This window comes from Thunnus thynnus, chromosome 3 (assembly GCF_963924715.1).
Source record: "Thunnus thynnus chromosome 3, fThuThy2.1, whole genome shotgun sequence".
NCBI lineage: Eukaryota > Metazoa > Chordata > Actinopteri > Scombriformes > Scombridae > Thunnus > Thunnus thynnus.
In genome coordinates, this window is record NC_089519.1 from 22,978,962 (window position 1) to 23,123,140 (window position 144,179).

The 144,179-nt window shown below is 38.9% G+C and overlaps 4 protein-coding genes across 7 annotated transcripts; 1 reads left to right on the forward strand and 3 right to left on the reverse strand.

Moving 5' to 3' along the window:
• Positions 1 to 432: 432 nt before the first annotated feature.
• On the reverse strand, positions 433 to 8,304 carry LOC137179837 (polyunsaturated fatty acid lipoxygenase ALOX15B-like). Its single transcript, XM_067584826.1, has 15 exons — positions 8,152 to 8,304; positions 7,890 to 8,067; positions 6,863 to 7,067; positions 6,604 to 6,685; positions 6,248 to 6,370; positions 5,911 to 6,014; positions 5,482 to 5,654; positions 5,095 to 5,238; positions 4,382 to 4,585; positions 4,124 to 4,210; positions 3,842 to 4,011; positions 1,907 to 2,028; positions 1,665 to 1,765; positions 1,218 to 1,388; positions 433 to 1,073 (listed from the first exon to the last, which is right to left on the reverse strand). The coding sequence occupies exons 2-15, from the start codon at positions 8,040 to 8,042 to the stop codon at positions 894 to 896; spliced, it is 2,019 nt and encodes a 672-aa protein (XP_067440927.1). The 5' UTR covers positions 8,043 to 8,067; positions 8,152 to 8,304; the 3' UTR covers positions 433 to 893.
• Positions 8,305 to 8,655: 351 nt separating this feature from the next.
• tbck (TBC1 domain containing kinase) lies at positions 8,656 to 58,088 on the reverse strand. 3 transcript variants are annotated; one of them, XM_067584823.1, is made up of 26 exons: positions 57,803 to 58,088; positions 57,165 to 57,377; positions 56,825 to 56,897; positions 56,338 to 56,452; positions 56,150 to 56,223; positions 55,282 to 55,423; positions 55,119 to 55,179; positions 54,972 to 55,033; positions 54,418 to 54,479; positions 53,823 to 53,971; positions 53,510 to 53,648; positions 53,320 to 53,419; positions 52,637 to 52,686; positions 52,381 to 52,510; positions 52,069 to 52,167; positions 51,900 to 51,962; positions 51,668 to 51,794; positions 51,399 to 51,449; positions 51,213 to 51,296; positions 50,135 to 50,220; positions 48,067 to 48,103; positions 44,379 to 44,540; positions 34,917 to 35,089; positions 20,784 to 20,947; positions 16,393 to 16,552; positions 8,656 to 9,189 (listed from the first exon to the last, which is right to left on the reverse strand). In XM_067584823.1, the coding sequence occupies exons 2-26, from the start codon at positions 57,355 to 57,357 to the stop codon at positions 9,079 to 9,081; spliced, it is 2,667 nt and encodes an 888-aa protein (XP_067440924.1). In that variant the 5' UTR covers positions 57,358 to 57,377; positions 57,803 to 58,088; the 3' UTR covers positions 8,656 to 9,078. The 3 variants fall into 3 exon arrangements, with proteins under 3 accessions (XP_067440924.1, XP_067440925.1, XP_067440926.1); XM_067584824.1 differs by lacking the exons at positions 8,656 to 9,189; positions 16,393 to 16,552 and adding an exon at positions 20,501 to 20,676 and having other exon boundaries at positions 20,762 to 20,947; XM_067584825.1 differs by lacking the exons at positions 8,656 to 9,189; positions 16,393 to 16,552 and adding an exon at positions 20,516 to 20,676.
• A 97-nt stretch (positions 58,089 to 58,185) lies between these two features.
• On the forward strand, positions 58,186 to 71,187 carry aimp1a (aminoacyl tRNA synthetase complex interacting multifunctional protein 1a). The gene is made up of 7 exons (XM_067584829.1): positions 58,186 to 58,322; positions 61,709 to 61,839; positions 62,463 to 62,576; positions 64,307 to 64,468; positions 66,325 to 66,533; positions 68,757 to 68,925; positions 70,878 to 71,187. Coding segments are annotated over exons 1-7 (954 nt in total). The 5' UTR covers positions 58,186 to 58,320; the 3' UTR covers positions 71,045 to 71,187.
• Positions 71,188 to 105,764: 34,577 nt separating this feature from the next.
• dkk2 (dickkopf WNT signaling pathway inhibitor 2) lies at positions 105,765 to 122,133 on the reverse strand. 2 transcript variants are annotated; one of them, XM_067584830.1, is made up of 4 exons: positions 121,489 to 122,133; positions 111,807 to 111,960; positions 110,993 to 111,124; positions 105,765 to 107,823 (listed from the first exon to the last, which is right to left on the reverse strand). In XM_067584830.1, exons 1-4 carry the CDS (start codon positions 121,690 to 121,692, stop codon positions 107,573 to 107,575), a joined length of 741 nt encoding a protein of 246 aa, XP_067440931.1. In that variant the 5' UTR covers positions 121,693 to 122,133; the 3' UTR covers positions 105,765 to 107,572. The 2 variants fall into 2 exon arrangements, with proteins under 2 accessions (XP_067440931.1, XP_067440932.1); XM_067584831.1 differs by having other exon boundaries at positions 111,807 to 111,957; positions 121,489 to 122,127.
• Between the last annotated feature and the right edge of the window lie 22,046 nt (positions 122,134 to 144,179).

Consider the following 144,179-nt stretch of genomic DNA (forward strand, 5'->3'; position numbering starts at 1 on the left):
TACATGCGCCAGCTGTTGCAGGCTGTAGCCAGCAACTTAACTTTTGACTAATGTTATGATAATGGACATGCTGATTATTGAATCCATTTTAGCATACAGTACAGTAGTTAGATTTATTACTGACTAGAGCTGCAACTTTCAGTCTCTCTGCTCTGCTCTGCATGCCGTCAGTGGAAGGCCAAAGAGGCCAAAAACAGAAAAAGAAACTTACACTGAATATGTATTTTTCTTACAGATCAACAGCTAAAACAATACCTACAATTGGTATCCAGTAAAAGAGAAGGCTTCCCTGACAATCATCATTCTTTTCGTTCATTTTTTGTTCCTATACTACATAAAGTTCATTGTAAAGGCTTAACTGAAAGTGTCTTCATCAGTGACGTGTAAACAAGGTACTGAAAACAATAAATGAAAACTGTAAAACAATGTAAATATTGGTTGTGAAATCATTTTTATTGATAAACACACAAATGTTCAGGTTTAAAACAGTTCTCTACAACAGCAGGCGCAGAACAGACAGGCTCACGTACAGATCAAGCTGTATTGGTCACAGCAGTGCAAAACTACAACTACACATACTCAGAGAAGAAGAACTGATTCATTCATTCTTGTGTTGATACGAGAAAGAATAAAATCAACTTTTTTCACACTTTGCATAAGATCCATGTCTTTGTAAGAAACGCATCAATCTGGCAGCTTTACATCTTGTCTTCTTGTCACTTAAATCATTTAGGCTGTAAAAAATCACAAATCTGCATATGATTATCACATAGAGTAGTTTCTTCCCATTTTAACACCAGCACAAAACAGAGCATGATGTTCTTCCCTCCCTCACCATTTGTTAATGTGAAACTGAATTTCATCAACAGCTGAGGAGGTCAAACTGCCTGATATTAAATGGCCACACTATTCTCTACCTCCTTTGGATCCATGTATGTGTATGGGACTACAAGATTTTCGTTTCTGGTTTTGATGTCTGTACTTAGAAATCCAAGCTCTTTTTGAAAATCCTTTATCAGCCTGCGGGGAATCTCCTCTCTGAAATGTTCCTCTGGGAAGTGACCAAGATGGACCTGATGAGATCAATGATATGTTAAAAACATATTTTTCAGGAATATTTTAATGTTAATAAAACATACACTATTGGCTCAATGACATATTAACCTATTTTACTCAAGTTGAACATAAAATGTGATTTATGTAATTTGGGCACTTACAAAGTCAGAGGACCGCTTGCTGAGCAGCCACATTATTGCCATTCCCTGAACTGTTGCATCGACGTTGGGTAATGTCTGCAGCATCGTGGCCTCACTTGTTGTCCCTTTTGTGGTTGGTGGAGGACATTGCATGGTGGTGGGAGCGTTGGGCATCCAGCCACCGTAGTCAAACTGCAATGAATAAATTATGGATATGGATCATTTACAGTGTAGCATTACAATTTTTAGTAATATTGAAGCTCTTGACAGTTTAAAGCTAGAGGGCAAAATGTACATTTAAAAACAGCATGTTTTTTATGTTTAAGGCTCAAAGTCCAATGTCATGTTTCTTTGGCCAGAATTCATCCATCTCTCTCCAGTTCAGAGAAAACTACAAAACCTGACCAACACATTGCACTATAATCTAAATTTTGTAATTGATCATGCCAGTGAATTACAATGATTCACCTGTCCACAGTTGACAGCTGAGTGCTGGCCTGAGCAGGTGAAAATCACCATGGTGACAAACCTGACCAACTCATCCACAGTGGAGAAACGTTGAGGGATTCCTGAGAATTAGAAAGAAAAAACTGTGTTAGATGATTCAAGTAAAGTTTGATTTATGTGTGCATTATGATAATATAATGGTATATACATGTGAATATGAAGCAACATATATCATGAAGATGAAGCTTTTCTTTAAAGCCTACCTGTGCCTGCTTGGGAAAGGAATCCATGTTCAAAAATGTCCCGAATCCACGTCTGCAGTTCAGAGTCTTGCTGGACCTCACAATCTTTCTTGTAGTAGTAGCTGAGAATTCCCTGCACAAACCTATGAGAAATGTGTTTTGTATTATATATTCTAGATTATAGATGTTTCATACACACTGTAGTAGAAAAACAGTCTTTTTTGTAGGATCATTTAATGGCCATCCCTTTTGCAGCAGATATCAGAGAATTCTTCATAGGACCTCAGTGCAATATTTGATGCAATGGACCATACAACTTTAACTGAAGCTCTAAAATAATGGAGGGATATCCCAAACCCTCTCTACCTAATACAGTCCCGTACAGATTATAATGCAAATTTATGATCTTCAACAGATACCATCTATCAGGGCTACAGTGCTACTGTACTGTCATCTCTCTCTCTTAACACTTTGTTAATCTAACACCAAAGCCACTTGTAATTTCAAGGGAAAATCAATAGTAAATCAAATACAGAAAAAACACTACAGCACTTCTTTTAATGGGTCGAGAAATGTTAAAACTAAGGCAACACATGATCAGTTTTTGATTTGTTTTGTTATACTGAAAAGCATTTCCTATTTACATCAGTCAGGGCAGACTACTGTAAATTTTAGAAACACCTATCAGTTCAATACAATACAATTCAACTGCACCACAACTCCAAAATTATTATAAAGTTGAATCAACACATCTTTACAACAAGAACTGATGACAAACATTTTACATTTTACACATTTCAACACACACAGAGGATACTGCATTAAGCTGGACTAACCAAAAGAATTGCTGCAAAGAAGCCATTGATAAAGAGCAGAGAAAGGAGTAGAGACATTCCAAGAGCTAAAAGAAGAAGAAGAGGAAATAAACCCACAGAAACTGAGACATTCTAGGAGATGAGAATGAGGTACTTCAATATGACTAATAAATTATGGCCAAAAAATCTGCACACGTCTCAGCTTTTCAGGAAGATTGATGATAAAAATCCTTTACAAGAAAACTGAGTTACATAAAAGAACCAAAATAAACTCTCTTATTTTCCTTTATTAGGACAACTTGTTATACATGTTTACTCATCTAAACATCAAAATATCTTTGCATAGACAACATGTATTGTATCCTCCGTGTTGACTGCCATTCTCTGTAAATTTCTCAACCTAAGGTTACCATATATTGGCTAATACAGCCTCAATGTAAAACAGAAATAATGTCAGAGCAGTTAGATACAGCCACTAGTGTTTAATAGTGGCAAAACAAAGCTTAGCTCCACAGAGTGGATATAAATAAAAGACTGGTAACAAAACAGCTATTCAGTCTGAATATCAGGCTAGGATGGCCCATCCAATGGGATGAACTCAGTGGAACAAAATTTCCCTCTAATCCTACATTTGTATTTTCTGGTTACTTTCCTGCGAGGATTGGTGTTCCCTGCTGGAGCAATCTCATTAACTCAGATGTGTAGCCTTTGTGCTGGCCAGCTGATCTGATCCTGTCCTCATCACCATTGCTCCAGTCAAAGAAAGCATGTGATCCATTTGTTTGCTTAGTTTCTGTATGACATTGCTGTAGTAACAGTACTAGTCGAAAGTTTGGGCACACCTTCCCATTCCCTTGAATGAGAAAGTGTGTTCAAACTTTTGACTGGTACTGTATGGTTAAGTGGAAGTGGAAAAGGAAAGCAAATCCTGAACTGAAATCTCTCATGTCATCCCTAATCCTAACCCTCATCTCTGACACACTGTGCAAAACATGTTTTTTTTCTTCACTTTAGAGTACTTCATGGTCTCTAAATGCAGTCTCACAAGGTGTAAGTATTTATATAGCATGATAACTACACGCCACTAAATCAACAATTATTTTATACCTGTATCATATAAATAATAAACACAATGCTCTACCTGTGGATGATATCCCACAGCTTGAGTCCATCATCCCTGTAGTAGAAGTTGGGCACAGCCTCCATCCCACGCTCAGCAATGTCGTCTGGTATACAGAGGGAGCTGTAGGTCATTGAGGACAGTGACCTCTTCAGGATTGTGATCACTCCCTCTCCACCAGAAGATGTAAACTAAGGAACCGTTTAGAATATAGGGAACATAGTTAGAGACAAATATTGTACATGATATTGAATAAAACATTGTTTAGGTAATGGTTTACTTTGCATGTTGGTCTTCGCTTACGTTTGTGAAAAATCCGTTCTCAGATATAAGGAGAAGTCGAGCCAAGAGGTTGATCTGCAGAGTGTAACGAGTGTGAGGGATGAGGAGCTGAGGGAAAGATGGAACTATGTTAGCAACAGTATTGCCTTACAACAAAGTCAGAAATCTTGCAATGCCAATATACACTAAAATATTATGGTTCATACAGGATACCAAAATCAGCAAGTTGGAAAAATATAAAAGAAATACAGTGAGTTCAGTATTCTCCCATTCTGTTACCTTGTACAGAGGATGCACCATGGGCACGTTGCGCAGCAGTGACACTGCAAAAACTTCAGCCAGCAGGTGAGTGCGCAGCAGGTGAGTGTTGAGTTGATGATAATTGAAATCTGCGCTTCTCACAAAAATCTTTGCCGTCAACCAGTCATACTCAGAGTCAGAAGGATAAAAGATAGGATTGTCATCTGCTGGAGTCTGTTTCAGCTACAGAAGAAGAAAGGTGATTCATTCAATGAATAAAGTCATTATGCAATCCACAACCAGTACAGTAGTATTTTTTTAGGAATTGTCTTTCTAAGATTTCTTTCTGTTTTCCTTAATCCAAATTGAAGGTCAAAGGATGTTGAGGATGTTGTACAGATTGTAAAGGCTTTTGAGGCAAATCTGTGATTTGTGTCTATGTAAAGAAAACAGAATACACTTGTGTGTTTGGGTCAGACACAACTGCTAGTCTGTCAGCCTTTCCCATCAGAAGGAATTCCTTGAGTTTAGAGAAAATGACCAACTCATGTCATAGCTGCCATCTACTTCATTCAGCCATGTCAGCTTCTACTTGCGAAGGACCCAATATCAGTCTCAAAGACACTTTTTCCAAGGTGGATGTTTCTTGTCGCAGCAGATGGAACCTACACCTTACATTTGAATGAGGGCCACCTTAATCAATATTCTTATTTACAGCTAAAAGATTAGCTATATTTTTGTGCTAATCTTACCTGAATAGCTATCGGCACCAGACTATCTTCAGGTGTACTGTAGAGCAGGACGAGGGGAGCCATCAAGTACTGCTTCTTGCCATTGATGGTGTTTGGTTTCACTCCGTCCAAACGCTTGTAGTCACACAGGAATATGTTGCCTTTCTGTTTTAAATTTTAGTGAGGATGACAAATTACTCAAATGTGGATATTACATACAAAGTGAATATGTTTGTGTCCAAAGTTTAGACACACCTTCCCATTCACTTGACTGGTACTGTCAATCAGATGAGATATTCTATATTCTGGTAATCAAGTCAAAGTTCCAAGTTTAACATATCATGTTTCTGATATTAAGATCAAGTAGAGACAGTTTACTTATTCCAGGAGAATGAGAAAAAAAATCACCTTCATTTCATCTTGCAAGGCATGTGGACCACGGAGGTGATTATTGATGCGGATATGATCGACAGGGAAGTTGTTAGGCAGAGCTGTACAACGTTGGATCAAGATGGGGTTGACGCCATTTAGAAACTGGTAGCCAAAAAAAGCATCATCCTTCCAATGTTGCTGGACATACTCTGGAAAGAGAGCAGAGATTAACTTCATATTGGTTACTGGATGCTGTTTCTAGTTTGTTGTTCATAGTTTAAATTGCAAAATCCAAAAATTAGAAGGAAACATGTTTTGATACATACATACTTCCTTCTTTGTCACATTTTATAAAAAAAATTAACACCTGGCACAACATAAATGGACTCCAGAATAGAAACAATCATAATATTTAATGTAGCACAATATATTTAAGTGTTCTGTTATACCATGATAGTGCAGTACCTGATAAGTCAGTCTTTCTGCAGCAGAACACTCGGTTAATAGCATAAATGTCAGTCCAGTTCTCCTTGCAATCATCCAGTCCCTTCAGTTTCAGCTCACGCATCCTAGAAAATAAAAACAAACGCTGTCTGTCACAAGAAAAATGGCTTTAGCTTCCTATTTAACAGACAGATACGAGAATGGCATCTACTGAATGTTTTAATTTTCTGCAATTCAGCACATAAGCATATTTCTTAAAATGCCAAATTATTTCTTTAAATCACTTTGAATGGTAGGCAGGTAGGTTAAACAAAAATATATATATATATATGTATCTTTCACAATTTGTGGACCTCACCCTTCGGATGCAGTGTAAGAAAACTCTGCTTTCTTGGTGAAGGAGAAGCGGACCTCATCAGGCAGAGAATGAGGGTGTGGTGCCTTCATTGTGTGGGGTACTCCCCCTACATATGCATCCCAGCTGGGGAAAAACAGAGAAGAGCAGAGTGTTGAAGAGATTTGGACAGTCTAGGATCCAGTGCATCTAGAGTTTAAATTTTGAGAATGCAAGCATAATAAAACTCAAGTATTTGTATGATGGTTAATTTGTCATTATATGTCATGAATATACCAAAACCAAAGGTGTATGAGGTTCGGATGCATTTTAGTTTGGGGCTTGCATTATGCTACAATACATGCATATTGAGCTCTCACCGATAGTCTTCCTCTCGCTGCTTCAGCTCCTGCTGCCGACTGTTCCTGCCAAGATGATGGTTTTCTTCAAAGACTCTCAGAGCTTTAAATTAAAAAAAAAAAAGTACAAGGTTTAAAACTGTTTACATATACAGTATATTGGCATGAATTTGCTCCAGCCTTCTTATAGTCTAGCTTGCAGAGCCTGTCTTCCTTTCTTTCATCTCTTCTGTGGTCAGTGAAGGTGTACAGTATGTCAGACAAGCAAGTTTCCACAAACCTGTTGCCTCTCTGAACCGGTGAACCTTGCTGTCAATGATCCAGCGGTAGATGGGAAACTTGTAGTTGTCTCCCTCCGGGGATTTCACCTCCACCTTGGAGGCGAACCAACTATCTTCTAGGAATGGTGGGAGATGCTGCTTGTCTACTTCTATCAGCACTAGCTTTCCAATGGAGTTAGGGCAGCACACAGAAAAAGAAGATACCTGGAGTAATAACAGAAATGGTTTGAAAAGAAAAAAAATACAACAGATGAAGCATATTTAATAACACATAATTGAACTGTAACATCTCAATAATTAGCATACAATTACTCCATGTATAATGACAGACAAACAGCCCAGTCGCCAGAAGTAAATGTTGGCATCGTACGTTTCTGCAAACCACGGATATGTTAAATCTATACGTTTCAATACGTTTAATACGTGGCACCGGGAAAGTGACGTATTTCAGATGGCATCTGTATGAGCTGACTTTCTTACTAGGAGAGGGAGGGGTTTAGTGGACTAGAAACTTGAGAAATTTGGAAAGCATCAAACAGCAGAGGCGACGGTTCGAGACCACCTCGGAACCACCGGTCGCTTCCCGTTTCAACCGATAAAGCCGGGTGCTTTTATAGCGAGACGTCGGGACATTTGCAGTCGTTTTTCTGGCGACAAAATCGTTTGTTTTAACCCAAACCATGATCTGTGCCTAAACCTAACCAGACATTAACCACAGCGTTGTTACACCATAAAACATACTTATTCAACTGATAATGGCCATTTAATGCGGTGTTAAATGACAAAAAAGCTTAAAATGTTATCAACATTCAAACGTATGGGAAAAATCAAAACTCCCTGCAGAAAACAGGTTGTAGAGTTGTAGCTGAGTTGATTTATATCAGCTTCTCTAAACCGGCATTTAATGCAGGACTACTTTAACACTACACTTCTCAAATAGGCTATATCTATAATCTCATATAGGCAAAGTTAAGGCCGCGTGCTATAGCCCACATGTTAACATAGAAGGAGACAGTCCAGACTTACTGCTCCTTTGAAGAAGGATGCACAACCTTTATCGTCCACCAGCAATGTGCGCTCGCTCTCCCCACCTGTGCCCACCAGCTTCAGAAAGACGTTGTTAAAAGTGGTGGCAGTGGCCATGTCGGCAGTGAAGACGGTCACTTCATATCGCACCATTTTCACTCTGGAAAGCAGAAGAATCCTGGTGGGGAGGAGAAATGTGTCTATGACATATTATAGTCCAGTCGTTTCTAATCGAAATCACTCCAAAAAGCATCTCTCTTACCTCAGTTAATGAGATCAAGATGTTCCTTTGCTGAGCTAAGCTCTTTTGAACCTATCACTAATGATTTCTCTTTTTATACTCTTTTTATACATGACATTGTGGGAGTGTTCAGTCAGTAAAAACAGTCAGTTTTGATGATGAAATATTGCATGTATGAACAAATACTGCACCCGTAAAAAAAAAAAAACCCACACAAAAAAAACCTAAAAAAAACAAAAACGACAAAAAAAAACAGAGATGATGCAAACCCTGGCATCAGAAAGGCAGCAGAAGTCTATTTGAGCAAGATAAACCAGTTACTGTTGCAGGTGGGTCCATTTAAAAATATTAGTTTTGATTAAATGCCAAAACAAACACTTTCAACTAGAAATTAATCCAGATTTTTTTTTTAATAGAAACAACATGATAGAATTTCTAACATGACAAGTATGTAGAATATAGAGACAATTCAGTGGCATGTAAAAAGGATAAATGCAAATACTAGTAATTAAATCATCAAATGCATAAACCACTTTGTCATTTTTATTCTTTCTCACAAAAACATACAGTACAGTTCCCTAGATCAATGGGCTCAGAACAGACAGGCTGACATACATACATCAAGCTATTTGTATTGGTCAAAGGCAGCTCAGTTTATCAGTACAAGGCTACTATAGCACATAGCAGTTTAAAAAAAAAAAAAAAAATCAGTTATTCTTGTTGTGAGACATAAAATGCATTAAGAATTGCTCTATATTTGAGCAAAAAACTGGGTTAAGAAGAGTATTATTTCAAAGCAGTTTTTTTCACCACAGTTTAATTAAGATTTGTGAAAAAAATAAATAAAAACAATAAAATGTTGGCAATTTTTCCACTCAAAAAAAAAAAAAAATCTTTTCCACTCCTCTTAATGTGAAGCTGAATTTGACCAACATCTGCGGTACGAGGTCAGATCTGAGGGGAAGGGACCGTCAGGAGTCCAGTGGGTTTCAGCTTGTTGATCCCTCCATCCAGGATGCAAACCCGTGGGAAGTTCACCTTGACCAGGTGTGCTGCAAACTGGGAATAAATGGGGAAAAAAGACAGAGAGTGATTTTCCTGGTTTCACAGTCACAAAGAAGTGCTGGTTTCACATAACTTCAACCTTGTTATCATTTGTTTCCTTTGGGAAGACACTCCTGCAGTTGCTAGAAAGGGGAAATCACATTTTTACAACAGACCTTCCACAATTGTGAAACACGTTGAAGTAATATGTGCAATGCATTGCCTGATGTTTAAAGTATGTCCGTTTCAGAATAAACACAAAATAAAAACTGATTGTGACTGAGGCAGTGAAGTGAAAATTAAATATTATTTTGTATAACAGACTAATAATTTGTCAGGACTGAACCTGCCTCCAGCTAATGCAGAGACTGGCTTTCTCACATGTCATACTGTAAACTAGGACATGTGCACTCACTAATAAAAAAATATAATTAATAAAAAAAAGTTAGTTAGTGCTACCTAATAATTATGTGAACATGCTTTTTTTTGAATATTTTGTCCTTAGATAATTAGATTCACCTTCCAATTCAATGCACTGAATCCAATAACACCACTAACTACAGATTTAAAAGTTACCATAAAGTTACTTGAACACCTTTCTGACACAGTCTTAAAACAAATTAGAACATAAGACGGAGACATTATAAAATAAGAAGGTACCAAAAAGGTGTTCTTCCTGAGTTTTATTCCTTTTTTCCTGTTAAAGGTATTTTGATATACATAAAGTAAGTATAAATTATTATATTTATATAGCACTTTTTTTAACGCAGGTTACAAAGTGCTTTACATTGACATTGGCACACAAAGAAAAGAGGACACTAAAACCATAAAAGACACATTCAAGAACACATACAGACATCACACACATACGATCACAGCAAGCATACAGTCATAACCCAGAGCACCCACTTGAATTTATTGAATGTTATGGGAAAGCCATTCTAAAAAAGTAGGTTTTCAAGTGTTTTTTTAAATATTCAACAGACTCAGCTGATCTGATGGAAGTGGGAAGATTGTTCCAAAGTCTGGGAGCCAGGGCAGCAAAAGCACAGTCACCTTTGGTTTTTAGTTTGGCACGTGGTATGGCCAACAGGTTTTGGTTGGAAAACCTAAGTGACTAAATGTAGGCAGGAGCTAAACCGTGTAAGGCTTTATAAGTGATTAAAGAATCTTGAATTCAATCCTGAGCTTCACTGGCAGCCAATGCAGTGAGACTAAAACAGGAGTGATGTGAGATCTACGGCCAGTCCTTGTTAATAGCCTAGCTGCTGCATTTTGTACAAGCTGAAGAAGTGACCGGGCAGCTTGGCTAAGGCAAGTGAAAAGGGAATTGCAGTAATCAAGGCGGAAAAAATGAAGGCATGGATGATATGTTGTAAGTCAGAGGCTGACAATAATGGTCTGATTTTTGCAATGTTCCTGAGTTGAAAAAAGCAGGATTGAACCAATTTATTGACATGGAATTCAAATTTCAATTTGGGGTCAAACATAACGCCAAGATTCCTGGCGTTCGTTTTGGCATACAGGGCAAGTGGGCCAATATGCTGAATAATACCTTAAGCAATATTTTTAGGGCCAAAAATGAGAAGCTCAGTTTTGTAAGAATTTAGTTGAAGAAAGTTGACAGACATCCAGTCCTTTATCACAGCTAAACAGCTGTGGAGAGTGTTTAGGTTGCTAAAATCATCTGGTTTTACTGAAAAATATAGCTGAGTGTTGTCCGCATAGCAATGATAGGATATACAATCAAAGCGACTGATTATCTGGCCCAAGGGAAGCATATACAAAGAGAAAAGAACAGAGCCAAGGATTGACCCCTGGGGCACCCCATATAGCAGCGGAGTGGATGAGGACACATAGTTACCCATGGAGACAGAGAAACTTCTATTTGACAAATATGACATAAACCATTCAAGGGCTTTCCCAGAGATACCAACACATGTATTTAGTTGATTAATGAGGATGGAGTGATCAATGGTGTCAAAGGCAGCGCTCAAGTCAAGTAAGACCAAGATGGAGAGTTCCCCCTTATCAGCCTGCACAAGGATGTCATTCATGACTCATAACAGAGCAGTTTCAGTACTGTGGTTTTGACGAAAACCAGATTGAAATTTATTGAAGATATTATTCTCTTCAACAACTTGAAGAAGCTGCTCAACAAGTTTTTCCAGTATTTTGGAAATGAAAGGTAATTTTGAGATGGGTCTGAAATTGTTCAAAATGGCTGGATCAAGGCCAGGTTTTTTTAGAGAGGCTGGACATTGGCTGTCTTAAACTGATCAGGGACATAACCAGAGGTGAGGTACATGTTTATAATAGTGAGCACAGCAGGGCCAATGACAGGAAGGACCTCTGAAACAAATTTGGGGGGTATGAGAAATTGTCCCTATAAGGTTTTGCATGATAATGGGGGCAAAATGGGTTAGTAAATTTGAAACACTACTAGGTGGATCAAAAACGGTGAATGGGAGCACAATGTTGGATCTAATTCTATTGATCTTGTTGTCAAAAATGATAAATGCAATTCACAGTCTTCAGTTGAGGTGGCAGAGATAGCAGGGGCAGGTTGTACAAGCTGATTGATTGTGCTAAACAGAGCTCGGGGATTGTGTTTATTAGCAGTAATTAAGTCTGAGAAATAAACTGTTCTTGCATCCTTGATTTTTTGATTGAGTTAAGTTCAAAGTTCTTTCATGTATTGAAAGTGAACACTGAGTTTTGTCTTTTTCCATCTGCGCTCAGCCCTCCTGCATTCCTGCTTACAGCTAGGGATAGCATCATTTGTCCATGGTGATGATTTAGTAGCTGCTACTGACCTGGTTGTAATAGTGCAATGGCATCTAACGCGAAGGAACACAGATTATTGAAATTATTGACCAAATCATTAATGTTAGAGGGTGTAATGTATGTGACAAACTGGCTCCATGGCGCCCCCTACGAAATTTCAATGCATCAGCCCCAGCAGCAGGTAGAATAGTGGACTGAGGAAGTGACGTTAATCTCCTCTTACACTGTCTGAAAATAGCCCGGGTCTGGACACATCTACATGCCTGTGACAGAATCCTTTCGACTGCGCCCGACTCAACGTACGCAAGGGTGTGAGGGCCCAATCATTGCTGCTTGCAGCTTTAATTGATATTGTTTTTGCTATGTTTAGCACCAATTTGTTTTCTTTTACCCATTTGCAAACCTTTTCCAAATCTCCATTAATCAAATTGGACAAACAGTCGGTTGTTTTTGCTGCACAGTACAAAGTAGAGTCATCAGCATACATAACAACAGTTGTGTTTTCCAGTGTACAAGGTAAATCATTGTGAGTGCACCTTTTTCTTGTCAGGAAGTCCTCCACTTTCACTTTTCTGGATGCTTCATCAGCTCTCTCTGTAGCATCCTATCAACTTGCACAGCAAGGACAGTGGCTGTGAGTTCTATCCAATAGTGGTTTGTTTTAGTGGTGGAACTCTGGCTTATCTGAACAGGAATGCAATATGAAGCCTTTTGTCACTGTTCTTCTCCAGCCTCAGAAAAGACACAGTACCATATCCCTCCTGACTGGCATCTGACTGGCATCAGAAAAGTGGCGCAACTGTGCACTGATGGGTTTTCCAAAATCTTTGAGTTTGAAGCAACAATCCACTTTAAACTCTGCTATCTTTTCAAGATCCTATAGCCATTTGAACCACTGTTGAGAGAAGGGCTGTGGAATTTTTTCATCCCATCCACAACTCCTCTTGCACAACTCCTGTAATAACAGACTAATAATTATACAATAATCATATATAATAATTAACTTGGCTGGTAGAGTAAAAGGGACAAGAAATCCCAGAGGATCATACAGGGAACTGACCATTGACAGGATTCCCCTTCTTGTCTGTGGTCATTCCTGCGCTTTAGTTCTGAACTTGAACTTTATATCCATATACCACTGGAGTCCAAGTGTTCTCTCTAGTGGAAGGCTGCCTTTATCCAAATCAAGCTCCTTCATTTCTTCTGCTCTGCTTTCCTATGGAATTGATGTCAAAACTGTGTCTGCAGTCTTTTTGAGACTTGTGACTGAAAATATTAATTGATATAAAAAAAACATCCATGAGAAATGAATTTTAATAAAAATATCACTGCATAATTTGGTGAAAACTGTGTTCTGCTTTCTGTATTGTAAAACACTCAATGAGTTGTGAGAATGGTATGATGTTTGAGTAATTTCACATGGACAACCCCATCCCCACCCAAATTCGAAATTTCACATGTCTAATTTGGGTGGGGATCAGGATAATTCAAAACAATCACTGCTTCAGATATTTAAGCAACAGCATGATCTCATTAAACACCAGTGTCAGTGAGATCTAGTGGATGATCAAAGGCGTTTTAGAGGAGACAATCTGACCCTGAGATCTGACCCAGATGTCACATTCCATGAAAAAACTCTGAAAAGAGGAATAAAGAGCCAACTTCCTTTGATTTTAAATGGTTTGAAACAGAATACTTGTGTTGTTATCTGTTAAGATTCTTGATGTGTTGCACAGCAGCAAAATTAGTGCACACATTAGTGCTCATATAGTACATTTCATAAATGTTAGAACATTCTTGGTACAGCAGCCAGCATCCAATGTGTACCAAACCATTTGTTGTTCATGTTCATTCTAATAAGTCTTCCTTCAGCAAATTTGGAAGAAAATCTTAAATGGATCAATGGTCTCATAAGACTGTCCTGATTGTGGCGTCAGGGAATCACCAAAGTCATTAGGATTTATCCTCTGAGGACCATGAGTGTATGTACACTGTTTCATTTTAATCCATATAATGGTTGTTGAGATATTTTAGTTTAGATTGCCATCCCTAATAGCAACAGCTCAGAAATTGCTTCACTTTTTGATTCTAATGACAAATAAGTTGCTAATCAAATTCTGCTAATCTTTGCAGTTTCCTTGGAAATAAAGACTAGGAATCTGATATATTTCAATTTCATACAATTTAAGGCTAAACAAAACACTAAGGACTAATTCACATCATGCAATAATCAAAAATCTTTGACTGTGTATAAATAGAAACACCTGTCTCGTACACTGGCGCTTGAAAGTTTGGAAACCATTTAGAATTTTCTCTATTCCTGCATAAATATGACCTTAAACATGATCAGATTTGCATGCGAGTCCTAAAACTAGATAAAGAGACATCAATTAAACAAATGAGACAAAAACCTTACACTTGTTTATTTATTGAGGAAAATGATCCAATGTTACATATTTGTGCGTGGCAAAAGTATGTGAACCTCTAGGATTATCAATTCATTTGAAGGGGAAATTAGAGTTGGATGTTTCAATCAATGGGATGACAATCAAGTGTGAGTCTGGGAGGCCCTGCCTTATTTAAAGAAGAGAAATCTGCGTCTTCACTATCAAAGTCTGAGCTTCATAACACAGGTTTGTGGAGGCGTGTCATGATTCGAACAAAGGAGATTTCTGAGGACTTAAAAGAAGAGTTGTTGATGCTCAGCAGGCTGGAAAGGGTTACAAAACCATTTCTAAAGAGTTTGGACTCCACCAGTCAACTGTCAGGCAGATCATGTACAAATGGAAGACATCCAACACCATTGTTATCCTCACCAGGAGTGGTTTTACACAAGTCCTAAAACTTGATAAAGGGATCCCAAATAAACAAATGAGACAAAAACATTAAAGTTATTCATTTATTCATTGAGGAAATTTATCCAATCTTACATATTTGTGTGAGGCAAAAGTATGTGAACCAATGCTTTCAGTAGCTGGTGTGACATTGCAGAAATTACTTCAACAAAACATTTCCAGTAACTGTTTATCAGCTCTGCACATTGGCCTGGAGGAATTTTAGCTCATTCCTCCTTACAGAACAGTCTCAACTCGGGGATGATGGTGGGCTTCTTTGCATGAACTGCCCACTTCAGGTCCTTCCACAGCATTTCTACAAGATCACGATTAATTTTTACAAGATTAAGATTTTGACTCCATTCCAAGCCATTCCAAATCATTACATTTCTTTTGCTTTAACCATTCTTTGGTAGAATGACATGTGTTTAGTGTCACTGTCTTACTGCATGACCCACTTTCTGTTGAACTTCAGTTCACAGATGGATACCTTGACATTTTCCTATAGAATCTGCTGCTACAACTCAGAACTCATAGTTCTATCAATGATTGCAAGCTGTCCTGGTCCAGAGGCAGCAAAACAGGCCCAAACTATGATACTGCCAGCACTATGTTTCACAGATTGGATAAGGTTCTTATGTTGGAATGCAGCGTTAACTCATCATCAAACATAATGCTTCTCATTCAAGCTGAAAAGTTCAATTTTGGTCTCATCCATCCACAGAACATTGTTCCAGTCGCCTTCTGGCTTATCCACGTGGTCTTGAGCAAACCATAGACAGCAGAAGTGTTCTTTTTGGAGAGTAGTGGCTTTCTCCTTGCAACTCTGCCATGCACACCATTGATGTTCAATGTACTCCTGATGGTGAACTTAATAACATTGACTGTAGCCACTGCAAGAGAGGCTGTTTTCTAGACATTACTCTGGGGTCCCTTGTGGCCTCCCGGACTATTACATGCCTGCTCTTGGTGTGATCTTTGTTGTTCAACCACTCCTGGTGAGGATAACAATGGTGTTGGATGTCTTCCATTTGTACATGATCTGCCTGACAGTTGACTGGTGGAGTCCAAACTCTTTAGAAATGGTTTTGTAACCCTTTCCAGCCTGCTGAGCATCAACAACTCTTCTTTTAAGTCCTCAGAAATCTCCTTTGTTCGAATCATGACACGCCTCCACAAACCTGTGTTATGAAGCTCAGACTTTGATAGTGAAGACGCAGATTTCTCTTCTTTAAATAAGGCAGGGCCTCCCAGACACTTGATTGTCATCCCAGTGATTGAAACATCCAACTCTAATTTCCCCTTCAAATGAATTGATAATCCTAGAGGTTCACATACTTTTGCCACGTGCAAATATGTAACATTAGATCATTTTCCTCAATAAATAAACAAGTGTAAGGTTTTTGTCTCATTTGTTTAATTGATGTCTCTTTATCTAGTTTTAGGACTCGCATGCAAATCTGATCATGTTTTAGGTCATATATATGCAGAAATAGAGCAAATTCTAAAGGGTTCACAAACTTTCAAGTAGCACTGTATATCTTCCTGACATATTGTTCACAGGTGTGTGTGTGTGTGTGTGTGACTGCTTTCTCACCATAGCAGCACTCTTCATGGCATGGCTGATGACAACAATGACACGTCCTCTGAAGTTCTGGAGGATTCCTGTTGCAGGACACTGCACCAGATCCCCGTCAGAGCTGAACGCTGTACTGAAGGGAATGTTGATGCTGCCAGAAATATGGCCTCTGCCGAAGCTGAAGGCAGCGGGGTTAAGGAGCACAGCTTTGAACAGGTATGGTGCCTGCCTGAAACCAAAGCCAAAGAATGAGGCGATCTTTGTTTTTTTCATACAGTTAAGCATTAAATTTAATAGGAGCTATAATATCCACAGAAGACCTGGATATACAGTAACAGGCAGTAGGAGACAATATCAAGTCATTGATATCAAATCATTAGATCTAAGCGAGGGATTTGCTGGAGAAACAGTGAGTAAATATCAACACAGGGACAGTGAACAACCCCCAAGTGGTAAATAAGTGAATAATAACTCTTGAGAAAAGGAGATTGTCCTATTTCTGAAAGTGTAGCTATTTACATTATTGCTACATATTTTAAGCTAAGTGGTGCTCAACTTCTTTCTTGGTCAAATAACTATGTTCACTGAATCATACCTGCTGCCACAAGGACATTTAGAGGTGTTAAATAATAATCCCAATGTGGTACAGTTACACTTGGAATTACAAGAGGCACATGCCAGTTGTTTTACTGCAGAGGATATCAACACAGTAACTAAACAGCAAAATCTAGATTGTCCTGATTTACCCTACAGAGGTCTTAATTTAATCCACTTTTTGTGACCACGGACACCCACAACAGAGCTTTGCCTAAGATCCCAATAAAGGTGAACAAGGGTTGCCAAATCCTGTGAAAGTGGACAAATCCTCTTTGTCCATGTACGTTAGCCTGGGGAGCCTGTCTATCAGGAGGCTCTAGTATAGGAATTTGGCTAGAGGAACTGCCATTTCAAAATCCTTACTATCCACTAATCCTTATGGATTAATGGCTCTTTAACCTCCTCAGACAATTACCATTCCACTGATGAGCTGAAGGGTGAGGCTCACTTCTTCTGGTGCTTTCAAATTCTTATAGGCACGACTTTTTGGGCCGCTATACTCCTTCTAATAAATAAAAACTGCCCATCTGCACAAGAAAATTAATTTCTTGTATTTTATTTTAATTTTATGTAGACCTTCAGAAAAGATGGATAAAGAGGCTATTGAATGTGACAAGCAATAGACATTTTCATATTAATCTAAGGGACTCACAAGGAAATTGTTTGTACTGGAGACCTACATGACATATTGTCGCTGTCATGTGATGAATCTCCAAAATTTCAGCTTTTCATGAGCTAGGAAAAACAGCCTTGCTTTCAGATTTGTGACAATGTTTTTTCAACTACCTCAACAGGCTTTTTAAGTGTTTATTTGGCTTAAAAATCTGGAGAATTCTCTCAAACCATGAAGGAACACCTTCAGAGTTAATCCTTCAGTTTGTCTGAAAAAACTTCATTTTCGGCACTTTTGGAGATACATGGTTTTCTTTGGACAGGAAATACACACACATACGGAACACCCAGTGATAGTCAGCTATTGTAAAGAGCTTTACAATACACAGCTGTTTATCCAAAAGAATGTCAGCTATATTCTTCATTAAAATGTACTGGTCATGATTATCAGCTGACAGGTACACAAATGACCAGACTAATGAAGAAAAAGTCAAGTATATCACAAAAGAAATAAAACTGTGATGCAGCAAAAAGGCCAGAAGAATGCATTTTGCTCAGGTTCACAGGCTAATCCCCACTGCTTTATGTCCCCTTCTCTGAGACTGCGGGATGTGGTGGAGCAGCCTGGGTGGATATGAAGGGCTCACTGAATGTTGTAGAATCTGGCAGCACATAACTGCAGCAGATCATCCCTCCTCAATCTTTCCCTACTTGCCTTTGATGGGAACCAAGCTGTTTTACGCTCCGTGCCTGTGGTTCAATTTCAAAACTCCGTAAAGCACTGGCATCAGGTCAAGAGGTAAGCAAGAGATCAGAGGTACTGTGGGATAAAGAGAGTGGTTTCCAAATGCATGTATGCAGCTGTGTGAAAATTGTGTGTTTGTGTCATGAACTTTGTAACTTTGTACAAATCATTAATGAGTAAATTAAAACATAAATATTTGTCAGCAACTAAAAGAGAACAAAGTTTCACACATCAGACCTGCATAGACATGGCACAGGCATGATATATTTATGCCAAGCAGGTACAGACACCATATAAAAACAACCTATATAAATTCAGAGATGCATAAATCACAACTTTTACAGAAACCTGGCATATGCTCAATGACTTGGACTCTTAACATTACAAGAACCAGTTTTGCTACACCTGTGTGACTAAACATGGACACACTTATTAGAGGGGAAATTTATCTGTATGTCAGCGAGGTTTGTCAAAGAGGTTGTATGCACAGTGGACACTGAGTTACTATTGGTGTCTAGGCACCTAGATTTGTAGATTTGTTATTCTTCCTTACCTTCACCCCAAGGCCGCCCTAATCCACTGACTTTGTTTCATATTTAGTGACATCAATAATTAAAATAAAAAATATCTGTTTTATCTTCTGACCTACTACAGTACAAGTCAAAAGTTTGGACAAACCTTTGCATTCTCTTGAATGAGTAAGTGTGTCCTAAATTTTTGAATGGTACTGTAGGTCTACGTATCAACTCTATAAAACTCTGGGGGGTGTGTTGCACCCGAAACACATAGACCGCATTAATGGTTTGAACAAGGACAAGGCAATGGCTAAAAAAGAGGGTGAGGTGTAAAATTAATAAGTACAAAGTGACAACATTTTGTGAGGAGCCTATTTATTATTCCTATGACGCAGGGCAAATTATTTGACGAGCTAAAAGACCTTAGGTCAGGGACATTAACTTCCCTGGTGATGAGATAATTTGAGCGAGTGGTTAAAGAACACTAAGCATGGGTTAGGGTTTCCTTGACCCACTTCAGTTACTTTATGAGGTAAATGAGGGGGTTGAAGATGGTATTGTAACTTGATTTATTTCTATAAGAATCCTAAAGGCATAAAAACTGATGTAGGTCTGTTATTTGAGAGTTTTTTCCATCCCAACCAAACATGCTAGCCAGTAAATTCCCAGTAACCTTTTTTAAAGTTGATAGGATTAGTTAACATTTCTTTTAAAAAATCAGTCTTTACTTTCCACACTTGTTAGTATTAGAATAAGAGTGTGCTTTAAAACATCTATTGTTCTTGAAAACCTTAATTCACATTAATGCTAACATGGCCAGACTAAATACTGATGGGCAGCAGATTTGCACAAAAACACTTACTGTTGCACCAAACACCTTGTACACTGTAATACTCGTATTACCTGTCATATTTTGTATATACAGATGGGTGACAAATTAAAGGAAAAACCGGTACAGGTCTGAATGCTTGACCCCTACAGTGAGGGGATCTGGTGGCTCTGTTATTCTTTGGGGGGCATTTTGCTGGCATGGTTTGGATCCACTTGTCCACTTAGAGGGAAGGGTCACTGCAAATCAATACAAAGTTGTTATAAGTCATCACTTTTATCCTATGATGAAACATTTCTATCCTGATGGGAGTGGTCTCTTCCAGGATGACAATGCCCCAATTCATAGGGCACAAGGGGTCACTGAATGGTTTGATGAGTATGAAAATGATGTGAATCATATGCTATGGCCTTCGCAGTAACTAGATCTCAACTCAATTGAACACCTATGGGAGATTTTAGACTGACTGTGTTAGACAGTGCTCTCCACCACCATCATCACAACACCAAATGAGGGAATATCTTTTTGAAGAATGGTGTTCCTCAGCCTTGGCATTGATTCTACAAGTCTCTTGAACTCTATTGGAGGGATGAACACCATTCCTCTAAAAGATATTCCCTCTTTTGGTGTTTTGATGATGGTGGTGGAGAGCACTGTCTAACATGTCAGTCCAAAAAAATGACCCCCACAGCATAACAGAGCCACCGGATCCCCTCACTGGGGGGCTCTCCTTTATGGGAGACTATTAGAAAAGAAGTTGTTGATTTTTTCATTCATCTACTACTTGTTTGGTGGTAGCATTATATTTATTAAGCTTAAGCAACAGAAAGTTTCCAGTTGGGGCAGGTTTGTTTATTCAAATTCTGCTGAAATCAACCAATCTGTTTCTGGAAATACTTTGTATTTTAGTTACATGTCATGAGAACATTTGTTGTTTTTGCTTGACACAATCCAAGCTTGTTCAAACAACCTCTGGTTTGTGTACAATATTTCCTGATGTGCCCCTGCAAGAAAAATTGAGGAAATATATATAAATGTTAAAACACCATGAGAAAGGAGAGGAGAGAGACTGGCAGTTGAATTTCATACAGTAACTACATGGTAAGGATACTCCTCAACACTGCGGATGTCGACAGCAACGATTTTGGGCTTGCCAGCTTTGGTCCTTTTGGTGGGTCCGGCCAATGACAGCTCACAGAGGTCAATTAAGTCCTCGGCTGAGATCCTAGGTGATATTTCTGCTTTCAGGTCACATAGTGCTAGAGGCTCCCGAGACTACAAGAGAAGAAATCACAGGGGATCAGATGAAGAGGGAGCAAATTGTAGTGCAGGCTTCCAGAGAATTTCTGAATGACGAATTTGGATGAGTAGTCATTGTAAAATAACACAAGAAGCACATAAAGAATACCCTCTGTATTTTCCTATGTAGCGTCAGGTTGGATATTGATGTCACTTGAAAATTAGGGAACCAGTAATAATAGATATTTCACACCATCCTTTTCAAATAGTTCATCCTGACCTGTGAATACAATTATATAATGTATTACCACAAAAAACAGTATTACCGCTCTGAGAGCACCACAGGTAACAAGCAGCAGTGACCAAAACATCATTTGCCAGCTTCTACCTGCACTGTCAAATGGGTTCATTAAAGCATAAAGCTGGAGGCATGACTGCAGGGGACTGAACCCTGGTCCCTGCAATGGTGAGCAATTGATGCCCCAAAATCATTTGAAGCATAAAATGTGAAAAAATTGTAGATGCCCACAGTTCTTTCTGAGCTCTATTAAAGAACAAACAAATGTATTGTGATAATGAGTGGTCAAACAGCAGTCTGGTACTTCTATTAATTGATATGCAAATTAAATAGTAAAGAAATACTAACAGCATTATCTGTCAATTTCAGCACAGTGTAAAAGCCATTTACAGAACAGAGAAGGGCCAACTGCACATCAAATAGGTTAAGTGCCAAAGCGCCGCCATCCATGAAATAAATTGTTTGAAAGCTGCTAACTCCATTGGTTAGCTGAACAATCTTCTACTCAACAAAAAGTGTAGAAGTCAGCGCTGCAGAGCAGAGACATCTGTGAGTCCAGCAAGGATTTTAAAGATTTTTCTCTGGACAAGGATTTACTTGAAGGATTCAGTGCACTGTCCAGCTGAGCTAGTACCCTGACTGCCAGGTATTAGTACAGTTTTTAAAATGAGCCTACAGTTCACTGTTGCTATTTTATACATTTCAATCCTATATAATTATTAGAGTATTTGGCTTTTCAAGTAAAGCTCTATAGAAGTTACAATAGATGGATGCAGATTTCAGGAATAAATGAAACTAAGACTGGTCTTTACTCTGTCATTCTTACTATATATATAATATTACTTGAGCATAAAGTTGACTAATATGGACTGAAAGTTGCCTAGTCTAGGTCTTCATATCAACTAAATTAGTATATCATCTGTGAAATACAAGTATTAGAAAAGAAAGTTTTCTGCATAAAGAAAATGACAAAATATGTCTCTATAGCCAAAATCATATACACTGTTTGTTATTTGACTCACATTGTCAGTCTTGCATACTCTCACTGCAGGGTTTTACTGAGGCCTCATTCTAAGAATGTCTCAAACCCTTCTTTTCAGGTAAAACCTGACCATGGACTGTGACGAGAGACAAGTATGCTGTTACATTTCCTTTTTCAAATTTTCTCAAACAATTGGGTTTTTGTTTTTACCTCTGATAAATATTCACACTGTGATTATTTCAATAGGTATTTGATTTCAATTGTGATAATAGCTGAATCTCTGTCTCAATTCTCTGTAGTATACATTTGTATGGACATGTCTACACGGCGCAGCTCACACTGCTGCATCAATAAAGAGTCAGAACAGGAGAAGTGAAGGGATATGAGGAGTGGTGCATTGTTTTCAACAAACAACTTTACTCTGCACTCTTGAATTATCTACGGAGAGCTTGACAATAGCTATTCTAGGCAACATAAAAGAGCACAAGCAGAGCTAGGATATACATATTCATGATGTCTGCTGCCATGACCAGCAATTTGGATAGTTGCTAAGAAAAAGTCACTCACCTCTTGGACTTTTTGTTCCTAAATTTAACTTCCAATCTGATGTCTAACAACCACAGACAAGTAAATATATATTTAGTGGGCTGATGAATAGGAAACCCCCTCTATCTACTGTATGTAATTCAATACTATATCATACATCAGCTTATTCTGTCCCTAATGCGCGTTCCATCTATGCACAAACTGACAGAGAGCTAACAAACAGAATTCTGAGAAAGTCAAACATGGGAGTAAAGTTAAGGTGTTTTACTGAGTCCTCTTTTCTCTTCTTTTCTTTGTGAAAAAGCAAAGGCTCTCCAAGGCACAAATGCAAAGGAAAAAAGGAGAGGAGCTGTCTGTCTGACCGCATAGAAAAATTCTTGCACACTACAGTATTTTCCTGGTTGACTTATAACTTATAGCTGTGTCCCAATTCGCAGGGGCCACATCCTTCGAAGGACGCAATCTACAAAGGTGTGTCCTTCGTAGACCACAAAGGCCAGAACCAAGCATTGTTAAATGAGACGGTCTGGTCTACGGAGGATTTCCAGCTGCGTCACTAGCTGTTTCCGCCCTTACCCTTGTGACACGAAGCAGTGCTCTTGTCGTCTAGCAACCTTGACAGCTACAGTTGACAATCGGGACACAGCTAGTGGAAATGAAGCCAGAACTTCTAATTTTATTGTTGTGGCAGCCCATCCAGGTCCTGCAGCACCACCAGGTGAACCAAAATATACATAAACACATTTTCTAAGGCCTAATATTTATAAAGTTGAATTTAAAACTTTTAAGAACCTGCAGACACCCTGTTATTGCACTTCTTATGTACTTCATTTATGTTATAAATAGTTGTAAAGACCACTGTAAATGAAATAAACAATGTATTACTAAATAATTACTTTATTTTAATTCATTCAATATTTTTTATTTTTCAACTAATCTCTTGAGTAGAGAGAAAAGCCCATCCATTCTCTCTCTGCTCTCCTCTGCCTCCCTGCAGCAGCGTACTTACCTCATTGACAGAGAGATGCAGTAAATTGTTCTTCAGTCTTTAATGTAGCTATAATAAAAATCCAAACTGTTATGTGGTGTAAGAAAATAAAAGTTAATATAGACTGATCTGTTCATTTTAATACATTTATATTTATTGAAATGTGGTGATATCTTTACATATAGAGCCCCAGAGGCAGCACTGTTGTTCTGTCCAGTAAAAACATGAAGCTTCACTTTACATTCACACAAACTAATGTGGCAGCTGCAATTGTTAGATTTTAGCTGTGAGACCAACATATATCCTCCAAAACGAATTATATGTACAGAGACATGAAATTACCAAAGAGCTGCACAGATCAGTTCATCAGTTCATGATCTCCCCAAGATGACAACGGACGTTGACCGGCTGATCATCTCAGACTTGAACTGCTAGCAGCTGAAATGACTGGCTGGTCTCATATGGTCAGCGGCAAAAAAATTGAACTGTTTTGCCACAATGACCATCGTTATGTTTGGAGGAAAAAGAGGGAGGCTTGAAAGCCGAAGAACACCATCCCAACCGTGAAACACAGGGGTGGCAGCATCATGTTGTGGCAGTGCTTTGCTACAAGGACTAGTGCACTTCTCAAAATAGATGGCATCACGAGGAAGGACAATTATGTGAATATATTGAAGCAACATCTCAAGACATCAGCCAGGAAGTTAAAGCTTGGTCCCAAATGGGTCTTCCAAATGAACAATGCATGCTTCCAAAGTTGTGGCGAACGGCTTAGGGACAACAAAGTCAAGCTATTGGAGTGGCCATCACAAAACCCTGACCTCAATCCAACAGAAAATTTGTGGGCAGAACTGAAAAAGCATGTGCGAGCAAGGAGACCTAAAAACCTGACTCAGTTACACCAGATCTGTCAGGAGGAATGGGCCAAAATTCCAGGAACTTATTGTGAGAAGCTTGTGGAAGGCTACCCAAAATGTTTGACCCAAGTTAAACAATTTAAAGGCAATGCTACCAAATACTAAGTGTATGTATACTTCTGATCCACTGGGAATGTGATGAAAGAAATACAAACTGAAATAAATCATTCTCTCTACTATTATTCATACATTTCACATTCTTAAAATAAATTAGTGATCCTAACTGACCTAAGACAGGGAATGTTTACTAAGATTAAATGTCAGGAATTGTGAAAAACTGAGTTTCAATGTATTTAGCTAAAGTGTATGTGAATTACTGACTTCAACTGTACCTTGTCCCTGAAGGTTAATGTTTTAGTCAATTAAATGTATACATTTTCTGTATGTATGTAGATGTGACCTGAGGTGGTCCTTATTTCAGGCACCATGGCCCACCTCCATTACAAAAACCAACACTACTGAGTGTGGCCACAAAATGACCATGGAGTTGAATCAAGACCTCACCGTCACAGTGACACCTTATCAAATAGGTAGCATTTATTACAGGACTCACTCATGACAGTGTACTTTCAATCTAAGATTAACTGCAAAGATTAATACAACTAGACATGCTGAGACACTGACTGGCCGAGGGCAGGGAATTCATGGAACAGCCTTTTAAAAAACTGGAATCATAATAAGACATGGTGATAGTGTCACAATCAGGGAAGTATGACTAAAGGGGGGAGGCCTGTGAAAGCCTCAACTTGAGAGTAAACCAGGGTGTGACTTTCAAAGAACACACCTGCCTGTGTTGACTAAGCTTACAAATGAAAAAAACAACTGTAAAGTAATAAATCAATTCATTTACACAGCAATCAGTCTTGACCTTTAATGCATGTTTGACTTCAATGCAAGAGACACAGACTCTGTTTTGTTGTAAAAAAACAGAATGCTTGACTTAACATGTCATTGGACAGTGACATTGTTAGAATCCTGGACTTAACTGCTCTGACCACACATAAAACCAGGAGGAAGACATTTTTAAGGTAGGAATGGACTTCAGTACCTGCAGTTATTGGTTCTTTCGTGCAATATTATGCACAAATGAATTCTTATGCTTGCACCACTTGTGAGTGGACAGAAGGATGCAGGCTTCACTTGCCAGTGTTGTTTTGGGACATGGTTGGTGGATAGTGTTTATGCGGACCCACTCACAAAAACCAAGTGCCCAGCCAGTTACTTTCCTCTGGCGCCGGGATTGCTCAACTAGTCCACCAGATGCCCTCAGACTTTTCCTGCCTGCTTCCCAGCCAGCTAACCTGCAGCATGCTAGCCACCAGCATGCTAACCACCAGAATGATAGCCTTCAGCTTGCATCTTGGCCCGCACTCCAGCCTGCATCTTAGCCAGCACCCCAGCCTGCTAGCCTTCAGCCTGCACCCCGGACTACTCGCAACCAGCCTGCACCCCAGACTGCTCACAGCCTGCCTGTCCTGAGCCCACATCAAGCCTGTTCCTCAACTGTCGGCCGTCCCTGCCAATGACCTGCCAGACCTCCAGCCGTCAGCCGCACCTGCTAATGCCCTCCCTGAACCCCCGCTAGCCATCCTTGCCAACACTCTGCCTGAGTCCCAGTTGGCCACCCCTGCCGAAGCACAGCCAGACCTCCAGTCAGCAGCCCCTGCGGACGCCCAGCCAGACTTCACAGATAATCAGTCGGCCATCCTCGCTGACGCCCAAATAGACCTCCAGCTGCCTGCCTCCTGCTCTGCACTCCAGTGGTCTGCGTGCCCCAATCGTCAGCCATCGATTACCACTAATTACGGTCCTATTGTGTCTTCTCTTTGGACAATAAACTCACTGAACTTCTCCTGCCTGCCTCTATAGTCTGCATTTGGGTCCTTCCCCTGCTGCCTGATACACACCACCCGTGACAGATTGCACTGCATTTTAGAGCAAGCCCTATTTGCAGAACAGGCTGAAACATGTTGGTTTTAATAACACTTTTTAGTCTTTAATCTCTGTAAAGCCACAGAGATCAGTTACACGTGGTACATGGTAAGTAATTTGAAGTTTTATTTTGTCAATGTTTTATTGTCATCAGGGACAGGTGTAATCTGACAAACTGATCAAAAATTCTAAATAGCAAAACATGAAGAGCATCTGCAGTATAAATGTGCCTGTTTTTGTGTTTTATTATATTTCTTCATTGAATTACACATACATATTAAACATACAGTCTATGAAGTAAAAACATTAAGGATACCAGCTTTTACTTGTATAGTACAACATTATTTGAATAATTTCTCATCTTGGCCTTGCTGCTTTTCTGTGCAGTTTTGCATTTTTACTGAACAAACCCAGAGATGAGAAGATCAGTTTGAATTACGTGGGAACGAGGGACAACTGAGCTCCCTTAACTACCTAAGCTTTCCCTTATGACTGGGAAGTTTGTTATTTATTTCGAATGTAACTTGTACTCAGTGATTAATACTGCAGGAAGACAAAATAAAATCCAATTCCAAAGAGAACACAGTTGCACCAATCTCTTCAAATCTGAAATCATCATCAAATCTGAAATGATATTTTGTTTTGGGACCAGATATGTGTGTGTTCAGCTAGTTCTTACCCTCCCGAGCTGACGGGGCTTTTCATTGTGATGAGCAACAATTACAGCGGGTCATGTTGACTATCACATACCAGTTTATCACTGAAGCAGTGGTGCATGTGGCTGTTTGCATGTGTGCAATCATAAATCAGTTGAGTCACATACATTATTATGTACTAGATGTAAAGATACAGGTCAGTATTTAAATTATGATTTGCTTCATGTCTCATGCAGTTACTAAAGCTACTGGGTAAACTGTAATTAAAAACAAGACGGTAATTACTGAAATAAATGCTTACTCCACTGGTTGAGTTTGTAGGTAGAGCTGTATGCTTGGATCATTTCCATTCAAGCATATAGTCAACTGATTGTTAAGAGTCCTGGGGACCTTTATAAACTTTTCAACTGTCTAAAAAATATGAAACATACAAACACTGGCGAAAGAGTGAGTTAATTTGTCTGCCTTTAAGGAGTGCTTTTAAAAGATCACTTACTAGTTAAAAATGCCTTTTAAGCACAGGGTATACATCTAACAGAAGATCACAGGTGAGCGGTTGCTATAACAACCCACCAGTCTAATCTTTTCTGTACACATTGTGTAACAACAACCAACTGATGGAAGGGTGTTCAGCCAACATGTTGTTGTTGATAATCAGGAATTTTTAACAATTCCATTGAATGTCATCAACTACATTAAGATCCTTCATCACAAAATGTTGACATTGATTAATCATTGTAAAACAACAAAAGTTCATTTGCTTGCAGTGGATTGCTGTAATCAGTTGATTAATTACATAGGAGCAGCTTCACCCTGTGAAGGTGCAAATTACCTACTGACAAGACGATCTTGCCTGTTGTCGGGTTAAGGACACAACAAATAATGCTAACCACTGTGCCCAACTGGGCTTTGTGGTTTGTGACCATCACTGTATAAAAGTGGGACAGCTCCATAGAGTTGAACAGGCTCATCTGCATGAGTGTGACTTGAGCTCATAGAAAAGCAGCAAAGATGAGTGGCAACACCTATAGATCTACTTCAGTAAAACGAAATAATGTCTCTACACATACTGTATATATACTAAATACATCCATACAAACATAATATACTGATAGAAATAGGCAAACTATGCAGCCTGCCATTGCCCGCAGCTGATGAAGCACTGTGTGGTGACTTAAATGTCATGATGAGCAGTGTGTGCCAGCCGAGAATGGCTTAATGACACAGTGTGTAGTGTTTGAGCATAATTCCAAAAAAACATATTTGATCTGCCAAGTCTGCAGTCAGACAATGAGAAGAAGAGCATAACTGAGGCCATGATCTGAGAAAAATGTTAACAACAAATAGCTACCCCTCACAGTGATCCCACACACACATAAACACACACATAAGGGAGAATTTTAAAGTGAAGATTTTCATATACTTCCTGATTTAATTCTGGCCACATAGAAGTTACCAATATTGCTCTAAAATGAGTGGTTTTTCCGGAGAAGGGCAGAAATGGTAACTTCCTCAAATGAAAACTCATCTCCTCCTCAAATGAAGACTCAAAAACAGAATTTGAGTCTAGACATGCTGAAATATAATGTGGCTTTAGTGGTGCATAAGCAACTTGTTTTGCACTTAAATCTGGTGACTGAAACACTCATAAACAAAATTACATAATCATGTTTTTTCATATTTTGTCCAAGTATTCATCAAACATTGTATTGAAAACAAAAAGATTAATAAAGATCTAGACGTAGATTTTATGAATAATATTAAAAGTTACAGTGAGTGAACACACTAACATGAACAACTATACAAGTTACAATATTATTAGATACAACTGTACATTATAATGTAATCCATTACAACAGCCCTGCAATAAATCTTACTTTAGTGAAGCTTATAATGTTCAGTTCAGTTCATAGAGGTACTGATTCAACTCTATAGTCAATTTTGAGGCCGAAGTTAGTAATGGAGTTGTTTCAGATTATATTTTTTTTTAGAGGTGCTTCTGCTATCACCTCAAAAATTATCATAGAATTAAAACAACACATCACACTGTCAACAAAAAACTGCACATCAGAAGCTTCAAAATAGAAATTATTGGACTACATATATTATACAGGAGAGAATTTGATTGTGTCAAAGCCTTGTACAGGATAAGTCTTATAAAGTAAAGACCTAACAGATCTGTTTTGCCCATCACCTACAAATCTTATTACCTCATCTAATTCAAAATGCTCCATTTGCTCACAGTTTTACATGTTCATGGGAACACGTAGCACACAAGAACAGAAAAATAGTGACCAGGGAACATACCCGTTTACTCATGGACATCCATTTGCCCAATCATTGAAACACGAGCTCTGCCAGCTGTTAGATGACAGTGAGCAAAACATCTGCTCATCCACAGGGAATGGCATTAGTCTTCCATACACTGTACTGTATTTTGATTTATTTTAAACTAAAAGCAGCCAATGTCAATAATAACTTCATGGCCAATACCATCAGCAGCCTCTATGTATATTCCGGAGGCGAGCAAATACAAATTTATCATGTGTTACCAAGTAGGTTGACATTTTAGCTTGACATTAGGTTGACAGGTTGAAAACACATTTTCTGTTGCTCATAAGTTGCTCTATTATGGCTGCAACAGATGTGTCACTCACTTTCTAGCAGTCATGCACAAATTTGCATGTGAACGCCATGATCAAGAAAAAAATTAAAAATAAGAAAGACAATCTAATGTCTACCTGGAGATTAACAAATAATGCCAGAGGTTGGTGAATTAGAGGCAATTTAATCAATGGTACAATTGTGGAACATTTTTGCATTTGTTCTGCGATGTTTAGATTCTCTCATTAGTGACTGAGAGAAAGGAGACGGAGAGCTTCTTTTCTCGTATTCACTCACTCAGACCAAGCTGACTGGACAGCAGCTGTCCAGTGAGATAGATGTCTGTTCACTACGAGGCCTGAGAATCTGCTGACAGGGCATCCAGCATGTAACACAAATATACAGTATCAGCCGTACCACTCTTTTACTGCATTTTTTGGGACAATTACTTGGGTCAATACAAAACGGACTTCCATAATATGAAAAACTGTAACTCAACATGTCGATAGTACCAGTGAGTTTTGTTTCACTTGAACTGAACCTGAAGCTACAGCTCAGAGAGCTGATAAGAACAACACTGGCTCTGGTTATTTTTCTTCAGAATGTAATCAATCCGATCTTCAACTCCATTTCAGTCATATTTTAATGAATGCTACAGTGCAGTAAATAAAATTCTTAGATAAGGTGTCGTGTTGACATTGTACAGAAGAGGATTAGGGCCACATGTGAAAAATTTATTTGAGTTCTAACTTTATTCTCAGAATTAAAAAAAAAACCCAACTAAGCTATTATACATGTGTCTTTTATTCATCATATAACTGTGTATTTATCAAAATGACTGAAATGTCAAACATTTGGAAATTAGAAGCCTTAGCTGAGCACAGATGCTTTTTTTATGTTTGACCTCTTTATTGTCATCAAAATGCATAAACTGAAAAGACAATATTTGTGACAAACAACACAAGCATGCTCAAAGACGATTCTGCCTCCACTTTGACACAAATGAGATGAATGGAATTCAATCTGTGGTATTCACAGCATTAGAATTGAATTAAAAGCATGTATCTTTGCATGTATGGCAAGATCTCTTTCACAAATAAGTGCCTAATACAGAGGAAGTAAAGGTATTCTACAGAATGAACTGTGTGCACTTTCCATGGAAAAATAAAGAAATAGCCCACATGAAAACTCTTCAGAGTGAGGCCTGATGAAATGACATTTAACTCACTATTATATTAGGTGGAGACCGATATCTCAAAACCTGGACAAATAAAACCAAAACTGCATTAAAGCTGCAGTATTTTATTGTGGAGATGCCTGTCTCACCTGACATAGGTTTACCTCCACCTGAAATATTGTACCTCCCAAGTCAGAATTCTGACTTTAAACTCAGAACTCAAATACATTTTTCACGTGGCCCTAATCCTCTTCTGTAACATTGGCACTCGACCGTGAGCAAACTTCAGAAAAAGATTGAACTGCATGAAAATACTTTGCACTATAATTTGGTTTACTGCCATTTTGGATTGAAGCAAAAGTTATATCAGAAGATATTTACTGGAGTTACTGAACTGTGTCACCAAAACTGATAACATCACATGTTTAAACAGCTGCCCTGAGAAAGACGTTGGTGAGCACACATACAGTAAATGACAAAGGATGTGTCTTGTGGGCAAATATGTGTAGGAAGATGATAGATATATAAATAAAAGTAAATATAAAGTAATGAATGATAATGTGTGTTTAAGTTTAAAATGGAGAAGAGACTGTAAAATGATTTAAACCATCCCTTTCAAAATAGAATGAAATGTATTTTGTAGTGAGTCCAATTATTTTGATCGAGGTGTTCAAATGAAGCATTATTTCATGATTGAGTTCAACTGGTAGGGTATTCAATTTTGCTCTTGTAAAAACACAAAGGAGAGTCTGTGCCGACCCCTGTAATCATCCTTACAACAATGCCATCATGCCTCCTACGAAAAGCAAAATCTAGAAAAACACTTCAACTTCAACCTATTTTCTGCATTCCCTTTCTGCGGTCATACTGTACACATGGCTTTGTGTGTTTTGTATGTGTGAGTCTGTGGTCACTAAAGTCACAAGAGTGACATTTGGCTGTGCACTCCTGCCTGAATGTTTTCTGAGGAAGAGGTGGGGTGCAGATAGATGCGGCCATGGATCAATGCCACCACCCATACAAATGAGCCTCGGCTGAATGAGAAAGATTACAGCAATCACTTGGGCACACAGCAGATAGGGCTGACAAGAGTGTTTGTGAGCTTTCTGGACACGATGCATTCAGGTGTGAAAGGCAAAAAGGGCTGCACCTTAAAACTAAACACAGAATAGATGGCATCACATCAATAAACACCTCTCAAAAGTATTAACACTTTCTTTAGATACACATTTGTGTTTAATTTTAATTGTAAGTACATCTGCATCTCTGTATCTTGGGAGGAATGGACCTAAAGCTTTTCATGATATCTAGCACTTGATCCCAAGAAAATTGAATGCATTTATTGAACTTATTGTAAGGTGTTTTGTACAAAAGCGTGTGCTAAATGAATCTAATATAATGTAATGTAATATGTTTGCTGCAAAGCATTTTGTAATAATGCATTCAAAAGTGTGCTTTATAAATAAAGTGTTACAAATTTTATGTGAAGATATGTGTGGATTAAATGACTTGAATATTTATAAAGAGGATGCATTTTAATACAAATCAATATTTGGCCACTTTGGGATTTTAAGATTGAGGTTTCCATGTTCTGTATTAAGTATTATGACTATGATGTGATATGACGATTGGGCCTCATTCACCAACTGTTCGTATGAAGAAAATTCTTCTTAAAACACATTTGCGCAGTTTTCATGAAGATTCTGACATTCACCAATGTTTTCTTATTCAGGATTTGTTCCTACGTAAGAACAGAATCTATGCACAGTCAAAATCACACTCACGCATTTTTGAGTGCTGACATGTTTGTGCAAAATAATTGGCTACTGCATTTTTGTCGATTCTCCAGTTTTATAATATTATGGGATTTAAATTACAATAATATTTGTATCATTTATAATATTTGTAATAATTATCTTCATTATTTTACAAAGCATTATGGTCTTTTAAAACAAATAAACAATAACAACAAGAGGATATGTGTCCTCACCCACTCCTCGGACAATAGATTTGCTGTCCATGTTTGACAGCAATTCATTGCTTGTTTGTAAAAAAAAAAAAAAAAGCTTTTAATTTGACTTTTAGACTGTTATTATTTATAGTTTACACTTAATCTCAAGAAAGAAACACATCACTTAAAAAATCAATTAGGTTTCAGGGCATATCTTTATTTGTATTATTATATTATATTTGTATACATTTCTTCAAGTGTCTCCGACATTGTGGCCAGTGTTGAGGCTATGTGTGAAAGTGTTTGGGCCATTCTCCCTTGAATGTCCAGGATCGCATCTGTGATCAGACATGGGGCAGTTGAATAGGACCTGAGTGCATGCATGGAGGTACTGGCTGTGAGGTGCCAGGTTCTGCCTCAGAGGGTGGTTGCCTCAGCGGGAGATAATCCGTAAATAAATGATAAAAATCAAACCACTTTAGTGATCTTTTATTTTGGTCTATATTGCAGAAAGCAAAAGTTTGAATTTTGAATACAAACTAAGCAATTAGGTAACACTTTTTAAACACATGTTGAAGAAGAGAACACATATTCACAAAAATAATCACCTGCCTTTAGGTTTTACACACTGTTGTTCACATGTTATATGTGTCACATGTTCCTTGGTTTTACAGCTACTAGGTCTGTGTCCAAGTGCTTAGCTGACGGCACACCAGAGAGTTCTGTCTCTCCAATAATGGCCCCTATGTGCTGGTACAGCTCAGATAACTCTCCAGTGGTCAGCATCTCTCTTCTGTGTTTGGCAATATTTTTTGGGCCTCAGATTTGAGATCAAACCTTTTTTTTTTTTTTACTTCATCAGTTGTGTGCCCTTCTCTGGATACAGCATTCACTGAATGAGTAATAGCATCTCATGCATATTTTTGATCTGTTATTTTATTTCCACTACTGACGCTACTACATATGACGGCTCATTTGATGTTTATTTCCTGCAGCAGTACCTCCACTTCAGAACTCTCGGGGTTTTTTTATGTTTGGAGTCCAGTGCTGCACCCTCTTTAGACTTCCATGTGAGCGTTTTTGACTTCTCTCTCTTCTCTTCTTCATTTTTTCAATATCTGTGTATGGTTCCTGTGTGTGCACACGGCCCTGCAGTCTCATGCCCTTTTATGAGGATTGGTGGGGTGTTCACCTGTGCTAATCTGGATCACCTGGTACGCGCTTTCAAGTTACAAGGACAATGGGATTCATCATTATAGGAACACATGAGCGAACAATTCTGCAGTTTAAGAACACATCATGAATCTGACATAGACTTTTCTTAGTACCTTTCTTAAGAAGAAATTCAAGAAAAAATGAAGATATTGATGAATGAGGCCCATCGTCATTTGAGAGATCATTATCTTATAAAACCGTATTTTGAGCTGAATAGCCCATAATTCCATTTATGTTCAGCTCATTATTGCCTTGAGATGTTTCTTTTTCCATTATTATAAATCAATTAGGAAAAAATAATGATACTCTCATTGTTATTACTAATATATTATTTAATTACCACATCATTATCCAAATATAACTATGTTATTACCAAGCTGTATTTTTAAGTGCTACTGTACCAATATTTTTCACTTGCTTTTAAAGATACAGATTTTCCTGCAGCATATCAGCAGACATAATGTATAGGTTAAATACTTATAAAAAGTCCTGTATTATTCTGATGCAAACGTATATTTTAACTGAAACATCTTTTGTGTCATGTTGAGGCCTTGAACAGTCTGAGCATGTTGAGGGCAAGGCAGTTCATGACATCAGACTTATTGGAAGTCCTAGCTATTTTAATCTTAGACTAAAAGCAGAATTAGACAGTACTGCACAGATAATAATAACAAAGTTGGCCAACTTAAAATTGATGGTACTTTCAAATATGTCTGCGGGTGTTATGAGTAATACTCACAAGGTCTGTCTTGGGCAAGTCCTGGTAGTCTGATGAGTAACATGTTGCTGTTTTCCCAAAGCCATTGTCACCAGTGGCCTTTGGTGGCTGAGCGTGTTGTCTGTATGTAGCACTCTTTGGAGTCCAGCAGAAGAGGTTGATGGATTCTCGGACACAGCGCTCAATGTCAATTTCTGCTCAACAAAGGAGAGAGAAGAATATAAGAAAATGTTACTTTCCAGTGTTGCAGTTGCTCCTAACCTTGTCATGAACAAAAGCTTTTTTTTCAGGGACTGTTTTTTAAAAACCTACATCCAATTAATATTATTAATTGGATGTAGGTTAATGTTTGATAGATTAATGATCTCCACTAAAAAAAAACAACTAAGCTATTACATGGGTCTTTTATTGATCATATAGCCCTGTATTTATCAAAATGACTGAAATGTCAAAAATGTGGAAATTAGAAGCCTTAGCTTAACACAGCTGCTTATTTTATACTTGACCTTTTTATTGTCATCAAAATGTATAAACTGAAAAGACAATATTTGTGACAACACAAGCATGCTCAAAGATGATTCTGCCTCCACTTTAACACAAATGAGGTGAATGTAATTCAATTTGCGTTATTCACAGCATTAGAACTGAATTAAAAGCATGTGCCTAATACGGAGGAAGTGAACTACAGAATTAACTGTGTACACTTTTCATGGAAATATTGAGAAATCTGTTCACAGCAAAGTCTGATGAAATGACATTTACTTCACTTCACCCCACTGCCACATTTAGGTGGAAACCAACATCTCGAAACTCGGACAAATAAAACCAAAACTGCATTAAAGCTGCAGTATTTTATTGTGGAGCTGCCCGTCTTACCTGACATAGGTTTACCTCCACCTGAAATATAGTACCTCTATTAGGATGATACATCAGAGGGTATTCTGTTCATCTCTGGACTTTTCAATTACCACTTAAAGCCTTTTACTTTGACAAATTATTTCAAAAACTGTGTGAGAATATGTATGAATGAAAAAAGAATGGATAAACAGAGTGAAAAGCATGGAGATAAAGAAAAGAAAGTGTGACTCCCTCCCTTGAGTAAGTCACAAAGCATAAGAGATTATGTAAATGCAGTGGGTGAGGTTTAGTTGTAAAAGTGTGTTTTAATCTTGGCATTTTGCTGCCATTAATAATATTAAATAGTCATCCAGCAGCACTAGTGGCTCTTTAAGATAATGATTGGTCATAGATTTACTTGTGTCCCTCATCTGAGCTCTTGTCGCAAAGTAAGTTTTTGGTGCAAAGCAAAATTTCTCGTTCTCTTCCTCCTAATGCCCCCCCGGCAGTATCAATCCTTCGCCTGCTTCTTGAGATCAGAATAGAGAGGATTAGGGAACAGGGACTCACTGGATTAGCCAAGGATTTGGGTAAATTAGGAATTCTTTCCTTCAAACTCTTTCACATTGACAGCCTCTCTCTTTCACTCCCCTTTCCGTGGATAATAAGCAAGTCTGGCTAATGAGCGTTCCTCGGTATGACCCGCACCTGGCCCAGGCTCAAGTGAAATTATATAGAAGTATCTTTTCCTCCCTACGTCCCATAGCGGCCTCAAGGTTAGGGGGTTGTCAGCTCTCGTGGGCTAGGACCTCACAGACTCAGTTACAAGGTTCATTCCAGTGAAAAACACACTGGTGGTCTGAGATTCCTCACCGACAGGATCACAGGCAGTTCAGGCAAACACATCTTCCCTCCCTAGGGCAACAAATGCTGCATGCAATCACTCCTCCTGCTAAAAGAGGCAGGAATGAGGAAGAGGAGATTGATAGCGGTTTTAACAAGCCCTGGGCTCAGCTGGGTATTCCAAGGCAGCCCTTTCTGTTTAGGAGCAATTTTTCCCTTTAGTCAGAGAAAATTACATTTTATTAATAGGTATAGGTGTGTATAGGCGTTGATTGTGGGCTGTGATTTGTTGCCACAAATAGTAGAATAGTATGATTAGTTAAGAGCAGCTCAGGGGCTTTAAGGAATTGGACAGTGATCCAAAGGAAAATAGACCAGATAATAAGATGAGAGAAGTTAGTTAATCCAGAAAATAGAGAAAATCTGTTTTAATATACTGTTACAGTCCCACCCTGCTCACGAAAGCATAACGTATATAGAGCTTATGTGAATTGTGTTGTGATTGTATGGCTTTAAGGGGTGCATGCATCATTCGTGGAAGATAACACTGATGTTGCCTTTCCTTTCTTTCTGATTTCCTTACTCATTTCAGTGATAAATCAATGGTCAGGGCTCACATTTATCCAACATCTCACACTAACAAATCAGTCCTAACTGGCCTAAAGTCGTGGCTGTGATGCGTATTTGGTCCTAATTTCAGGCTTAGGAGTAAAAGGATTTTATCACCTTTCTTAATTTTGGATATTACTCTTATCTCCTGCAGGATTTAAGAGCCTTACCTGTTATAGTAGTTACCAGTATAGACAATTGAACAACAAGACAAACATGCAATGCTTGGGAGGAGTGAAAAGAATATATAACGGTTGCTTTAAGATAACAAAAAGCTTCTTCAAGTATATTGACTGAATTGAAACCAGACAAAATTGTGCCTGATCAGCAGAGAACAAGTTCATGTAAACTAAAACTTAACTGAAAGCAAAGGAAAGGTTTTGCAAAGTAACAACAGTGATTGCTTTTGTTTGCATTACAAGATTTAAAAAAAAAAAATAAAAGATCCAGCTACACATGATGCATAAATGCACCAAGAACGTGAGAGGGCTATAATGCCAGTTCCAAAGCACTGCCTGAATTATTATTGCCGCCAAAGCATATTTCTTACACAAAATGTATACAGTCAACAAAAAACCCGACAGCTTACTGGATAAAAAGTGCAAGATGCAGCACTACCACATAACTAGTTTCTGCCATTTAAAGCTGCATTTGCACATCCAGCAGACACACAGAAACATTATCATTCATTTGGAGTCATATTTCTGGCCACCTGATTGAGACAAATATTCACTTTCCTCTTAGTTTTGGCATCATATCCTGTCGAAAAATATTACACTGTGTTTCCCAGCTAGTCGTTTGTCTTTCACTCATTTGGTGCTGTATGTGGCTTACAGTGAGTTTATCAGAACGTTTTTTTTGAAAACGGTCGCCTGCTGTGGCTGGAAACGAGGTTGATGAAGATGGTTAAAATGAACCAAACACTTAATGGGCCCTATTTTAACGATCTAAAGCACACGGTCTGAAGCCCATGGCGCAATTGCATTTAAGGTGTGTCCAAATCCACTTTTGCTATTTTAACAGTGGAAAAATGGTCAATGCGCCAGGCACATCGTTCAAAGGGGTTGTCCATAGTCTCCTAATTAATCATGGGTGTCTTTTCGGCGTAACATGCAATAAACCAATCACAGTGTCATCTCCCATTCCCTTTAAGAGCCAGGTGCGCTTTCACCTTGGTGAATTGCTATTACGACGCGCATTTGCCAAGTAGTAAGAAGGAGCACTTCTCTGCAGAGGATATGGATCTGCTTGTGCGCAAAGGGAAAGCGCACAATCCATAACGAGCACACTGGCCTCTTTTAATTTTTTACCTTTTGCATGTTTGTGTGCTAATGCGCGTCCTGTGTGTGTAACAAGCAGAGTGTATGTTGTGCACCCGCCTGTGTAGGTGCTTATTACTGTCCTGATAACACGTCCTCAAAATAACAGTGAAACATTGCGCCATTGACTTTAGACCAGGTTTTTGTTGGTCAATAGCGCAATCGCTCTCTGCTGCCTCAAGACAGCAATGTGCCAACACTACTGACATATTTCACATTACAGTTATTTGATCAACAGGAAATATAAATAGGAAATAAAGTCGGTTTGTCATTTTTTATCGGTTAATCTTGTCATACAAATGATGAAATTTTCTGCTTTTGTTCCCTTCCAGAAGGAGATTGTATCTGTTGAATGCACACCAGAACCACTCAGAAAAACTACAAGATGATATTATTAATTGAATTTTATGGTTCTAAAACACCTCATGTCAGTCACTCTCAAATAAGAACTTCTACTCCTTGATTGAAGTGACTGTTGGAAGCTCACAAAAAACTTAAACCACAATTCCTGGAGCGTATCTGAGATGATTAATAAATACAGCCTCAGGTCAGTATTGGTAGTTGGTTAATGTTTGTCGGTCGTAATGGGATAGGCTTTAAGATTATTTTATCTCAATCATTTCAAAATGCTCCAGACCAGACTATCTACCAAATTCCAAATGTCATGCCAAATTTGTCACACTCTCCCAAAACCTTCAACATTAATATTCAACTTCTCCTTCTGCCAGCTTTCTCAAGGTGTCCCTGTGTGAAATGTTGCCATGAGTACTTTCAGCAGCTCATGGTTGTTTTTCTCAGAACTAAATGTCTATAACTAGAGCTCATCAGTTCTGTGCCCAGCACTGCTCATTGAGACAGATGCTAATGTCCCGTGAAGGCAAATGCCGCTGCATCATCAGCAAACACACAGTTCCTGTCAGCTGTAGAGCCTCTCTGGTCCATTGTGAATCAATGAAGTCTCTGAACAAGAGAAAGTTATAGATTACCTGAGGCTACAAGACTAAGCAAATGGGAATCACAAAATGAGATTAATTGCAAACAAATGGCAGCCTCAGATGTATTGCTCGCTCCAAGGCAAAATGTTGCAGCACAGGTCTTACCTCTTTCACATTTCATTTTATTTCAGCCTGTGATATACTGACTGTAATATCATTCCTAATACTTAATTGAAAATAATGTAACCATATTTTAGTGTTTCATGATAGTCCAGGAGCTTTTTGCTGTTAGAGTTGTTGGGACTACATGTGGACCACAGTTTACCACATGTTTCAAGACTCCAAGAAACCTGAGCCCTGGGGGTTTGCACCCAAAGTGTGAAGCTCCACCCATGGATCCAGGTTATCAAAACTAGAGATTCCCCTCTTATCTTTCTCTTTTTCCTCCACAAGCTGCAGCAGGAGCAGCTCCTTGTTTTTTTTTCACAGCTCCAGCAGCTGCTGGAGCAGTTCTCTGCTCTCTTGCATGGCCTGCTCACAGCAGACACACACAGTCTTCTTTACGGCAGAAGACGCAAGAGCCTGCCTAAGACTCAGAAACTAAGTTTCCTTGTGCCAGCAGCTAACACACAAGTCTGCTTGCCAGTTTAACAAGTACAGGAGCAGCGAAATGGAGTTAGCTTGCCGCTAACTCTACACAAAGGAGTGACCTGGGCCCTCTGCATGACTGGAGTGCTCTCTCCCCATCAACGCCTGCATCTTTCAGCTTCAGAGCCAAAGCCTTCTAAGCCTGACTCACCCACGGATTCACCGGCTACAAAGCAGAACGCCACAAAGCATCTCTTCCTTCATGGACTGGTAACAACAGGGCATAGCCTAGCAACACAGTGAAGCATAGTACGGCTAAGCAAGAATGTTTAACTCAAACAATGTACTGTACCTGTATTGATTTGGTTAAGGTTGCTTATAGTCAGGTTACTGCATAGCCACACCGTTAGGTTAATGTTAGCATGCTTAACACATGTTACATCCAGTAACTAGGCCTTGCATGCAACTAACCTCATTTTAACCTGGCACCTTTAGCATACACCAATTGGCCTTGAATAGAGAACCACACAGTTAAGAGGTTAAAACTTAGTTTGGCGAACTTTGGTTCAGGCAGCACATGTGGTTCAAGACACCACATGGTCTGGCCTTTTATCTCTGTAGTTCCCTTTATCAGCCAAATTGTCGGCATGCCATGTGCTCAGTCACCAGGTGACTGCAGCCATCTTGCTATTGTCTTCCCTACACAGACACACACACTCACACTTGTATATAGGTACACTTAGCTAGATTAGTATTGTGTGTTGCTTTTACCCTTTTGTTAAATAAATGCTTTTGGATATACCTGTTGTCTGTTTTAATGTTGCACAAGAATGAGTTTTGCCAACCTCTGCTCCGTAAAGAACTCCAAATCCTTCAACCTTAACTAGCTATTGATATGGTGATTTTGTTTATAGTTATTAAATTAATTATTAATCAAAGTCCCAAATTCATAGATTAGTACACTTTGAGACTGAATTGGCTATCTTTTTCCCTGAGTCCAGGATGGTGCCCCGTTATTATTCATTCTTATTAATAATTTTATTGATTTTAATAATTAACAATTATCTTTGATAATCGTTAATTATTGCTGATAGCCAAACTTGTAGCCACGGCCCAACAGAGTTGTACAGTATCTGTCAGAAACTGTCACAAGATGTCTCAAGTTACATTTCTGTGAAGAGGAAATTATATGTAAGATGATGACTGACATATTGACAATTTGGGGAACCGGTGGCTGAGTGTGATCACGTAGTCTGTACCACTCCTTAAATCTGGATCCCTCCTCTTTCTTAGAATATTGGCAACTATAGACTTCGCAGTATTACGTGTAATAGGCTTGTCACTGAGAATTATTGTCAATGGCCCCATTTACTGCCTAGATGGAGGGAAAGAGAGAGTTTGCCTGAATCATTTAAGAGCCACTGTCCTGTAACATTATCTTGACCGTTAACTTTTATTCCAACAGTTGCAAACAGGATTAGAATTTTCTTATTATGCAACTAAACGTCAAGACTACTTATGCATCATTCAAAGTTCATCCATCTCTCTGAACCTTGGATTAAGTCAAAAATGTATATTATGGGGTCTTTTGCCTTTTAAAAACTGACATAGTTATTATTACTGAATATGGAACGCCATCATGTACAGGCTAGCTATGTGTGCCTGTCACGACTGGTAAAAACTGAGAAATGGTTTTATTAGTGACTAAAATTTATTAAATTTGTAACTCCTAGTTGATTATGTGAAAATAGTGCTTACATATTTGCTGAATTGTTTTTTTTAATTTGTGTATGGGGGACAACATGCACATTAAATCAGCCATGCACTGTTTTTTTTGAGTAATGGTAGATTGTTAGGGAAAAAAAAAAAACTCTTTAAATGTTTCTGTCCGTCTGTGCTACATAAAATAGATTGACTCTATTGTTCTTCTTTTGTAATATCCAACCAGCATCAGGGGATGTTTTTCTGGCTCCACACACGCAGTTCCTGTAGTTACAAGCATGTGGAGCATGTGGAGTCTGCTCTGAAACAAATGAATGTAAGCCTCGATTGTATGAGGACATCAATTCTGCACGCCATATGGCAGAAAGGAGCAGGTGCAGGCCACAAATCACAAGATATCTTCCATAACTCACAGTCTGTGTTGGTGTGTGTGTGTAACTACATGACTGTGGCGAGACAGAGCACATACACAATGACCCGCAAAATATTGCTTCCAACAAAGGCTGACAAGCTGTATTTGAAACTTATATAACGTACTTATAAAACAAGGCCAAACCTACATTTACTTTCAAATTCTATGCGTTACATCATATGCAGTGCAAGTCAATGAATGATACATTCATTCAAAATATTGACAGCACCATTCAATTGTTGCGAAGGGTTAGGAAAGGAAAACTCCAACCCTGCACATTTCATGCCAATAAACCCACAGCAGTAAGACTTCTACTGTCATTCAGCAGAGGTGATAAATATTGTGCTGAATTGTTTGGTATTGGATTGAATTCAACAGTCTGTGTCTGTAAGACGTTATATAAAAGTATCTTGAATGTTGACTAGAAGATGGCTGGAAGCTTAAGTAAACAAGTCCCGTCTGAGGTCACTCTACAGCCCAGAAATCATTCTAATATAGTTTAGAGAGAGTGCCAGATACTACACTGTAACTACCCAGGTATACACAAGCTGCGATAATGAAGCTGGCATATATATACAGAAGGGAGATGGCAGCAGCAGCCACTCTCAGGAAATCTTGCCAAAGAAGCTGAATGCAGCTCTAGGCCAACATATTTTACCTTTATAAGGAGAACTGGCTCTCCTTTTCCCTTCCACCTCAATCACATGAATCTGTTGGGCTTGGGCAGTAAAACAGAGTGAAGTATGGCAACACTGAATTTACGCAGGAGGGGAGGCTGCTGGCTTTAGTTTACAGAGTGCTGCAGCATCCCTTTTGGACACATCGTCCCCGTCTCTGTTGGTTTTAAAACCCCAATGTCATTCTGCCTTCAGCCAGAAAAAAGAGGGCTGAGCAGCATTTGGAAATAGAGTTTTAAAAGAAATTGTTTGAGCTATCCCCCGGGCAAGAGGTACATTCTGAAGACATACATTATGAATGCCACTCTCGGATTTTATGCCACCGATACTTTGCTGAAGTAATCGTTTTGTGCAAGTGAAAAGGAGCAGTTAAGTTGGCATGTATTAAGAGACACTATTAGAAGTCTCCACTCTGTGTGACATACAGTATACAGTATAGTCGACAAAAACAGAAAAGTCCCCGGGACAATATGTCAGCGTCTGCCTATACCACATTAAATACCCCTTGGACTTGGAGTCAGTCTACTTCCTCCTGTATCTTAGTATTTACCGCTCCACTTCACCTCCTTCCACATCTCATGACTGTCCTGCAGTGCCATGTCACTTAGGAGGTGTATAATGAGAGGATAAAGAAGTGTAATATTTGCAACGTGTGAAAAACAGATGCAGGTAAATTGTATGTGACATTCCTAATGCTGGATTACACCCGCTTCCTTCTCTGTCCTGACTTTCTGCCAGTGTCCATTACTACTACCATACCTTTACCTCGGAGTGCAGGTTTTCATTCACCTCTCTAACAGTTACTTTGCATTAGCGATCTGTACCTGCTTCAGGCAGCCTGCTAGCGTCACATTCCCATGCTAATCATAGCTTTATTTTTTGTGTCTATCTCCATTTCTTGCATAAATAATCCTGCTACTTTGGTTTAGAGTTAATAGCGCCACCTTGTCTCTCTGGTTCATGTCTGATACCGCTGAAGAACTCAGCAGCAAAAACCTGGTTTAATGATGTCGCACCAGTCAACAAAGATTAAAAGCTTTGAATAAAGATGGTAAGTGATGAGATCGCTGGAGATCCAAAGAGGTTGTGATTTCTGTGGCAGACATTTCCCAAGTTGCAGCGGATGACTGCTCGACAGTCGCGGAGCAGAGTGTGGCATGCCTAGAGCACATCAAGGAGGGAGTATGTCTGTGTAGGAGTGCAGAGCTGCTTGCTTTGAGGATATCATTAACTCAGGCACATCGCCGTACATTACCACTCTGAGGAACGAAACACAGCTTTGTAGCAAACCGAGGGCAGTTGCTGATACAGATGGACAGACTTCAAGTCAGGTTTAGGGAATGCAGAAAAAAAAAAGTATTTCTGTGTGTTTTTCAGCTGTTTATAATTGCAGAGTTACTACAGCTTAACTCAGGCAGAAAATAAATGGCTATTGGGTTATTAACGGATAAAACTTTTCTGAACCGTAGTATGACAGTCGAAAAGACGGATTATGGAAAGAAAATATTCACAAAGGTGTAAATACCAGTTTATATTCTCACCTGGCAGGTCAGAGAATAGCAGGATGCACTCATTGAAGCCATTAGCCAAGAGCCGGTCCCTGAGCTGCTGCAATATGGCCACGCCGATACAGAAGGGGAAAGAGGAGTTACCCAGCAGCAGTGTGTCCCACAGGTGGAAGATCTTGTGCAGTGGAAACACATCTGTACAGAAATAAACACAACAAAGAGGATTTTACAAAATGACAGAATACAAGAGTGTCTGGAAAGACAAATCCCTCGAGGGATGTTGCAAGCAGGACAATAGCATTCAACATGCACACAGTGAGAAATAGGGGATCAGTTTGTATATAATGAGTATAATTTGCATGTGCATAGCGCATTTACTTAACATGGTTCCATTGCTTTAAAATGCGAAGCTCACTAAGAAACATTGTGCATTCACAAGGTTGCCTGAAGAGATATTTGATGTGGGGGAGGCAGCTGGGAAAATGGTTTTAGGTGGGTGTTGTTGTGGAAAAATGGCAGGAAGATCATCAGGTTCTTTAGAACAAGAAACCTGTGCCGGTTATTTCAAGCCAAATAAAAACCACATCCTGATAATACGTCCCACTGCAGTTATTATTTCAATTATATTACTGTAAGTCTTTCAGTATTCTAAATGTAACGTTTCCTCCCTGTTGAGATTTATGCATGAGAACCAGTATTGTCCACCTGTTTATATCATTTCTGGGCTGGATGCTAGACCGTAGACGTGTGTGGGTAGAGTGTGACTGTGGTGAGGTTGTGAGAGCAAGACTGGAGAGAAACTGCCTCAGAGGGTCTGCACCACATTAGCAGTCAGCTGAGCAGACCGTTGCATGTGAGTGACAGTCAGTGTGTCTGAGCGTGTGTGTGCGTCTGTGTGTGAATGGAAGATGACCCTCCAACCTTGTCTCATATTGGATTGGGGACATTAGCAGTCAGAGGGGCACACCTTCTGAATACTGGACTCACACACTGCCTCAGGGGGAGGATAAGGGGTAAAAGGGTCACACCTCACACTCTCCTCCCCAGCAGTGGTCTGTGTGTGTGTGTGTGTGTGTAACTGAAGAATAAAATGTTGCAGGACTTAGGGAAATCAATTGATGGAGAATGTACAGATCAATGTGGCCACAATTAATGTAAATCACAGGTTGTGCACTTTCTTTAAGAGTCTCCAGACTGGCAAAGTTCTAATAAAACAATCTAAAATTATATCAAGAAGGCAAAAAGTTATTCAATCAGTTGTACTGCATGGTGGGGTTGCACCTAGAAGACATAGAGGTTAATTGCACATAACTTAATTTGTAACAGTGATCTGTGACCCCTGCTAATATGCTCATATTTCAGAGCTCAAACTGCGCTCAGAGGAAGGATAAAAGCATAATGCTTTCATCAACTGACACACTGCCTGCTGAGATTGATCCAGCCAAAATAAAACCTTTATGGGCCTATGATGCAGCACAGATGGTGAAAGGACTCATATGTGATACTAATTTAGGTTTCCGCTTATGAGCGAGCAATAATTGCAGAGTAGTGCTGGAAATGTTTTATTAACACTCATTAGTTTTGCTAAAACTAAGCAGAATTCAGAAATCATGACTAACAGCTGTCAAACTTGATCAAATAGTTTACAATCTCAGCTGGTACAAAAAAACCCCACAATTGTTTTTTTTTCTACATTTGGATAGTATAAATTATGTCCTACCTTATTGGATTTTGAATCTTGTGACGAGTCTGTTTTTGTAAACTCCTGCTAGAATATTGATCCAATCTTCAGCAAATTTGGCATACAACGTGTCAAACATCTAGACGTCATTAACATTTAAAAATGATCAAAGAACTGCTGGGAATCCAATTACGCGGCTACCATGAACTACACAATTGTAATTAAACTATTAAACTATTCATCCATTCATTAATAATTACTGACACCTACACTAATGCCTACTTGATGAACCAGTTTTATCAAAAGGTAGCTTGTCCCCTCCCTGTGCATACTAGTGGATGACAAAACATTAACGCCCTACAATTTAATGCAGTCCATTTTAACATCACAAATTCCAATCTTAAAATTTCCCACTTTTCAAGACTCTCATGACACAAGCTGGTATGTCTCAACATTAAACATTGCAGCACAAGCTTCACAAAGGCAGCAGGTATTGCAACTCAGGATAGTGAAAATATAGAAGTCTTTAATAAATATCGGCAAAGCAAGTTATAAAAATACATGATGCTGCCTTTCTCTGGTTTCCCCTGAGGAAGGCAAGTGTGCTGATAAGCATTGATGTATTTTTATATTGTTTTAAATCCATATTAAAACCATTTTATTTTTACCATCCACATGAGCGCCTGGAATTGATTTTGTCTGCCACATCCTACCCATGGATCTAGACATCTTTAATATCATCTTAAATCTCTTCTCATGAACTGCAGGTCAGTATACATTAATTGTGTATTTTCAGCTGAATGTAAAACCATGACATTGTAATCAATGCACTTGAAATACAGTAGCTGTACTATGATAAGAACAATCCCAACCCCACAATTCCCTGCATTCTTCATTTCATAAAATATCTAAAGCACAAATGGGTATTATATTTCTAAGTTGGTACACTGACTGTCTTAGGTAAGACTAGGTAAGTCACTGCTTAGATTCAGAGAATAGTGCAGACTGACCCACAGGGAGCGCTATAATAAGCCTGTAAAGTCTACAGCTTAGTTCCACCAGTCTGTTTAGTCACGGAGTCACAGAGACATGACACTTGGTACAGAAATGTAACTGCATACAAAAGACCTCTGCCTCAAAAGACTTACGTCTAATGTCCACCATCTGTTTTTTTTTTGGTTGTAATTTTGGATTTTTTTTTTTAAATTACACATTACAGGTCTGAATGAGGTGATAATGGGAATGAATTTACTTAATTTAATTAATTAAAATGGAAAGCTTTATTGGGCTGCCGGTTTTAAAGCCTCTTATTAGCAAAGTCAACTCAGTCAATCAACTGAATCTGAAACATGACATTTGGTGCACGTGTGTGTTGAGCTGGTTGCATGATTGAGCATGAAAGTTTAATTCTTGACCTTTGAAATATTAGATTTACCAAAAAACACCCTACAGTCTACCACTAGCTTTTCTCAGGGCTTTCAACTATATAACCTATGACATTGTAATGAATGAATCATTTTACTTTTTATGATCCATGACCACGGAGCAGACCCCATCCACTGATGAAGAAAGCAAGATGTGATTGAAAGGTTGGGAATAAACTAGTAAGTAGTATTTTGAGTTAAGATTTTCTTGTCTAAATATTTGATATTTATGTTTGTTACTTGCTTTTCTGATCTTTCATTGCCGCGAGCAGCTGTCTCATCAGCTTAATGTTAGGACTTTTGAATGTATTCAGATAAATAAAAAAAAATAAAAATGAAAAAGATGTGCTGGTGAAAATCTGAGGTAAGGTAGGACTGAGCGGTCAAGTCCTTTCCTTTCAGAGCCAGAATTAATTAGCAGCTGGAATAAAGGTCACCCAAAAGAAAAAAAAAAAAAAACACCCTACAGAACTTGCCCATACTGGAGCCGCTGACCTTTTCAGTCTCTTTTATTGATACTCTAATTGAAGCAGACTCACACTACCCTCTGAAAATTTTGGATTATGCTCACTTCCACATCATATTCACATTGTGAGAACAAAGAAAAGCTACTTACGTGTAAACATAGTCAGGAACCATGGAATAGCATAAAGCTGTGAGGCGAGAGACAAAGAGAAAAAAGATGGAAGCACATTTATGAGATAACGTAGCATTTATCTGTGTTTTGCATATATACAGAATGTCAAAATAAATTGCTAAGAGCTTAAAAAAATGAATTGCTTTCTCACTATGGGGATTTCTATCTTAAAGAAAAGCACATGACTGCTCATGTCTTTGGACTCTGAGAAACAGAAACAGCAATAAAGAGCAAAGTGCTGATTTTGATTATTAGTCAATGGGGAGAAATCTAACAATGAATCTCATTATAATGATTTTGTCATCCCTCCTTTTCTCTCCTACTTCACTCTCTCCATTCCGTATTTCCCCAAGAGAAAATGCATAAAATTGAAATTAAAGCACACGCACACACACCATTAACCACCTGTTCTAACACCTGCCAATTGCTGGCAACCATCACCCGGGCTCTGTAATATTCATCAGCGAAGGGTCTGGAGCAGAGTGTGCAGGAATACTGCAGCTTATCTCAGCCAGTTAATTGATAGCTAATTGTGGGAGAGCTGGTGACTGTTAAGTGGACCTCTTCTGTGTCCAGTGATGAACAGGAAAGAGCCACTGTACTCCGAGTCTCAGCCTCAATTTCAACACCTCGGTAGCAGGACTGCGAGTCCAGCCAGATTGGATTAGTGTAGGTGTAAATGGCAGACCCAGGAGAGGTGATGTGGCCAAATTGAAAATGGCCTGAATTAAACCACTGGCTACATGCAGTCTGACTCTCTTGCTATGGATTAAGGCATTACCGGAGAAGAGTTCATGACCACCACAACATTTTGAAAGATTACTTGTGGTTTCTGCATGCTTGCACAAGAATTGTCTTTTTCTGAAAGACAAACTGTATAAGGCTATCCATGTTTTGGTATGCATATGTGACAAATCAAATCCATTTCATACTGCAGCGACATTTGGTCCTTTAGGGATGATGGATATATTGCCTCCGTAAAACAATAGTTCAGAGTGTTCTCTGAAGTTCATAGAGGAAAAGGGGATTCATGGTCTGTAAAGTCTAATTACTGGGACTGACATCAAGCATGAAAGCTGTGTCAACAACGCTTGTTCCAATATTATCCTGGCCTAACAATGAAAACAGACATACAAAGTCCCCTTTAAAAGGCAAGTCAACGTTAGTAGTACTGTACATGCAGTTAGTGTCAAGTCAGCATCACAAGAGCATAATTTTCTACAGAGAGTCAAGCCTGAAAAACAAAAGAGCAAGATATTGAAAGAATCACAATAGCACATCTGTTCAAGCAAGGCTTAAAAAATACACCAAAACCTACAGAACAGGCAACATTCATACAACAAACCAAAGTATCTTCCTTAACGGTCTTTTCTTCCACACATTTTAAGTTATATAAGACCATCAACAGTTAAAATTTCATGATACACTCAAAGCAAAGGAGCTGCAGTATTAAATTTGAAACTGAGAGTAGCTGAAAGGAGAGGGAAGAAGCTTAAATCCCTGACCCCTCTGTGATGAAGACCCCACTTTTCATCGAGTAATGTCCCAGAGGCCAGTCCACAGGTGACACACATTCATCAGCACACTAACAGAAACCCTGGAGAGACAGTGGGGACTTTAACCTTGTCATTGTCTGAGCTGTGTTGTAAAGAGGAAAGCGAAGGGCAAGAAGAGGTGGCACAGAGTAAGAGAAATAAGGTAAGCTTGGCAGAGGACAATCATTAGGAGTGCCTGGCAGACATTAGTCGCTGTATAAATCATCACCAGTGGACTACAGGGAGAACTTGACCCTGGCCACAAATTCTGAAAAGAAGGATGTGGAACAAAAAATGTCAATGACAACGAAAAAGATACACATAGTGATCTACTGATGGTCATTTCCTCTGCCCCTGCTGCAGAGCCAGAAACCAGAATCATTTCTTACTATCTTTGACTTCCCATTAAGGGTAAACTTGCAAAAGAAGACGAATGTTGTTATCCTAATTTGTCCTCTACTGCTGTCTATTGTCATCAGTCTATCAGGACACTTGCACTCTTGGTAACTTACATCTGGGATGAAGCCAATCTCATTTAGGTGGTTGCTTAGTTCTGGGTCATGAAAGGCAATCATTTGGGAGAAGACAGTCAAGTACTCTGAAACACAAGCAAGAGGACATGAGGGCAATACATACTTTACTGTATGGCTTGTGTGTTAAAACCTAAAAGGAAGTGTGCTCGACAGAAGAAGACTTTACAGTAAACAACAGAAAATGCAAGCGGTATTACAAAATACATAAACAAGCAACATGCGTAATAAATGATTGGATTTAATAAATCAGTCATCATGCAATAAGATATGATCTTAGATACTTTTTTTAATATTACATTGGAGAAAAGTGGACATTTTATGATAGTATTTTTTTTTCTTTTCTGTGTTTTGAATGACCTAAATGACAAAAACCAAAAAGTTGCAAGTAGACTGTTGATCCACTGAGCAACCTTGGAGCCTGACTTCCGTACATGTCGAATGGAAACTCATGCAGCGTAAGGCTGTGCTACAACCATTCTTCACACTGTAAGTCAACAAAAGAGCTCTGACCAGACAGATAAACATAAGTTAGCACTCAAGGGCATCTAACAGTGGAAAGAAATGATAATAGCCACATTCCCCACAGAGTTCAAGAGGTGTATGATGTAGCTGTTTATCCGTCACGTAGGAATTGCTTGTGACATTTCTCTGCAGGCTTTTGCAGTTTCATTTGTTTCCCTATCTCTAAATGATGTGGCTCAGCTGCAAACTCCATTAAGACAGACTGAAATTAGTTTTCATAGCTTAGGAACAACATGGAGTCAAAATTTAATCAACATTGAGCTGACGGCCTGATGCTCTGTGCCAGCCGATGATAATTTGTTTTTGAACTTAGCTGAGTGCTCTGACCACGTTTAATACTTATAGCATTACTTAACTTGCAGGGGCAGTTGACTGCAACAAAAACAGTGGATGGCTGAATTGGAAACAAGTAATATAGAGTGTGTAATTCATATCACTATCAGGAGAAACCAAAAAATGTGTCACTGTGCAAAACACAGTAAAGCAAAAGAACTTTTCCAGTTACACAGCCAGTGCTCATTCTTGTATATCTCACCTTGGATGACATGAGAGTTGTCCTTCAGGAAAAAGTTGTACAGGTATTTGGGGATGAAGGCAGACATGCAGGCATATGCCAGAGCTGTGGAGGGTATGACATAAGGATGAAAGAAAGCCAAAAAACAGAAGGGAGGGATAAAAAACACTTAGCAGTACTACATTAAGTTCAAATGGACATTCTCACCTTCATTGTTGAAGTTCAAGTACAGGAATGGGGCACAAAGTGAATCCAAACCTGAGATGGAGAAATCAATAGAGTGAATATCCATTTGCTGTAGGAAGACATGATTTACCTCAGTGCAAGACAGGGAGTTTACGAGATGTGACACCACCACCCTCTAGTGTCCAGTCATATATAATACAATAAGGAATCATGAAAGCAAATGACGTTCAGAAGGAAAAACAGATATGGAAAAAGAGACATAGAAAAAGAAAGATGGGGGGGTGACTGACCCTGCCAGTAGACCAAGTCAGGGTGGGAGACCACCCAGGCTTTCAACACGCGCCTGAACTTGATGTGGCCCTGAGGAGATGACAGCAGCTCATCGTACTGGTGGCAGCGTGGGATGTCCACCTCAATCTGTAAATATGCACAAAAACATGCACAGGCAAACGCTTGAAGGTTCAACTCAGTTTTAGCACTGTAAAGAAGTCACTCAACATTTTACTGCTATGTATAAATTACCTGTCTGTCAGTTGGTATGGGAGTATCCTTATCTATGCTTTCATATTTGGCCTGAATGTCTCCCTGTGCAAAAAAAGACACATAGCACAAATGTTCACATTAAAAAGTGCTCACATTAAAAATTAAAACTACACCTTTTTTCAAAACAGAACCTCAATTTCTCTTGTACCTCAATGCCCAGTAGTGCAGCCCATGCCAGTCCTCGAACAAGAGGGGGAATGTCCACTCTAGCCTCTTTCCACACTAAGTTCTTCTTGTAAGGATAGGCCTGGAGGCAAAACATTAAAACAGAGTGTATAGTGTCCAGTTTTAATTTAGCAATACCTGTTTAAATAAACAATAATTACAAATACATTAAATAAAATTGTGTGAAATTAAAATCTTGGTACTTTTATGCGTCTATCTGTGTAGCAGGTGTGCCCTCCTGTGTGAGTGTAAGTGTGTTCATGTGTGTATGTATGAATTTCTATGGAGCCCAGACCTTGAGCAGCCTGTCAAAGAGGATGATGCGGATGAGTTGGTACTCTGTGTCTCTCTCGCGGATGATGAGTGGCAGCGTGACTGTGGCCGACAGCTCATTGCTGCTGTTGGACTGGGGCAGACTTGACTGTCTGAGGGAAGGACAAGTAAAGGGAAGATGACATTACTCGAGCCAAAAGAAATGATAGTGTGATGTGAAAAATAGTGACAGGGACGGAGATGAGGACATGGGCGAGTTCAGGATGGCGATTGCTTACTCGTCTTCCAGTAGAGGGTAGTAGGCTTCTCCTGCTACATCCTTCAGTCTCTGAAACAGGTAGAGAGAGGTTCATCTTAAAAGCATAATATGCATCAACATTTAGGTTCTGTTACACAGGTGCATTTTGAATCAAGTTACAACTTAGCAAAACATTCAGATTCATTGGCTATTATACAGTAAAATAATACAGTGAAATGAAATTTCATGGCACACCTCATGTGATGTTTTAAAATTTGAAGAAATAGCACTTCAAATTCAAATAATGTACTGTAATAAAATTCACAATGGTGATTTATAGAATGTGTAAAAAACACAACCTACATATACACTCTATAGAAGTCTGCATCCTTATCACAAAATACCATCACAAACATCAGGACACAATGTAAAACCTGAGTGAGTTTAAAAACTGTTAATAAAGTTAGAAAAAAAACCCTCATTAAATAAATGTAAAAATGACTATAAAAACTCTCTAATGCTAAAATTCCCGTTAATCCCCCTGGATGTAAACTTCTGAGGTTGTCAATCTAGACAATATCTTTGGACCATGGACTGCCATTTTCTCTAATAAATTGATAAAAAATCTTCAGTAGGGGTTTGAACGTCACTAAATCTATCCAATATACAAAAATAACAAGAAAGAAATTGACAAATTTACACAATATTTGTTTGTTGGCTTACATTTCTGAGTTGGCACAGAGACAGTGTCACTGTAGTGTCGTCAAGCAAGAAACTGCGATCCCTGCCCTGGCCAAATGACTCCCCATCCTCCAAAATAAATCTAAAAAAAACAAAGAGAGTTAAATAGGCAGTTTACCGAGTGTCAATATCAACCAAAATTAGAAAACACCTCCATCAGTGTGTGATGTACTTGGGCAATGTGCAGATTGGAGCTTTGGACTGTATGATCTCCTTATTGGTCAGCTCCTTCTCCAGGTCTCCCCCCGCCAGACACCACAAATGGTACACCTCATCTATGGCTCGCTCTGACAGGTAGTCGTCATCATCATCTAAAAGCACACATACAAAACAGTGAACACTTCCCCATATGCACATATAACAGTTTTTTTGTGGGCCAAGAAATGCAGCAATGCGCTAACAAAGGTAGGTAAAAAGAAGACTGTAAGCTATTAAAAATGGATGTAAACAATGCACATGTTCATTTGTGTGTGGTTGGGACAGACCTTTGCAAAGTTCACTGATGTCCTCTGGGAGCTCCAGATGTGCACAGCGCAGAGAAGAAGAAAACAGGCTAACAGGCTTCTGGAAGGGTGTATAGAGGCACGAGACCCCATTGAACACAGGGTCCCCAAGCAGCTCTGCAGGGGTCGGCCTGGCAGACACACACACAGACTTTAGTTATAACAGCATTAACAATCACATCATACTGTTTGGAGATACTAATCATAAATCAAAATATCCAGAAAATACAAAAGTGTGTCTTACAGTTGTAATTCATTAAACACTGAAAATTCATAAAATTACACATTTAATTACATTGTAATAAAGTTGTGAAAGCATTTTTATAAAAGCAAGATTTTTTTTTTTTTTTTGTATCACTTGTTGGTTTTAGCATGCTGGAATCTTGGCTGACGTGCAGTACCAGTCAAAAGTTTGGACACATCTTCCCATTCCCTCAAATGAGAAAGTGTGTCCAAACTTCTGACTGGTACTGTACATGCTGTAACTATTTCATAATCTGCGTGACTAAAGTGTCTTGGAAACTAAATGACCAATGTCCTCCAACAGGATATGATATCCCACAGAGATTGTATTTACCTTTTGGATGGAAGAAAGGTCAAGCATTTCCTTAATAACTCGAGAACATTCTCAGGCAGCTCCTGTAAAAATGACTTTATTAGCTAAACACTACACAGACAATTCCCATTTATGCTTTCAGTAGTTCCACAGAAAAGTTAATAAAGATCAGACAGTTTTTATAGAGAACTACTAGTGTGACTGGATATATGTGATTAAATGCATTGAAACAAACATTAAGATTCAAACTGTGTAAAAGTAAGTAACATTTCTATTAAATCTCTACTTATATTAATTTCTGGAGAACGTTAAACAAAGCGCCAGCAGTGCTGACATACAAATGACCATTATGTCTTAACAAGATATTTTAATGTGTTTGCACCAAAACTCAGATACTGTATTGTCACCAATATTAAACATTTTCAAACAATACCCAACAAAAGTGCTTAATAAAGACCAAAGTTAGGTATGTGAATATTATTGTGACCTAATAACTAGAAACTAATAGTTCTTTCCCTAAAATAGACCATAAAAAATGACGTATCCAACTGGATAGCCAATTATTTTAAGTCTACCTTAATGGTATCCAGGCAACCATGTTCCTCAGCAAGGACAGTAACAATGTCATCCATGCAACCTGAGAATGACAAACAATATCACTGCACAAGTCTAATTGAACTTGAGCGCACAATGCTCAGTACTTCAAATAATTACGCCCTTACCCAAGGTCAGAATGAATTTCAGTCTCTCGCTTATATCAATGTTCTGCAGCAGTCGTCTGCCCTGTAACAGATTCACAGCTTTAGATTTTATGGTGAAAACGAGCCGTAAAGCATGAATTCACGCAAAAAAAACGTATAAAAGAGGTTTATAAAGGATTCTTACAGCACACAATTCAAAGAGCAAAACTCCAAGGGACCAGACATCGGTCTTGGGTCCTGAGGGCAGAGGGGCTTCATCGTGGGAAGGATCAGTGGGGTGGAAGGAGCCCTGAGCGATCACCTCTGGAGCAAGGTATGATGGGTACCTGAGGTCATGATCACAGAGTAGATAAGCACATTATGTTGTCAGCCTCTAAATAACACTCTTTGTAGATACCCTGTGCCCTCCAGTTAATTTTAAATAAATAAAATGATTTCAACAGCACAGAAACATCAGTTTATGGTTTTCCATTCATTAGTGAGCCTTGTTGTTTTTTCGTCCTGTCAATATTAAGTCTAATGTGAGAAATCAATAAATTATATTCTCAGAACTACACAATCACTCTGTGTAAAGAGATAACATTAATCCCATTAATATTATTAAGTGATGTATGTACAGTTGTTCCTCAGAACAACCTGCATAGCTGTTTGACAGTTGCATTTATTGCATTTTCCAGCCAGATGTTTTATTTTAAAAACATGGGCATGTGCCATGATTCCTCTTTTCAATCTGCAAAAGGATATTACTCAGAGAGACTTGATAGAACACAAAGGCCTTTGGATTAGGATAAAAGTCCAACGATCTGTTATAGTTCCTCAACCAGGAAGCTATTTGGATGCCCCATAACCTGGATTCCATGCAAAAGGATGGGCCATTATGCATCAATGTTATGGTCAATTGACTTTTTTATGATTTGACTAACAGCAAACAGAAACAAGTGAACCTTTAACCCTGAAGAGACAGCTCACATAGCTCAGGCCCACCAGTTGAAAAGTTCCAGAGGAGCACTAATGGATATTTCTTTGCGATAAATGAGGAGAAGAATACATACCCAATGGGAAAATCTACATCTGCCCCATGATCAGTCATGTGATAAAGGCCAAACTTTGCCAGCTTGACATTCCCCTTCAAAGAAAAAATCCATCTTAGATGTTGGACTGCATTTAGGCAATCATTTCATTTTCTAAGTAAGTAAATAACAGACATATATAAAACAGCTAAATTTGATGGGCACAGTACCTTGCAGTCCATGAGCACGTTGTGTGCGGTGAGGGCTCTGTGCACCATACCATGTTTGTTCATAAACTCCAGACCTTCAAGGACCTCATAGGCTATCTGCAGTACCTTCTCTGGGCTAACACAAACACAAACATGGCACTGTTTCAATTCCATTTAAGGGTCAAGTCAGAGAAAAAATATGTGGGTAAATTCAACCTCATCTGCAACACATTTAAGCTTAAGGTTACTATAAAAGATTGTCTTGGAAAGTGCAACAGAATATTGTTATTATGCAAAACTACCCGCAGCCAGTAGATGGCAAGGTTAATGCATATTGCAGAATTTCACTTCCCATCAAATACGGAAACATCTCTCAGTAGTACACAGTCTCATGGTGACTGCTAACCAGGAAAAACAATGTCAGCCCCAGTGTGAAAGGAGCAAAAGCAGTGGGTTCACATATAATTACTTCTGAATAGTTAATAATGATTTTTAATGACAATCTCACCTGACTGTTTTTCCCTGTTTTTGGAAATCACTTAAACTGCTCTCAAAGTGCTCAGCAACAACAATCAGCCGTTCTATGGGGCAAGAAGAAGAAGGGACCAAACAATAAGATATTGTATGCAATTGGATTAGAAAACACTTGAATTTGAAATGTTTTTATTATGAGTGAGCATGTATAATAATCATTAATTTGTATCCTACAATCTTGAGTCATCAAATTAAGGGCCAGATATGTTTTGCTCAAAGACAGAATAATGTGATGAAATGTGACTGGGAGGACCATAATAGGAAGCATAATGTGATGTCAATCCCATACTATAAGGCAAGACAGAAAGCCATACCATGCTTTCCTCTGGAGATGTCCACATACTGGCAGAGTCTGGGGTGAGTGACGGTCTTGAGGATCTGGAAGCGTCCCAGGATTTTGATGGAGTTGGGGGTGAGAGGTAGGCCATTGCTCCCACAGACGTCATGCGGGAGGGCTGAGGCAAAGAAGGTGAAGGCCCCCAGCTGAGCATCCTTGAGGGGCCTCATAATGTCTCTGACTTTAAGCACTGATAATGGGGAAGAGAATCTTCAGCATACAGTATATACATATATATGAGACATTCTGATTCCCAGCATGTGAGCAACTTACGCATTAATCAGGAGTTTAAAAACTGAACTAATGAATGAAGTGTTGATTGCTTAGCTACAGTTAAAGCTAGTAAATGTATTAATGCGGATGGCTGAGGCAAATTGTCATTACAGCAAGTGACAGGATAGCACTGTCATTTTACAACATATTTACACCATATAACGTTAGTTATTGTTAGGGTATAATGTTACAGCAAAGTCGGACACGACAGATAGTGATGCTTCAGTTAAACCCAGCAAGCTAACCTCAGAATGTAAGTTGTGAAAATAACTGCCTTACTGTCCAGGTAGGAAACGAGGGATTAAATAACATGCATTACTTCCGAAAAATGCGTCTACTCACAGTTAAATGAAAGTCTGTCTGGTCATCTTAAAGGCATGAACTGGACGTTGTTATTGCAATATTTTCAAAATGAATCTTATTTCTGCCTTTGCGATGTGAGTGAACGTGACCAACGACGTTATGTTTGTGCGACAAAGTAGTGCACAGAAGACACTTTCTAAGAACAAAATCAAGGTTGTGGAACTTAAATCAATCACCTAGTTAGTTCAAATTCTCAATAAAGTTGTTCTTGATTTAATTTCCAATATTTTGAACGACTTAGTTTTTCTTTTTAATGATTACAAACAGGCAATTGCCGTTGACTCCTTGCATTTCAGCGACGGTAACTGATCTGTAGAACATACGTCAACGCAAGCGTAGAGCTCTGTGTCGTATCCGGATGGTGCAGAGATCTACCCGCTGGGGGCCTAATTCAGCCTGTGTGCGGCTAGCTGCTAAATAAGCTAACGTTATCAAGGCTTGCAGCTGTCAAGCCCCCAGCTCTTGCTGCAACGTGTTGGGGTTAGTGAACAGAGTCCATGTAAGTCTTTAAAAACCTGTGTTATATCTCACTGTTTTACATTATAGCTTATGTTGTATTTGAATCTCAACGTGCCAGTAACGTCCAACTGACCGTCTAGCTACGTGTCAGTTAGCCTGAAGTCAAGAGCAGTGTAACGTTAGTCGAAGTTACTACTTCAATTCTATACTGTAGCTTACTGATTTAACTGGAGCAACGTAAATGCAAAGTGTACATATTTTCCACTGAAGTCAGTAATTCAAATGTATTGATTAGTACTACCTCACTAAAAAAAAATATTATGTTTATTTGATTAGTTATTGTAATTTGCGATTCGATCTTCGGTTTTATTGTCTGACGTTAGCTAGAGCTAATTTGTCATTCTAAATTATTATTATTGTTATTATTATTATTATTATTATTATTATTATTATTATTATTATTATTATTATTATATTAATCTGTAGCAAAGATGTCCATGCATGTCCTAAAATAGTAATCCAAACGCCCAAAGCTATTCGATTCAGAGTAAATCTTGACATTTGAGAACCAAATAATTTACAAAGCATCATATATGAATCGGATAATTACACTTACCCTCAAAATGCTATAACCTGCACGTTTGATAATGTTATATGATGACAACTAAATATCAAAATAAATATCAGGACATTTGCTGTCCGTGACTGATCAATTAATCAACCAATCCTTTCAGCTCTCTTGCAAACTGAATACTTTTGGATGTTGGCAGCTCATTTGACAAAATATACAATATGATGAGGTGCTTGATAGACATTATGTTTTGACATTTTATCATCTTAACAATTAAACAGATTTGGGAGGAAAAATACTCAAAAATGAAGACAATTGATGAATGCAACCCCACTCATGGACGAGAGTCTTAGTATTTCTGCACTGTCAAGCCTTCAAGTGTTTTCTATTTAGATGTGAATAATTTGTGTTTAGGGGTTATACTGTCGTCAGTTCTGAACATGAGGTCATCTATATTCTCAGCATTGCACCATATTTTAACTGATTTAATCAATAAGCCTTTGAGTATAGGTAAAAAAAAAAAAGTAATAAATCAAACTTCTCAACACATTGTCAAACACTAAGAAGTGTTTCTTAATCATCATTCTACTTTATCCCATTAAAGGACCAGTATGTAAGATTTAGTGATATCTATCGGAACAGACTTGCCAGAAATGGAATATAATATTCATAAGTATGTTTTAATTTGTGTATAATCACCTGAGAATAAGAATCGCCCTTCTCCATAGGGAGTCAGTCCCCTTCCATGGAGGCCACCATGTTGCATCACCATGTTTCTACAATAGCACAGAACAGACAAACCAAACAGTGGCTCTAAAAAGGGCCTTTTGCATTTTTCACGAGTTTTGCAGCCACCACAGGTTCTCCTACATGCTTGGGAGGGGAATTTAGTTGTTTGCAATCTGTAACCTCACCACCCGATGCCATTAAATCTTACACACAGCACCTTTTAAGGGCTAATATGTGTAAGTCAAAAACACATGACTGTATAAACTGCTGAAGGCTATGTATCTCTAATTAAAAGGTGTAGGTCCTTCTGATACCTTGAGGTGGTGCTGGCATGCTGCACTCTTGTTTCCTTCATAATGGTCTGGTTGTCAGACAGATAGGGAAGTATTCTCCTGCTGCAGTATATTTTTACTGTGGGAATGAAGCATGAAAAGAGAAAACACTTGTATTCTAGTAAGTCTGCTCACACACCACCATACCAGAGAAAGCTGATGGTTAAATGTAACTGATTTACTGATTTGATTCAAACCACCTGTGTAGCCTGTGCATTGCTATGCAGGATCATCTTTGATTTTTTTTTTTATTTGAAAATGTATAGACATGAAATGTGTGAACTAATGAGAACTGTATGACTAAGCAAACCAGTCATGTCTATTTTTAGGAGAGTGATAAGAGTGGATATAGTCACATGCCTCGACCAGCTGTACCCCATCTATGGGGTGACTGCCAACTTTATATAGTTACACACCAGGAGATGAATAAAAGATATTTTAATTTCCATACAGTGAAGACAGGTAAATAAGGAGGGTTGAAAGACTATGCCCTCTGGAATATAAGTGGTTGTGATTTTTATTTCCCTCCGTGACATCCCACATCACTTTTTTAATACCTTTGGCTATTCTATTTAAAATCCAAAGCTGAAATGACCTCTTCATGTCTTTATGTTGGGGACAATACCTCAGCCCAAAGACCCATTTTCAAAGGTTATCCAAATAAGATCAGCCATTTTGTGGCTCTTGTTATTACTCGACCACTGGTCCTGTTAAATCAATTCAGTTTCTCAAAAAACAATGCTTTGATCCTTGATTTTATCAACTCCAGCTCTTTTGTGTTTCTAATTTCCTCATCCCCCAACATTTTGTTTTCATCTTAGGCCAGCTGTTGTTTTCCAGCACCTCCCTGTAATATGTGAAAGAAGTTTTCTTCTCCATGCCTCAGCCTTGTAAAAATCCTTCTTTTCCTCTTTCTTCAAAAAGTAATTTGCAGAGCTCAATGTGATAAAGGGACATCACCCCAAAGTCAAACTGGTGTCCAACTGTATTTTTGTTTAGTGGCAAAAGAGCGGCTTAGGTGCAAAGTGTGACTTAGAGGATAACCTATTGAATGTAATTTCACTACTTGTTACTTACAAAGGCAGATAGGAATTCATTGGAGAATTTGGCCTTGCTAAGTTGACCTGCAGCTCAGGGCTTTTTGAGGTTTTTATACCCTGAGATGCAGAAAAAATCTTTAGAATCTGAAGTTTGGAATCAGGATTTGGTGATTAATTGTCATACTTATGGATATAAACAATATAAACACATTGTGAATATTTCTCTGCATATCTTGTGGACAGAAGTCAGATTTTGTCTTTTTTGGTACCTAGCCAAAATATAGTAGTCAATCCCATTAGCACATGGTTTATACCTACTGGGGTTGCACATTGTGGAAGAAATGAGATTGTGAGTGTTCTGACAGACATATTGCAGCCACAGCTCCATATTTTCTGTTTTACAGTATTTATTAATGAAGTGGTTAAAACACAGTATTATGATATATTATATAAAAAAGGAAATTCCTGTACAATGCAGTGCAGCCCTGCAACACATATCACCTTTGTGGAAATTGCAATGTTCAGTTTTTGTTGTTGACATTTAAGGTTGCATTTCAGGCTTTGGGAAACAAAGCATTTTATGAAATTTTATAGACCAGATGAGTAATCGTTTCATCAAGTAAATAAGCAATAATGACAGTAAGCCCTATTGGAATATAATCAAATCAGTATTTTGCTCAGCCCTAATTTCTTCTCTGTTTCTTGTAGCATTTTGAAGTGTTGTGATGGCTGTATTTCTATTTTGTTTTTTTAGGTTTGTAGCTCGCTCCTTGCTCAAGATGTCAAGTCACAATCCTTTGTTGAGGCTGGAGCAGCGAGCAGCTGAGGCTGACCAGATCATAGAGTACCTCAAACAGCAAGTCCAGCTGCTCAAGGAGAAAGCCAGTAAATAAGGACACCACACACTAAAATGCTTATACATAGGAAATTGTATGGGCCAATTTATAATGAGCATAATCTTACGTACTTATAATCTTAAGCATATGTAAGTTTACATTTTTTTTTCTAGGCAGGCTACATTTCTATGCAAAAAGGCCTTATGCTGTATTCAAGTGTAGTACATGATATATGCTGACTGTACTGACTGACACACTCTTTGGCTGAACGGCTCTTTCCATACATGATTCACAATCTCATAATATAAAGAGTAAAATTCTTGTAGGACCACTCACAGCTTTATGAAATTTGAGGCGTCATGTAAGGTCATATGACATTATCTGGAATTAATAAGTATTGTTTTTCCTTTATCTATTACTGTCAATTATTAAATCAAGTGTGTTTTACTGTAATTTAACACTGTGTTAGACTATTTCTAAACTGGAAAATTTGAGTAGTGGACAATATTTTTTCTGTAACTCCAAAACAGGGAACAATATTGATTTCAGTAATCACCATATTTCAATCAACAGTATATTTGTACTAGTGAAGCAACTGTTCTTGAAATGTCCTGTGGGATGGTGAAATTTCATTCTCGTGCTGAGCGGTAACAGGAATTTGCCTCGTTGCAGTTGTCCAGGCCAGTGTCAGAGAAGAGAAGAAACTGATGGTGGAGAATGCCAAATTGAAGAATGACATCGAGGAACTGAAAAAACAGCTGCTGGAGAAAGAGAAGAGGAGGGGAGGTATGTTGAGTTTGATTCCCAGCAAAAACGCAGACACAGTTTGTTTGTCTTGAAGAAGATGTTGTTATCCTTTATATCTCGTTATAGAAGCAGTTGTGTGTGCCTGACTTGGGGAACATTTGATGTCAGTTGTAGCTCATTAGAGCATTGTTTGGTTTGTACTGTCAAGATAACATCTTGTGCATTCTCGCCTCAGCCCACTATAAGCAGATCTTTTTTGTTTTTATTATAAACAACCGTCACGCTTAAAGAATCAAAGTGATGGGGCAATATGTCTGTCAGCTATTGTGTGTCTGACATACGTTGACATTCATGGGCAAGAAGCTCAGATCATTAACAAACATTTAATGTTTTCCAGAAAGACGCTGCAGAAATAAAGGGGGGACGAGAAGAAATAAGTAATTTAACCTTGTTCAAAAAACTCAATATGTTAGTGTTGGAACGATGAAGGAATGCATTCCAATACACTCGGGACTATGTTTTTCCACATATTGTATCTAATTGTGATGTTTATTTTGTGGGTTTCATTTCAATGGCTTTAAGGTGGCATAAAATAGCTTAATCAAAACATGGATAAATATGACCCTTTTTGCAAGAGGAATTTCAGTTGGCTTTGCTGATTTGTTATTGAGATGTGATAAACAGACTATTGAACGCGACTATAATAGTGCCTTGAGGAAAAAAACATTACTTGTTTTTCAGATGAAAAAAAAAATGGTTTAGAACTGAAATTGTGGACCAGAAAACCAAGACAACAGCCCAAAAAAGTGCTTAAACGTTCTGTAGACATGAGTCCAGTGATAACTGGATTTTTTTACTTCGAGCCACATTAGTCATAGTCATTTGATTCATCATTAATATAATGATATTGATCAGTGCTGTTTTAATTTAATGTTCTAGGCAATACCCTGATGTTTCCAGAGATACCTAATATGTCAGGCTTAGTTTTGGGAAATGTGCATAAATCAATACCCAAGACATCTAGAATAATTCCATTTGTTGCAATGGTGCAGCCATGAAAAACAGGTCATCTCAGGGTTGAATATTTCACTCAATTTAAGTATCATAAGTAATATTGTTTTACAGTGTGGAAAAAGATTTTCTAAATGTAAAAACCTTGAGAAATGTTTTAAAGGCAATGTCAAGGGTTTTAAGAGTTTATTGCCTGTAATTCCAAGGTAAACCGGAAAGGTCCTGATCTCAGGTCCTAACATAGAATTAAGGTAATTAAAAGCATTATGGTGACGGTGGTGTGCGTGCAGACCAATGTTTGTCAGACATTTTGTAGGAATTCAAACATGAGGCGCCTTAAATGATGGGTTATTTTTTTCTGGAGAGTTATTGTAGGACATTGTTCCCTGCTTTATGGCTCTATTTTCTTGTTTCCATCAACTTGGACACTGTCATTTTCCCATCAAAACTGTTTGCATCAGGAAAGCAGTCCTCCCTCCGGGTGTGTAAATAAAGCTCCCTCTGTATCATTTCATTGTATCATGTTGATGCAACCAGCTCTGTGCGTGAAAAGGGACAACTAAGGAGTAGGAGTAGTGTACTGTGTGTGTTTGTAATGTAAATGAACTCTTTCACTGCAGTGCTGCACACAACATATGGGAAACTATGTGTGTGCAGAGATATCAGTTGTCAGAAATACTTGAGATAAAGATAGTAAATATGAGCCACGACTTAATGCTTTTTTTGTACTGACCTTTTTGTCTGGGTTCTCCCTGCAGTGCGAGAGGTGGCCATGCCATCAGCTGAAGCCAGTGTTGAGTGCAATTCGAAGCCCACCCCTCCTAAACCCTCTGGTCCAGCACCCTCTGCCTCCCCTGCTGCTGCTGTCCAGAGCCCTCCTCCCAAAGATGACAGTAAAAAGAAGAAGCCTGAGAAAAAAGGTTGGAGAGAAAAGCACGGCACATTGCATTATTTTATTATGAATCCTTTTGAAGTTTTAACATCCAATAAAACGGTTTTAGAAACTGAAATTAAGATATGTCACATAACAATATGTGTGCCAGATATTTCCTTTTCAGTTTGCTAGTGGGGCCATATTAAAGCTAGTAAAAGTGACACTCACCTCTCACCACTCTGGGATTTATTTGGTCTTTTTAATTTTTTTTTGTTTGTTTTTTAACTAAAGGTCTTATTTAAAGCCCAGTGACTTACAGCAGTTGGCTGGATTCAGCACTCTGTTCATTAAAGGTCATTTGATCTTCTTTCCTAACATCTAAATTTCTAACCAGGTGTTAAGGGATGTAAGACACTATTGTCTTTTAGTAGATCCAAGTCTACACTCTGGGCCTTACTGGATTGTAGAACATTGAAATGTTTTGTGAAGCCTCATCTGTCATGGAATTTTATGATTGATAAATTCGTGTCGCATTTGTGATAAGATGTCCTTGTCTAGTGTCACCTATAATTGAAGCCAATTTGAGAATGACTTAATGTTAATGTTTTGTGGCTGTGCGTAACCCTAAGGACTATCATTCAACCAAAGTATCCCCATGTAATGAATTTAATTGAGTTAAACTGTTCTACATTCGTAATAAATTTAGAATGCAGAACAAGAAAATTCCTGCCACAGAATTTCAGTTGATTAGCAATAAGTCACACAAATATTTTGTTCTGTTTCAGCAAAAAGCTATCTTGAGTAATTAGTCAGGCGTCGATAGGGAATAATCAGCATTGGGTGTGTTTATGGGGTTATAATTAGCAAAGAGGAAGCAAAAGTCCCGAGACACTGCAAATTCACTGGCGTGTCTGGCATTTCTCACGTCCAGATGTCAGAGAGCAGAGCAGTTGGTGAGAGATACCTCTTCCCCTTGATAAGCTGTTGTACATGTTTAATTGTTTGTTACTTCAGGGTTGGATGTAGCTGTGTTCCCACCTCATCCAAACAGTCAAATCTTGTTAGTCTGCGAAACCATCTGCAACCTCGGTGGAGTCCTGTTAATGTTCCGTCGCTGCGTTGTCATCACAGCAGAGCACAGATTACACAGGGGAGAAATGTTGAATATCAAAAGCAGAGGTTGGAATTCATATTCTTCAGAGCTGGTGTGGGCTCAGAGGAATGATTAAAGACTGTGCGATCATTTGATCAGTGCAACCCACTGGAATGAATGTGTGCAAAAAAGCAGGCGAGTGAAAGGCACTTTGTCTCGCAGAGGAAGCATCTGCTATTCTGCTATGTCATTGGATCATGTAACACTCACCTTCAGCCAAAAGTGGGGTATTGGTATTGCCATTTACTCAAGGTATGTTCTTCACATCTCAGGGAAGACATAAAAAAGTAATTCCTTAATTTTTTTTATTTATGTATCACATGGAATGCATGCTGCCCTGAGCCCTGGCATTGGCGGACTTTGTTTTAGTTTTTGGGAGGGAATTAAATCAGATTCCAGACAGATGCCCAGTATTGTTTGAACTATGATTTGTTTTTTATAATTTCCCTTGGAAATACACCAGCGGGCTGAAATATGCTCAATGCTTTTAAACAAACATTTCCTATAATATCATGCACATTTAGTATAATACCATGAAAACTCTCACAGATGCGTCTCTTCAGCAAAGCTTTTCCCTAACGCATGATGAATAGCTACTGTCTGACGTTCTGTGCTGAAAATGCACACAACCAAATTGTCATATCTGACTTTCATTCACATAGAGAAAATTAGGGGGCTGAAATGTTCCGAGACAAAGTGTGTTTGTGCACACTGTTAGTGTAACAGTATTTGCTTTTCTTTGATGCCAGGAGGAGAGAAAGCGGAGAAGAAGCAGGGAGCCCAGAGCCAAGAGGATGCCAAGGTGGACGTGTCTCGTCTGGACCTGCGTATTGGACGCATAGTCACGGCCCAGAAGCACCCCGATGCAGACAGTCTCTATGTGGAGCAGGTTGATGTAGGAGAGGCTGCTCCCAGAACTGTGGTCAGCGGGCTGGTCAAGCACATACCTCTGGACCAGGTACAGTGTTATTACTCTTTTAGAAGTGATTAATAGAAGTTGGGTCACATAACTTTGAAAACTAATGAAATGGCTACCTCAGAAGAATTTTTCAGAATGTATGTAGAGATTCATGTACAATAGATTATTTACTTTGTGTCTCCTCAGTTGGAAACTAATACCGTTATACTCATCCCCATAGTTCTGATCTAAGCTGAAGATCATTGAACACATCAGGCCCCCAACTGCAAGTCTGTAGGTGCTGATGGTTCTCCTTTGCAACTCAACATTTTATGTTGATCATTCAAGGTCTCTACAGAATATTGGTGTTCGTTTTGCTTTTGAATAATGATTTGCTCCTGAAGCAAATTCATTTCTATAGAGTATTTTCATCCAAAGGAAAAGCACTAAACGAAGAGTTTAGACAAGAGCAAATTGAAAACTGTTGAAGCAATGGCATTTAGTAGCATTTAGTGCTCTCTAACTGAAGTTAAAAAGGCAGCATAGACTTCCCAAAGCCTTGTTTATACGTGCGCGAGACAACGTGGCCCAGGCAAGCTACAAGTATGCACAGAGGCATTTATACTCTTTATGCTCAACGTGTTGTTCGTTGCAGTGTTCTCCGAAACACCAGGGGGCGTACAAACAAAATATTCTGTGAATAAGCAAGAAGTCAACGAGTGTTACCAGAAGAACGTCATTATCCTTAGGATTTTCAAGGTCCATCTGAGTAAAGTTCTTACATTCTGAGCTTCAAAATGTGACATGTAACTTAAATATACAAACAAATATTGTGCCTTTTTAAATATATCAACTCACTAGCATAATTCCACATTCAAATGGTCATAAATCTTTAGAGAAATCGATTTTGACGAGAAAAAAAAAGTCAGATAGAACCTCATGATTTAAAGCTCATGGTAGTAGCTCTATGGGAATGACATTGCGGTGAATTGTCATTTATATATTTTAATTTGCTACTGCACAAATATGCTGATAAAGTAATGTTGTGTAATTCTTTTTTTTTCATTTTGCTGGGCACAGCCATTAGGAGAGGCTCTTTGAACTAGTGTTTCTTTTTTTTTTGTTTTGTGAAATAAATCACACACAAACATAAATAACAAAAACTTTTCAAATATACACACACATTTTTGTATCGTTTGCACACATGTAAATCAAAAATACAAAGAAGACTATATAGAAAAGAGCAGCTGTCTCTGTTTTATTCCTATGGGAAGTTCCTCTCAGCAGTGCACGCCCAGTTACAGTAATTCAGAGGTGCATGACAAAGTGCTGCGACAACTTGCGGTGCCTTCACATTTGATGCAAAAGACGCCATAACGTCATTTTTGGCATGCACACCATCACACCGGGATGCTGCGTCGAACATAAACCTAGTTTAATGCACTTCTCCTGAAGCTACTGCTGCCTTTTTTTTTTTCTTTCTGTATCAGTCCATTAAACACATCAATTTTTTTTCTGACTTTCTTGCTAACTGTCTTATTTATGAGCCATTACCTGTTTCTGTCAAGCAAGCAGGAGTGAAATATCTGACAAGATGCATTATGGGTTTTATGGCAGGACTCTTTAGTGACTGTTATGCTATAATAAATAATAGGCACCATTAAGAAGGCTTAATGTCTGCAGTGCACATAAAATATTGCTAAAGTCAACAGTCTGTTTTGTAAATACTGTTACAGAACATTCACTTACTATTCCCGGCTTGCCAGAACTGAGGTGAAAAATTAAATCTGCCACCAAAACTCTGTCAAACCAAAATGAGTGATTTTAGATTTATGTAGCAATTTCTTGAAGGATGTCCTTCACTGAAGGGTACTTGTATGTGTATTTTCTAAAATCTGGCATGCATCATGTCATGGAGTGCTGGATTTTATTTCTGTTCAGCTTTTGGCAGAAACGGCCTCTGGTCTTCTTTTAAATTTTGGTAAGCCACAGAGGTCTCTGAGCTCAAATGTCTGATGTTTCCTGTTTGCTCCCTTTGGTTTATGAAATGAGGCAAACAAGCCATAAACCCTCGGACACAGTAATTTTAAATTAAGAGATTGGAATTGGCATTATTGTTTATATTGGATTATGAAATGTTCAGTCCTGTGCTCAAATAGACCACATATGTTGAAGGTGTTTTGTTTTTTTCCTTATGTAAAACGGATATAATTTGTTTTTTTTCTGTATTGTCAAGGGTATATGGGCTTTAAAAATGTATTTGATCTTCTGTCCCCCATGCAGATGCAGAACCGCATGGCAGTTCTGCTGTGTAACCTGAAGCCAGCCAAGATGAGAGGAGTTGTGTCCCAGGCTATGGTCATGTGTGCCAGCTCACCAGACAAAGTTGAAATCCTTGACCCCCCGAGTGGAGCAGCACCAGGGGACAGAGTCACTTTCCAGGGCTTCCCAGGTACTAATACCCTTAACAGTGGAGATTACCCATCAAAAACAGATTAATTATTAGCATAAAGCTTGAACGTAACAACAGATTTCCAACCAGTACTTGCTCATCAGTGAGTGACTATCAATGTTTGTCATTGGATTGAGTCTACTGAAAGAATTTTCCAGCCTAGAATCCACAGAATGCCTCTGTCTTAAGGAAATGAAGGGTGTCGTTGAGCCCTCTCTCTGCCAGAAACAACATGGCAGTTTCAACATTCACTCTGAAGACACCAATCAGGATGCTTTCTCAGACCCCAATGAAAGTTCTCATCAGAGGTGTTCTGTTTGGTGGTGGCTAAATGGCCTGTGACTGCTGATTTGACAGGCTAATCAACATCTTGCTAAGAATGTAACCTACTTTTTTTTCCCCTAGAAATTTGGAAAGATAAGTGTCCTGTTAAGTTTAGCCAAATAAAATGAGTTTAGAAAAGAACATGTGAACCCAATTTCTAATCAATTAACACATCACCTAGACCGTAGGAGAGTCAAGGTCCTCTTGTGATGTATTCCAAATGGAGTCTCTAATGAATGTGGCCTGAAATTAAAAAAAAAAAAAAAGGGGGGGGGGGACAAAACAGGCCAGTGTGGTCATGAATGAAGTCTCTCTTATATTCAGATATATGCTGACAGTTTACAAAGCTGAATATTGGTGAGAGAAGGATTGTCTTGTTCTTGTATTCTTTTTAGAACAATAACCAATTTGGGAATTCCCATTGAAAAATGGGAGGAGGAGGATACGATGAAAGTGGATACGCGGTTACAAATACACGCAGCCCAGCATGAGCTGAGGCTTTTATCCCTGTTGTACACATGTCCCAGCCTCTCCTAAAGCTCTTTGATTCAAGAGGAATCCCTTTGGCCATAATTTTTATGGATTCTACATTAAATAGTCATATTCAAACCACCCTCTGAAAACAGAAGGATTGGAGGACTAAAGCAAAGACGGGATTGGTTGATGACTTGAAATGGTGTAGAGTTCTTGTTTGTTAACAACAGTACAGTAAAACTTGAGGCTGTCTTCTGAAGTACATATAATGGAAAATAAGAGGTGAAAGTCGTTTTTGTCTTTGTCAGAGTTTCCCCTTTTCTCCTACCAAGCCCCATAGTACAGATTCAATTGCAGCCAATCTGCTGCTGGTGTGAGTACATGGCTGTAATTGCTCACATTTCCCCAACTAATGGGGCCCAGTTTGTCTGCTTGAACTTAAGAGTGTGTGCAAGTTGCTCATCAAAACCTCTTTCACGCTTCTGATCAAAACTGATTGTTGCCACTCTTGGGTTGTAAACCAGCACAAATCACAGCCTTGGGAAATGAAACACATTTGTGTCCTCATACCCTGAGATGCTTGTGTAGAGAGGAAAACGTCGACACCAGACAGAAGCCAGCCAGTACCGGCAATGAATTTTTACAAATGCCAAGCAACATCAAAACAAAGCCATCACGAAATGAGACTCTCCTTTAATTGTTTCCCCTGGAAGCATATTTTGATTCTGAGAAGTTTGGTTGAGATGTTTCGAATTATAGTTGAGAAGAAATGGCAGTTTTAAAAAGCTCAGTTTCTAATAGAACATGATAGAAAGTCAGACTATTGGGAGACATAAAAGTAGAATTGTCTTGATAAATCAGGGATATAATGGTTGGTCATTTGCTCACAATTTTTATTGGACTCAGCTTATTACACAGATTGTATCAGTGCATGTTGAATATGAAAAATCCATAAAGGAAAGTTTAAAGTCATCTATCAATGTGTCTTAGCTTGAATATATTAAAACAGTGTTTGAATAGGTTATGCAAGGACATGACATACCACAAAAAAGTTCATAAAATATCAGCCCTGGATCCATAAATCCTGCATGTGTGATGGCCAAGTTGAGAACAGAGGAGGTTTCTAATGTATGAAACTGATGTCTTGATTGCAGGTGAACCAGACAAAGAGCTGAACCCCAAAAAGAAGGTGTGGGAACAGATTCAGCCAGACCTACGCACAGATGACCAGTGTGTCGCAACCTACAAGGGAGCTGCCTTTGAAGTCGTCGGCAAGGGAGTGTGCAAAGCCCAAACCATGAGCAACAGTGGAATCAAATAAAATAACAGGGCTGCCTGAAATAGCTCAGTGTTTACTTTACTTGGCAATCACCCTCAGTGATGACCGCGATGCTGTTGAGAAAAGGGATGGTGATAAATGAAAGTAAATGCCATGAGATGTTCAATAAAGGGTTTTAAAAATGATCTATATCCTTTTTAAGTGTGTACTTAGAATCTGTCCTGTGACAGTCAGTTCCTGTTTGACCTCTTAAATAGACAGTCATGGTCTAAAAGGTGTGGTTAATCAACACAACTGTGATTATGCTTTAATTCCCAGCTCTGTCTTTTGTCCTGTGGCACATTAGCTTGATTGTGCTTTGACTTTGAGGTTATAACTCTTTAAGACATACTGTACGGGGCTTGAGCGAGCATCATTGGTTTCCACTTCATCTAGTTTTGGGTATTTTAATGAGCAGGAGATGAAACAGGGATGTTGTACTACAAAGCGGCAACAAAAACAGATCAGGTTCACAAGCTCTTTGCAGAGGCTATTTAGATGGTACTCAGCCCCAGTGCTCCAATCTCTGAGCCCACTGTCATTATTTCAATCTTGGCTCTGTGATGCCGGTGCCATGTGCTTTGTTTTATTGTCCCCTTGAAAGAAAAAGGCTACCCACGTCCGGAAGTATCAAACTACACAGAAGAAACAGACAGTGAGCTGTGCACCAGAGCCTCTAACGTTACATTAACAGTAATTAAGGCCATCCACACTGCAAAAGCATTTGTCATGGGTCAAAGCAGACTATCGTGCAGACTCACGCTTACCGTAGTACTCAGAAAATTTTGTATATTCTCATGTTCAACTGCACCTTTTTCTTAGATCTGTTTTGTATAATGGAGGGAAAAAGGTTCTAAATCAAAACGTATTGCATACTAGTACTATAGATGCTTTTGTTAATGAGAAATGCCTTAGAACTGGCTTGAACTGTAACTTACGAACTCAACTTGACATTTAGTAGCTACAAAGTCTCCACAAGAAGTGTGCATCCTACAGGATTGTAAAGGAACAGCACCAACAATTCAACACCTTAAAGTAGCAATCTCAAAGATCTCCATTTCCTTCTCTTTGGTGGCACCATATGGGGTTAAGTGGTAATTGCAAGTGTGTTTTTGGACCTCAGTCGACCTTACTCCCAGCGACCCAACCAGTGTCACTGTGTGACATCATGCTAGTGCAAGCAAATTGAAGAGTGAGTTTGTAGCGTTAGGTACGCCAACCCTCTCTGGCGGATCAACCACGGGGTGATGGAAAACATGTCACCAACTGTGCTGCTTGTTATTTGACTGCATGGGAAGAAAGTCGCCACCAACACGTGGTTCGTAATGATCATAATACTGCAAATGAAAGAGCTTTCATCAGTGGGCCATAGGCTCAGTCACCATTGTATTACCTCATTTGGCAATAGTGACTGAACAGACATTTATTTAAATGAGAATCTTCAAGATTATAACTTTAATGACTAGTTAGATGTCACATATTCAAAGATAAAACACAAGTGTTTTGAAACAAGTCATAAATAAGTGATGCTTAAGTGCAATGCACACTAGCCATATTGCTTCAGTTGATGCCCATAGTACTCACTGTCTGTGTCATAGGCTACAGTCACATTACAGGCCCTAAATATGCAGTGTGTAGAATTTAGTGGCATCTAGTGGAATGGACTTGACAGAAATGGAATTTAGTATTCATTAAGTATGTTTTAATAAGTGTATAATCACCTAAAAATAAAAATTGTATTTTTGTTACCTTAGAATGATCCCTTTATATCTACATAGGGGACGGGTCCTCTTCCATGGAGCCTGTCTTGTTGCACTGCCATGTTTCTACAGTAGCCCAGAATGGAAAAACCGAACACTGGCTCTAGATGGGGCCTTTCATGTTTTTCATTTGGTCACACACTGCACCTTTAATGCTCAGTTCTGATTTTTTAGTCAGATCGATTTTGACGGTTCACATTCATGTTTGTAAGTGAACACTGTTGAGGTCTTAGACTGTCATGCATGCACAGATTTAACTGAAATGAGAGCTCCATGCGTATGGCTTGAATAGAAGCTTCTCCATAAATGTCCAACAAATTTGAAACTTCCTCGTCTCTCCATTGATCTCTGTCACTGTCGTTGCTCTCCTCTGTGCGTCTGATTTGGATTGTTCACACTTCCGTGAAAAAATCAGAACTGAGTCACTCAGAAGCAAAAACAAATTGGATTTGAGCCACTTCAGCATGTACTGTGAACGTAGCCAAACAGACAGAAGAAGAAGTCAAGGTACAGTAGCAGGGATGGGCCACTCCAGGGAGCAAATATGAATACTGCTTTTCCAGAGAAATTGAAAACCTCAACCTTGCCTGCAGGTTGAACTATGACTCCTTGCCTGTAGATGGTACACATAGGTCTAAACTGTTGCTGCTGCTGTTATTGTTCTTGCCTATAGTTGTCACAGTATATATGGACAAGAACTACAGTTCTCAAACTGCAGATGTTGCAAATGGAATATATAAGCTGGGCTTAGTTGTGGGAGCTTAACTTCAGTGGCACTGTCTTTACCCTTCTAACGTAGATTAGGACATAAACATACTTTTGTTGCACCACACAAAAAGTGTCCAACTACTGCTCAAGCACCTGCCTGATTGTCTATTAAACAGTGTCCTATGTTGGTTATGTGCTTTTAAAATATGTTATCTGTCCTTTCAGGACAGTTAGGAAAACCTCTCTGGGTTTAGATGACACAGACAGCTCTAGCAAGTGACCTCTGGTAAAGCTTATTCTCACTTAGACCACAGTGATCTTTCTTGGTTTTCTATGACCACAAGGAGTGTTGCAACCTCAGAGAAAGCTCACTCCAAGATATTTTGAGTCAGACATTTACAGACCACACGTTTCCTAATTGAAGTTTCAGCATCAACTGGTGTACACTCTGTTATGCAGTTACTTATTCTTGTTAACATAATATCTGCACATTCCTCATCCATAACTGACTGTAGGTTATTACCAGAGTTATCCTGATCTGTAAATTTCTATTTCTCTATCAAGATCCAGCATCATAAGTGTTGACTCACTAGTGGGCCACTCTGGTCTTGAGGTAGTAATGTGAGGCAGTAATTGGGGCCATAAATACTAAATTCACAAATAATTGGTTCACACATTGCATACGTTCTATGTCAAGCTATACATCAAAGTAATGCCTTTGCACCTGCCTTGTCCGGCTGCCACTATCCTCAGAGTAATCCCCAAACATTTTTTACGTTTAGATTTCAACACCAAACTGAAATGAAGAAGACATAGGTAGGTGTTGCTGCTTCATCATTCCCACCACCTTCTTTATCCTCCAAGTTATTGTGTCCTCAACATGACCTGAGCAGGAAAAACGATTATTTTATCAGGCCTGTATAGAGGTAGACCCATACAGATAATGCAGCACATCCAGAAATGACTGAATATGAAGAAAAGGAGAAACAATTTTGGAAAAAACCCAAACATCTCTTTTGATGTGATAAAGCTTAACTCACTCATCTGAAAACAGGATTTGGTGTGTTGGTAACTATGACTAACAGTCAAATGTAATACAAATGTTTCCAAACTTTGGGTTCAAATGTTTGTTCCATAAAACAGTGACCCAACAGCCAGAAAATCATCAAACAACAGGGGCCATGAGGAATATTTTTCTTATTTCTTAGGCCAAGTAGTCAGTTTGTGGCAAGGCGTAAAAGTCAAACTATGACAGGTCTTTATGAAGAAATGCAAACCTCTGGGATAAAAGTCATCATTCATATCGGACAGTATGATTTGCATTACAGTATTGCAAGATCTGATTCGGTGTGAATCAAGACATTGTGTGTTTCTTGATTACTTCAAGACCCTTTGGATGTGTGGAGAGTCCTTGTCAAATTGATAAATGTGTTATTGTTTTTTTGTTTTTTGTTTTTTTTTACAATAACATTTCTCAACCTTATTTTCAAAAATGATGTATTAGCTGCTTATCCATTTCATTGTGTTTGTTGTGTAGCAATGAAATCCCCCCTGCAAGTTGACTTGAACTGATGGATCAACAGGAGCCTCATGTTTTCAGTATATGCACCACTGTGACAAAGACACAGGATTAGTTAAAGTATACTGCAGTTTATTATTGTACAGTAGCTGTTTACTGTAGCCTTTTTGGATCATTCCTATACAATTTTTGTTGTTTGAATACATTGTGTGCCATTTCAGACAAATAATATTTAGATATTTATCCAAACAGATACACTTTGAGCCATATTAATTTGAAACTTGACAAATGTGATATTGTATAATGGATTGGTATTAAAAGGGCAAAGAGCTTAATTTGTTTTGTTTTTTAAAGTCCTTAAAGGTATTCTATGCAGGATTTGTCAAAAACAGAGTATTTAAAGTTGGCCCCTCCTCCCCAGTTTGACCAGAGAGAGCAGAGCGTGTGTGCTCTGTGCTCAATTAGCCAAAATGAAGGAGGATGCTGAGAATAGAGAAAGGAGATTCACCAGTCAAGTCCAACGCCTGACAGATCAACTTTCATCAGTCCCCACAATGACACATACAGAGACACAGACTCTCCTTGCTAGTGTCCCAAACGCCTGCCTTGTCTCTGTCCCACCCTCTCTGTTCTGCACCCAGTCCAACAACACCCTGGCCCCTCCTGATACAGCCAGCTGCCAACAGTCACCTCTGCCCATCCCAGCTTCCCTCCACTCAAGCCTGAAACATAAGCCCCACAAGTGGTCCTGCTGGCTAACTCTGAAAATTCTCGGAGACAAACAAACTTTTTCCTGGTTAGAAAGTGCTGTCTAAATGCTGCAGCACCACAGGGCATGCAATGAAGCTGTTGAAAAAGGAGATCCTTAGGAGCCCCCAATGCCTGGTGATCCACACAGGAACAAATGACCTGCACAGCCTCTGTAAGGACATTGCTGAGGCAGTGAGGAAGATGGTGGAGCAGGCCAGTAGGGATCTATATCTCCATGCTATTTATACACCCCTAGTAGATTCTCCTTATTTTGAAGAAGACATTTTTGAAACTCAACTCAACTTCAGAAATCGGCTAGTTCCAAGCCCAGGGAAACATGCTTCTAACTGGAGATCTGAATGGATGAACAGGAATTGAACGTAATGTCATTGACACACAGGGCAACAACCAGTCTCCCCTATTTACCACACCAACCATCACCCATCAGAACAACCTTGATTATGAAGTAAATCAAAGTGGCAGTTCAGACCACAACCAAATAAATGTGTTCTTTAAACTCTCAGGTCAAATGAGTGACACAAAAACGAAACCCAGTAAACTGTATAAATTAAATCCTAGTTACAGATGGGGCCCCAGACAGTGGAGATAAATTCATCATGGCCTTGAACTCACCTGATCTGATGAATGACAAATCAATATATGACCAAAATCAATATGTCCCTACCAGAGATGGCCATTAACAAGGCCATCAATATGATATTTCATAAGGCAGCTATTAAAGCTGACCTTATAAAACAAAAACGGAAGCCTGTTAAAAGGCAAAATGCTGACAAATGGTTTGATCAAGAATGCAAGACCATCAGAAAAGACCTAGAAAAATAGCAAATGAAAAACATCGCCAACCAAGCAACCCAGCCTTACGCATTAGATACAATGAAATTTTAAGCAAATAAAAACGTACAATTAGGAACAAAAAACAAAATTATACCCACATGAAACTTGAAGATACTGAGAATGCCATTAATCAAAATCAATTCTGGGATATGTGGAACAACTTCAACACAAAGCAACCACAAGCATTACCCATCCAAAATGGTGACATCTGGAGAGCACATTTTGAATATCTGTACAAAGACATGCCAATAAATCTAATCAATTCAGATCAATGTATTTTTAAAAGAAAATCTCCAAACATTAGAAGAAACAATTAAAGATAACCAAAAACCCCCTTGATTTCAAAATTACTTGGGAAGAACTGACCACAAACAAAATCTCTCCGGCCAAGGAAAGCTTGTGGTCCAGACAGCATTAAAAATGAAATGCTCAAATGCAGCACCCCAGAGATTCAGGGTGCAGTGTTGAAGTTGTTCAATATCGTATAACAGTCGGGATGTTTTCCTGATATCTGGTGCAAAGGGCTCATTTCGCCCAATCATAAGAGTGGGGACAAATCAGACCCTAGTCATTACTGTGGCATCTGTGTTAGCAGTTGTCTAGGTAAATTATTCTATAGTATTCTAAATAAAAGAATACTAGATTTCACAATTGGCTTCCTCCCAAAACACTTAACCACTGACCATGTATATACCAATCACACTTTAATTAACAAACATGTACACCAAACAAAAAGTGGTAAGATATTCACTTGTTTTATTGATTTCAAGACAGCTTTTGACTCTATTTGGCATGAAGGGCTCTACTACAGACTTCTACATTGTGGTATAGGGGGCAAAATATATGATCAAGTTAAATCAATGTATTTGGAAAATAGGTGTGCTGTTAAAATCGGACACAAACAAACTGAATTCTTCACCCAGAGGATTTTTTTTATTTCATGTGTATATAAATGAACTTGCTATTTAGTTGGATCAATGTCCTGTTCCTGGCCTTTCCCTCCTAGATAGAGAGGTGAAGTTTCTCTAACTCTATCTCTATAGTACTATCAGAACCCTGGGCCCTGGCAATAAATATGAAGAAAACTGAGGTCATGATTTTTCAAAAACGCCCAGATGTCAGGAGAACAAATACCAATTTACCATAAATAATCATAACATTGAACATGGTATGTTATACCTACCTTGGTGTAACCATAACATCATCAGGGAGTTTCAACATGGCAGTGAATGCAATAAAAGGAAAAGCTTGAAAAGCTCTAAATGCAATCAAGAGAAAATGTTATAATTTCCAAATTCCAAATAAAACCTGGCTTAAAATATCTGATAGTGTCATCCTGACCATTGCGTTGTATTAGCCCATCCTCACAAAAAAAATGACAGTATAGATCGAAAATTCAGGCTGCAAAAAACTACTTATGCTTACGTTTACACCATCTAGTGGCCATTGTAATTATGACCCGGGGAAGTGACGCTGTTCAGGTGGTGTTTATATAAGGTGACTTCCTTATCAGGAGAACATTTGTAGGGTGGATGGCTGGCAAAAAGTGGCCTTTGCTGCAGGAGGCGACTGGTTGTCTCCCGTTCCCAATCAAGTGTCTTTCTCCATGATAGACACTTGGTTGTGTGGCTTGGGTGGGTTTTTCCCCACAGGAAGGGTTAGGGTTAGGGTTAGGGTTGTGCCTAAACCTAACCCTAACCAAGTGGTTTTTGTGCCTAAACCTAGACCTAAAGCTGGAAATAGACCTATTCTGTTGTTTTGGTATGACAATGTGTTAGCTGTATGGTAGTGAAGTATGGAGTCCATCTAGTCATCATAGCTTTACCTGTTGGGACAAATATCAACCACAATCTTTTCATACAGAATTCTGCAGATATATTTTACACATACACAGAAAAACACCAACAAAAGTAAAGCAGAATTAGGCAGATACTGACTGATAATTAACATTCAAAAGAGAGAGACTCAAATATTTTAATCAACTTAAATCCAGCCCCTTAGACACCCTCCATTCCAAAATCCTCCAAACCCAAGAGCTGAACCCAGAAGAGTCCCTATGTCAGCTGGTGCTGAGACTAACTGCCCCCTCTCAGACACACTCTGACCAGTCTAACACCAACACTGCTTTCCAGACACCAATCAGACTAAACCAATTATAACACAATGTAAAGAAACCTATCTGGAACATTGTAAAGAAGGAACTAAAAGCCAACGTAGATTAGAATGTTATCTGGCCCTAAAAAAGAGATTATGAATTGGCAGAATATCTCTCTACTGTCAGAGATAGAAAGCAGAGACAGATCCTAACGAAGTACAGGCTCAGTGACCACAAATTGGCAATCGTAAAAGGACGACATAAAAAAATCATGGCAACCAAAAGAAAACAGAATATGTGGTCACTGTACGACAAATGAGGTTGAGACAGAGATGCACTTCCTCCTACAGTGTAAAACATTCAATGAAATAAGGAACATTTACTTCGTCTCTGCAATGTCCCTGTAATTTCAGATTTCAAAGAGTTTAATGACCCAAAAAATTAAAAAAAACAAATAAAATTACCAAAATTTAATATCTTTAATATCTTGCTGCCCAATATTTATCAACATGCATGCATGCATTACACAAACACACACACACACACACATACACACAAATGCATGCATAAAATATACTGTATATATAATCAATATATATCAATATTAATATAATTAAATATGTATATGAATCTTAATGTTGTGTTAATGTTTATATTATTTATTTATTTATGTTATTTTGTACTGTCCAAATATTTGGACAAATTGTATCGTGATGCTTTAGCAACATTGTTCTTAAATCTTTAATTCCAATAAAACTCATTGAACTGAATTGAGTAAGAAAGAGAGAGAGAGAGAGAGAGAGAGACAGGGAGCAGTGGTGGTCTAGCGAGCTAGAGAGTGAATGAAGAGAGCAAGCAGCGCTGGTGAGACCAAAGCCATGACTCAGATAAATAAAACGTTATTTTCTTATTGTTTCATTGTGGTTACGTTCTAAAGCATAAATAAACACGCCCACACCTCCGCACAACCACGCGGGAAGCATTTTGTGTGAATGCAGAGCTTCATCCTGTTCTCTGTGGCCTCTCTGCTCTGCGTGTGTGTAGCTAAGCCCCGCCCTCATTGAAGCAGACACACAAACCTGCAGCTCTTTATACATCCATGACACAGAGACAGAGAGCAGAGTGGAGCAGAGGAGAGAGACAGAGACAGCAATGTAACTACCAGTACATACACCAGCTACCAGTCCCAAACTCACACCCTGAATGTTATTATTGTTTAGGGGCTACACACCCACTGCCCAAAGGTTGATGCCCAGAAATGTCCCAAACACAGCAAGAGAGGGAGAGGGCAGGGTCTCTGCTAAGAAATATACCGCCACACACTTCTAGTGGGTCATTAGTAATGATTGAGAGGGATTTTTTTTCTATGAGTCTATACATTGTTTTTTTAGGAAAATCCTGCACAGTATATCTTTAATCTGTATGTGGCTGATTTTTTTTCTTTGATGCAGGAATGTGTTGAGGTGCCCAACCTAACCAATGTTTGTTTCTCATCATTAGTGTCTAAACTCAAGTTTTAGTGGTTCTTACCGAGAACCAAGACAAGTGTTTCAGTTTCACTGGTTACAAATGATAATGTTGTCATGAAGTATTGCTTTTTCCAAACCCTAATAAATATCTTCCAAGCCAAGGTCATGGCTAGAATTTTTTTTCTATACAGGAAAGATGACAATACCAATATATACATAAAACCTAACAAACCAACATGAAACCAAAACAAGCTATAATTGGCTGAACAACCTTGTAGAGCTGCAGTCGGGTGATAATTCACTTGCCATCGCACATAGTCAGCTTGTTTTGTATGTCTAAAAATATTTATTAGCATTAAACTTTCTTCTTTACATCATTAACGATAAAGCTGATGGAATATAAATGGAACAGATGGAGCCTTCTGTGCCACTTACCTTGCTGGTGACCTTTGGCCTGGACAGAAACCCTGTTAAACATGGAAATAATTCATCAGTATTCATTAATGAATTTGATTGATTGTGATGTAACACTTTTTAAAAAAAAATTAATACCACGTCCAAAGTGTTAATTCAGAATCATGGTGTTCGTAAGTTAAAGTTATTAACAAATACATTTTTCTTTGTTAAACAGCGTGATATAATATCCTCAAAATCCTTCCACACTCCATCACAGTGTAAGTCATTATTACATCATGGAAAATGTGTTAAATGTAGCCAATCAGAATGTGGGATCAGATCAGCAATGAGCAAAAAACATGCAAATTAAAATAATCAACAGCGTTGTTTCAGTAATAGCACAAGATGGGCAGAAACATGTTTTGGGTGGAAAATACTGTAGAAACTGCCTAGGGAAACACAAACCTCCATGGACATATTTTGGCTTTAGTTGAAAGAACAGCTCTTGCATGCTCCTCTGTGTGTGGTTTCATGCTTCACCAGTGTTCACAATGAACAAAATTATCCAAGCTTCTCTTTCAACTCAAGGAAATCTATTATCCATATTATGGGTCCTGCTGGACATTTTAAAACATTGCTTATGTACAGTACAATCCACCATTTCTGTATCTCGTCCTAGTAAAGTGAGTATTTTGATAGAAATTGGAGGAGCCAAGGCAATTTCAATTGGTAGCATTATCGAACAAACCCCTGCGCCGTGTCTTAACTTGTTATTAAATTGTTGTGACTTTTCTGTCATAAGAACCTAATTCATCAGGCACCAATAAGACAACCGCAGAAATCAGAGATTATGTAAATGATAGGAGAATAACACACAGAGATATAAGAATTAGTTCCAAAGGAAACAGCTGTAAGTTATCCTCAGTTTGGGTCACATTGTCTGACAGGTCCAACTTGAAGCAGGAAATCCATACCAGTTATTCAGTTTACATAGCCAACCAATAAAAAACATGAGGGAAAACCTTAATGGTAAAATGGATTACTATAAATAACATAATGCATCAAAAATCAAGCGGTGTAACTGTCATCCAAAAACTGCAATACAATATGTAAGAAAAAAATGAACATGAAAGTATAAGAGGCATAAGATGTTATCTCAAACACAATATCTAACAAAAAATCTAAACTCAGTGGTGTATTTACTGGCTCTCTCATCTGACAGTCTTAATTCAGCGAATGGAGCTGTTGCCACACAATGACATTTGCTGAGTAAAGAGTGAGATGCGGTTGAAAGGTTCCAAAAGATAATAAGTGCACCTATGAGCTTAGATTATTTTGTTACATATTATGTTCAAAGATGAACTTCTTCACTTTAAAAAAAACATGTTAAATCCATATAAGTAATAATAAATAATTGGCATTTTGTAATATTTCACTTGCTGTGGATAATTAGATCCATAGTTTAATTCTAGAGTCGTTAATAAGGACCAGTAATGACCTCAGTCAGCTCCCTCTTCTGATGGATATTTTCTAAGAAATTTCTCTTCATCTTGTCTCCATGAAAAAGCAAACAATATATATATATATATATATATATATATATATATATATATATATATAGCAAAATACCACTTAAAATATCATTGTATTTTGTTTTCTGTCCTTCTCACCCAATTGTTCACTATTGTTTTGTCTTGGTGTTTGTCTCCATATCGATTTCTATGGTTACTTTACTCACCTTCTCATTACTTGACTTGTGATTATTGCATTCAGTCTTTTGAAGATTTCCAAAAACGTCCCTTTAGATTTGGCAAAGAGCTTATACATGTGCTCTTAAATGTAAAAACACCATATAGGCGACATGTTCATTCCACTGAAACATGGCCTTTTTCACTGCAGACATTTTGACTTGTCATAGTAGGAAAAGCAAAAGTGTTACTATTAACATTAACAATGGCTCTGTTCTATTCAAGTGTCCCAGTAAGCCATGACAGTGTGACAGTGAGCCAGCATGCATAATACTAGGACCCTGAAACAAAGAAGATAAATGGAATTCAGTCATCTTTAACTTTATTGTTTAAACCTGTGCTTTTTCTACTGTAACATGTCAAAATGTCTTCTGTGAAAAGGGTCAATTAGTAATGACAAACTGGATAATGCAACCAAATGGTCTATGTCTCCAGCGATACAAGAACAGAAACCACTGAACAGGAAAATTCATTGCACCTCTAAAACACCTTGAGAATTGCTGTGCTGACCACAGGAGGGCAGAACCCCACCACTAAATTACCATCCCCAATAGAATAGGCTTTGTGCATTTCATTGAAGAGTGCTTGATTGAGTTGACCTTTCGTATGGTGAATTGCCTTTTTTTTCTCTGTTGACATTTAAGCCAATCTGAAGTGGCAGGAGGAAAGTCCTGCTCATGCGGAATCATTCATTGTTGCAGCCATGTGTAAGAGGATGCAGAGGAGAAGGAAGTATTATATGACTGTATAATTACCCTTCTGAGCAAAATGCTTTGTTTGTGCTTATCTGATCCATTTGTGATACTGATCCACACTGGGCTGGTACATCTAGCCATCCATTTCTTATCAATGTGCTAAGTGACGAAAGGATATATTGGAAACAGAAATTTGAGTTTTCAAAAAATCTATCAGAACAGAGTAAATAAGGATGTGGTTAGCCTCCCTAATTACTGGACCTGTTGCCAAAGAATGAAAAAGGAAAAGGCTGCTAAGACATGTGTTTTGAGTTGCACCCTTCATTCTTATAAGCTCATTTGTCTTCGGAGATGACTGAGAAACAGTATAGCTAAAACTTTTTGGAATGGCTATAATTGTCAGCACAGATCATGGATCAGCTCAGTAACCCATTTTAGGCTAAAAATAAAATACCTCACATAAAACTGACCCACGACTAATGTCTGGGGCAACAACACTCAAACTCCTGCTCATGGTCTACCGACTTGATGAGCTCATTCATCTCTCAGCAGTCAACAAGCCTGCGGAGACACTTCCACATGCCAAAGTAGATAAGACAATTGACAGAGAGAGTCTCCAGTGAGGCTCCAGAGGAGCTTCATCTCCTCAGACAGATCTGTCTTGTCTTAATTTTCCTTGACACTTAATGAGTCAGTCTGAGTGTATCTCTTAGGCCCCTTGGAGGGGGAGGAGGGAAGTTCCCAGGGGGAAACTTTTGAGGTGAGGACCATAATTAGAACCAAACAAGGACACTACTGTCCCCTGCATCCACAGGTGAAACCCAAGATAACAGGGAAGGAAAATGTGAATGGGAGCTTTTTGGACAAATTAAGGCTTGAAGTTGAGGCCCTTTACCTGTTTTGGTTTATGGCTTCTTGCCTATTAAAGGGCCTACTTATAACATTATGACTGATGTGTATGCCACCAGTCAGGGTGATGGGGTCTTGGGTATGATGGCAGATGACAGTCAGAAGTGTGGGGTAAGGGTAATTTTATACCTAGTGAATCAGTGAACACAATTATTTGATTTACAGAGTGAGAGTTGGACAAGGAGCTCTTGTTTCGCTGTGGTTGTTGTCTTATAATGTATTATTATTCAGAGAATGAGATCAGTTTACCTTTCTAAGCTCTGTCAGGGATTTTGTTTGAGGACAAAGTCCAACTCACATGAAAGCAGATGGAGTGTACATGCAGACAATTACCATATGTGGACAAGTGATATAGTGATATTAGTGAAAGGCACCATGTAATCCAGCTTTGTCTTGAATAACATGCGGTGCAGTCAGCGGAGCAGCTGTTTTAGGTATAAACAACGAAGACAGGCATTATTGGTGCCCACAGTCCTTACTGTAGTTGCCACATTGGATATAATGTTCCTGTTTTAATGCTTGTTGATTTGGTTTATTTTCCCATAGCATTTTGGGGAAAACCCCTCGTTCATGGACAGGAGGCAAAGTGCTGATGCAGGGTTTTGACATCCTGGCGCTGAATCACTAAATAACCACACATGCACACAATCTACTACTACAACTATAAACTAGACTGAGACCAGGCTAACCTTTTACACCCTAAATATGTTCTACAAACTGATCCCTCATCCAACTAGCTCACATAAATATTTTTGACATTGAGAAGAGGACATTGGGTTCATACTGTCATACAAAAAATATAAATTGAATAGTCCATATAATTTAATTATTAATATTATTACACCATTAATCTATTCAGATGTGAGGCAGGTGATTCCATTTTAAATATTGCTGCTTTTCAACAGAGTACAGCTCAGCAGCTGTGACTAATGCAAATCAACTCTGCCAAAGTATTTGCGGGACCATTCACACAAACCCTGTATCACTCCAGTAACACAACATCAGACAATGGAAATACTGAGTGTAATGACTTCAGTGTCTCCTAATAGTCAGACCAAAGGGCTGAACTCCAGACCCCTAAAAACACCTGAACCATGCATGCCGCTGACTCACCCCCTATGTGTGTGTGTGTGTGTGTGTGTGTGTGTGTGTGTGTGTGTGTGTGTGTGTTCTGGTTACAAATTCAGCAGCCAAGACGGGTATGGTGGGCTCTGATGACACTCCTGAGTGGAAAAACACATAAGCTATGACTGTGCCCGACAGATCTCTTTCTCGCTGATGAAGCAACACTCACTTGTAAGGAATAATCTCATCATTGGCTGCATTGAAGTCTTTTTTTATCATTAACATAGACTTTAATGTTCCATATGAACATTGGATGTTCCGTGCCATGAATGTCCTACGTCTGTAGGAATGGCGATGTTAGTCTGTTGGTCAGTCCAGACAGAAATATCTCAACAATTATTGGATGAATAAGCATTAAAATTTGTACTGACATTCATGGTTCCCAGGCGATGAATCCTGTTGACTTTGATGTGATCCCCTGAATTTTCCTTTAGTGCCACGGTGAGGTTGACATTGGTATGGTTTTGAGTGAAGCTACTGGATGGACTGTCATCCAATTTGATACACACATTCATGTCCCTTGCAGAATGGTGGTGATCCCTTAATTTTTCATACCTGCAGTTCCCAACATGCTAAACTAAGACGGTAAACTTTTATCTGCTAAACCTTAGCATGAGCATGTTAACGTGTTGATTTAGCTCAAAGCACCACTGTGCAGCCTCGCAGCACGGCTGGTGTTTAGACTCTTGGTCTAGTTTCTCCACAATGAAGGCCACAAGAGGCATGCCAGAATACCTCAGTCAGCCTCATAGTCTAAAATGCAACCATGTAATTTAAGGTTTGCCATGATAAATCTCAGGCCCTAAGTCCTGTATACTGACCCGCAGTTTAAACCCTGTCAGTCATGTCTTGCCTTATCATCAAGCAGTTGATTGAGAGATGCGCTCAGTGTCACGTAGGAGTATAAAGCCATCCCTTCCACTGATCTTATCTCACAGGAGGCCTCAGATTATGTTACAAGAGTAAACAAAAAAGTCACAGAGATAAATGGAGCTCCATACAGGCTTATTCCTCTACATAATGACAAAGACATGCAAATAATTTCCCCTGATAAACAGACTATTAGGGGCTCTTTCCATTAGATGTCGATTGAATATGCTTATAAAGCCAGTTACACTACAGCTATAGTGTATTTGCCTGGAGAGATAATAGGGAACAGTTTTCATGGTTATTACTCTTCAGAACTTTTTAAAGGATCTGAAAAGAAATGTATTCATGCCACTTTGAGGAAAATTATTTGCATATGATTTAAGGTCTGTGCATGTGTGAACAAATATTTAGGATTATGTCAGCGAGGCAAATCTGGGCACTTAAAAACTGAGCTGTCCAATGTGCTGAATCCCAAAACAAAGATAATGTAGAAGCAAAATTGTATAATATGCCATCACACAACCTTAATAAAGATAAAGAAAAACAGTTGCACGTTGCTTTTCTGCTAAACTGCCTGTTTAGACAGTTTAAATACTTTTTTAAATCTAAAGTATTTTATTTATTTATTTGTTTGCCTGTTGGTGTGTGATCACATGTTCACCTCCTCTTCTGTTTATTAGCTTATCACTCATTGTAAAAAGTTTAGCATATACACCATCCATGTTTGTGTGTGTGAATAAATGTACTATTTGTGCATAGGCCAGTTGCTGGTTGTGTGAGAAGAATAGATTGCATGGGAATTCTGTTTTTTCTCATAGTGCAACACTGAAAGGATGTCCACTGAAGAATCACATCAGCCTGTCCCATGGAGACGCTTAGATAAACACAGAGCTAAAATAGAGGGGGAGTCAGGTTGCACCATGAGGTATTGGTAAGAGAAAGGAGAAGCAAAAAGCATTGTGAAAGCATTGTGGTCGCTCTATTTTCTATCCCGGGTAATTTTTTTTTTCCCTCTTTGCAGACCGGACACCCATAATTTCTCAAACAAACACAAAACAACATCCTTCAAAGCCTCAAAACAAAGGCATGGAGACCTGATATAATAATTGGAGTTGGGTGAGTATAGTGGGTTTGTCTCGGGAGTCAGTCATGGCCCAAGGAGACAGCTGGACCGAAGAGGCTTTTGCAAGGGGCCTTTGGCCAAGTGTATCAGTTGATGGTCAATGGGGTCGTGACATGAAAAAGAAACTCTGAAAAGTTAGGGGTCACTTACAACAACTGTCATCACTTAGCGTCACCCATTTCACCTGAGGACTCAGTGGATAGTGAAACATCCACTGACTGATTGTTGAATCACGTTTGAATCATTGAGCAGCAACATTTTACATCTGGGCTGTGTTTTTTTAGCTGGCTGCCAAGTAACTGCCACAAAGATTTTGATTTACCCAAAAATAATCTTGTGTGGTGTGTGTCTGTGTTGTTAAACGAGACAAAAGTGGGAAGAAAGAAGCAAAATGGTACTGATTGGGCTCCACTTCATATATCAATATAAAAGTCTTTTGAAAACACATAGCTCCAAAGTGAAATTCCCCCTCTGAATCACCCACAACGATTTGGAAACCAGAGTCAAACTACCACTAACTTAAGTCAAATGATTTCAGTAGAACTGACATGTACCTTTTATCCTTTTGAACCTCAAAACTATTCAGGCTGTTTATATTTTTACCAGAGATGTTTGGAATGTGAGTGATATATTTTGGGAAGCAAAAATAGAGAGCTCAAATATAATCAACAGTAACTCTAAAAGCAAATATACAAGGCTGTGATTACAGGATTTTGTATTCAGATGTTTCGGTTCCCAATCAAGTAATATGCTATAATGGAACTATGAATGCGCTGAGGTTCAACATTTTGATAGACATGACTCTTCCAACATTCACTCTCTGTGATGGGCTTTGTAGAAAAACAAAAAACTTTTTTGCCCAAGTTGCACAATACTGACGCCAACTCTGATTACTGAAACCCTTTATAGCAATGATATACTGCATGTGGTACACAAATTTGTATTATTGGTAATTACTCATATTATGATATGATATTATTGGAGTTCTGATGTATTCATTATTTAATCTTCAATTGAGTTTTGTGATCCGGTTTCAACAAAGTACAGAAACAAACAAAGGACTGAAACATAACCAAAAAAAAAAAGAAAGAAAGAAAGATGGGTCACTGGTGATGACAACGAAGAGACTCCAAATATGCCGACATGCTGACAGTCACAGTGTGATTTGTCAGTGTCGATTTTCTCTCTGTTGTACAAAGGCTGCAACAAAAGCCAAGACATTTGTTGCACACTGGAGTACTTTAACTGTACCAAATATGAATTCATTTAATGTGAAGGCTGACTTTTAATCCCCATCAGGCCTTTATCAGGACGCTGTGAAACGGATATCTGAACACATGTACAGTATAATCTTGCAACATCTGACTCAAGAGTAATCAAGTCTGTCAGGTGTACTGTGCCAAAGGAAAAGCAAGCAATCATTCTGCATGGTTATGCATGGGTAGAGTTACTAGAGGAAAACATTAAAGCTCATTAATAATATGCAGAGATCCATGCATATGAAAACACCTCATTGCACGTTTTTTCTAAACAAAACATATTCAAGTCCAGTGGGTAGCAAAGTGTTAAGGCTGTGAATCTCTTTAATGTCACATGTGAGGAGTATTCCTAATGACCCGGCAAACTTGCAGCTTAACGTTTGCAACCATTTGTTCCAGAAAATCTTGCTCCAGTCACCATAGATACCCAACATGGTGTACTATTACCATTTATAGATACCACATCTTTTACCATATCCCATAAAATGGCTTGGGGGAAACAAAGTTGTTAATTTGTTACGACAGTGTAGGATATAGTTTCTGATAAAGGATCACTTTACCTGCCAAGGACTACATCATCCCTGCAGCAGGACACAGACCTCTTGCTTGGCAGTGCTGGATAAACAGATTGTGTTATTTCTGGTTCTGTACCACAAGGTGTCAATAATACCTCTAAATGGGCTTTAATTTATTGTGAAACTCAGAAGGTGGATTTCAAAAAGAGAGCAAATGACCCATATGAATTCAAAAGTCATAATTAGCCCACATAGCATGTCTCACTATTCCCAAAAATGAAAACAGAGACAAGAGTAGTCTGGTGTGTGAAAACCATGAGCTACTCTCGATTAAGAGTTGGACCTACAGTGGTGATCATGTGCTGCAGCTGATTTGAGCAATATGTCACACTATAAATGAAGCCTAAATACTTCAGACATCCTTCCTCTATGCAACCACTCAGGCATATCAGGCAACTAACTGCTCATTGTGCTGAATTCAAACACAGTCAGACCCCTTCAGGGAGAAGCATTTCAGATACATATAAATCAACCCTTTGACAAGTGCCGTGACCTCTAATGATACATGACTTACTGTGACTCCAGACGGAACAAAAGAAGAAATATACAGCACATAAAACACACCAAGAAGAGTAATGAAATATAAAGAATCGGCCAAATCATAAATACACCCTAGTGCCTGGTGTACATTTTTATCCACAGTATGCTCTGCCATCCATCTTAGCTCCACATTGTACTTGATGGTTGAATTGTTCCTTTTCTCGAGAAAAAAAAAAAGGCTGTTGAAACCAGTGTGGCAATGATAAATAAAAAACAAATGTTATGTAATGTAACTTAAAAAAAAGTAATATGAACATTTAGGTAAAATTTTCCACAAGCCCAACCAGGACCTCACTCCCTATCAGCTATGGTAAATGAATCTGGGTGGTAGCAGTTAATCAAGAAGCGAGTGGGACGGCACCTCAAGTGTCTGTGAGAGCGAACCTCCCAGCAAGCTGTTGATAAATGATGGGTTGGCAGCCAATTTTGTGGTTGTGTGTGTGTGTGTGTGTGTGTGTGTGTGTGTGCGTGTGTGTGTGTGCGTGTTTGTGTGTGAGACAGGAGAGAATCATGGCGGGCTGCTTCACGGTGTGCACATGGCATTGCTGTAAAAGGAAATTAAAGGCCAGTCTAAAGCTGTAGGCGCAGCCAAAGGTCTTATGTATGTGTGTGTGTGTGCAGGTTTGTGTGTGCATATATGTGTGTGTCATCTATTCAAGTGTAGGAAGGGGTGGGAAGGGGAGCTGTCTTTTTAAATGGCCAGAGAGAGGAAGGATGTCTCCAGCCTTGACTCTGGCGTCCCTTTGTTGTTCATGAAAACAAAACAAAAAGAGAGAAGGACAAGGGGAGAGAGGGAGAAAAAAAAGAAAAAAGCATGAGGGAGCGGAAGAGAGGAGGGAGGGAGAGGGAAAGCAGAAAGTTAGAGCCAGTCACTGACAACAATGCAGTCTGCTCTGTGACAGAGACATGATGTCACGTTAGTAAAGTCCCTGGTGTGGGGGTGGGAGGATGAGCAGGCTGGGTGGGGCCATACCTCTGTACTCCCTCTCCCCATGTGTGTCTCTTTTTTTTTTTTTGGTGAATGAACCTTGGGAAGCATAATGGGCCCGGCTCGCAGCTTCACTTCCGCACACCCGTCATTTGAAACAGTGAGATTTCCAGGTCGTTCATTCATGCCCTGGTCCCTGCTGAGCACACTGCTCAGAGAGAGTGAGGGAAGCCTGGTAAAGGATCGCCCTCAAGGGAGAGTGTGTGTGTGTGTGTTGGGGGAGGCGGGAAGATTGCAGGTGGAGGGAAAAAAGAGAGCAGGCATATGGTTGGTGAGAGAATATATAAATGGTTTGAATGCACATCACGTTCACTTTATGCACATGAGGTTCTTGGTCTTGTCTGCTCTTCACACTCTTCTAATGAACAAATAGCTTTAGTTTGGATCACACATGTGGTCGGTCTACTGCTGCACTGTCTGACACCACGATGGGTTTGTCTTTTAGAAAAGTGAGCCAGTTAACAAAAATCAACAGCGTACTTTTGGTTATCTTGCTCAGTTCATTTTGAAACTGTTCAACTGATATGGAATTTAAATATTCAGTATTTTCAGATTTATATTTGATATCTCACATTTAATTCCAAATTCTCATCAACTGTTTAATATAACAATCATACAGTGAAGTCAGTTAAGTCAGTACAGTTTCTGACCAACTTGCAAACTTAAAATTTAAAAAAAGCCTTTGGTGGAGTTAAAAGGTCATTCCTTTTTGCATCTCAGAAATTTGGATTTGGTGAATCATTCATTTAATTGATTAAATCACTGTACTCATCACCTACAGGCCACCATCTCATCCAAAGATTTACAATCACTGAGTTACATTTTATACAGGGGCAGGAGACAAGGATGTCCTCTCTCCACTTTATTTATGGAACCATTAACTTTCCGAAAGTCTTAACAACTATTGAACATTATCAAATTCATAAAAGAAGTAGTGTTTACTATTTTATTCCTAACCATTTGGTGCTCCCTGTTCATGCTCTGCCATTTCCTCTCTTACAAACACCCACAGCTGCTGTTCTTGAAACTTCTAAGCTTGATTAGTGACGCTGCACAAATTTAAATTGAATCCACACACATTCAGTCTGTGTGCAGTAATGCCTGGGTGGCCGTTCAAGGAAAAGAAAAAAGAATTAGCTGGCAGGAGTTCAGTTCTATTAATACACTCATTTAACTGTAATACATGATCAGGCACAAGTGTGGATTTGAATCTCCCCAATGGTACATGAAATCGTGCTTTTTTAAATGAATTTGGTCCAGCCAGGAAGAAAAAGAGAGCAAAAGAACCTGTTCGGATTTCCAAACCACCCATCAAGCAACCTTCAGAAAATGCAGTACAGCCATTGGACAAGATCTCCAGCAGGAATCAACTCAGAAACAATTTCTGTAACATTTAACAACATTCTCATCTGCCCTGTCCAATTTGTGTAACAGAAATTACCTTAGGGAAGCTTCCATTACTGTTTTACAGCAGGGACCCAAAAGTAATGTCAACAGTCTGCTCAATGAGGTGTACATGGCGTGGAGAAGACATTTAGCAAAGCCCAGGGAATCTCATGATGTAAATAAATAGCAAGAATGAGCTTGTATGACTTTGGGACACTGCATGTGTTTGTTTCATTGTCCTGATTGCTTACAGAGTTGGTTGACTCCTGCTTGCTGCAGAGCTATAGAGCCAAATCATAGCTGCTTGGGCTGCTTGGAATATTCCACTATCTGGACCACTGAACAGTGGGAGGGAACCAAAGATTGATTGCTATAGGTTTTGAATAATAGAAAGATAGATGGACAGAGAACCAAGAGATCAAGGAAAGAAGGACAGGCAAATAAAGAAAGGACCTGTATATCCACCATGGGAAGGTTCCAGTAATTGTTGGAGTTTATTATCTAGCCAGAGGAAATTGTACCCTTTGCCACCCACAAGCACTCAATGGTAACTATCAAGTTAAACTGCCAAAGTGAGACGTTGTGACAAAGCCTCCTTTTAGAGATGAGGGATGACAGTGAGATGGGGACGGGGTGGGGGTTAAAGCTTGTCCCCTGGGAGTAGGAGGGGCAGTGTCACCGTTTGGAGCTGTTGAAAGGAGCACAATGACGCCCGGTATCGGGTTTGCCTGTTTGACAAATGGATCTCCTGCTGTGATCGTGGCGAGTGCAAGAGCCCTTATCTGTTAACAACAACAGAGGATGAAGATAAATATGGAACATCTATTAAATGTTCACAAGCAAACGTGTAAACAAGTGGTCTTGCACTATATGGGATTAAAGAGGATAAAAAGAATTTCTATTGGTATTTGAGTAATGCTGGCACTCAAAATCCAACAGTTGTCCCTCATTATACTTTGAAATATTATAAGATAAGATACACTTTATTGTCCCTGAGAGGAAAATTGACTTGGGCAATAGTGCTGCATACAGCTGCAATCAACCTAAATACAATATGTAACCTAAATACCATAGGAAATACAATATAATATACAATATGTGCAGTCACCCAGTGAGGGACTGAAGGCGGTTAGTTGTACAGAGGTGATACCACATAAACCAGCCACTCCTCTATGGTAATGTTGATTGAGCAACAAAACAATGGCAGCCACAACCCACTGCCAAAAAACAATTACGTTACTCTTGACTTCCACAGGGCCATGGCAAAATAAACACAGGACGTGTTTGTTTGCAGTTAGTCACACTCAATGTCCCAAAGCAGTGGAGATGCCAAACAACGTGGAAACAAAATGTCATTGCCCTCAGCATATTAATGACTCATAATAATGACCATAGCTGTCACCATAGCATTTTTTTTTATGAATTGCAGGTAAAAAAAAAATTAGTATGTTTTACAGTTCAAAAAACTTCTTATTTAACTCATACTGACCCTTTATGAAGCCCCTCAGTTCAGCCTCTGTCTGAAACAGGCCTTTTGAGCTCCTGTCTCTTTAAGGCTGCATTAACACCAAATCTGCGGCACCTTCCCGCAGGGTTGTGTGGAGGTGTTGGCATGTTTATTTGTGCTTCAGAACGTAACCGCAGTGAAACAATCAGAAAATTACATATTATTTCTTTGAATCACTGCTTTGTTCTTGCTACTGCCGCTCCCTCTCTTTGTTCACTCTCTAGCTCGCTTGACCATCGCTGCTCTCTCTCTCTCTTTCTCTCTTTCTCTTGTCTTTTATAAAATGAGTCGGAAAGCCAACATCAAAGTCAAGAAGTAAACAAGGTTCTTCTTCCTTCTCCATGCTCAGCCACCACAGCGTGACGTCAGGCTGTGTTTCGGCAAAAATTGATTCTGGCTCAACTTCTTGCCAGATGGCCGCTGCAGTTTTTTGCTGAAACCCATGTGGTCCCCACTGCCCCAGCCTAAATGCACTACCCCCATTCAAATGAATGAGAGGACTGACGTTTTTCCCACATTGCCGGATTTGGTGTGAATTCGCCCTTGGGTGTGAATGCGGCCTAAGACCCCCTCCCAATGAGCTCCCTCTGTTCTGATTGGCCAGCTCCTGGAACCTGCCCTCCCGCAGATATCTGCCAGCTCTGGAGGCTACATCAACAAACCATGAAACAAACTATAGCAGTACAATTTCATTGCTTTTTCTCCTTATTTACTAAAAATGTTGTCTTCTCAAATACATCCGTACAAGTTCGAGACGGACTCCGATCCAAAATATGAGTGGACAATGCAAATAATACATGGAAAAACCTTAGCAACAACCTTAGCAACAAAGGCTAGGGAACAGACAGCTATTTATGGGCATTCGCGACAAGCCCACATCAGCTCATCAGCAAGGCAGAAAAAAATGTTACAAATGAAATGTTCAGAGCAGGTTGAAGTCTGGGCTTCTGACCTGCAGGGAGCATTTCTGCATATGTTAACCTCAAGTTTTGGAACTTTGATCATGTTTATCATAGATATCCAACATCACATAACCAGAAAAAGCATAATATGTCCCCTTTAATGAGTGCTATAAAATGAAGATCCAAAAATAAATCTTTTACATGTTATTTAAATTCTTTATTTTTTAAAGTAACTTCGATGTCAAGAAATGTTCATTTTTTAAAAACAAATTTAGTCCCATTTCAACACCCTGATGGCTTTTAACTTGCAGCACACCACTGCCAAGCTTATTGGAAAGGGACATACTGTACACTTCAGCACATTAGACCTCACATTGTGTTTGCTTCAGTCTTTATTCTGGAGACATGATAAGAAACACACGCAGGCACTAAAGCGTGATTTAAGGAGGTCAACATCAACAAACTGTTTCTAAGCATGACTACAAGACAGCCATTTGCCACACACAGGCACACATTTTCTTACCTAATACCTAACCTGTTTTGACATATCTGGCCATGAAGTCAGTATAGCCCTCACCTACATATGAAAAAACAGCCTTTGAACTGAGAGAACACTATCCTCGACTTACTCTCGCCAATAAAACCACACACAAATCTTCGATCCAGGCCCTGTAAATCAGGGCGAGCGCTGATCAAAGCAGGGCTGTGAATCTTACATGGCATATCCTGCATTCCACGCTAAACACATTCACATGCTGCACTCAAAAGCATAGCACTTGTTTGTTGACCCCTTATCCATTTCAAGCACTGAACTTTCTTTTTATTTTGAGCTGAATTCATCTGACCATTCCCTTGAGTACAATCTCCAAACAGCATGGAGCTCACAAACAGGAAGACTGGTCACTCTCAGTCAGAATTAGTGATTCCGTGTGTGTTTTGAGCAGATTTCGGGGTTTTTTTATCACCGCTCACTGAAACAACAGTTTGGCGTATATTTGACAGAGCAAAACAACAGCAGTAGCATTTCTCAGGTAAATTCTTACATTTGAGATATTTGTTGTTCTGTCCTTGATAAGAGAAAATAAATCAGACCACTGCTACAGACTTTTTGATCACTTGGAGCCCACTTAATCTGCCAGGCCCCTATTAAACCCCACACCTGGACCCCCGTTACTCTCCTCTCAGTTCATTGTGTACAGCATTTTTATGCTGGATTATATAGGATATACAGGTTTTTCTGTGTGATAATTTGTTTTAACCAAAATTAATTTACGTGTATACACAACCGGTCAAAGCAGATGTAGGCACAGTATTAGACGAAATAATTAAAGCCAGATTTTGATACATCTTTTTAAGACAAAGTCTCAAAATCAGGTAAGGAGGTCCCACTATTCAACCCTTATCATCTTAGTTCATACTACACTTTATATTTCCAAACAAAATTACAATTGTTGAGAAAACAATCTTACCATGAGATCCCTTTGCTAGCTACCTGTTCTGGAGATTTTGATCATATCACATGATCTTTATCAGCAGACATAGATGTTAAAATTTCTATACTTAAAGTACTTATTGAGAGGTTCTTAAGGCATCAGTATGCTTCGACTGAATGTTTATCATATAATCAAACAGCATCTGAAACCTCCTCCCACCGCACCTTTCTGATGTCACAATTGGGGGAGCTGTGCAACAATTTTTATAATTTTATGAAAATGACAATCCGACAGATATACCCACTTCACAAAGTGACTGGCCAAGTGTGTGGTGGTGAGAAGTGGGCAAAGTTTAAACTTCTTTCAGCCTCTTCTTTTTTCTTTTGTCACTTTTGTTTGTGCTAAGAAGTGTAAAACTATGAATGTCCTTCAACAAAAGGTTTTCTGAAAGTGTGCCCCCTTACACTGTGTCTACAATGGAGGCATAGTGTGAGTAGCAGGTTACTTAAGCAGATCAGAAACGGTGGCTTCAACACTCAGTAGACACAGGATGCGTTCAGGCATGGATTTTAATGTAGCTCACCCACGTTTTGGCAGCACTCAGGGGGTTAACAAACAATCACTGATTATGCACGTAAAGCGAAGAAAATACACTTGAAGCATAAAAATATGTCCCTAATCAAAGCACCAGTGAAACACTAGCTGATACATGGCCTGTTTAGACAGCTATATTGATTAACCTTAATCCTACTGACTGGGGTACCTGCAGACCCGCAGGTTTACTTTTTGTCATCTCACAGGTGCTTTATTCTATCGTTCCAATTTTTCATGACTTTGTCAGTCAGTTTGTTCCTAATGACTTCAGGTCATTATTTTCTGTTTCTGTTTTAAGTCCTTTTTTAAAAATACCAGTCCTGGGGGACCCCAGTCAAAAGCACCCAATTCCACCTATGCAGTTGTAATAGATGGAACTATTTATTGAGTTCATGTTTGCCATGGGTCCTAATTGTAAGTATCACACATTATCAGGGAGGTAGGAACACTCTGTCAATCATTTTGAAGGCTTTGTGGAAAGATTGTACTTGGGATAAAACCTGCAATTTGTATTAAAGAAAAGTATATATTTTGAGTGTATAGAATACGCAAATTAACTGTAACTTTCCTAAAATAATTAGAATCTGTTTTTTTCAGATGAGATTCATTGCATAACTAATAATGTTTTGAGAAGAAATAAGTGAACATTTTGCTGTGATGGATGTTTCTTACAGTATTTTATTTGACCCAGGTGGGTAGTCCTTATGTTAAATATGTTGATAGGATGAGGGTTAAAATAGAAGAGTATCTGTTTACTTAGCCGCTCATAAGACAAACCACTGAGAAACATGGCTGAAACTCCTCCTGTTTTGACAAGCTTGTACCCTTGTTTCAATGAATATCACGTTCTATGACAACAAGCTTTTCGGCCCGCATTCGAGTGTTTAACAGCTATAAACACTTTTGCCTTCAGACGCTGTCATGGATCATTTCAAGCGTACTCGGCCTGCAAAATGGGATCTGCGGCTCCAGAGTAGTTGTTAATCCAGCGACACACAACATTTGCTATAACCTTCTATTTTTTTAAAGCTGCAGTTTAATCAAGCTTACCTTTTGCTGTTAGATAATAGCATTATAGTTCCACAAAATGTAAATTTTATACTGTGGGTTTTCAAAGTGGTTTATGCTCCAAATGTAGTAAAGTTGACCTCAGTGTGACTTGGAATAATAGCAGGTCTTCTGTTGTTAGCTCATAAAAGCCTGTTGAGCTTTATTGCGAAATGTAACAGAAACCCAATCGGTCACACATAAACATATGTTTGGCAAGAAAATTAGCCATGATTACTAACTAGCAACAGGCATCAAGCTAGTTGAGAGCATTTTAATGTTAATTTTGTTGTACCTAGATCAAACCGACCTGACATGTTCTTTTCTCCTGTCTTACTTAACTTCCAGTGTCAGACCTGCACTTTTCAGGGTGGCCTTTCTCTCGTAATTACTCACTTTTTCAGTTGGCTTTAGTCCCCATGCTGTTTCCTGAAAAGAAAATCAATGTGTATACCAGCAAACAACTAGCTCCCTCCAGGGTTCTCATAAATTTGAACACGCCGTAGTCTGGCAGAGGCAAAGCTTGAGGAAGCCAAAACAGATGTTCCAAGATTGAAAAAGTGAGAAAAGAGTCATGACCCCCAAAAGTGTGTTGGAGATCAGCGTCAAGCAGGTGTAAATAGGATTATTATAATGATGGAAATGCTGTCATGAGGTACAGTATCAACCCAGAAACCAACTCTTCTGTGCTCAGGTGTTGCTGGATATACCACACAAGAATAGTTTCTTGTTTGTAACTTGATATTCTCAAACAATAACTGATTTGTATTAATTGAGTTAATTGATAAATGAAATCAAAGAACTCCAGGAATAATTAATCTTTATTTGTAGTATATACATATGTAAATATACATAAGGTTATATACATATTTAGATATACAGACATCACACTTAAGAGATCATATACGTGAGCTGTTATGCAGATGTGAGGCTTTGAAAAACAGAAATTGTTTGAGCACATGTTGTCTGATTCATAACTTACGTATGAAGTAATTGGATCTATTATTTGGATGTCCTGTTTAATGTCCAGATGAACCGTCCATCTGAAACTTCTCAAGAGAAGTATACGGACAAAACTCTTTGGCAGTTCGCCATGTGTTTTGGTTCATTTGATTTGGACTGTCTTCTAATGTTTCCCTGCCCTCTTGTATAAAAGAGGGAGTTTACAAAATCTAAACTTCACAAGTATAAAAACATAAATCAATAAATATAAATAGTGACAATATGGACAGAAAGGAAATGCTTGGGGTTTGGCAAGTCAACCAGCATTCCTTTTTCGCTGCATCTCAACCTGCCAATGATGGAAAACTCTTTTTTTCCTCTAAAGTTGACTGGTACTGAACATGTCCTCCCAGAGACATGCGGGTAGTAGATAAAATCAGACCTCTTTAAAATGACTTTAACTTTGATGTAATTTAATAAAAATCACACTATAAAAACACTCCAGCAAAGTCGGGTCATATTAAGTTGAATTACTTACACTTAGCAGCATTTTCAGCCATAAAAGAGGTCTGGAAATTAGCACTTCAATGTGAGGGTTTTCAAAACAACATGAGACAAAAAACACAGCTTCAAAGTCGTTAAATTGTGTGTGACCAAATTCCAAAATTATTTAGTAAGTCATGGGGAACAATCCGGAGAGTTATGAGAACATATTTCAAAAAGAAAAACACACTGCATAAACAGAACAGCAGTGGACATAAACCAACAGGGATATGACGTACACACACAGGGCATCTAACCAAAAATGACCCACCTTTGTACTCTATGAGCTTCATTTTTATTACATCAGGGTTTATCTTTATATTCCTAAACAAAACTGCAATTAATCAAAGTACCACAAACCAAATGCTGCATAGTGAACCTGGGCCTTTGGGGCCTCCTGGGGGAATGGGGAACTGCCCCCCCCCAAAAAATTTTTTTGCACAATCAAGCTTACCTTTTAGACACTGCCACTTTGGAAATAATGTTATATTTTCACTAAATTAATTGATTAAGTGGACACCTCATGTTTTGCTCACTGGTGCTTGATATTTCCAAACAAAATTACCTTAGGCTTTTGGGGCCCTTGGGGGTCTGGATCCATTTTACATTTTACATTTTTTGCAAAATGTAACAGAAACCCAATTGGTCACATTTACAGCAGCTAATGAGATATCACCTGATTATACAACCTTATCTCCCAGAAATTACATGTACATATGACTAATTTGCAGAAGTAAATACATTAAGCGATAAATGTAATGACACCTGAATTCAATTTAATATCACAATATCCACTTGTAGCAACATAAGCATGATTCATGTTTTTTATGGTTATGCTAAGCCACCCACGGCACTGGGTAAAGGTAAGGGAAAGATTGTGGTTTTGGTCAAATAATGAAAATGTCAACAGTGACTTTAACACAAGACAGGATGTGTTTACTTTTTAGTATTTAACAGAAAACACGATCTTTCCCTGTCCTTAACCAAAGTGCCTTTGTTGCCCAACCACTCTCAGGACTCAAGATGCCAACCTCAGTCTCCGATGTCCACATTTTAGTACTAGAGTACTGAATTTATGTTCAGGCTGAACTAATGTAGTATGAGAATATGGTGTTTCCATGACTGTTTCCAGTGAACATATTTGCTGGCAGCAATTATGCTTCAAAACATATTCGGCAGAGAACAAATATACAAACAAGTATATAAATTAAATTTCTAGGTGTTCTAGGTGATAGTGTTTGTCTTTTACAACAACTCACGAGAACACTTTGTTAGCTAATACTTTGTTGAGTGCAAAAAGAGGACACAAATGATATGGATATGTTTTGTAACCCATCTCACAGACATCTTGGCACCATCATCAGCTTTTGCTTCTGACAAATGTTCATGTTGCACTGTGAGATGGACGAGGGTGAAAGAATGGTGCAAATGCCAGAAGTAGTTTATCTTGATTTATCATGTTAGTTAATTGAAAGAGAAAGAAAGTCACAGTGGGGATGTGGAGGATTTAAAAAGTACAAATAAGAATCATCGTGTTGCTGCAGCACTGTAGATGGAAGGAACACTGTGTTTTTCGGAAGATAAGGCATGATTTGCTCATCAGTCATACTTAATCTGTCATGACATGACAAAAATTCTCGATATGACACTTTTTATCGTGTCTTGTTGAGTTATTGGACTGCTATTACACACACTGTGGTATTTCCATTAAGGACTAATGCAACTGTTTAATAACAGTGGAGCAGAGATACTGAGAACTGACAAAAAGAAGTGGTTGACCAGGCAGGGGTCCAGGGATTAAGAGTTGGCAGAGAGATTTCATCTATTTGGATAACCTCACATGTAAAAATGGTTCTTTTCTTGGACTGTAAGCTGCTGCAAAGGGAGGTCATGGAAAATAATAACTGTGAGCCTTGCTGCAATGATAAAATCGAAAATTTGCCAGTTGTAATGATTGCTTCAATCAGAACAGAGTGCAGATTTAGATAAAGAAGACAAGCACACAACCAGAAGCCTCTGGGCTGAGACATTACTATATATCTGATATAGCTTTGGCTGAACCTATACATTTATAATGGTCTTTGGTAAATGTATGCTTTCTCTAGATGATAACATATCATGTCATGACTCAAAATACACCGTGGGCTTCTAGGAAAGTAACACAAGTGGATATGTTTTACTCAACAATTGAATTGTACTTCAATTTTAGATCTTTCAAAATTTAGGGAGCCTTTACTCCATGACAGTTCATCTCACTTCTACTGCCCCATTTGTCAAAACAGCTCTGTATCCGTATTGGATGCCTCTAGACCTCACAATTTAGGTCCAATGCCAACATCCAGTGCTGATACAGGAAGTATTGTGTCGTTTATGTAGCAAAGCAGAAAGGAAGTGGTGAAGCTGGGGTGGTGAATGTTGTATAGCCGTCTGGTTTTCATATGGAAACCAGAGTTTTCATCCTGTCACAGACCTGCGATTAACATTTGCCTTTTAAAGTATTTTGTTAGAGATATGCCAGTAGAGAGATTAGGACTGATATGGATATAAACCACGGACATTGAGGTTCATTCTCGATACCAACATCTGCATTTTTATTAACCGTAACCACAAACTTTCCCAAACCTTAACCATGTGTTTTAGTTTCCTAACCCTCACCCTACCTTAACCATAGTTTATTTGCCATAACCACAATATCTCCCTGTCCTTAACCATGACGCAGTTGCCATGCACTGATTTTTAAAAACGCTGGCATTGGAAGGTATTCCCAGGGGTTTTGCAGAATTGTCCAATAATGATGTTCTTGTCTGGCGACAGGGTTGATCTAAACACCTGCTGTTACTGATGACTATGAAAATACAAATTATATGTTTCATTCAAACAAATAGAAACCTCATCAACTAGACTAATCAAAACTGCCTGCACAGTATAATGAACCAAATACTGAACACTTGCTTTTGCTTTTGGATGCAGTGTGACACTGTATACAACATTTTATTTGGTATGATTCAATGATATCCAGTGAAAACCATGTATCTCCAAATTTGGTGATTTCAAAATTTTCAGTAAAACTGAAGGATCCTTTGTGTGGCGAACATTAAAACTCATCATCAAACTCATCATTCAGAACTTAATGGATGTGTTGTCAGTTAAAAACAGGGCTGTTTTTCATGGCTCATGAAACATTGACATTCTGGAGATACATGGTTTCTGCAGGACAGTGATGTGACACAACTATGAGATTACTGCTGTAATTTGCCTGTAATTGGAGGGCAAAAGTACAATCCTGAAATTTGGGTCTAAGGCTGAAAAAATTTGAGAATGACAAACAGACCCTGTGACAGCAGGATAAAATGTCGCCAAGTATCCAACCACATGTTTCCTGTGGTCAACCCAGCTTTGTTCATATGTTTAAGAATTTTTCCTCAAGACTTTCTATTAGTCTAGCTGTGCTCAAGATGAGAATTTATTTGTTCTCTTAATACATGCAGATTGGTAAAACCATGACACAATGAGAAGCCATCTTTGTGCCAATAATCATCACAAAAATGATGACTATTATCATTTTCGTCAGCTTACTGTAAGTGTTAGTTTGACCCGTCACAGATGCAGAAGAGCATGTGATGAAGTCACGCACCCTGCTTGCTTGAGAAGACTTTCCTTCTCTGCCACAGTGAATGATGTGAGCCATACAAACCCAAATTACATTTATGACTTACACGGTGCCAACACAGGCACAAAATCAAAGCCTTCCACTGAATCATTTAACATATTTATTTAGCTGGCAACTTAATGGGCAGTCAAACCTGCGAACTCCTTCATTTGTATTTTCTGCTGACACACACTGGAAAGTGCAGAGCCAGTGACAGTCACACTCATTAGCAGGTTTTTGGTGTAGACTCCAGAGCCTGTGGGTGGCCTAGAGCTGAAGAAAAGTGCTTTTTTCTGTATCTACCTCTTCTTTCCATGGAGACCTGAAGTCTCCAGTCACCCTGAATGTACCCTTTCCAGTGTCTGTGGAGATAAAAAGCCATCCAATATTTCAGCAAGGAGAAACCTTATCCAAACAAAGGTAGGGTAGAGTCATTACTTTCAATCAAAAGCACATGTGAAAAAAAAAAACTGGACACTTGCTGGATTGAAAGCACAAGATTGTAAAGTGCGGAGCACAGAGTTGGTGCTGAATAATTATTGCAGGTTTCTACTTTTTACTGTCAAGAGATGTGAGAATATTATTTACTGTGTCTCTCACCACCTTAAATTGGAAAAAGGGAATAAAATATCCATCAAATCAGAGCGCACATAGTTGAAAATACCACTTAATAATTCCTTTTAGATTACATTCTTTGATTGTTATTATTAAGAAGAGTGAGAAGAAAAGCAGAGGAAGAGGATAATGGTGCAAATGGCTATTCCTTTAGCAGTAAGCACCTTTTTTCACACCTTTTTGAAATAGAAATATTGAACATCTGGTGAACACATTAACATAAGAGTTCACTGAGACTTTTCCACAAAGTCTGTAAAATAAGCTAATGACTGAAGGAAAAACTGAACATGTATTATTTAATCATTTACAGAAGACTTTATGCAGAGAGACAACAGATCAAACCCAACAGCTATTTTACATCAAGACTCTCATACAACATCTCCCAAAATGTGTGCTGGTCATTTCATAGAAACACATCTTAAAGGCATACTATGAAGGATTTTCCTAAAACAAAAAAAAAAAAACAATGTATAGACTCATACAAAAGTAATACCTCTCAGTCGTCACTTATGACGTTATAAGTGGGTGCGTGGACCACCGGCCAGTAACATTATGCAGGGTGTGAGGTCAGGACTCGTAGCGTAGCCACCAGGTTACATCGCTGTCTCTGTCTCTCTCCTCTTCTCCGCTCTGCTCTCTGTCTCCGTGTCATGGATGTATAAAGAGATGCAGGTCTGTGTGTCTGCTTGACCGAGGGCGGGGCTGAGCTACACACACGCAGAGCAGAGAGGCCACAGCGGACAGGATGAAGCTCTGCATTCACACAAAATCCAGCAATGTGGCACCCTCCCGCAGGGTTGTGCGGAGGTGTGTGCTTCTTTATTTGTGCTTTAGAACTAACTGCCATGAAACATTCAGAAAATAACGTTTTATTTATCTGATTCATAGCTTTGTTTTCACCAGCGCTGTTCCCTCTCTTCATTCACTCTCAAGCTCACTCGACCACCGCTGCTCTCTCTCTCTCTCTCTCTCTGTCTCTCACTCTGCTCTCAGCTTGCTCTAGTCAAGCCAGGGAGGAGGGGCCAACTTTGAATGCTGTGTTGTTTACAAACACCAACCGACAAATCCTGCATAGTATACCTTTAAGCTAAAGATTTTTTTTACTTTTTTACTGCAATAAGTACAGCTCATCTTGGAATGCTGGCTACATTGTTACATAAATGCATAGCGACAGTAGGTCCTGTGAAATTTATTGCACAATGCTCATAAATCACAAATAATATTGTAGTTTCAAGTTTCAATTCAGTTTCAAGGGCCACATAAACTTAACATCTGGTTCAAACTGCCTTTGCAACAAATTTTTTAAAAAAAGCCTCAAAGTAGCGCCATGGCACTACTGCTAAGACAGTTTTCAACAGCTTAAATATTTTGTAACATTGTTGTCATTTGCAGCAAAGGCTTGAAAAGTTTAGCTGAAATTTGAAAGTCCCCATGGGCGATGAATAAAAACTTATTTTGACCATAATGAGGCATACTGAAGAGAACAATATCGGCCCAACAATGACGCTGCATTTGATGTTTTTAGCAAATTTTAAGTCTCCTGTTAGAGATGATGGAAAAAATACGTCACTCTCTTGGGAACAGACAAAACAGGACTCAGTGAAGTTGTGGGCTTTCTTTACAAAGTTGCCTCTTGAAGACCTTTCAGCACATTCTCTGAAGTGGTGCAGACAGTGATTGCATTAAAATTTTTCTATATAATCAGATTTAACTGATAAGATGAACTAAATAAAATCAAAGTGGCCTTTACCTAACCGAACATATCCTGCACATTTTCACTAGAAGAGGATCATATCAAAGCATTTTCTCTTTAGATCACATCTGCAATGCATCAGCCTGTAATTGCTCTTATGAAGACTTATTTGTACTCATGAAAAAATGTCAAATGCAGACACGGATGGTTGGTGGTTTTAGTGACCCTTGAACTGTTTCAGGGTTTATTGCATCTGTGCATCTTAAATTGTGATTATTTCAACTATATGATCAGTTAATATGGAATTGAATAATCTCACAAATACTTTATTTTTAGAGCTCAGTTAACCACAGGCTCCTTGTAACTGTTTATGGATATGGTTTTAATCAAAACCAATTTTTGTGTTATTTATGGTAAACATTCCTTATCATTAATTTTTTTAAAGGCCTGTGTTTCTCAGTTTTTGCAGTGAGGTCCTACATGAATGCTAATGTTTCTGCCACAGTTAGAACAGTTGTTTTTTGGGGGGGGGGTTTATTTTAAATGTGACCTTTCTGTCTGTGCTCTTCCTACTGCTTGGAAGTGGGCAGGGCTCAGTTGTAAAAAGTGATACTGTGCGTTCCCATGTACAAATTAGGAATATCTAATATATATAAATATTTATTTTTAGCAATATTTGAATCAAAATATGATGATGGCTGTGAGGTTTTTTGCTCATGTTGGCGAGCCACAGAGTCAATCAAATCTGATCAAACTGAACCCACAGTTCTGATGAAGCTGTTGTAAAAGGGTCAAATTCTAAACAAATAATAAGCATATTTGTTTATTATATATTAATAACTGAGGGTGTTTTTTCTCCCCAAACTTTATATTATTGAGAAAAACTGCAAGTCTGAAACAGGTCACACTGTCCTATTGAACTAACCTTTTTTATCTTACCTCAGCCATACACTGTCTTGTGAATAAATAATAGAATTTAACTTATGAAGCGACACCACAAGCAATAATCAGTCTTTTGTAACCAATGATACAAAATACATTCTTTTATTCATTCATCATTGTAAATACACAAAACAAATCAGTGAGAAGTATTCACACAAACAATATTTAGTGGGATATAAATCTTGACACCATTTACACACCATTTACACAAACTATTTTGGAAGTTAACGTGCTTGTCTTTATGTTATCCTTTTGATGCATCCAGTCTGTAATATCAGTCAAAGCTATCTATGCTTCTCCCCCCCCTTTCTATACGCACAGCTTATATCATTTCCACTACTTTATTTCTGAATCTATCCAGCTGTGCTCATCCTATCTCATCCCTTTACTCTTCTCACCTAGATCATTTTTGCTGTAATGTTTAGGATTCATATTTTTATTATATGTACATGATATACATTGATTCTTAAATACATTTTCATTGTTTCCAATCTATTTACAATATAAGAGCTTATTGATATTTTAGATGGTTACAAAATATGTGTACTTGATGCTCTAAAAAAATATTAAAGCAAAAGGAGACAAATGTGATATTATATTGACTATTTAGTTAACAACTGGTTGTTTAAAAGGAGTGGTGCACTGCTTCACATCCAGTACAACATAACTGCACAGTATTTCATGAGAGGAAAGTGTGCAGTCATATTTGAAAAACAGAAAAATAAACAGGACCTTGCGCCATCAACAAAATGTTGACTCAAACTGAAATTCTTCTTGAGAACACCCGGTTTATGGAGACTTTTTGTAATTCTAATCAATCTTCTCACGTCTCCATTCCTACTGGCTTTGTAAATGGAAAAAATTGCACTTCCATCATACCCTTGAATCCTGTGATTGAAAAAGCAGAGCCATTCTCTGTCTGGTATCGGAACCGCTAAGTCTGCAGTAGAGCACTACCTCAGTGCAAACAGTCTTACCCACACAGTTGTATCACAATAGAATGCAGCTGTATCTGACAGATCAAACAAGGTTTCCACAACGGACGCAATACTTTATCTCTCTTCTTGTGGCTAAAAATCGAGCGAGGAGCTAATGTCCCAGATGAAACTCATCATCCTAATGTAAATGTTCTTTCATTCTTTGGTTTAAGAGTATTATGCGTCGCATTGAAGTCCCAGAATACCGTTACACAAGTCTGTAGTGAACAGTGTATGCGATTAGTTCCTCATATAATATGACCAGTATTTAGTGGGTCTGGACATTGTTACTGGTTGTGAATGTTTTGCATAGCAATAGTTGAATAGAACTGAACAAAAACAACATGAAGAGTGAGATGCTGAGATTTTACGTAACAGACGACAGAACATTGCAAAATTCAGATCCGGTAATAAAACAAAGGATATTCATGTCTTTAGAGCAATTGGACTTTAGAGTTTGGTGAGGAATGTACTGTGCAGTAATAATATGGCTTGTCTGTACCTGTCTTTTACGTCTGTTGCCTCCATCTGGAAAAAGTCCACACCTACATCACAGCATCTGCTGGCTAACTTTGTGGCTCCCTGAATGTCATAAAAAGGTGTATGTGTGTGTGTGTGTGTGTGTGTCTGTGTGTGTATGTGTGTGTGTGTGTGTCTGTGTGTGTGTGTGTGTGTGTGTGTGTGTCTGAGAGTGCGTGTTTGTATGTGGGTGCAGGGATGGACGACTCACAGCAAACACATTAAAGCATTCCCATTCGCTTTCTGCTTGCTGAATAGCAACCCACACAGTCTGTTCTGTCTCTTGTTAGTCTCTGTCTTTTGCTCCTTTTCAGTACAGCCACAACCCATCCTTTAAAAAACTTTCCCTGGCAGATGGAGAGAGAGAGGCCTCTACGCCGACAGCAGCTGCCTCCGCTTCAGATCTTCTGGCACATGTGGAGCCTGGATTTGGACGAGGAGGTGGCGTCTTTCCACACCTTGCAGGAGAGGCCCTTGGCACAGTCACAGCGCTGGAAGATTTCCAAACCGTGAGAGCCTTTCTTCCTCTGCTTGGTGCACACCTCTCCCTGCCTCAGCACCGGCTTGCAGATTTTGGTCCAGAAATGGCGGGCGCAGCAGTAGCCCTCCGAGCAGTCAGATGAACGCAAGCAAGGGTCGCCCTCATGGCCTGTCAGAGGAAGAAGAGAGACAGTGAGCAATATATCTCCAAACAGTTTATCAAGTTGGCGTATCTCTACTCAGAAAAACAGAAACAAATGCTTCATCGGAGACATAAAAGAGCTGCATGAAATTATAAACCATCCAGCATCTTGGAGTTCGCTGTATGGTGCTTTAGTTAAAGAAAGCAAAGGAAATGTATAATCATTGTTCATTATGCTGTTATGTTTTCCATACGGATACGTTTATGCAGCCCTTTCTTCACGTTTCAATTCAGACTGCATTATGTGTGGCCATGTCAGAGACAAAAGAAACATATGAAGCTTTCCGCATAAATCAAACAAACAATTTGCTTATTCTGTATATTAACCATATCGTCCCATCTGGTGTTAGTCTGCTATTCTTGGCAGGATGTTAACATTACTCTTATGAATGTATTAGTATAATTAGTACAATTTGGTCATGCAGACTTTCTGTGAAACACTTTTAAATGTGTATCACCTCTTGCCAAAGGCTGCTTCATCACTCAGACTAGTCATTCTGTATCCCTGACAAAACACACTTTGCTGATTAGTAATTTCAATATGAAGCTCTGACCCTCAGCACGATAGACTGCTAAGACTGACTGCTTGTTCATTGCTTTAACGCCACTGAATCTCCTTGCGGATTTTACTCATGAAGCAACTTGCGTAAGGCCGTTATAATGTAATAATGTTGAAGGAGAGAGATTGAGTCAAGCACAAATAAAAGTAAATGGCCTTATTTATCACAACTTTAAGTAGTGCTGCTATTTTCACATTGATTTTAGCATTGCAGCCTGCTGTCTTGAGGGTGCATTTAGAGTTTAGCAATTTAAGTGTCTCATTAAATATATTGCTTTATGGATAGGCCCTTACATTAACTTAAATCAGGTGACATGAACGGTAAGCAGGGGGGTCAGAGAGTTATTAGCTATAATTGTGCCAAACCTGCATTCTGTGGTTTTTACTTGTGTATCACACAATGTGCGCTGTCAGGGAAAGTGTTTGCATGGCTTTATGTAGGTGCAGAAACAGCAGGGTCATTGTGGTTTCTTCTAGACTCCCCATGCTGTGCTTTGGGCTCGCAGAATCTGACATATGAGCAGAGGGGTAATTATCAACATAGTTTGTGGACTGGCGTCGCCCATGAAATCTGCAGGACACGCAGACAGTGAACAACAAAAAGATTCAGCCATTCAGGCCAGGTTCAGTGAGGATGGCAGCAAAGAAGATGAGAGAAAAGACAACAGCAGAGGCGGACTTTACCATTAGGTAAGGTAGGCAACTGCCCAAGTAATAGAGGCCCAAAACAGCTATAGATTTATTACGATGTTTATGAAGCATATAAAATTATGTTACTATTCATTAGACCCCGAAAATACTTACAAAACAAAAAAATTATCGTCAATGTAAGACCCTCCTGCGCACTAGAGATTAATGGACAATCACTGAGGAGCAGCTGCAACCCCTGCGCACCTCTCAACTAATTGCTAAGGACGCAGAAACTCCTCGAGGTGACGTTTAATTCAACACAGCATTAAACAGAATTGTCACAGAGCATATTTCAAAAAAAAAAAAAACAAAGAAAAGTGAAGCAATCATTGTAAAACTCCAGAATGTAATCTGCTTTTCAGCTGCTCCCCCTGAAACAATGAGCAGGACCACAATTACTAACGTTTTCCTGTCACATCGACTCATTTGTTAGATAATGAGAGCACCAACAGTCTTCTCCTCTAAACCCTCATGAAAACAGGCAAAGAGAATGATGATAATGTAAGAAAAAAACTGCATTCAAGGAAGAGGGAAAGTCAACTAGTAGACTAATGAAAAATGCTTTCAGGATAGTAGGAGAGAGATGTGCAGCAACCTGCTGGTCCAAGTGATGGAAGAAGTATTCAGATCCTTAAAGAAAAAATACTGCAAAATACTGTAGTATAGAAATACTCTATTACAAGTCAAAGTCCTGCATTTTAAAGTTTCACTTGTGTTATGTTACATGTTACTTGTGTTATTATTACAGACATATTGCCTTATAAGAAGCATTTGAAAGTTAATTTGAATGTTTATTTTAACATAATTTTATCAGAATCATCTTTATTGATGGTCAAATATGTCTTTGCCTGTTTTTAAAAACTGCCTCAGTGAGTTATGCACAAGAATTCCAGTGCACTTGTATTGTTCTGTACCTGTCAGAATGACAATAAAAATCTGTCTCTCTGTCTTTCTTCAAGTAGCCTTAAGTACAAGTAGTCTACCTCACTTGAGTAAATGAATTTAGTTTTTTTTCACTGGCTGGCTCAGTGAGCAGTTCAGGTCAGAGAAGCAGAGGAAAAACCTGGTAAATGACTGGAGTTAATGAAATCATCAGCCTCTTTAATACCATATAGTGAAAAGTAACCAAGTACATTTACTCAAGTATTATGCTTTCAGTTATGAGGTACATGTACTTTACTTTAATATATCTATTTTATACAACTGCATACTTCCACTCCACTTATACTGGGAGGGATTGAGTCCCTTCTATTTCAGAGGGAAACACTGTACTTTTCATTCTACTACATTTATCTGACAGTTTCTTACTTGTAGCTCTGAGCTCTACTTTGAACGGATGTGAAACCTGCAGTCTGCAGTCTCTAGTGCAAATGCTCTGCCCATAGAGCATCATGCATTCATCCAGCCAGCGTGGGAATGTCACACCCGACACCAGATTTTAAAACTCTGTATACTGTGAGAAACAGAGAGATTTACCTGGCGGTGGTAGGCTTAATCAGCATTATTGTGTGAACTCATTTGGCAAGGGCTCGAAAGTAACGGACGTTTCTTTATATGTAAAAGTCCCACACTATAGCTTTAAGTAAATTTAGGTACATTGTGCTAATAATACTTCTTCACTTACATTTTGAATGCAGGACTTTTACTGTTTACATACTATGTTTAGTGTGGTATTAATTGATGTTTGAAGTACTTCATCTTCGACCACCAGTTCCAACATTCTCAATTAGAGAAAGGGTGAGAATAAGGACCGAAGGAGGCTTCATGACTAAGTTTGCCTGGGGCCCCTAAATCACAAAATCCGCCCCTGGACAACAGTGATAGTGTTTGGACATGACAATGGACATGTTTTAAACATAACATCAGACATATGTAGTCAAATCTTACCTTTAAGAGGATGCTTAGCATGTGCTTTCCCACTCTTCCTCCAGCTGTGGTCTTTGGTGGAAAGTTTGTTATGCTCATCTAAAGCTGAGATGTGAGGTGAAAGCACACTCTCAGAGATAGGGACACAAATATCTGCAGATTGATAAAGGAGAGAAAAGTATAAAGGTGAAACATCACAGAAACCGATACTAAAAAACAAAACAAACAAAAAAACCCAACAAATTTTCAACCAACTATGCTTGTTTAAAGACCAGAACCTTGTTTCCCAAAAGCGTCTTAACTATAAGTCTATCTTTTAGGGTCATCTTAGCCTCAAGATGCTTTTGGGGAACAGGGCCCAGATCAATATCTTATCTTAGCTTGTGTTAGTGATTACTGACTGGAAGTTCTCAGGGGAACTAACTGCAATTGTTAACTTCCACTCACTGTGTGTCAGCCATGTCAATTAAAAAGAAGTAACCTCTGGCCCTCTGCCACACATACACACACTCATGCCATTCACACAGTTTATTGCTAAAACATCATACCAAAATATGACCACTGATTCCTAACCTCTGGGCATCAATTTAATACAGTTCAACTATAGTTCAGGATTCTGTCTGAAAGCATGTGTTCAACATTATTTAAATATATTGGCTCCCTCACTAAGTCTCTGGGCTAGATACTGTGGTACTGTTTGTTCAGTGACCTGAAACAAGTCACTTTTTCCAGAATATTTGCATAAGACAAAAAATCTAATTTCTCAGTCGTTCCCTGCAGTTACAAATAACAGAAACCGACATGCACTAAAACTGTGTTTGTGTCAGGTACGTACAGTTACTACAGCGGTTCCCGGGACAGCACATGGCATCTCGATGGCAACGCTTCTTCCTCCTGCGGCAGGTGAGGCAGCGAGAGGGAGACTGTTGGGGGCTATGGCAGTAACTTCCCACACTGCACTCCTTATCGTTGCTACAGGGATACATCTGCTGAGGAAAAAGATGCATTTACTTAGAGTTTATAAAAAATTCTATACTCCATAAGCAGACATTTACTTTTAGAGAGATGCTGCTAAAGTGAAAAATTGAATTAGCACAGCTGCAAAAAATATAAGAGGAACACATTGTGCGTGGCTGGACTTGGTTGCACGTGGTTGCATTTGCATTGCCCACCTGCTCACAATACAAGTCCTCCAAATGAAATGACAAAATACGTTGTTGGTCCATGCACTCCAGAGCAACATGTACATTAGAAGCATTTTCTGATCTGACACCCCATATCAACAGGATATCATTTGTCTGTGACTGTCACAAGGTGCAGTCATGCTTTGTTTCATAGCTCTTTGATTTCCAGAATAAACATCCCTTATTCAAAAGTTAACTATCCTTTCCTTGGATAATACCTTAACTGATGCCAATTTGACTGTGATTTCTCTGCCTCTGGGGGATAAAACAATATGAAACATTCACACACATGTGGTTTTGGTGTAAGCATAATTGATTCCCTTATTCACGTCTGCAGGGTCATTCTGTTGTAGTACAGACTAGCACACAGCAGGGGAGCCACTTTCTGGAAAGATGTCTCAGACTAGCTGGTGGATGCCCCCCTAACAAAGTCACACACAGTCCTGCAGTTCACTGTCAAACTCTGTCCAATGTCTAATATCATTAAATTGTCTCTTTTTATTGGGCAACAGATCCTTTTGGGATGGTAAATGTGTCATCTCTTCCCATATTAATTTAATAGGACATATATTTGATGGTAGTGATTCTGCACCTCCTACGCAAGGACATCAGCTGCGTCCACCACATTTCTACCAAATTATCAGAGTGCTGTGTTGCAGAGGGCACTGCTGGTGAAGGAAAGGAACCCCTACAAAACTCAGACCTACAGTAACACAATATTGCACTACTTCTAATTCCACTTCATGCACCACGGTTGCATCATGCGCCTCAGGCCACAAAATTAAAATCGGAGCAAGCAGTTAACATGTCAAATAAAACTCGTGTTATGTTCAGGTTACAGGTCTTTGGAGGGACTCAACATTCAGAAAACCGCTGTGCAATTAGACCGAAAACATGACCTCATGTTAGAAATTGTATGTGTTGCTTTAAGAGAATATCAAGGAGTTATTCAATCTGATGATAAGCTTTTTAGCTGTATTTGTGTGCAGGCCTGTGCATCAGTGACACAGAAGAACTATAAATAAATAGCGCTGTTTTAAGAGAGAAATGCTGGACCCCTGTAATACTGAAGAAAGCCAAGCAATTGAAGCTTTGATTGTTAAGAGTCATTTTGTTTTTAGTCAGAAGTTTCCCTGCTGGCAATTCAGGATACTCAAGAATTGTTCTCAATGAAAACTTCAGATGCTCCAAAATTGATTGTTTCTGGTAAGAGACATTGCTGTTTTTTTAAATGTAACTATTGGTTTTGCACAACAAAAAACAAATGCCATGCACCTTCATCGTAGTGCAATTGTGGCCAAAGCAGCAGAGATTTACAACATCATCAAATTAACCCAAAACTAGTCGCATGGCTTGATACTACTTGGGGTAAGTGGGAAAATATGTTGGTTGTTTGTTTTGGGTGAACTGACTCTTTCAGATCATAAACTGTGGTCCCTATGAGGCCAATTTTGCATTTCCAGTAGTGGACAACATGTTGTAGGGATTAACATTTCACTCACTGGTATTGTCTTTTTTTCAGGTCCCAAACAATGAAGCTATTACAGTTTCTAAACCGGGAAGAACTGCCTCAGTTTCTCTCAATTTCTCTCAGTCGTGTCTAGATGTTAATCCTAGATTGCGAAACTCTCGCGAGCTGCTTCAAAATATTCTTGTCTTGCTATTTTAAATCTCGTGAGTTTTCGCCAATCTAGGGTTACCATCTAGACACAACCATTTCTCTTAGTGTTCAGAGGCTTAATGAGTCTACAGACATAATTGAGGGGTAATTACTGCAGCTAATCATACTCCTCTAGAGTCGATTTAGCACAGTTTGCATGGTTTGTTTTAGTATTTCTTGTTTTTACACAGAAAAGGTAAAGCCATATTTCTCTTGTAAAGCCCAAGATGTAAAAAAAAAAAAAAGGATTCCTCAAGTCTTTTCTGTGAGTGGACTGAAATGACCAAGCTTGAAAAACCACCACCTAACAAACATCCATTGTCCACAGCAGCTAGAAGTACAATTAAGGCCAAGCTCACTTTTTCCATAACAAGTGTGTACACCAATAAGAGGTTTTACTGGAACTGCTGTCTTGATATAATTCCTTGCACATGCAAAGTCCTGTCACCGTTAGACTTGGAGCAGGAGCAAAGGAGTTTGACATAAATTGTATCACAAATCAAATGAACTCGCCATACAACTGAAATAATGTCACGAATTTGCACTGAACTCATTTTGCACTGAAGAGAACAGGACATTTTGAACAGCTGCAGGGCAGCATCAATACTCTGGCTCAGGTCCACATCCGTTGGGTGAGACACAAAAAAGGTCAGGCAACTGTGTTTCTCCAATTGCTGAACATCTTTATCTTATTTTAAGCCATTCAGTTTGATTTTAGGATATTTTTTATTGCATCGGATGGACTGAGTTGTCAGACATTTGCACAACACAACACCTATTCAAATATGCAGATCAGTAAAATGAGCAGGATATGAAATCTGACTGTGTAAATTATGTCCAGTGTAGACTGACATTAGAACAACATGTTTGGCTGGCACACCACCACCGGCACCACAACCACATTTAGCTGGCACTGCACTGACAGATCTGATTTAGTGTGGCTTACCACTGACAAACATGGAACAATAAACGTGAATGAACATGAAAAAGGTTTAAATCAGAGTAAAATCATTATAGCCACAATAAAAAGCAAACTCCATTTGGGGTACAAGGTCAGCTGAGAGAGACTGCCATACCCAAAAGAACAGGCATCATTCCAAACATGAATGTACACCACATGTTTAAATCATCTCTCAACAATATCAATATTTCAGCACATTAGAAGTTGTTACTTGATGTGCATGTGCATAGGAAAGTGAACAAGATTAGACTCATTGGAAGTTTGCCATACTGACTTTCTCAGGCTGGAAACACATGGAGGCAATGAGACAGCCATAGAAAAATGAGCAGGAATATTAAACTGAATGCTCATCCATCATTATGACAAATTCCCATAATGCAGATGCTTAATGTGTTGATGAAAGTAACAAAGCCCTATGCTTGATGGATTTGAAAGAAATCTTAATTACGAACTACTATGTTAAGATGTGTTCTGAGAATAATCAGAGCCTTATTTTAAAGGCCCAGTCAACTGATTTAACACATGAAGTCATGTGAAAACAGTTTTATAATATATCTGCAGGCTCTGGAGGAGCTTTGTCAAATCTGAGTAAATAACCTCCCTGGCGATGTCATCAGGGTTTCCAAAGCTTAGATTTTGGAGACATTTTTTTTAAAGCCTAAAAAATGGGGGTGAGGGGTTTAAAAGACAGTTCAGGTAGAGTATAATAAAGACGCAATCAACTTGCATTATGGATGCCTGATTTTAATCTCTCTTCTTCTCATCAAAGTGGAATATGAAATGAAATCTTCCATGGAATTGCAGCACTTCTTTAGATCTGAGCTGTTCTTTCACAAGCAAAAAAATTTTTTTTACAGGAAATAGTTTGACATTTTTGGAAAAAGGCTTATTTGTTTTCTTGCCGAGAGTAAGATGAGAAGATCAACACTTTTCTAGTTTGCGTGTTGAGTACAGAGCTATGGCTAGGAGGCAATTAGCCTAGCTTAGCATAAAGACATAAAGTTCAAGCATTCTTCTACCAGCACCTCTAAAGCTCACTATAACATGTTGTATCTTGTTTGTCTAATTCGTGAATAAGCAGAAATTATATGGTGAAAAATGTGTGGTGTCAGAGGGTGTTCTGTAACATAACTACTTTTTTGTTTATTCGTCTGCTCAGCCCTTCTGTGATGTGTCTGCTGGTTGCCTCGCAACCTCACTGTGACATGACTCCAGGAAGTCACGGCACCCGGCTGATGTTCGCCAAGAATTTTACATTTCTGTTTCTGTAGCGGTTAAACAGGACTTGTAAGTGGTAGGTGGATTTTTTAATTTAGGAGAGAGCCAGGCTAGCTGTTTCCCCATGCTTTCATTTTTTTATGCTAAGCTAAGCTAATTGCATCCTGGATTCAGCTCTGTACTTAACGCACAGACAAGAGTGGTATAAATCTTATGATCTCTGTCTCAGCGAGAAATATTTCCCAAGCATGCCAAACTATTTCTTAATTCAAAAACAGTTAAGATGTAAGTTAAGACGAACTATTTTCAAGGTCATGAATGAACTTTTATGCTCAGCTGGGCTTTTCTGTTTTTGTGTCAACTGCTCATTCAGAATAAAGTGCACATTTCCATGGACTCTCGGTGTAATCACAGCTGAGGAGGGAAATATGCTTGAAATATGGTCTGAAAAGAAGTTCAAGAGAGTGCAGTGGGAGTTTTTTACCCTGACATGAAAAATGTGCTGTTATCTAAATATGAAGACAAATGGGCCCAGCCACGTGTAGTACTACTTCATACTACCTGCTCTGATTTCTATCCTGATTTCTATCTGTCTTTCTGGCCAGCAGGCTTGGATCGATTACAGTGCATTGCACATGTAGGGGGGGAATAGCAGGGTGAAAGAAGAAGAACGGGGCTCACCTCTTCCATCACAGCTCAAACCGCAAGACAGCCCTTTGAAACCCAATGATACGAGGCCGTCCCCCAAATCACGTCTGATAATCTCGCCTTATCTTGTCATGTTTTAAAACGCCTCATTCGCAACTTCTGAGGGACGTGGCTTCATTTGGATGCATCTCATTCATCTCACATCTTTTCTCTGTTGCTCCCTTATTTTTCCCTACACAGCCTTCGCACATAAAAGCGCAGCCTTGGATCCTGCGCAGGAAGTGGGTTGAGAGCTGTGTACTCTGCAGCCTCTCTTGGTATGCTGGTGCGACGATAAAGGCAGAGACAGACAGTGAGCCATAAGGGAAGCCCCCGGCCTTGTCTCGTGCTGCTCTCGTGCTGGTAAAGCACTATGGCTTTGAAGAGAAACCTTAAATGTGCGGGAGCAACAATCTACAAGGGATTTACTGCAGGATATACAGGGCTTTCAACCCTCCTCCTGGTTTTTGGATCCCTTATTTACCGAGTCATTCCAAAGTGCTGATATATTTTGATGGAACTGCAGTGCAATACACAAAAAATGTATCTTAAAATTGCATGGTTAGTTAGTTGAGAGTCAGAGGGTTTAAAACTTAGGGACAGCAGAAAATTATTGGGATGATGTAGTGGGCTAAATATAATTTTTTGTAAGGCTTTGTAAAAAATCATTATTGTTTTTTTTTAATGCTTCCCTTCCTCCCCACAACATGTTAAAATATCTGATAGAAACCCTGAGAAAGAGAAAGACCTGCTGTCCTCTGCATATGGCAAAAAAGTGTCCCTTTATGAACCATGGCACAAGTCAAAGCTGTCTTTTTTACAACTTTATTTATGTAACTAGGGTGAGAAAATATAAAAGACGATCCCCTGCTCTCCCTAAATAGTCTGACTCCCCTGCCTTCAGCCAAAAGATTTCCTGACCCCTTCTCCCACCCTAATAATATTCATACAGTCCCTTACTGTTTGTACATGGGAAAACATTGCATTAATAATTATATGGAGCATGATAATTGTACAACCACTGTTTTTACCTGAAAAAAGCACAAATAACCACAATAAATCTTGAGTAAAAGATGTCTTCACACACTATTTGAGCCCCATGTCGTGATGGCACTTGACCTTCAGAGATCAAGCCCGTAACCTGAAACTGTGAATGGTTTTAATGAGTGGTGGGGGCCTTACAGAGTCAAATAAACGATGTCACTGAATAAACAAACTTCATATGCCCTGAAAGCACAGACAGCTGATATCAGATAACATAGGGATGCCTGTGCACAAGTCACTCATACAAACCATGTCTTCAAACACAGCTTGGTGTCTTTCATCACTCAAAACACATGTGTTTATGGGCATGTCCCTTTGAGCGCTAGATCCCAGAGTCTCCAAAAACTAGACGTTCCTTAAGTTAAGTATACATTCTGAGTTGATCTTATTCATCGAACGTGAAGGAAGGCACACAGTCACCGTACATGGTTGCTCTCTTCAAAGACTATCAAAGGAATAGGGAAAAGCTCTTGATGGTAATCTAGGAGGTGTGTTACTCTAAAAGGTGTAATCCTGTGGAATGAGAGGTGTATGGGTCTCCTCTCTCATTAACAGGTCCAATTACAGTAAAGGAGGTCACCACATGAGGCCCCTAATGGCTCCAGTTCGGGGCCCTCACTGCACCCAAGGGAGCCACAGACTGGAAAGGCGACAGGAGACCGAAGCACGAGTTGAGCTGAGCGCTAACAAGCAGTCACACCTCTCTCTGCCTTTTCTCTCTCTTTCTCAGCTCATTAAGATCACTTAACAGTCATTTTAGGTTAGAGCGGGGGTAGGCAGTGCTGAGAGAGAGAAAGAACGTGGCTCTGCTTTTATAGGCAGAGCCCTCGGAGATCGCTTGTTAAAGTAATCTCTGCGCTGAATTAAATAAAGCAACTAGTTAAGGCTGACTGACCGACTGCTGATGTTTTACAGACACGTACTTGCATGAATGCCGCCACGCTGTCGGTTCCCTTGTGGGTTCAGAGGTTACAGTGGTGAGCACTGCCTGCCCGTGCTATCCATTTCTGTTGGTTCCCTTCCAAGGAGCCACCAGTGCCACCCACGAGCGCCGACTGTCAAGGTCTTAGAGGCCTGCGTTTTGGTTTTGTCGGTTTTACTCCAGTCAGGCTGATGTGAAAAGAGTGAGACAACGGGAAAAACACTTTGCCCCAGCAAAGGATAGCTAAAACCTGACCCTGGTTCGCGTGTGATTAATATAACTCTTATCTCCAAACCTTGTCAGCAGCTACAGGAAATAAAAGCACATTAGGCTGTCAAATGCTTCCTATAGCCGAAGACTCTGACCAGCGTTTCTAATCTGATGGATAAAACACCAAATTACACTCTTGTTTCCTGCTGCAGTGGCTTGTCTCTGCGGGGTGGCTGGACTCCCTTCCTCGATAATTTGCTACATTTGAAAGTGAGCCAATGAAGTCAAATTATTGCGTGATTTCTTGCAATTTTCTGCATTTTTCTTAAACTTTTTCAGGACCTCCAAACAGAGCTGCCTCACACCATGTAAGAATGTTCTCTATTCTTGACTGCGGACTAAATTTTTTTCTTTAAATGGCCATGGTGGGGAATTACTGATATTCTCACTCACATCACTGGCAAGATCACAATCACTCACATCCTGAACCCACTGCAAATTCTCCAGAGGTGTGATAATCTGCCAACTATTCCTCACTAAATGTAACACACTCAACAGCATGAAAACTCAACCATAAATCTACTTGTAGGATATCGGCACAGAGGATTCCTATTAAGCACATGCCAGAGGAGAAATCTGAGTTGATGCAGACCCATTTTCCAAAATTACAACCACGTCTTAATCAGCAGTAACTCATTTCACAAATGCAGAAAAAGATTAAAATATTTTCAGGGGCCTACTATGAATCACTTTAGAAAGAAAATGACTCAGTAATGTGTTGTTTTGTCTAATGTAAGCTGTTTTAAGACATCCACTATAGTGAAATAATCTAAGGTATAGTAGTAAATGCTGATCAGTGTGCCTGTGATCACTCCTAAACTAAATCCATGCCACACTTTGCCATTACAGCCTCACAAAAAAGGCAGACTTGTTATCTTTGATATATTTTGCTCATAAATGGCCACTGTTTGATGAGATGCAGAAGTGAAGTTTGCTTGCTAGCGTCTAGCCGCATATCTGGCCAAGGCTGCACTGCGGCTGTTACTTTACAACTCTGGAAAACCTCCTGGCAGCAAGAACACACACACACACACACACATATATATACCCCCCTCTTTCTATAAATGCTATTAGCCATCTTCATTTGAACACACTACACCATACACCATGACATTTTACTTTTATAATAGTATGGTGGTCTCTGCACACACATATTGTTTCCCCTCAGTCCACTCTTCCAAACCGCTCCAGATTATTGCAATGGCAACGATGTAAGCAGGCATTCAAATTGAGGTCTGGCAGGGTTGCTTGAGGTTGGATCTCCGCACTCCGCAGAGGAGAGAAAGTGGCTTTTCCATAATTTTCTTCTGCCTGAGCTGGATGTCAGAGCGCTGCTCTCAGCACTACACACTTCACAGATATCCAGCATTATCACTACAGCAAGTGATATTACAGACAGCTGAACAGGGCAAATGTAAACATAGGTTAGTGTTAAATCTAGAGGGTGAGACTGTCCCGCAAAAGCTTAAAAAATAAAGACAGGAGTAATCAGCTGTTTTAGTGAGCTGATGAGGAGACTCTGCCTGCTGTGGGGGGACATGATGGAGATGTGGCAGTGCCATCTGCTGCTCAAAAAGATACTGTAAGGCGTTAACAGCGAGTCAGAGTTTAACATAATCAGACTATTAATTAAAACATACAGTCAGCTGTGATATTTACACCATTTCTAGGAGATGAAGGGCAGTGCCTTTTGTCAGTTTTTTGACGTCTGATATGTCATGTTTCTTTCTTCAGGACTTCTTCACATATCAATTTTCCAAACCATCCCCAGAGCTAAAACATCCGCTTCTCAGAAATTAAAGAGTTCTACTTTTCTGGCCAACAACAGCCCTAATTTCTCACTTGATAAAAACCACTCATAATGTTCACAACCTTTTCATGTTTGCCAGAGTGAAACTTGCCAAATCTGTAACATTTTTTATCCCACCTTTGCTGTCAAATTACAGTAATATGGCACTTTGTTGAAACAGCAGGAATTGATAACTCTTTGAGTGGGTATTAAGTGGTTGGTAAGCGTATCCCTCAGAGGCCCCACAGTAAGAATCTCATAATCCCAGCAAGCGTCTGGACCACTTTAATGACACTAAGACCCAGACAGAAAATTACCCCAAGTGTTAACTTTTTCTCACATTTCTGCTGCCATTAATGATTTACTGTGGAAGTGCGCTGCGACCGACAGTGGCGTCAGGTCTGAAAGGCAATTAAGGTTTATGAGGGGTCCAATCCCTGCAATTTCCAATAACGATTCACACGTGAGAGAGCTTTTTCTTATGGCATAAGGCTATTTTACTTGTTCACCTCAAGACAGTCCATAGGTACATTTTTGGAGACATACTACAGAATTACGCACGCTTGTCTTTATCCATACTCATAATTACATTAATTGTTAAAAATAATAATAATCTTCCTTTTTCATGTCTATTAGAATAAATTAATAAGATTTTTGGAATAGTTAAATTATGATTACCACAAATAATAGATTATTCCTTCACCCAATATCCGGCTGTGCGTAAACATGAGATTGGCATATGAATTTCTAAATTCTCAAGACAATTAAATAATTTAGATTACCTGCGCAAGGACGTTATACTTCTTGGTGATCCCGGTGTGGACAGTAGCGGAGCGGTTTGTGGCGGGTGTGGGTGTCTCTTCCAGCAGAGCAGGCTTGATGGAGTTCGCCTTTGGGCGCGCCTCTGATACCTGGGATGTCCCCGTCCTCAGTGTAGCGACGAGAAACATCACAGCACAGTATCTATTCCATGTAGAGACAAGCATCCTTAAAAAAATACTGAAATGCCGCAAAAGAGGGGAAAAAAGGCCAAATCAATTGAATAACCTAAACTTTGCGCGAAGGTTTGTGCCGCAAAAATGAAGTATCTCAATGGGAAGTGTGCGCCCTGGCAGTGTCCATGCGTTACGCTTGCCCGACTGCGATACAGAAAGTACTGATGAGGCCAAGTTTTTGGTCCTGAAAATCAGATATTCAGAAGAATGACTGCCATCGACACAGTTATCTGAAAGCACAGAGAGCCCAGTGTGGGAGGGAAATAACGAAGACGTGAATCTCTTAAAATGCTGATGCTCTGAGGGTCAGACAGAAACTTGACAAGAGATTTCCACTCTGTCTCTGGCTGTGAGTGAGCACTTAGTCCTGCTGCCGGGTGTTTTATGATCTCGGATACTTTCTTTTTATAGGATTCTAATGAGTTTGCTTCCCCCGCCCCTATTCACAACTGACAAAGAATGAAACTGATCTGTGTGCGGCACTGCTGCTTGCGCATTGTCGTCTGGACACCGGCACCAGGAGCCCCGTTGGGAAAAAGCTATAAAATTATACACTGTGTATTTTAACTGGGCGCTTGACCCTTTTTACTGCGAGGCGGTCGGGCGCATAGGAAATGGGAAAAAAAGCCAGGGTTAGGCTGCTCTAAAGACGGTTTGTAAGTAGCCTAAAGTGGAAAGTTTTCAATAGAATTAATAGGTGTCACTAGTAAATAGTCACCTGTCTGCGTAATAATGTAAAATCTAAAATATTCGCATTCATCCCATCTCAAAACAATAAGTGCTTTAAACTTTTAACTACTACTTTATGATGTATGTCATTGGTGTCCCGATCATCTCTGGTATGAATGTGAAATGTAAATAAGCAGGAAGCGGTTCAGGGTCCATTTAACCGGCATTCCGGAATAACTTAAACTATCTGATAACCATTGTTTTCCCTCTGTGGGAAAGGCATCCCTCATGATGCAAGGAATGCCAATGGTGATAAAGTTAGTGATATAAGTATTATAGAGGCTCCTTTGTTTGATTCTCTATCAGGATAAGTTATATTCATGTTGGTAAGATAATGCATGTAGAAGCACAATGAACTCTTTCTGTTTCAGACAGGTAAAGCCTATGATTTTGGAGGAATAGTGTATTTAGTTCACGGACAAAAGTCCTATCCACTCTGAAAATAGAAAGTATTATGCACAAATACAAACCACACTACATGTAAATCAAGCACAAAAGTCATCTTATCAATGTAGAGAAATAACCAGCCAGTCACCAAACCATCTTTCCCACAATGGCTCTAATAATGCTTTAGTCTTCTCACAAGTTGGAACCATCTATTCACTGCTGGAAGCTCTGCTGGGCTGGGATGAAACCAGTATACCGGTAAAGGCTTCTGACCTCAAAAGTGATCCATCACAGGCTCCAATTCAAAGTGTCAAGTTCTTTTGTTTGAGACAATGGACAACCAACTGAACTGGGGAGTGGGAGGAAGTATTGGACTTGTTTGATGTAACTGTAGATGCTTAGAGGTGATACTATTTTAGCCACCTTTGTCACCTGAGTGCACAGTGATTTACCTTGAAAGACTACCACCAGACAGTCACTTTCTGATGAAAAAAAGCATTTTTTTTAAAATGAGCCATTGTCACGGGAAAAAAGATGAAGTTGTACATTTTCAGAGAGGAGTGAGACTGCAAAAAATAAACTTCAACTGAATAAGTATCACTGCTATTGTGAAGATTTCATTAATATGTTCTGTGGGATAAATGAAAGATTATGTTCAAGCAAAACAAAAACTTTGCCTCACAGCAAAAGCTTTGCAATATGAATATGATTTATTCCATAAACACCAGGTGATGCCCAGCTGGATTTTGTCTGCCTTCAATGCTGCTGATTAAACAGCTGAAAAAGTTCATGAAGAGAGGGGTGAAAGTGTCTCACAGTAAACCAGACAACCAGAGCAAAGGAAGATGGGACTGGTTTGGAGCATCTATGGAATTCAAAACATATTCATCACTTTAATACATGCAAGCAGAAAAGGGGAGACACTTAAAATGACATACTGCTGAAACTCTGGAGGAGAAAAAACAGCATGTTGATGTTTTGGTGCTGATAAGCGTGGAGATGTCCAGAGAAACCACAGCCGATGGGATGTGACAGGCCTGAGTAACAGATGAGCCCGTGAAGGGAAGGTGATGCGAATGTTTTGGACAGCGAAGCTTCTGGTGCCATAGATAAGGTTCTTCATGTCCTAACTCTATGCAGAAGTTTTTAGGGATGGCAGTGTGAGTACGTCCCTGCTGCTTTGTCACTTTTTTCAACACAGCAGGTTAACAAAAAGCTTTGAGGATGTCACCAATTAGTGTAAGAAACGTGGATCCTCCTTTTTAAAAAAAAAAAAAAAAAAAATGAGGACATGTGCTTGGTTCCTTCACAGCTTGGCTTCACTGAAATACAGAGAAGGTCACCTGGGCCAAGATTTATGATTGCTTTCTTGGCTCATTCAGTTGGAAAGAGTTTACTGTGGGATTATCTTATGTTCTGACATGCTATCATCACCTCAGCCTCCACACGGTAATCACATTTGACTACTATTTTGCAGCATTAATACTCTGACAACACAGACATTGCTGAGTCTCACATGTTGAAAAATCCAAACCATCTGTAAAATAATATTTGAGAACGTATCAATATCTGTTCACCTGACAACAGAGAGAGCAAAGCACCGCTGATGTGCAGTCTGTTTTGAGGGAAGACTTAAGTTGTATCACAGCAGGTAGACTGCCTTGACGTCAGCCAGGAAAACTCTGGCATCGCTTGCAGGTGACTAATAAGTGAAAGAGGTCCTGTCCAGTCGAATTAGAGTTATGTTAATGTTGACAGAGACAGTCATGTGACGCAGGTGGTCATCTGCTTGGTGCCACAGTCTCAATCTATAGCTGACAGACAGTGTAACATTTGGAGTGAGTTGCATAAATATAGCTTAATACTGGTCCAAGCCTTCGACTGGACTCAGATTCCTGAATTAAAACAGACTGTCTGTTGTATAAATATTATGACTGATTTGTTTCAAGTTGCCAAATTAGCCACTCTGTCCTCTTTATTAAAGCTTGATGCCTTCAAATGGAACTTGTGAGGTCATATTTTCAACAGATGAGTACACAATATTTGTTTATTATATGGTTTAAGAACATTAGATCAGTGTTGCAAAGTGACTGACATTAAACATAGGCATTGCCTTGTTCCCTTTTTAAAATTTTTAATGAGTTTAATGAGTGTTTTCTGCATTTTGATGTGACATTAGGAGCTAGAAAAGGGTAGATGGCAATAGTAATTAATGAAAACGATTATTATTTATGAATTACTAAAAAGTACTAAAAGTATTTGCCAAATTTCTTTTTAAAATTCTGTGTACTGTTCATCACAAGCTTTCATAAACTTTCTGTTCACAAAGTGCTTCCTATAGTGAATATTGGAACTCCACTTAAGGCACCATAAAGCTTTGTTTATACTTACACCGTGGCGTGGGCCACAGATAGCATGTGAGCTACAAGCAAGTACACAAACATTTATGCTCAATGCGTTGTCAGGTGCAGTATTCTCCAAAATGCCAGGGGGCGTACAAACATAATATTCTGTGAATAATCTGCAGAATGGATGTATTATAAGAGCTGGATACCGGACCAAAAATGGCACCCATTTAGTCCAATAAGAACTGCTCAGCTGGCGTATATACCAAAAAAAGTTTCTAGCTTCTGGGTTTGCTTCCGTGTTGTGCGGCCCACTGAATATGCACAGTGGTGTTTCCCCTGCTGGCCCCGCCCGCAAGTTCCCGCTCGGCCCATAGACTTTACAATGTGATGACGTCATGGATTTTTTCTTGGCTCAAGGAAAGTTTTGCAAATATAAAACTCAATGGATCAAAACTTCATAATAGAAAGAGTCATAATTGACCTTGTTTGAAGTTCTTGGTGTCATGTCAACAGTTTTACAGACGTCTCTTTTACAGTGGTGGTCTATGGGGAAAATGCTTTTTGGGCCACAGGGGTATTTTTGATTACAATACTGTGCGTGACCACTGGGAAAAATTGGCTGCTAGGCCTAGCGGCAGAGCCCTATCCAGCTCTTATAATACATCCATGATCTGCAGTCTTGCAGACCCACACGATACACCCACTTTACTGTAGGAACCGACCACTTTACTACATGACACCCCCCTACCCTCCCACCCCCTGGAGTTCGTCATTGCTGAGTAAGAATACTTATGGATATTAAAACTACAAAGGCAATGCAAGAGGAGATAGTCTGTCAGTCCCTGGGAATATAGCCGTATTATGAGGCCAGTGCATGCTATCTACAAGGAAATGCACTTCAAGTGGCGGTGCACAACCAATCAAAGTCATTAGGCCAGACAGAGCAAGGAAAGTTTATAAAGTCAATTGTTTTACATGAGGCAAGAACATGCATTATAACAATATTTAAAAACACAACGACCAGATGAGTTCTGTAACAGGTTGTTCAGTGTCTATAGCAACTCTGACTTCACATTATATTTGAGTCTGTCTTTGTGCGCCTTGCTTTCGGTTTTCTTTCCTCTGATATCTGCTTGTTGAATTTCAAACACTGTATTTTACAATAAAGCAATTAAGTATTAAATGACTGTGATACAGTGTATAGTATGACATTTATGAGAGCAGTAGTCTGTAGACACAACATCTTACATGCTGTGTGAAGTCCAACATGAGATTAAAGGTCTTGGAATTGGGTTAAAGTCATTATGGGTTGATCCTTTCATGTGACTGAAGACAGTGTAAAGACTTGCTGTGGCACAGTGAGACTGGTTCTTATTAATGGATCACACAGTCCAGGACTGGTTTCACCCTCCTGGTTGACCACCCGCAGCCACGCATCAGTACAACACATCAGTCAGCCCACCCTGAGTCTGCCTTTGATTCAGGGCCGTTCAGAAATTTGGGTGTTTATGTTCTGTGCAGAATATGGGGTTCCCCACAGTTAAGACCCAGCAACATGTCTGTAAATCATGCTTTGTTAGTGCGGTGGAGCTCAGTGAAAGGCTGTATTGCTGACTTTGATGTGAGTCACACAGAACATGCATATGGGCTACACCCAGACGAGATGATAAACAAATGATCCAAGAGACTGTCTATCCCTTCTTTCGTAGATCACTACCTCCACGGCCTGCAGATGTGAGCTGGTAGCCTGATGACGCAGGTCATAAGGCAGGTGTGGCTAACCGTTATTGCGATAGGCTGAGAGGAAGTAGGTCTGATTCCAGAAAATGAAGCGTTTGGACATAATGAGAAAAAGCACATTTGTTGGGAGTTTATTTTGATTTTAAATGCAGATGATTGTTCTTATTTTTATTACCGGAATTTTTCAGCATGACACTGGTGATGGATTATGGGGAAATCTATTTTCATTAAGAGTCGTTTCCGAACAGGATTTTGGTTTGCTTATTTCATTGGTTAATTTATTAAATTTTCCAAGCAATCCTTGATTTAATATTTGTAGAGATGAGTACATATCTGGACAGCTTTCTTTCAACACTTGTCTTTTAAAGTCTTTCCAAATAAATTAGAAAATCCTATGCATATGTTTATAATAAAGAGTGAGCCTTGTAGCAGTGAGTGCCTTGCAGTAGATACAAGAACTAGCCAGAATTTAAGAAATTTGAGAAGGAAAAGCATTTTGTTCAAACTTGACTATACTAAGACACAAACACGTTTGTTTTCCAGAGATAACTATTACTTAAAACTGATACATCTCTATTGAAACACAGCGTATATGGACTAATTTGACTTTTTTATAATCAATTTTATCTTTACCATCAGATTCAGTGATATTAGATAAGGAAATGTAGCATATTTTACTACAAGTAAACATTAAAACAACAAGTAACATGTACAGAAGAGTACAATAAAGGAAATGCACAAGAAACCCAGACAAGCACACAAACAATAACTAATTATAAGCCTGAGAAAGTGGAAAAGTGTTCAGTTTGTTTTTGACTGTTGTGACAGATGTGGTTTGCTCCTGATCGGAGGACCAAAGTAACTGAAAGCACCTCCACCAGATCTGGATCTTATCAGGTACAATAGGTCTGACTGAACTGTAGTCAGGGAGCAGGTCAGAATTGTTCTAGGGAGCCAGACCATTAAGTACTTTAAAGATTATTAGCAGAATTAATACATACACATAATACATTAAACGTATCATATCAATGTTTTCTTTACAGTTGTAGCCTCAACGACACAAAAAGGCTCCAAAGTGCTTAATTACAACAACGGTACTTGGGTAAAGGCAATTATTTTGCCATTAGTGCAGTATAAATTCTGATTAGGTAATCTCTGCCATATGTGTATGTTCATTAGTCAATGAAAGAAAGTAATTTGTAAGACTTAACTTAACATGAAGGAGCGTAGGATGTCTCTACATTCTCAGTCCTGTGAATATAATCGTGTTGAATAACTTCCGCTGAATTCAAATGATTTATTGTTCCAGTCTTTCCCACTCTACATACAGCGCACGTCCTGTGGCTCTGATCTGGATCGTTAGCAACATCACTTTAATCAAAAGTCCAACACTGCTTTCATAACTTCACTCAACTGCACATTCCAGTGAGATGAACAGGAGGCTGCAGTGAGAAGTGGGCAGGGCTCTGTTAAAAAGACGACATGTTGCTCGGCAGATAATTGTTCCTATCCTCTCATTTCCCGGGAAGATGGATTAGGCCATTTCGGAAGAATCGGGCCTTCAGTTGGGAACATGAATGCGCCCAGTTACCGCCTTTAACTGACTCAGATTATTTAATCGATAACAGTGACCCTTCTACGGCAGAGTGCTGACCACATGAAAGCACGCAGAGCTCTGGTAATCAAGGGCCCAGAAGGCCATTCCTGCCTTTAAATCAAAAGATGCCCTCTTTGCCTTGGGCTGTAGGAAGTGGCGACACACAGAGGCGCACTGTCACTGATGCTCCTGCTATTTGAAGTCCTCTTTAAAGATGTGGCTGCCTGTCCTCCTGAGGTTTCACTATAGACAATAGATATAAGAGAAAAAGCAGCTTTGGCATTCTACGATCATGTCTCATGGTCAAATATAGAGACGAATACCAAAAGACATGAACACAGGTATCACACAGAACAATAGCGCGCATACATACAAGGCTTTTGTTCATTCTTCAGCAGCGCCGGTCACTGCGTTATTACATAGGAGGAGGGAGGATTAAATATAGTTGTCTATGCTGAGGTTGACATATTTGAAAAGAAAATTTCAGCTTGTGGTTCGGACTTGCATGAACCATGAATAACAGACACCAGGTACATATTCAGCAGAGCAGTATGCACTGGGGCCAGAGTCTGGCAGTTTGTGGCCAACTCTCCAAATGAGATTTATGATGTGTCTGACCAATATAGGCTATAAATACCATGTTCTCATGATAAACTGTGATTTTCCAAATATTCCATTGAATCAATATGGTAAACCAGAAAATTAGATAATACCATCTGTGGGATTTTAATAGCATACTTAGAGCTCAGCAGAGCATGGACAGCACAGATAAATGTAAGCTTAATTATTGCTGCTGAGATCCCCATGAGGAGTGTTGATTAGTTTTGACAGTAATAGTGTTTTAATTGAAGCCAGCCCCGGCCACATGCATGTGAGCCTGGTGGTATACATGCTATGTCTGGCTCACGCATGCACTCGGCAGTTTACCCTAAAGTGCTGCTTTAAAATGTCTGCAGTAATTACAAGAGCATACAATTTTTGGTCTGTAACTCGCAGTATGTTCAGAAACAGTGTTTTCAGGTTTTGTTCTGTACTGTAGCCAATAGCTGTTTCAGCAAGTTAACACATTTTATTACAAGAGTTACAAAATGTGCTGTATACGGTGGAAAAGCTGTACACATCCATGCTGTAAATTCAGTAATTTTACTTAGATCAACAGCTAAAGATTTGAAGTACTGTACTGTTGTACATTTCAAAATCAATGTACTAAATTTCTCTGCCACATACATAGATAGCAGATAGATTAAATGATAAGAAGTGGAAATAATTCTGATCCTCATAAATGTTTAAGCCTTACATACTGTTCATATTCTGGCCCTTCACAGTATCCGCTCATGTCAGCCATCATGATTTAACTGAATTTTATTGAATGTGACAAATGCAACAACAATTTTGAATGGCGATTTTTGAATTATAATGAATACGTGTTAAATTTAACCTGGAATTCTCTCTAAAAATTTATGTGGAATAAAGTTGAAATATTTCCATTTTTGTATATCTTGGGTCATTTCAGTAAATGTTCTAAAATTTCAGGCTAAAAGAATGGTGTTTAGGTGTTTTCAGTCCCTCCAGGAAATTGCAATTTTGCAATCTCGTTATCAATCAATCAATCAATCAATCAATCAATCAATTTTTATTTATATAGCGCCAAATCACAACAAAAGTCATCTCAGGGCACTTCTCACATAGAGCAGGTCTAAACCATACTCTTTAATTTACAGAGACCCAACAATTCCCCCATGAGCAAGCATTTGGCGACAGCAGTAAGGAAAAACTCCCAATAATTAATGTAAATTCAAGAAATCTCCATAATATTTGCAATAGCTTGCAATTTTGCCAAATTACTGCAACTTTTCCATGAAATCGCCAAATCAACAGACCACTTGTGATTTGGACCAGTTGTCACATTTAGTGTTGTGGTTACTTATGTCATCTTAGCACGCATTCAGCAAGGATTCAGGTGGAAGATGGACAAATCTCACCTGACAACAAAAATTACTGCCATAGACCATGCAAAACAATTCCCAAATGTTTTGTTTCACTTTGTTTTTCATTTAACCTGCACTAGGCATTTGGTTTGCATCCAGTTAGTCAGAAGAATACAAGTTGATGCGTTGTTCAAGACAAAGATGGACAAAATCTACCTTTAACATAAAAATGGGCACTTTGGAAATGAAACAATATTTTTATGTTAATTTATTTTTTTAATGGCATTATTGACTAATTTTATTTGTAGCTAATGTTGAGGTGAAAGTTGTAGTAGTTTGTAGTAGTAGTTCTTAAAAAATGGCATTATCTTCCTATGCTTGCATTTTTTCCCAATTCCCGCAACTGTACTGCCAAAAGAGCACATAAAACATTGCACATTTTAAGAAAAGCAGCTGCAAAATCGAACATTTTTGGCTTTAATCCTGGAGGGACTGGTTTTTGCTGTGTTTGTACTGCTCAAATGTACAAATGGGTCAAGTTTAACCTGAACTGTACATAAAGGTTAAAAGCTGTCATTCAGCATCATACAGAAATATAACATTGTGTCAAACAGAGGGTTGGGTTCCATTTCAGATCCATTTCCAAGTAAAGCTTTTATTTAATCTTTTATCTTCTTTTTTATCAACAAATACAGGTGATAGATATTCATTAAGAAATCTATCTGGCAAAATATAAGAATCCTATTGTTAGATATTTTCAATTTAACAATTGACTTGTAGTGAAGAACCCACAGAGAATTATCCCCCAACTCTGCAGTGTCCTTCAGTTCTGCAGAACATTTTAGCATCTTTCAGCTAATTGTTGTGGTTTTCTGACCTGCAACTTTACTGTTTTGGTTCACTCTCACCTCCTCATTCAACCCAATCGCCAGAAGAAAACGTTAACATTAAACGTTTCTGCAAACCAGAAATGTTGAATATATACGTTTCAACACGTGAAATACATATATCAACATTTCTACAAACGTAGCATATTAACATTTCTGTTCAGTTGAATAATGGTGTTTTATGGTGTGACAAAGCTGTGGTTAAGATCTGGTTAGGTTTAGGTACAAAGACCACTTGGTTAGGGTTAGGGAAAGATCATGGTTTGGTTTAAAATAAAAATAAAAAAATAAAATAAAAACGGCCAATGTCTTACTAAAAACACCAGGTTTTCTCACCAGAAAAACGGTTGCAAATGTCCTGACTTCTCGCTAAAAACACCCGCTTTTGTCAGTTGAAACAGAAAGCAGGCATTGGTTTCGAGGTGGTCTCGAACTGTACTCTCTGCTGACTTCCAACTTGCTGGCAAGAAACTTACTAACCATCCACCGGCCCCTCCTTCTCCTAATAGGAAAGATCAGCTCATATAGATTGCATGTGAACTACGTCACTTTAGAAATGTTGAGACGATATGTATTTTTGAAACGTTGATATACGTTTTGTTAACATTTTGATATGACACGTATTGTTGAAATGTTAGTATGCTATGTTTTGTCTCATTAGCGTTATATCATATCCCTCTAGAGACCATAATAGAACAAAAAGGAGAGTGAACATTTGACTTATTTTCATCAAGTTGACACAGTTTGTTGGCCAAAACATGAGTTGCAGGTTTAAGTTTGAGTTCTTTGGCTGTTAGTCTGAGTTTTAATTCTTTAGATATGACTTTATTCATAATCTTTGTCAGTTTAAGTTATTAAACCTAAGTTAAACCTAAATATTTAAATATACAAGGATTCACATTTGACAAGCTGACTGTATATGCTTGTGAATCCTGACCCAGGCTACAGTACACATGCAGTTCTAAGACATTCAGTGCCATGTAATCAATGTCTCTGTGTGTTATTTTGGGCTCTTCAAACTCTAAATTCCCTTCTGGCTTTAATCTGACTTCGGATCTGCCCATCCTAAAAGGTACTTCTTTGTTGTTCCTGCAAGCAGCTGTGGTGACATCATTTTTCTGTGATCACTCGCTATCAGTGTTACTGCGCAGTACTGGATTGAATGACTGCCACACAATGCTCCATTGTCCCCAAACCTGTGATGTTGGTGCACAGGAAAGTCACAGAGGTGGATCTCTTTGTACATTTCAAGCGCAGGCTTCTATGAGTGTAATTCCCTCTCAGATCTTTTTATCCCTGCACATTTGTGACCATACAGCCCATCTAACTCTGTAGAACTATGGAGATCCAAGGTATTCCCTGCCTGGTTTGGTTTTAATAACTGACTATAAAATTCAGTTAATGCATTACCATTCTTATAAAGGTGCTACATCAATTCTTATTTAGTATTTAGTAGCTACAAAGCTTAAACTTTCTATGTATTCACTCACTATTTGGTGGTTGTAATAGTTTTGTATGGTGAAATATGAGAGATATTAAAGGACCATACCAGCATGTTTTAGCTACTCAGCTACGAATCATACATGCCTTATAATTTTGCTGATCATTTCTGAATTCATGCATGTGTTAGATTTTTGAGTGTATTTTTCCATCTTTTCCAGACAGCTACTGGTTTCCATTCATTTCCGTACAGTAAGAAAATCCATCATTAGACTCTTTGTTGTGTAATCTGTTAACAATGAACATTTAATCTGTATTTATACAGTGGAGAACAATGCTCTCTTTCTCAGGAACACTCTGTTTACACAACTTTACATCTGGAGGTAGAACGTCTTCACAGGTCTACATGATTCCCGGACTTGGGTCTGTTTGTCAATATGTCTAATACCCAAGTGGATCCAAGGTGACTCATCCTCAGCTCCGATCACATGGTACATCATGAATGTGGCAGGAGAAAATTTAGTTTTTTGACACAAGATAGAGAAAAAATGGCAGCTCTTTACTGTATGACAGTGTCTGTTTGTTAATTGGTGGCACATCATTCTGTTGGCAAAGTTGATGTTCTCTACATCCACTTGGGTCTGTTCAGGCCAAGCACATTTTGGATCAGGTCTAGTAATCCTCTTGTTTTACTATCTTCGTAACTATTTCAGATCTGAAAGTTTATTTTACCCCTTTCAACTGGTCCATTAAAAATGTTGACCCATGAAGACTCCATATTAGCTTCAGATAAACTTCTGAATACATTTTTGTACTGAAGGACTGTGGATTTTGTCCCCCGTCACTTAGAGTGTAAGCGCATTAGCGATAGCAATGAGGAACGGGCAAGAGCTCTTTCTTTTTTCACTCATCCAGATCAAACTGGCAATCATCTGGTTACATTGTGTACTTCTCTCACCTTTGGGTTCACAAAATGCTTAGCTGTGATGTAAAGTACAGTGGTAATAAAAGATGGGCTAAAACATACAAAACTATCGCTATGATCCTTTCCTAGAGTGTTGACAATGTAAAGAGGCACAAATTCTTAACAGTGACCCTAAACATGTCAAAAAAATAGACACATTTCAAATCAGTATTCCCAATACCACTGTTCACCACGTTACCACAAACATCTGTGACCTCTCATTTTAATTTTAAATGTTTTCCGGTTCAGTCATAGGTCACTCAGATGTGTTGGTATGTGTAGGAATATTTCTGGTTTGGATAAGTGTGAACATATTGTTAAGTCAGAGCCCAAACTCTCATACCTTCCCATCGTAAAGAAATTACTCGTCTCTGGACATGCAAGCTCTTTGGTCAGAGATGGACAAATTCAGTGCCAGCACTCAGTCATCACCAGCAACCACTCATCCACAGAGGAAAATAGTTTATCACACATTCATTCTGGCCTCAGCATCCTACTTCCTCTTTGACACACATATGTGCACAATGACTAGATCACTGAGGTCTTAACATGCTATGGACTATGGCTATGAAATCTTGTTGTTCCCATAACTCAGGGCAACCGGAAGATGTAATTGTTTCACAGACTTATTGCCAAACATTATTCAAGTTCAAACAGTTCAGCCATATTATCTGAACACCCCTATGCACTATTAAATATGAAACATGACTGAAATCTTTGGTTGTCAATCAAAAACAATGGTCCAAGATCATACCGGGGCAGATGTCCACTGAATTCAGAGCTTTGACCATCAAAGACACCACTGTGATAATGCCTTGTCATCCTACTGCTCATTCACCTGTTTGTTCTGCTCAACAGGTGGCTCGTTACCCCAACTGGGAACACCTGGGGCCTATACTACAAAGCAGGATTTGGGATTAATGAGGTAACTTCAGGTTTAACCCTGGGTCTTCAGGGTTGTGACGGTGGTTCACTTCTTACTGGGGTACATTGCCATGGTAACTTATGCTGAACAGCTAACCTGAGGGGTGTACTATGAAGCAAGTTCAACATACCCTGGCTTTCTTTGTGTGAGCTGGCTTGACAAACCCTAAACTCGCAATCAAAGTTATGTGGTATCACAATGGTGGTTATCGGCTTTCTTTATTAACCCAGACTTTCTGCTTCAGGCTCTTTGTGCGTTCCCATAAAAGGTCCAACATTTTCTTCTCATCCACTCTTGGGTGCTTTTTGATGTATGTTTGGGGTCATTATCCTGCTGGAAGACACATGACCTGCGACTAAGACACAGCTTTCCAACACTGGGCAGTATGTTTTGCTCCAAAATGCCTCAATAGTCTTCTGATTTCATTGTGCTCCCCACAGATTCAAGGCACCCAGTGCCTGAGGCAACAAAGCAGCCCCAAAACATCACTGAGCCTCCTCCATGTTTCACAGTAGATGTTCTTTTCTTTGAAGGCTTCATTTTTTCTTCTGTAAACATAGTTTAGTGTGATTTACCAAAAAGCTCTAATTTTGTTTCATCTGTCCAAAGCACATTCTCCCAGAAAGACTGTGGCTTGTCAACATGCATTTTGGCAAAGTCCAGTCTGGCTTTTTTGTGTCTCCCTCTTAGAAGTGGGGTGTTCCTGGGTCTTCTACCATGGAGCCCATTTTCATTCAGGCAGTGACGGATGATGCGACTTCAAACTATTGTACCTTGAACTTGAAGATCAGCTTGATCAGCTGCAAAGTTTATTTTATCCCCAGAGTGATAGCTGACAGTGTGGATGATTTTACACTCTGATTCCATCACTGCAGCTCAGAGTAACATGAGACAACTGAGTGATGATAACTGGAAATAAAAATGAAGATTGTCTTTTATTAGGAAAACAATCAACACACTATTAATTAGGTCCTATGATTATAAATGCAACATCTGGGTCAGATAAACCTCATCAGTCATTAGCTACTTTTCCACTCTTTGTTTCGGTAGCAGAAACAGTCTGGCATTACTTTTAAGTTTTTTTTTTTATGTGACATATTCAGAAGGGTTTCTTCAACATCCAACTATACAGCAAAAAATACTCACACAAGTCATATATAATAATTCCTACATGTATTTTAAGCCTTAGCCTACTTCTAATATGTGGAAATTATTGCTAGTGTTTCTACATCTTCTTATTCTGTTGTATGATTACAGGCTGTCATTTACATTTCACTTCATTGAATATGACTTTTTGCTGTCCCTAAAGCAGAAGTTTTCCACAGTTACTTGGTATCACAGTTTCATCTCATATCATATGAAGTACTTCATTCATGGTTCTGATGATGTTGCTTGTAATTAATGACCCCACCTCTTTCACATGAGTTCACTCAGAGCTGGACAGGAAAACCCAGAGTTGACTAAGCTAGTTGACATCCAGCTTTGTAGTACTGGTTATCTGGAAGGCCAATGTTAGGCTCAGTAAAGCCAGCTAACAAAAAGATATCCTGGGTATGTTGAACTTGCTTGGTAGTACAGGCCCCAGGTGTTTGTGTTCCCAGGGGATAAAGCTTGTCTACAGCTAGCAGGTTCTGTCACTCTCTGCTCTCCCCTCTGGTAAACTGTGATGGTTCAGGTTTAGTTATGTTGCTTTAGTTATTTACTTTGTCTTATACACCTGACAACACCTATACACACACACACACACTCTCTCCATTCATGCATCACACACCTCACACTGACCCTAATGACATCCACAACCCATGTTGTAAATATTTCATTAATTTGTTCATTTGTTTAAATAAATATATTTTTGTTAACCAAAGGGTTACACGACGAAGCAAGTTCAACATACCCAGGCTTTCTTTGTGTGAGCTGGCTCGACAAACCCCAAACTCGCGATCAGAGATAATTGGTATCACGACGGTGGATATGAACTTTCTTTGTTAACTCAGGCTTTCTGCTTCAGGCTCTGTGCGCGTCCCCATAAAAGGGGGCATTTGGCACATCATTTGACTCTTTTTCTGCACAAAATGGACAGATTGTGTGCCGCTTACTTCAGTCAGGAGGAACAGATCATTATAACGGAGAGCTATGAATAATATAAATACATTATCACAGCAAAAAGCAACACTGTTGCTGCAAATAAGGTGAGAGAGGAATGCTGGCAGAAAATTGCTGATGTGAATTCGTTCATTAAAAAACGAATTCCTTAATTTATTAATTACGTAATAGTTTATACTTATTTTACCACTCAGTGCACTCTCCGTGCCACATCCAAAGCTCTTAAACTTTAAACTTATACAGATTTAAACATTATACTCAAGAAGTGCATTTAGGTCTGACTCTGTCCCATAATGAAGGATAAGTGGAAATCACTTTAGATTCTGGCCAAATCAAAGTGAAATTAATATTATAGATTGAATATTATCTGTGATAAATACCAATAGATTAATCTTTTTTTTGTTCAAAGTATTTCTTCATTAGTATTTTTTTATATTTGAAATACAATTTGATATATTGTAACAAAATCCCATCCCGCAAGTAACCCTAACCTCTTGCACCATTACAAATTTACAATATGACATATCAAATCAATGGTAAGTATGATAAAAGACAAATCAATTTTCTAATTGGTGTTCTAATAGCTGCAGTACCAGCAGTGTTAAACGGACTTTGCAGCAAATCAGGTGGTTAGTGAAAGGACGGCGCTTTTTATTGCCGATTTAAGCCGAAACTTGAAACATAACCTGCTCCAGACCAGGTTAAGTTTGCAGTATAAGTTACCATGGTGATGTAGCCAGGTTAAAAGAGAGCCACCTTCGTGACATTGAGAACCCTGGCTTTATGCTCAACATACCTCGCTAACCCACTAATCTCGTTTCGTAGCACACACCTCATGTCTACAAACCAACCAAAACAGCATGAAATAACACAACCTGACAAAAACAGGATCAACATGACAAAATAAAACATCAGCACTATGGCCAAAGTTTGTTTTCAAAACATGAAAGTGGGACTAATATATGATGAGAGTTTTACATTGTAACACTACAATTCATTAGGCATTCATCACACAATCATACTTCAAAATTTATATCGTACATTCTGACACAGATTCCAACCAAGATTTTATTAGACTCATCTCACGCAGTGTGACATACTATGAACCTGTAAGGTCACTCTTATTGCACAGGGTATAGAGGCCTTTAACCACTTTATTTGAAGATAAAAACCAATAGTGAGAACACCCCTGAAATGTCAGTAAGAATCTCTCATTGCATAGAATAAAATGTTTGCACACAACTATGGCAAGTACAGTATGTCAAGTTAAATCAGGGAGATAGTCTATAAACTTTGATGGACAGTTTGGATAGTAATTTTACTATGTATATTTGTTGTCTCTTTCAAATAACTTTCAAACTAACTTTTGCTTTGTAAAATCCTGTATGACTGTAATTTCATAATTAAAAATAAGACAGAAGTTGTAATAATCAGAATTATCCTTCAAGATTGCAAATGTTGAAAGTAGGAATGGTGGTACAATCCAGTGTTGTTCACCTCCAGCTGTCAAAGTAAAGTCTGCTCACCCTCACTGTTTTCAGTTGAAAATGACAAAACAGCATAGGTGAGACAGGAGACAAATCTGTGGTTTCTGGATCTCCGGGCTTCACCAGTGGAGTTGCATATGTACATTGGCATAGCTATGAATTATGATCCCCCTGAAGGACTATTATCTCTCTGGACACCCACTTCTCTTAATAAAATAGTCCCACTGGAATTTTTCTCCAGCAGTGGGCCTCTAAAATTGTCACAACCTTTCACCTTTCTAGCATCAGCAATATCCCAGAGGCACAAGGCTTAACCCTCTGGACAACCTCTGGATGTCTTCTAAACTACGGCGGTGTGTCAAACATCATACATCACAGAACAACTCAGAAAAAAAAAAGTCAGGGTAATTTTTATTACTATCATCCGTCCTGGTCCACGGTGCTTTTATTGGTTTGATGTGATGGGACCAGATGTGTCTAGGTGTTAACTTTGACCTGGTAAAACTTGTTTTGTCTTTTTCCACCCCAAAAAATCCTTTAAAGGTCGAGCAAAGATGAAGCTCATTCCTGTGGTATGTTTTCAATTAAACTGAAAGCGATTTGTATGTGCTAACGGTGATGAGTAAAGCCTGGCAACTTTTGAAAGACCATCTTTCGAGGAAAGCTTCCTTTCATGTGTCCTCGGCCAATTACTGTACGCTAAGCACTCCAAGACAATTCCGGGACGACAGGAAAATAAGGGACAGCAGTCTTGTTTCTAAGCCACCCGTTCAATTAGCGGAGGGGTTATCTTGGCAGTGCATGATCTCATCACTCAGAAATGATGCTTTTTGACCATGTGGTGAGGTGCACCCTCTCCACTTACAATGTATAATCACTGGATCCTTTGTGCTGGACTGACCATTATTGCTGTTTACAGTACATCTTGTTGCATCCTTTTCCTCTTCTCATCCTTCAACGACCAGCACTAAGCTATTACTTAAGATGCAACAACAGCATCGAAACAAGAATATTCATGGTGTTCATGGTTAAAATATTTTCTTAATTGAGCAGCATCAACCACAAGCTTCAGATCAGCCATCTTTGATCATACAACATTCGCAGACAGTCCCATATGCTCAGCTCCTCAGCTGCTGGTATGGATAAAAAATTACAGGCTTTCATGAAAGATGGAAGCTGCCTTTCTGTGATTCTGACATTTGTTGTGTGTTGTTGAGGATTTACACTCATAATTTAGTTTGGTATTATTGTCTGTATTTCTTTTTTCATTTCTTGTCTCCAGTTGGGCACTGTGATTTGCAAGACTAACGGCTGGCATTTCTCTAGTTAATCAAGCCCTTCTTCTTGCAGCTAAGTTTTCCTCCTCAGTCAGCTTTAAGGAGCAATGATCAAAGGAACACCACCAGTTTATTTAAGGTACATTGTACTGCGGGACAGTTCTTTTGCTGCATTTCTGCCTTCATTTTTTGTCTCTCCTTTCATTTGATTTAGATTCTCATCTGTATGCTCTTGTTCGAATGAAGACGTTTGGCAATCACGATGAAATAGCAGACGATTGTCAATTGCACTTACACTGTGTCTACTCAGAAAGCATACATGAAGAGCACATTAGCAGAGCAGCAGCAGCAGCTAGTGCTCCATTTGTGTGTCTACACTGGAGGCATTCAGGCACCATGCTGAGCGTAGGTTACCCAGGTTTTGGAAGCGCTCAGAGCCCAGTAAACTAAGACTGTAATAATGAGCATAAAATGAGGAAAAGTAGACTTGAAGCCTAAAAATAAACCTCGGGTTAGCTTATGCGTGTATAGCATGGGTGAAACGTGAGCCATTACGTGGCCTGTGTAGACAGCTGGATTGATTAAAATAGGAGGGTATCTGTTACATCAAACACGCGTGATATGGATGACTGCACACAGGGCACAGTGTTACAAAAGCAACATTAAGAAATACAGGGTGCTCAAGGATATAAAGTAGAAAACTCCAGGTGAATGCAAGGTACTGTAGAAGTTTAACTGGCCAACTATAGACAAAGGGCAGCCTCTGGACTTACTTCAAGCATACTCACACCAAGCCAAGGATGTAGTTAAAATGCCTTTAATTGGTTAGGGCATATCAAAGTTAAAAAAAATATATCACCAAAAGGAGAATTCCAACTGGTTTCAACCCAAACTGAGTCTTCCTCAGTGCATGGCTAGAAAGACATATCACACAATAAATATACCACATGTAGGCTATGTGGAAAAGAAGTTAATAGTGACCGTAATAATCATAAAAAAGCCCCAATAACACCAACAACAATGAAAACAGTAAGCCAGTTTACAAAAAAGTTCTGAAATCTATTTCCTCATTAAAAATCCAGTAAGTCTCTCTCTGAAGTAATTTATTAAGATGATCACCACCTCTGATAGACTGATATTTTTAACTTTGATATGCTCTAACCAATTAAAGGCATTTTAACTACATCCTTGGCTCAGTGCATGTATGCCTGAAGTAAGCCCAGAGGCTGCCCTTTGTCTATAGACACAGTGTTGCTTTTCTTGACTTTCCTTAGAAGACAAGACAATAATGTAAACAAAACTTCCCTCTTTTTCTACTACTGCTCTGTGCTATATCCACAGTGACATACAGCCTCACCCATGTAAACAAATCTGCTGCAGATGAACAGGCATCTAGCTAACCAGGCAACTAGTTTGACCAGCCAGTAATTTGCCCTGGAAGTAGATCCTAGATCCAGCTGGCAACAATAAAAAAAACAGCTAATACCCGAGGGCTAATTGCTGTGTTTACTTTCTGTCAGACTCAGAAACAAGTATTTGAAATGATTTATGTAAAATTGAAGTTTATTTGGGAAGCTTTGCCCTGGTATACACTGTTTTGCCAGAGTCTGTTTCCAAAATCTCTACAAAGGAGGTGGCAAGTGCCAATTTATGACCCACAGAAAAGATGGCAAACAATTATGAGAATAAGACCCAGGCTGAAAAACACCAGAATTTTCCTTTTAGCCTTTTTTCAGGCGTCATGTGTAAATTGTGTGCAATGAGGTTTCTGTTTTCACTTGTGAAAGTCAAAGCCAAAACACTTGTTGCCTCCAGCAGCGCCACTGATTTCAAACAATGTGTCACTGACAAAAAGGACCTAATGAAAAAATTCAACCTAAGATAAAAGATGAAAAGTCCTGTTGACTCCAGTTGTACAAATACAATTCACGTGCAAGCGGGGCAGCTATGACAACTGTGACTATACAAACTCTGTGATTCAGTGTGTTTATCTTTGTCTCTCTGTACATGTGTGAATCCAGTGTGTGCTGTAATGGATGCCAGGTGTTCAGCCACTCTCACGTAGAAGAGCAATAAAAGACCTGATAGTTGACCTCGACAAACGAGAAAGTATGCCGGCGGTGGACTAGTGATGCTGCAGTGATGCAAGGTTGGTGAAAATTACACAAGACGGCTTCTGTGACTGCATGAGATGACACCACATCGTGATGAGTGATGTGAAGCTGAGCTGTGTGGGGCAAGCATATTTACATAGCAGATGTTAGACTTCATGGAGGTCTGCTACTTGAAAAGACCATTGATTTACACTGACTGTCTCAAAAACTTTAGAAAGACTCTAAAAAGCATTGAGTCAAACCAAGTTAAATGGCAGCGGTTGGGTTGGCAGCGAGAGAAACACAGCACAGTCAAAGAAAGTCAATTCAAATTCTCATTTTTAGAGAGCATGTCATGAATGCACTTTAGTCTTCTGCAATATTTGGTAGAAGTTCAGTTGGCCCTAATTGTGGTGCACAACCACATTTGCCATGGTGGTTTTGACAATACTCGAATACTAAAGGGGTCTTGGGAATTTCTGAGAGGCATGTTGACCCATCACCTCCCCAGGGACTTGTTAGGGGCAGATGTGATGCATATTGGACATGTTTTGTTCCTCAGTTACCGTGCAGATGCCGTGGACGTTGGTTGGAATTCTGCCTTGAGAAAGTGAACAAAGTGTCTGTGGTCAGCGAGGAAAACCACGGCACAAAGAGAAGATCCATTCCTCGGGCAACAGTAAGGAACAAAATGTCCTCTTTTCTTGCATGTAAATGACACTCAAAACATTTCCCAGATTTTTTTTTATAACATAATAGCTACAGACCATGGGAAATTGGATCCCTTCACTTATTACATTAAAGCCCCCAGCAAAAAGTGTCATGGGCTGTCAGGATAAAATGGAGAACTTAGGTGTAAAAATTACATTGAATAAGAAATTAGAAATCATTAGAAACTAGTTAAATGTCCTTTCTCACAGCTGAATTCAATAGAAGCATGTAAAATGTTGTATTTTAAAATACTGTCACCAGTCATGTGTTATAGAGAAAGATTTTCAACTGAACCTACAAAGCAGATTACAGGGCTGATATGTAAACATCCTTCTATGATGCCAGCAGAGTAATTACAAGAGGGGATGATGTGTCAGTGTTGTGCTTCAGATGTTACAGAGAGGTCAACTTATGAGCTTGTGACAGCGCAGGAGTTTGACTTTGAAGACAGTTTATTTCTTGTAAAGGAAATCTGAAATATGTTTTCCAGGAAACATTTTTTATTTTGTGTAACACTGACACCTGCTTGTCTAGTTTTCAATCACTTAGACTGTAAAACAAGCCAGTGAATAACTAACATGACATTGACTCAGATCATTCAAGCAAGAATCTACAAATATGCCATTTAAATAACAGTCATGCCATCAAAATTTAGAAGGACCCAGCCTCCCCCCTTACGTCTGTAGTACAAGTCCCTATACAGGATTTGTGTATTAAATTGACTGGACGGGTGTTGCATTCTTAAATTTACTGAGCTGATGTCAATTAAACATGAATTTGGAATAATTTTTGAAGGAATAAATGGCTTGTTTAGGGTCTGTTTGTTAACTGCAAACAATGAAGCAAAATATATTCTAACAGGATATGAAAGCTGTCCTTTTCCTCATGTAAGTGAACATGTGATGACTAAATCGGTAATCATAGCTAAATCTTCTCCACAGCAGTATAATTCAGTCTGGTGCTAGTCAAACTCAGACAATTCAAAAGAATAAAATATGAAGAAATAGTTTGCGGCACACCAAAATCTAACCTCTGACCCAACATTAGAGAGTTTTTAGTTGAATGGCAAGCCCTTTCTCCGTGTGTCATATTGCATGTTGTTGTTGTCATGCTATAATTTCATAAGTAATCCTGCTTTCACATCAATGTTGAGGTTTTTACATTTGGGTTGGAGAAATATTCCCAACCCTTTGTACTTACAAAGTCCTTTCAAAACCCACTGAGTAAAGTCAAAGATGTACTGTCATCGAGTTAAAAGAAAGCTATTATTCTTAATTTGTAAAAGGCTGACATTTTGGACAATCAGTGTTTTACTTGTCAGCAACAACATTGGAATCAGTAGTCAGTGTCATTTCATCAGTAGTGTATAGTTACCCTGCTGTCTGAATGTCTTCACAATAGATATATAATTTATCACAAATCCTCACAATTGATCCCTGCGGTTTCAGTCACTGTAGCTGTTTATTGTGAGAAATGGTCATGACAAACCATTTCATTAATATTCAACTAAACACTTGATGATTCTTAATGTTCCTCAATAAGAAATAAAAAACAATCTTGGATATGTATTTTATTAGTAGCTTCAAAATCTTACTTTATGACCACAAAACAAGCTGTATTTCATTAAAATGGTTAAATTCGATAGTTTAGAAGAAGTGAGAGCCAGTAAGTTCGGCTTCACATCTCAAGCTACACTGGGAATGTGGTTAGTTGTATGTGCATTTATTGAAAACATAATATGTTGGGTCGTCTGACAAAAGAAAAACAATTTAAGCTCAGGTTACAAGTTTTTTCCAGAGCTAGTAGGCTGAGTTATCTCAGCAAATCTGCTCAGTTTTCATCACATAGTATTTACCACAGTA

What these genes read in the sequence shown, in the direction of transcription:
- LOC137179837 (XM_067584826.1), bottom strand. Translation starts at nt 8,042, where the DNA reads ATGGTGCGATATGAAGTGACCGTCTTCACTGCCGACATGGCCACTGCC. An exon ending in CCGGTTCAGAGAGGCAACAG is followed by an intron (nt 6,686 to 6,862) that starts GTTTGTGGAAAC and finishes TTTAATTTAAAG; the next exon opens with CTCTGAGAGTCTTTGAAGAA. An exon ending in TGGTGCATCCTCTGTACAAG is followed by an intron (nt 4,211 to 4,381) that starts GTAACAGAATGG and finishes TCTTTCCCTCAG; the next exon opens with CTCCTCATCCCTCACACTCG.
- tbck (XM_067584823.1), bottom strand. Translation starts at nt 57,357, where the DNA reads ATGAGGCCCCTCAAGGATGCTCAGCTGGGGGCCTTCACCTTCTTTGCC. An exon ending in TACCCTCTACTGGAAGACGA is followed by an intron (nt 52,511 to 52,636) that starts GTAAGCAATCGC and finishes TCCTTCCCTCAG; the next exon opens with ACAGTCAAGTCTGCCCCAGT. An exon ending in AGATTGGCTTCATCCCAGAT is followed by an intron (nt 48,104 to 50,134) that starts GTAAGTTACCAA and finishes CTCGCCTCACAG; the next exon opens with CTTTATGCTATTCCATGGTT.
- aimp1a (XM_067584829.1), top strand. An exon ending in GAAAGAGAAGAGGAGGGGAG is followed by an intron (nt 62,577 to 64,306) that starts GTATGTTGAGTT and finishes TTCTCCCTGCAG; the next exon opens with TGCGAGAGGTGGCCATGCCA. An exon ending in GAAGAAGCCTGAGAAAAAAG is followed by an intron (nt 64,469 to 66,324) that starts GTTGGAGAGAAA and finishes CTTTGATGCCAG; the next exon opens with GAGGAGAGAAAGCGGAGAAG.
- dkk2 (XM_067584830.1), bottom strand. Translation starts at nt 121,692, where the DNA reads ATGCTTGTCTCTACATGGAATAGATACTGTGCTGTGATGTTTCTCGTC. An exon ending in AGTATAACGTCCTTGCGCAG is followed by an intron (nt 111,961 to 121,488) that starts GTAATCTAAATT and finishes CTTTTTCCTCAG; the next exon opens with CAGATGTATCCCTGTAGCAA. An exon ending in CGGGAACCGCTGTAGTAACT is followed by an intron (nt 111,125 to 111,806) that starts GTACGTACCTGA and finishes ATCAATCTGCAG; the next exon opens with ATATTTGTGTCCCTATCTCT.